This window comes from Procambarus clarkii, chromosome 50 (assembly GCF_040958095.1).
Source record: "Procambarus clarkii isolate CNS0578487 chromosome 50, FALCON_Pclarkii_2.0, whole genome shotgun sequence".
Lineage (NCBI taxonomy): Eukaryota > Metazoa > Arthropoda > Malacostraca > Decapoda > Cambaridae > Procambarus > Procambarus clarkii.
The window spans coordinates 9819048-9929047 of NC_091199.1; the positions used below are offsets into that span (position 1 = coordinate 9819048).

At 40.6% G+C, this 110000-nt stretch overlaps 3 protein-coding genes and 2 long non-coding RNA genes across 14 annotated transcripts in view; 2 read left to right on the forward strand and 3 right to left on the reverse strand.

Annotated features, from left to right (window-relative positions):
• Positions 1–18665: 18665 nt before the first annotated feature.
• Positions 18666–66705, forward strand: LOC123772687 (T-complex protein 11-like protein 1). Of its 8 annotated transcripts, XM_045765999.2 has the most exons (11): positions 18666–19466; positions 35547–35589; positions 46402–46765; positions 53890–54094; positions 54372–54595; positions 54875–55064; positions 56744–56953; positions 57470–57654; positions 59082–59111; positions 59997–60163; positions 60833–66705. In XM_045765999.2, the coding sequence occupies exons 3-11, from the start codon at positions 46434–46436 to the stop codon at positions 61099–61101; spliced, it is 1812 nt and encodes a 603-aa protein (XP_045621955.2). In that variant the 5' UTR covers positions 18666–19466; positions 35547–35589; positions 46402–46433; the 3' UTR covers positions 61102–66705. The 8 variants fall into 8 exon arrangements, with proteins under 8 accessions (XP_045621955.2, XP_045621956.2, XP_069159603.1 ...); XM_045766000.2 differs by lacking the exon at positions 59082–59111; XM_069303502.1 differs by lacking the exon at positions 35547–35589.
• LOC123772689 (uncharacterized) lies at positions 38671–40876 on the reverse strand. The gene is made up of 2 exons (XR_006774705.2): positions 40396–40876; positions 38671–39293 (listed from the first exon to the last, which is right to left on the reverse strand). It is a non-coding gene; the product is annotated as an uncharacterized lncRNA (long non-coding RNA).
• Positions 66706–72037: 5332 nt separating the features above from the next.
• Positions 72038–86167, reverse strand: LOC138351606 (uncharacterized). Its single transcript, XR_011222528.1, has 5 exons — positions 85815–86167; positions 82772–82934; positions 81105–81268; positions 79760–79858; positions 72038–72136 (listed from the first exon to the last, which is right to left on the reverse strand). It is a non-coding gene; the product is annotated as an uncharacterized lncRNA (long non-coding RNA).
• Positions 86168–92873: 6706 nt separating this feature from the next.
• LOC123772686 (angiopoietin-2) lies at positions 92874–104551 on the forward strand. Its single transcript, XM_045765993.2, has 9 exons — positions 92874–93080; positions 93238–93324; positions 97230–98196; positions 98986–99066; positions 99373–99419; positions 100639–100755; positions 102337–102463; positions 103032–103153; positions 103401–104551. Exons 1-9 carry the CDS (start codon positions 92912–92914, stop codon positions 103589–103591), a joined length of 1908 nt encoding a protein of 635 aa, XP_045621949.2. The 5' UTR covers positions 92874–92911; the 3' UTR covers positions 103592–104551.
• A 3274-nt stretch (positions 104552–107825) lies between these two features.
• Positions 107826–110000, reverse strand: part of LOC123772795 (glucose dehydrogenase [FAD, quinone]) — a 14699-nt gene continuing 12524 nt past the window's right edge. For all 3 annotated transcript variants that reach the window (XM_069303509.1, XM_069303508.1, XM_069303510.1), the window contains one exon: positions 107826–109199. In XM_069303509.1, the coding sequence (XP_069159610.1) occupies positions 109061–109199 (139 nt within the window). In that variant the 3' untranslated portion in view covers positions 107826–109060. The remainder of the gene's footprint in view (positions 109200–110000) is intronic.

Sequence of the window (110000 nt, forward strand, 5' to 3'; positions counted from 1 at the left end):
CGGGAGGCGCGTTAGTTTCCACCGGCAAGTGAGACATGTTTTACCCTTTAAAGGAACGCCGAGGACCATCCGGCCGTCACCATCAACTACAATATTGTTCTAGGTAAGGTTGATCATTCTTTGTTATATATGAACTTGGATCACTTGGGTTGAAGGGTAGAGAGACGGTCTCGCTTCATGCAAGTCCGCGTTCAATCCCCCGACCGTCCACATAAGTGGTTGGGCACCATTCCTTTCTCCCCGTTCCATCCCAAATCCTTATCCTGACCCCATAGGAGCCCGTCGTACTCACCTGGCACAGATGTGTGGTAATGTCCTGGTTGATCAGTCCAGCAACCAGGAGGCCTGGTCGACGACCGGGCCGCGGGGACGCTAAGCCCCGGAAGCACCTCAAGGTAACCTCAAGGTACGTCTCTGGGGCTCATTTGGGTACTCAGTGTCCACCTGTGTCCCCTTGTTCGTGTTCCACCCGTGTTAAATAATTTGTCTTGGCTCACCCTGTCAATTCCTTATGTGTCAATTGTGTGTCAATTCCAATTGTGCGTTATGAAACGACTGTGCAAAGTGTTCTTATAGTGTTGTAGATAAGTGATGCTGAAAAGGGAAAAGGGGTGGGGATATCAAACTTAATAAAAAAAGTAAACTCTTAATAACAAACCTTTGGAAGAAGTATCAAGCCACAAGGAATCACATAGATTATTAATTAGGAAATATACAGAAGGGCATTAAACTCAGCTACCCAGGAAGTCAGATCAGTCAAGAGAAACTATGAAAGAAATTTGCTAAAAAACATTATGAAAGGTCTTAAGTCTCTTTGTTTATATGTCTTTGTCTACATAAGAAATGTTCATGCAAAGTGTTCTTTGACCAAAACGCTGTGCCTATTAGTGGCTTTAAGCATAGTATATACCAGTATTAGTTCTATCTAGAAATCCAACATTCTGTTTATAACTCATTTTGTATGTACTTTCACCTGAATAAACATTATTATTATTATTATTATTATTATTATTATTATTATTATTATTATTATTATTATTAAAGGCTTATCAACCCATGGAACCGCCTACCCGTCAAAGCCGCAAATCTCAGTTCAAGATCCAGTTGCGAAAAAATCCTCAAGAAGAATAGAGGTATCTTTGACAAGTCGCCGGTTTTCTGTCCCCATCTACGCCAGTAGAAAGACGATATTGTCCCTCAGCTGTAAAATAATTCAGGTAAATATACCACCTTATAGAACATCTTTAACAGGCCTCCCACTCACACCATGTCTTCATATATGGAGGAGTCTGCCTCCACCACAGTTTCAAATATACATATGATAGAACCCAGTAGGCTCAGGAATCTGTACACCCGTTGAATGACAGTTGAGAGGCAGGACCAAAGAGCCAAAGCTCAACCCCCCGCAAACCTAGGTGAGGTTTGCGGTGGTTGTATATATATTATATGCAACCCCTACAACCCCTGGGGGTTGTATATACTAGGTGAATATATGAATTACAGAGAAAACTAACTCACTCTCTCTATCTCTATCTCTCTCTATCTCTATCTCTCTCTATCTCTCTCTATCTCTCTCTATCTCTCTCTCTCTCTCTCTATCTCTCTCTATCTCCCTGTCTCTCTGTCTCTCTATCTCTCTCTCTCTCTCTCTCTCTATCTCTCTCTCTCTCTCTCTCTCTCTCTCTCTCTCTCTCTCTCTCTCTCTCTCTCTTTCTCTTTCTCTTTCTCTTTCTCTTTCTCTCTCTCTCTCTCTCTCTCTCTCTCTCTCTCTCTCTCTCTCTCTCTCTCTCTCTCTCTCTCTCTCTCTCTCTCTCTCTCTCTCTCTTTCTCTATCTCTCTATCTCTCTCCCTCTCTCTCCCTCTCTCTCTCTCTCTCTCTCTCTCTCTCTCTCTCTCTCTCTCTCTCTCTCTCTCTCTCTCTCTATCTCTCTCTCTCTTTTTCTCTCTCTTTATCTCTCTCTTTATCTCTCTATCTCTATCTCTCTATCTCTATCTCTCTATCTCTCTATCTCTCTCTCTCTCTATCTCTCTATCTCTCTCTCTATCTCTCTATCTCTCTCTCTATCTCTCTATCTCTCTCTCTATCTCTCTATCTCTCTATCTCTCTCTCTCTCTCTATCTCTCTCTCTCTCTCTCTCTATCTCTCTCTCTCTCTCTCTCTCTCTCTCTCTCTCTCTCTCTCTCTCTCTCTCTCTCTCTCTCTCTCTCTCTCTCTCTCTCTCTCTCTCTCTCTTTATCTCTCTCTCTTTATCTCTCTCTCTTTATCTCTCTCTCTCTCTTTATCTCTCTCTCTCTCTCTCTCTCTCTCTCTCTCTCTCTCTCTCTCTCTCTCTCTCTCTCTCTCTCTCTCTCTCTCTCTCTCTCTCTCTCTCTTTATCTCTCTCTCTCTCTCTCTCTCTCTCTCTCTCTCTCTCTCTCTCTCTCTCTCTCTCTCTCTCTCTCTCTCTCTCTCTCTCTCTCTCTCTCTCTCTCTCTCTCCTTTCCTCATTATCCAGAATATGCCCGCACCAAAATCACAAGACAATTCGAGCACTAACCAAGCACACTCAGCACCCCAAGTACTGTACTAGGAATAGTATCATTCGGCCAAACCCAATATTAAACCCAGAGATATAACCCAAAACGGACCCCGAGTGTGGGGTATCGGTGGGTGGGCGGGTGCCTACTGTGATTAATGTGACGGCAATCCTCTGGGCTGCCAAATCTCTACCTTACTAAGACCCACAAGAGTCAATGACCCTTTCCCCAGCTGGTGGAGAGGGCGAACTAGGGCAAGAGAGACCATAGGAGGAGAGGATGGGAGGGAAAATAGGCTGGAGAAGCAGCAGTACGGTGGGAGAAAGGATATAGGCTTGAAATGAAGGGACAGATGCGAGAATAGAAATGGTGTATTGAGGAAGAAGAGAGATATGAGGGAGGCTAGTTGGAAGGGGGTCAGGATAAGGATTAGGGATAGGACAGGGAAGGGAATGGTGACCAACCACTTGGACAGTCGGGGATTGAACGCCGACCTGCATAAAGCGAGACCGTCGCTCTACCGTCCAACCCAAGTTTGACTGAGAATTGCCAAACGACTCAGCAGTCGCAATTGAAGTTCCTTGAAACAAATATAAGGAAACGCGACTAATGCAAACAGCCAAACTAGTGTTCGCCCAAATAAATAAAAACAATGACAGGAACAGTGTGTTTGTAAGAACGCAAGAACCAAATTGGCAGCAGCGTAATTAAAAAAAAAACTACCATGGACAAAGATAGGAATATCAGAGCATCCATTAACAACAGCATTGAAATGACCTATACGAACAAAGACAACTGACAAATAACAGATAAACAATGACGAATCACGAAAATTGTTTGTCAGTGCCTCGATTGAGATGGTGATACGGTGTGTAAACATTATTTAAGAGAGAAATAGATCGACAAAGAGACAAAGACGGAAATAGCTACAAAAGACGGAGATAGAGAACAAAGACATGGCTACAAAGAGAGGATGACAAAGGGAGAGAAAAAGACGGGGGGGAGAAATAGACAAGGGGGGAGGATAGAGACAAAGAGAGAAATATCAAAAGAAAACGCCAAGTACGGAAATCTATAAAACAGTGTAGCAAAGAACATTGAACAGTTTCTAGATATCATCAAGATTACTAGAGGAGAAAGACATATGCAGAGATAGAGGGAACACAAGAGTGAACATGCAAAGGCACAGAAGCCTGCAAAATTATAATCTATGCAGTAAAAGATTGCAAAGGAGAGTGAGCATGATTGTCAATAGGGGGGCAGGCATCGTGGTGCTTTACAAGAAGATCAGGTGCTTTATAAAGCTTGTATACACCGAGTTTACTTTAGTCGTGGACTGTTCAGGACTTACTTTTTTTTATTATTATTTTCTACAACAAACGTGGCCACACATTTACAATGCTAACCAGCATATATACATTTTCTTCTGTCCTCCATAGACAGGGTTAGAGATCAGTTAAACATATAGTTTAGGGATTTATTGAACAATCAACCACAGAAGGTGATTCGGTACTTTTAAAATGCTAAGCTAACCTACATACGTAAATACATAGATACACAGATTTACGTATGCCCTACATAAAGTTTTCGAAGTGTCATTAATGTGCATTTACAAAGGTGAAATGCAATTCTGATCAGCTTCCATATGTACTTTATACACATACATACACATGCACACACATATATACGTACATATACATATATACACGCACTTACTTGCTTGCTGGGTGAACAGTAAACTAATGGTAGAGCCATGATAATCCACGTACAGCCTTAAGCCTAACACCAAACCATATAGGAGTCCGCACGAAGCAATATAGATCGCACCAGTTTTATAATGTCGAAACGCCAGCCTGTGTATATGGTATATGTTGGCATTTGGAGATGAACGATAGGGCTGAGAAAGCCCATATAATGTCAAAGCCTCAACAAATACGGCAGACATCGTGATTGTGTAAATGTTTTCAGCAAGTTGTATCGTTCACTTGACCAACAACCTGTTTATGTTACAACAATTAATTAATTACGTTACTACACATTGTGGGATGTGGTCTACAGCAACTAACTTAAGCTAGGAACCTTCCCCGTAAAATGCGTTTTTCTCTGAGGCGCTTTTCCTGCAAATTGTGTGTGTGTGTGTGTGTATATATATTTGTGTGCGTGTGTGTATATATATATATATATGTGTGTGTGTGTGTGTGTGTGTATATATATATATATATATATATATATATATGTGTGTTTGTGTGTGTGTGTATTTACTATTTGTGCCTGCAGAATATACCCCAAAGCTCTTGGACCCCGCCTTTCTAACCAATCTATTTTTCCTGTATTAAGTCTACTACATATATTTCTAACACACCCGCACGTCCTTAGGAAGCATCTATCTAACTCCCAGGTACCTATTTACTGCTAGGTGAACAGGACATCAGGGTGAAGGAAACTGCCCATTTGTTTCTGCCACGGCCGGGAATCGAACCCCCCCAGGCCCTTAGGACAACGACCCCCTAGCGCTGTCCACTCAGCTGCGTGTGTGTGTGTGTATATGCTCACCTAGTTGTGCTTGCGGGGGTTGAGCTCTGGCTCTTTGGTCCCGCCTCTCAACCGTTAATCAACAGGTACCCCGCCTTTCTAACCAATCTATTTTTCCTGTATTAAGTCTACTACATATATTTCTAACACACCCGCACGTCCGTCCGTGTGTGTGTGTGTGTGTGTGTGCGTGCGCGTTTAAGTTGAGTAAGTAAAGCCTAGCTTAACCTGACGCAACTCCAACAATGCGAGAATGTTGCGTTGTTGTCATCGGGTCAAGTGCGCCATGGACTTCAGCTTACCTTGAGACAACAACATCACGCGGTGTTCAATTGTATTCACATATTCAAAGTTGTCGTGTCAAGTCTACGCCCATGTTCCGTGTGGGTTCTGGAGGCGAGGCTCGTCGCCCCACTGCCAGGCATCTCTAAACCTACTGCTATAAATCGTAAATATATGATAGTTATTTTTAAACGAGTGAAATAAATCAACATGGGTTTGTTTATACCTGCGGTGTATTAAATGGCAGAGCTGATAGTGGGTGGCCAGGATGGGGATTGTTTATACCTGTTCTCTCTCTCATACGCAGTAGGGAACTGCATGCATGCCATCACAGCCCCCATGGTCATCACACACTACGCACACAGCCCCCATGGTCATCACACACTACGCACACAGCCCCCATGGTCATCACACACTACGCACACAGCCCCCATGGTCATCACACACTACGCACACAGCCCCCATGGTCATCACACACTACGCACACAGCCCCCATGGTCATCACACACTACGCACACAGCCCCCAAGGTCATCACACACTACGCACACAGCCCCCATGGTCATCACACACTACGCACACAGCCCCCATGGTCATCACACACTACGCACACAGCCCCCATGGTCATCACACACTACGCACACAGCCCCCATGGTCATCACACACTACGCACACAGCCCCCAAGGTCATCACACACTACGCACACAGCCCCCATGGTCATCACACACTACGCACACAGCCCCCATGGTCATCACACACTACGCACACAGCCCCCATGGTCATCACACACTACGCACACAGCCCCCATGGTCATCACACACTACGCACACAGCCCCCATGGTCATCACACACTACGCACACAGCCCCCATGGTCATCACACACTACGCACACAGCCCCCAAGGTCATCACACACTACGCACACAGCCCCCATGGTCATCACACACTACGCACACAGCCCCCATGGTCATCACACACTACGCACACAGCCCCCATGGTCATCACACACTACGCACACAGCCCCCAAGGTCATAACCTGTCTCACAAGTGTGGCAAAGAAGTTTTTAATTTAATTAGTTTAATTAATTTAATTAGTTTAACGAAGTTATAAATATATTATATTTATAAATATAGACTTCATCCAGTTTATGACTATTATTTCAGTGTTCCATTCGTGTATGATACCTACCTTGTTGCCTTTCGTCGGTTGCGAGGAGCAACGTCTATGCGGCCCGGTCTCTAGCCAGGCCTCCTGATTGGCTGTCTGGTCAACCAGGCTATTAGACGCGGCTGCTCGCAGCCTGACGTATGAATCACAGTGTAGTTGATCAGGGATCCTATGGGGGTGTTTATCAAGCTCTCTTTTGAACACATGAGAGGTTCAGTTATGTCCCTTATGTTTAAAAGGGGAGTGTTGAAAAGTCTCGGGCCTTTGATGTTGAAAGTTCTCTCTCAGAATACCATCTGCATCTCTGCTTTTCAACAGGGCTATTATGCACTTCCTGCCTTGTTACTTCTTGTTTCATGTGTAGTTATTTCCATGTATAGATTTGGAATTAGTCCCCTCTAATATTTCCCAAGTGAAGAGTATTATGTATATCTCGCCTGCGCTCTAGGGAATACGGATTTTAACATTTTTAAGGGGGTTCCAATAATTTAGATGTTTTATTGAATAAATTCTAGCAGTTAAAGATCTTTGCATGTTCTTCACGTCACCAATTTCTACAACTTTGAATGGAGCTGTTATTGTGCACCAATATTCTACTCTAAGAGAGCACCAATATCTTAATGCGGCATCATTATTTGAATGGTTCTTTGTTATCCAATCTGTCACATTTTTTTTGCAGCTATATTGTGTTCTTTAAAAGTAAGGTCTTCCGACACGATTCCTCTCAAATCTTTTATATTGCCTTTATATTACTTATTTTATATTGTGATTTGACTTTTTATATGTGGTTTCCGTTGTCATATTTTCAGTTTATTTGGTATAAAGCAGGAGCTGGAACTTATATTTATTGCACGTAATATTATTTTCTATGGCCCATTGAAAGATTTATATCAGTCTAGAGGTGACCCTTTCGTCAAGTTCATGGCGTGTGGATGGTACAAGTCTTGTGCGCTACAATGAGGCTATGGTTGGTACAAGTCTTGTGCGCTACAATGAGGCTGTGGTTGGTACAAGTCTTGTGTTCTACAGTGAGGCTGTGGTTGGTACAAGTTTTGTGTTCTACAATGAGGCTGTGGTTGGTACAAGTCTTGTGCGCTACAATGAGGCTGTGGTTGGTACAAGTCTTGTGCGCTAGAATGAGGCTGTGGTTGGTACAAGTCTTGTGCGCTACAATGAGGCTGTGGTTGGTACAAGTCTTGTGCGCTACAATGAGGCTGTGGTTGGTACAAGTTTTGTGTTCTACAATGAGGCTGTGGAAGGTACAAGTCTTGTGCGCTACAATGAGGCTGTGGTTGGTACAAGTCTTGTGCGCTACAATGAGGCTGTGGTTGGTACAAGTCTTGTGCGCTACAATGAGGCTGTGGTTGGTACAAGTCTTGTGCGCTACAATGAGGCTGTGGTTGGTACAAGTTTTGTGTTCTACAATGAGGCTGTGGTTGGTACAAGTCTTGTGCGCTACAATGAGGTTGTGGTTGGTACAAGTCTTGTGCGCTACAATGAGGCTGTGGTTGGTACAAGTCTTGTGTTCTACATTGAGGCTGTGGTTGGTACAAGTCTTGTGCACTACAATGAGGCTGTGGTTGGTACAAGTCTTGTGCGCTACAATGAGACTGTGGATGGTACAAGTCTTGTGCGCTACAATGAGGCTGTGGTTGGTACAAGTCTTGTGCGCTACAATGAGGCTGTGGTTGGTACAAGTCTTGTGCGCTACAATGAGGCTGTGGTTGGTACAAGTCTTGTGCTCTACAATGAGGCTGTGGTTGGTACAAGTCTTGTGCGCTACAATGAGGCTATGGATGGTGCAAGTCTTGTGCGCTACAATGAGGCTGTGGTTGGTACAAGTCTTGTGTTCTACAATGAGGCTGTGGATGGTACAAGTCTTGTGCGCTACAATGAGGCTGTGGTTGGTACTAGTTTTGTGCGCTACAATGAGACTGTGGTTGGTACAAGTCTTGTGCGCTACAATGAGGCTGTGGTTGGTACAAGTCATGTACTCTACAATGAGGCTGTGGATGGTACAAGTCTTGTGCGCTACAATGAGGCTGTGGTTGATACAAGTCTTGTGCGCCACAATGAGGCTGTGGTTGGTACAAGTCTTGTACCCTACAATGAGGCTGTGGTTGGTACAAGTCTTGTGCTATACAATGAGGCTGTGGTTGGTACAAGTCTTGTGCGCTACATTGAGGCTGTGGATGGTACAAGTCTTGTGCGCTACAATGAAGCTGATTGGTACAAGTCTTGTGCGCTACAATGAGGCTGTGGTTGGTGCAAGTCTTATGCGCTACAATGAGACTGTCCGGGCTAGACTTGGTAACTACCAGAGGAAGGATAATTATTCCCTCGGGGGTTTGTCGAGGTCAGTAACCCCAGCAATCTTTAAAGAAGCCCCTAAGTCTACGGCCAATGAAAAAATTAAAACCTAACACAATAATATATATAAAGTACAACAGCCTAGGCTAGGCTAGGACAACCAGTAGTGAATATAAAATAAGGAAAATAATTAATTGAAAATTGCCGAGGACTGAGAAAATGACTAGACCTTTGTGGGGCTTGACTCCATTATTGTGATAGGAAACCAGATCTCCTAACCCCGTACATCACACGGCATCTTAAAATCCCAGCCTTCACAAAAGTCTAGCATTGAATAGCATTTGCTCGAGCGAAAAGCATCATGGGGTCGGTAGTGACGTCTCTAGCCTCTCTGAAACTAGAGAATGTGTTTTTTTCAGCAAGTTTGGTGCAATTCTAATTTCTTTACACTGAGTCCAAGAACCCAGTATTAACCCTGCTTCGCCAGCCCCTCAACGGACCACCAAGATACAACACTGACGCGATGACAGCCACCCAACACTGCAACTGTCGACTATAAGCCTTTGTATGTGCTCCATCATTGTGACGTCATCTTGCAGCCTAGTTAGAATCATTCTTGCTTGTCGGTGGTGGTTATGTTGGGGGGTTGTGTTATTGGCGTTGGTGGTAGTTATGGTTGTAATGGGGTTGTACTCATCTAGTTGTACTTGCGGGGGTTGAGCTTTGGCTCTTTAGTCCCGCCTCTCAACCGTCAATCAACTGGTGTACAGATTCCTGAGCCTACTGGGCTCTTGTCATATCTACATTTGAAACTGTGTATGGAGTCAGCCTCCACCAGTCAGTTGTGTTGCTGATGGTGGGTTGCTCAGCACCAAAAATAAATAGGTCGTTGATTACCTATCTCAGACATGTAGGCCTATGGAGAGGTATGCCTATACGGAGAGCATCCTGTATGAGATTGGTTTTTACCAGTATCATGCACTATTTTTCACAAAAAGTACTTTTACCAGTACGATTTACCATTTGTCAGCGACAGGAAGGCTGTTAAGTGTATAGAAGTGACCCATAGGCCAACTTCTAACCTTTCCCAGGATGCAACCCACTACTGTTGTGTAAACTCGAAAGGTACCTATTAACTGCTAAGGTGAACAGAAGCAAGAAATATAAGGAAACGTGTCCAAATATCTAGTCTTATCCTGTTGCGGCAATTAAACCTAAGTTGTTGTTGATTTTGATTCAGCTACCCAGAACACAAAGTTCCAAGTAGCACGGGCTATGGCGAGCCCGTGAAGCCCAGGTCCTTTGTATTGGGAAAATATATATATTGCGCTGCCACAAGGATGGACCTGACTCACCCATACCAACCGTCTGTGACTGGCCCCAACCTCACCCACACACAACCACCAACACTTTCGATAAATACATTATTATTATTATTTCATTTACCTATGCTGTAGGAGACTTAACTATACGGATTCCACGCGTGTGAGGGTCTATATAATAATTAATATAATAATAATAATTATTATTATATGTGCACGAGAAGAGGGACAGAGAAACAGAGAGAGGGGAGGAAGAAGAGAGACAGGCTACCGGACGGAATACCTGGTCGCCTACACGCTTCCTGTTGCTGCCCACACGCCAACACCCCGCCCTCTCCCAGTCACAAACACCAGCGCACATATACACACACACACACACACACACACACACACACACACACACACACACACACACACACACACACACACACACACACACACACACACACACACACACACCTAGAGTGGTTGACAAATGGAATGCATTAGGCAGTGATGTGGTGGAGGCTGACTCCATACACAGTTTCAAGTGTAGATATGATAGAGCCCAATAGACTCAGGAACCTGTACACCTGTTGATTGACGGTTGAGAGGCGGGACCAAAGAGCCAGAGCTCAACCCCCGCAAGTTAGGTGAGTACACATAAGTTTCTCGCCGACATTTGCGCGCCAAATAATGGGTTTAGGCTATCAGTCAAGCATTGACCCGTATCCTCGACGTCAATATAAAGGTTTGCATATGTGACCCAAGAATTATGTTACCTTGAACGGGATAACAAAGGAAATCAACCCACAACAAATGTAAACATTGGTGACTCAGGCTGGTGAAATATTGGGGAGCCGTTGGTGGTGACTCGGTGCTGGAGGCGCGTTGGTGAATCATGCCAGAGACGTGTTTGGGAGCAGTTGGTGACTCAGTGCTGGAAACGTTGGGTAGCCGTTGGTGACTCAGTGATGGAAACGTTGGGTAGCCGTTGGTGACTCAGTGATGGAAACGTTGGGTAGCCGTTGGTGACTCACTGCTGGAAACGTTGGGTAGCCGTTGGTGACTCAGTGATGGAAACGTTGGGTAGCCGTTGGTGACTCACTGCTGGAAACGTTGGGTAGCCGTTGGTGACTCAGTGCTGGAAACGTTGGGTAGCCGTTGGTGACTCAGGGCTAGAAACGTTGGGTAGCCGTTGGTGACTCAGTGCTGGAAACGTTGCGTAGCCGTTGGTGACTCAGTGCTGGAGAAACGTTGGGTAGCCGTTGGTGACTCAGTGCTGGAAACGTTATTATTATTATTATTATTATTATTATTATTATTATTATAAAGTAGGGTAGGCGTTGATGGAGAAAAACGTTAATGTAGATAACTTATGGGTGCATTGGATATATACAAATTTGTGTTGGATATGTATTGAATGAGTCGTTTTGCTGTGTTTGAGGGATCTTATTGATGTGTTGCAGAATTCTTAGAAATGCGTTCCTGGATTCTTAGGAATATTTTCCAGAATTCTTAGGAGTGTGTTCGATTGACTGCTAAATTAATCACTTATCTAGCAACGAGTAAGGTCATTGGCGCCTTATAAACAGAAAGGCACACATCAGATAGAAAAATTATCTTTAGTCTAATATTACCATAGAACCCATCCCCAGCTGATATAAAATGCTCTTTGTCTATCACAGAGCAAGTGATAAGTTTATAATTTTTTTAGAGTTTATAAGTTTATAAGAGCAAGCATAAGTTTATAATTCCCTGGCAAGCTTTGGCCAACAAACAGTTTCGTTCTTGATATAGGGTCAGAGGAGGGGCTGTGAACCCGCCATCCACACATCATTATTTATGGACGAACACCACGAACGGCAGCCATCTTGGCTGGGATGTAAACATTGTCGTCGCAGTCAACTGCAAAATTGTCAGTATATTTTCCCTCTGAGATTAATTATTCCAGTCGTGTGCGCTTGTCGCTGTTGAGAGGACGAACATATCCAGTGGATATATTCATCAATGTTGAGTTTTTAATGTAATTATTAATGATATTAGGTATGTTTATAACTGGTTTAGTTATATAAATGCAATTATTTACGTGGTCTTCAAATATTATAATAATGCATAATCACTCGTTATAGATTTATCAGGTATAGTTAAACGTGGCCAAATGTCTCTCTCTACCACGGAATCAAACTAGAGATCAATTGGAATTAAATTTAAATTGAAATAAGTTTATTGAGGTAAAATACACACAAAGGGATGAGGTAGCTCAAGCTATTCTCACCCCGTTCAGTACATCGTGTTCATATATATATATACACACATCACAAACAATAAACATATTACCGAACATTCTGAGCAGAGTTCAATTGGTTGTGTTAACTACTGCACTAGAATCCTCTTTTATGTTTAAGATTGTTTTAAATGTTTGTTTATGGTGTTTTGTGAGGCGAATGACGAATCTTTACAGTCTTCTGATCGCCTTCGTAACAAAGTTCCCGAAGGCTGCCCGATATCATCCGCTGCACCATAGCGTATACTACAGAAGTATAACAAAAGCTATACAACAGACACACTTTAACAAGAAAGCTGATTAATCAGTTGTGCTTTCATATCACTGACTACAGAGGAGTGACCTCTAGCCTTTTATGCTCCTCTCTCCTGCCGGTTATATCTGGCGTGTTAATTACCTGTCAACATTAAAGTTGACATCATATATTTTCTAAAGTTGTGCATGAAATTGGCTTCAACAACCTCTTCAATGCATGCTACTTGCCGACCACCCGTACGAGGAACGAGAACCTCCTTACATCTCTGCTACTCAATTGCGTGTTCAATTGAGAAAATAATCCCTATGAGAGTGCAGGATGAGAGCGTAGGAAATCCTCAAGAGAGCGCTCATAACCCTAATGATAGAGCAGATAATCCTCATGAGAGCGCAGATAATCCTCATAAGAGCGCAGATTATCTTAATGAGCGCTCACTGGCACTCACACTACCTCATCTGTGAAGCTGTTGTGGCAATATTTATGACTAGAAAAATTAATATTTTACCGTCTGAGACTGAATAAATATCATGTTTGCTTATTTTATATCTTGACAAACTTCAAACAAGCTGAGGCTGTGCATTTCACATTTCCTAGGAACAAGGTTTTAGACTTAAAATCTCATTATAAAGTCTAAATCACATAAGTCCAATGTAGCAGCATGGCTAAATGGGGCGATGAGGCTTATTTATGTCTTACATTCAACGCTCGTACGAGAAAGGAAATGTTAAAATCACTCGTTATCCGTCAGAATTAAACCTTATTGCTCACAAGTAATGTTAAATCATAAAGTGCCAAGCAGTATATTAAAATCAACGGATTTTATGATTTCTGCCTGTGTCCATACAAGCTCAAGTACGTTTATTGAGACAATAAAATACGTCTCAGAGGGATAGAGAAGCTTAGGCTATTTCTACCCTTCTCTACTTCAAGTCCCTCAAGGGGCGCACAAACCCAGTTAGTACAGAGCCACAAATCACAGTCTATTGTCTATTGTGTCTATTGACACTCTGCCAAAGATGAGTATAAACAGTACTCGTAATAATAACGTTATTATTAAGTTAGCTCACTCGTGAGAGAGAGAGGAGTGTGTGATTAATTTACATGCCCCCGGCCGCTTGTTTACATCCTGAAGTGTAAACACGTGACATTTTGGCGGGCCTTTCGTGTTTACCTTCGCAGCTATGTGGGGCCCAGGCAGAAATCATGACAACATTCGATTAGACATTTTTTACTCTCTTCAGTTATGGCTAAATTATTATGTATAATTATTTATTTATAAAAAAATTATTTATAGAAACTCGGTTTTTTAATTGATAAGGATTAAAACAATTAGCTAGGTTGTGTTTGATATTATATTTGTTTTGTTGTTTATTTTTATTATATTGTTTATCCCTGTTTATTTTTATTATATTGTTTATCCCTGTTTATTATTTGTATTTATATTATCATCATGGTTCTTTTTCTCCTCCTCCTCTTTATTCTTCTCACTTTTTATTCCATAGTAGCATTAGTGCAGGGCAGCAAGAGTGTGAGTAGTACACTAGTAATATTAGCACAATAGTAGTGAGGTAGAAGTACAATAGAATATTAATATGCACCTCAGCCTACCTAGTACAATCGCAGAAGTACTGATGAAGTACAATATCAATTACAGTAGTAGTAATATAGTAGTATTTAGCGTAACTAAGATTTATTATTGGCCATATACTGTCATTGGCTCACTTGGCCACCACCCCCCGCCCACCACCCACCACCACCCCCGCCCACCCACACCCACCACTGCCGCCCACGACTTAACTTCAAACATACTCCTCCTGTTAAGGATCTCAACGGTTGTGTACGGTAACCGCCTTCACCCCTGTGTGTGTGTGTGTGTGTGTGTGTGTGTACTCACCTAGGTGTGCTTGCGGGGGGGGGGGGGGGGGGGCGGGAGCTTCAGCTCTTTGGTCCCGCCTTTCAACTGTCAATCTACTGGTGTACAGATTCTCTTTTTTTTCTTCCTTCCGTGTGTGTGTCCTGGTAATAATATTATTTAACTGTTACTATAATTATCTATAAGAATGTATAATCTGTGTGCATTGTACAATCGACTGGTTTATCCATGGGTGTGCCAAGGACGACAGGAGACCTGCCCCCCTCCCAAACCAGCCCCTTACCCTTTGTACTAATTCTTAGGTTTGCAGTTGGGTTTAAGGTCTATCAACCTCTGGAGGGTTATTATGGTCAGCACAACAGCTTACTGACCAACCAGCAAGTTTGGTGTTGGGCCAATCAACCTCTGCAGGGTTATTAATTTAAGAACACCACAATAGCCTACTGACCAACCGTCAAGCCTTCTTTCTTGAAGGTCAGCATCCTTTCAAATGGATTACCAAAACTGCCACAATGCTCAGAATGTATAATATTTATCACCTCTACCAAGAGAGAGACAACATGTAAATTCCCTCGTAACCACAACTACTACCCATCCACCACTATCCTCTACTAAGCTGGTAGATGTCAGTCAAGGCTTCATCTCTTCATCTGCAGTTCTCCCATCTCCTCCATTCCTTTGTGTCTATCATCACTCCTTCCTTACAACTTATTCCGTTCCTTATTTCCTGGGTTGCCCCCTTTCGCCAGGGAGTGCCCGTGTCTTTGTCTCTCTCTCTCTCTCTCTCTCTCTCTCTCTCTCTCTCTCTCTCTCTCTCTCTCTCTCTCTCTCTCTCTCTCTCTCTCTCTCTCTCTCTCTCTCTCTCTCTCTCTCACGAGAGAGAGATCACCGGACGCCCGGTGCCCATCCCAGACTCCACCCATCGCCCGTTACACACCCTGTGTGACTCATATGTTCCTGCAGAGAGAGAGAGAGAGAGAGAGAGAGAGAGAGAGAGAGAGAGAGAGAGAGAGAGAGAGAGAGAGAGAGAGAGAGAGAGAGAGAGAGAGAGAGAGTGTATAATTACCTAAGTGTAGTTATAGGATGAGAGTCTCTTTCTCTCTCTCTCTCTCTCTCTCTCTCTCTCTCTCTCTCTCTCTCTCTCTCTCTCTCTCTCTCTCTCTCTCTCTCTCTCTCTCTCTCTCTCGCCTCACGAAGCCATGCATTTCAGTTGAAAAGCCAAGCAACACAGGCAGGGTGGGACTGCACCAGCCTGTGCCTGACACTGCCGTGGTGAGGGTGGCAGTGACAGTGCCGAGGGTGGTGGTGGTGGTGGTCAGAGTGGTGGTCAGGGTGGTGGTAGTGGTGGTAGTCAGGGGTGGCGGAAGTGCATGACTATGCTCGTGGTACTAACCTATCGGTGACTACGAGGGCGTAAAAAAAAAGCTCCCTGCCCCGCCTGCTGGCATTGTTGTACCTTCTGACTTGACAATTGAATTACCTTCGTGTTCGAATTGTATTGACCGAATCTGGCCTTTTAGACTAATGATTGGAGGTGGCTTCCACAACTTTCCTTAGGTGCATTCAACTTGTTGATCACCCGTATAAGGTACGAGAGCTTTCTTACACTTCTTCGACTCCTTTGCGTTTCCAGCTTCCACTTACGTTCTCTAGTCCTACTGTCTAGAGACTGTCCTTGTTCATCTTGTTTATTACCTTTGTATCTTGTATGCTGTGATCATTTCTCGTGTGTTTCTTCTCTGCAGGGTTACAGTGGTTATGTGGTGGTGACCAGCCACCATCGCACATCAGTGAGGGGGGAGGGGGGGGGGGGGAGAGAAAGAAGGAGGGGGGGAAGCCCCCCAGGATCGTTGCTACCTCCTGACGAAGTCAATGCTGGGTTCACAGAGTCCTCTCTCTCTCTCTCTCTCTCTCTCTCTCTCTCTCTCTCTCTCTCTCTCTCTCTCTCTCTCTCTCTCTCTCTCTCTCTCTCTCTCTCTCTCTCTCTCTCTCTCTCTCTCTCTGTCTCTCTCTCTCTCTCTCTCTCTCTCTCTCTCTCTCTCTCTCTCTCTGTCTCTCTCTCTCTCTGTCTCTCTCTCTCTCTCTCTCTCTCTCTCTGTCTCTCTCTCTCTCTCTCTCTCTCTCTCTCTCTCTCTCTCTGTCTCTCTCTCTCTCTGTCTCTCTCTCTCTCTCTCTCTCTCTCTCTCTCTCTCTCTCTCTCTCTCTCTCTCTCTCTCTCTCTCTCTCTCTCTCTGTCTCTCTCTGTCTCTCTCTGTCTCTCTCTCTGTCTCTCTCTCTCTCTCTCTCTCTCTCTCTCTCTCTCTCTCTCTCTCTCTCTCTCTCTCTCTCTCTCTCTCTCTCTCTCTCTCTCTCTCTCACACACACACACACACACACACACACACAAATGTCATGATGACCAATATGACAATGACAAACACACATCAGTTGGCAGTGTTATGGTGGCCCTTCTCCCTTGTGACGAGTGGTCCTGATTGATCCAAGACCGGCCTGAGGGCCAGTGGTGGGAGAGAGAGAAGGGGGAGTTATGGGAGCCACGGAGAGAGGAATTCTCTGAGTGAGAGAAGAGAGAAAAGGTGAGTTAAAATACGTCAGAATGACTGACTTAAACAGAATATATATATATTTATATATTTCATAGGGAAATCACCCGTCAGTCGGAAGAAGCCTAGCTCCTCCAGATGGCGGGGGAAAACTAAATTGGAGTATTGTGGTGTTAGGATTGCGGTCTGGGGGAGAGGCTGTCGAATGTTTCCCTGTGTCATTCTCGATGGAACAGCAGGGAGTTGAGGAAGGGAGAGTGGATGAGACGAGGCCGGGGTGGTGGGAAGCTAGCCCTCAAGATTGCCATTGTCAATATTTTATATTAATCCCGTCGCAGAGAACCAGGATTATTGGCATAGGCTGCCGCAATTGCTTATTAAATGTTGTTCAGAGGTTCAGTTTCTTACGAGTTTTGAAAGTTCCAAGAGAGGCTCGCCAAACAAGTGCCGTGCCCAAAATTAATGGCACTGTTTGGCATTATGGGGTAATGGAGAAGCTTAGAGTAAATATACTACAGCTTGAATGGATTTTGGGTTCATGCTTTCGTTGGCTTTTTTTGAGAGTAGGTGTTCTGTCAGATCAAGGACCTGCCCGAAAAGATGCGCGTACTAGTGGCTTTACAAGAATGTAAACACCATGCTATGTATCCTCACAAACCCAATGTACCTTCTTGTATATAAATAAATAAATAAATAAGTAAATAATGCAGCTAGGACTGGGAGCCCCCCCCCCCCTTTTTTTATGTAAATATGTTTTTTTTCTCAAACTATCAATTCATCTGAAGTAAGATCTTAGATATTATCATGTCTCTATTGTGTCTTATGTCTGTAAACAAGGTGAGGTTGCGTGCTTGCGTGTAATTAGTTACCTAAGTATAATTACCTAAATGTAGTTACAGGAAGAGAGCTACGCTCGTGGTGTCCCGTCTTAACAGTACTCTTTGTCGTATAATAGTTTGAAACTATTGACGGTTTTGGCCTCCGCCACCTTCTCACTTAGCTTGGGCCAGCAGTCTACAAAAGTGAAGGGAAGGGAAGGAAACTATGAGGAGAAAGCGCCAAGCCATTACGACTATATAGCACTGGGAAGGGGTCAGGATAAGGATTTGGGATGGGACGGAGGGAAGGAATGGTACCCAACCACTTGTGGACGGTCGGGGGATTGAACGCCGACCTGCATGAGGCGAGACCGTCACTCTACCGTCCAGCCCAAGTGGTTGGACACAACTTTCTAATATTTCGGCACTTTTGTTTCCTTAGCTTGAATCTATGACCCCTTGTTCTTGGGGTTGCGGGTTTCAAGAACTCTTTGTCAGTTTTGTCGATTCCTGTTACTATTTTGTATGTAGTGATCATCATCTATTTTTCTTCACTCTTGCTATGACGTATATAACACCTCATAGCTCTTGTTTTTCAGTTCCCAAAGCCACTTCGTAACTTTTCTTTGCAGCTTTTCCAATTTATTGAAGTGATCCTTGAGATATGGGCATGCATGCATGTGTGCGTAGGCGCGCATGCGTGCTTGCATGTGTGCGTATGCGTGCGTGCATGCGTGTCTTTTTTTCGCCCAGTGTCAACACTAACTGGTTTTCCCCACACACTGCCAAGAGTGCCAAGTGTGAGAGTGGCACCCGGGCCGTGTCCTGTCTCCCGCAGCCAGCCAATAGTGTTTCCCATATCACTGCCGCTATACCTACTCTTCCCCCCACCAACCACCGAGTCAGTCACTCCACCCACAAAGATATAAACTCCTTTCACAAGCTGATTAACGTTGGTCCCAAACGTCGATTGGGGGCGGGCTCGAGGCGCGGTATATTTAAATCTGCGTCAGGTGCACGAAGGTGTTATCGTAGGACGGTATATGTCGGGCCCGACGGCGCCCTGAGTGAGCCTTCGGGATGTGAGTTCGACTCAGTCTGGCTCACTTCGGGAGGCGGGTTCCTGATTCAGTCTGGCTGGCTTCAGGAGGCGGGTTCTGACTCAGTCTGGCAGGCTTCGGGAGGCGGGTTCGACTCGGTCTGGCTCGCTGAACCGGTTTCCATGCACAGCTATAACTTGGCCAACCTCACGGAACCCTCTTCAGTCGTTCCCCGCGCCTCGACGCTGAGGCACCGCTCTCCACAAACCACAACTTTAGAAACTTGGCGGTCGTTTCATGCGCTCCACTGTGCTCCACCCTCACTTATCCTCAGGCCCCTTATAAACGCACTAAACTATCGTGACTAAGAGTACTGACATAGACATACTGTCTTGTTGACGAGTCCTGACTTCGCCTAGCAAGAAAAGCTAACAAAGAGGGAGTGGTTATCTCTCAAAAACGGGAAAGCCATATATATATAGCCTACTGAAGCACTTCTATAATCAGTCATCAAGCTGTCCTTGCTTCTGTCTGCTTACAACGGTAAGTATTTTATTAAACCTTGATTATTTTAAAAAGTGCTAGATTATTATTATTATTATTATTATTATTATTATTATTATTATTATTATTAATATTATTATTATTATTAAGCGCATTTCTTTTGTCAATGTGAGATTTCTCACATTGATAATTTCGGAATGTAAATTATTTTACATCCCATTAAACAGTTTATTTCGTTTTGAATTCGATTTTGACCTTCAAATTTCATCCAAAGGTCAAAGTTCAATGCCACGAAAGTGCAAGGTTGCAAATGTAGTCTCGTAACCCGTAGACTTTTGTTATGCTGGAGGAACAAAAATAAATTATGTAAACAAAAAAATTAAAGGCTGTTGTATAGATTCATGCTAAAAATAGAACATTAGTTTTGCGTAAATCATCCGTAATGTTGTTGTTGTTGCAAAGAAATGGATTTCCGGTGTAGTTACTGTGTATTTAATTACCGATTGATAACGTGTTTCGTGTTTGGTAAGGACTCACACATCTTAAATTTCTCTCTCTCTCTCTCTCTCTCTCTCTCTCTCTCTCTCTCTCTCTCTCTCTCTCTCTCTCTCTCTCTCTCTCTCTCTCTCTCTCTCTCTCTCTCTCTCTCTCTCTCTCTCTCTCTTTATATAGATCTACGTATTGAAGCTATTTTTAACAATAACATTATATTTCTAATGAAAGATAATATGGTGTAAGTGCGTGTTGAACCAAAAGGTCCAGAACAAAACGTATACAATGAACAGCTGATTCTGATGACGTCAATAAGAGACCCCCCTCCCTCTCTCTCTCTCTCTCTCTCTCTCTCTCTCTCTCTCTCTCTCTCTCTCTCTCTCTCTCTCTCTCTCTCTCTCTCTCTCTCTCTCTCTCTGTCTCTCTCTGTCTCTCTCTCTCTCTCTGTCTCTGTCTCTGTCTCTCTCTCTTTCTCTCTCTTTTGTGGTGTTAATAAATACATATTTCGAGGGTCGACGACACCTCATCCCCAGTGTCGTCACAACACAGGGGAAATGCCTTGTCTATTGGCATCCTGTCACTGCCATCCTCCCAGTACTGCCACTACCACCAACCTGGCAACACTGGCACCACACACACTATATCGTCCTTGAAACAATTTTTATAGTCGCATGGCAATGCTGATTCGTCTTGCTGGGTATATTAAAGTGGCTAAGGTCATCTTGACAATATAGTGACATCACTAAGGTCTTCGTGACAGTATAGTGACATCACTTATCACCACCATCGTGGGCATGGCACAATGGATGATAGACTAGACGACTACCTTTACCCACACTACTACCACCACCACTACCTGTAAGACCACAAGCTCTACTACAACTACAAAGTACCACCATAACTACAACCATTAACCATAAAACCACCATCGCCACAAACAACATTACCAACAATATTGCTACCACAACCACAAATTAACTTGGTAAAACCAAATTCAACCACCTGTCCTCTCACTTAATGTTACATTTGTTATGAAATTAACCAATGCGGCGTATTAATTACAATGAAAGCCCCTTAATATTAACCTTTTCTATGCATTAACCTGAGAGGTTAAGTGGGTTGCTTGGGTTTGTACGTTTTCTGGTTAGTAAAATGAGTTGCATTTCTTAAGGAGTGGTAATAAGTGAACGGGCATGTTCAACATCAGTCTCTTGCTAATCCGTAGCCTAACGTTCAATAATTTCCACCCCACACCCCTACCCTGGTCACTACTACATGATCAATACATCACAAATGAAATCACAGGCATGATCTATTTATCAGAGCGCCGCTAATTTAAGTAACTTCAAATTAAAATCACCGTTCATAGAATTTCAATCGGGAAACTCACTTATACTTACAAGCCACAATTTAGTTCATGTTTAAAGTTGTTTATAATGTAAATATTCCTAAAATGTAAGTTTAATTTAGATTGTTGTACATCTGTTTTGTCCAGTCATTAATGGAATGATTTCTATGTTACAATTGAATTCTTAAATCAACTTTCATGTAACTGTGAAAGAGATTGGTGGGATGAAGCGGACCCGGTGAACTAGGTGAACTAGGCTAGTGGGGAGGGGCGAAGCTATTGATTGTTGCTTGACACCAAACCCCGCTCATACTCCTGCTAGCTACGCTTCCTTCCCTCTTGGGGCTCTGTTTACTCGACCAAGACTTGGTACCCTTGTGGATGGTTTGACTCCATTGTGGCTCCTGTCAGGCTGTTGGTATTCTTGGTTTCTGTCAGGCTGCCTCCTGGTTCCATTCAATTTGTTGGTGTCATTCCGGCTCCTGTCAGTCGGACTCCATCTTGACTTCTGTCAGTGTGTTGGGGTGTCAGGCGCCTTCCTTCTTGGCTTCTGTCAATTCGTTGGGGTGTCAGGCCGCCTCTTGGCTGCCTCTTTCAGTGTCTGAAAAATGCCTGATCTTCCGCCTGAATTCTGTTGGTAAGTGCGTTTCGTTTCTCTGGCTTCCTCCTGTGTCTTACTAATCTCTTGCTGTGTCCTCGCGCAGTTGCGCTTGTGGGGATTGAGCTGCAGTTCTTGGGTCCCGCCTGACAACCTTTGATCGAGGTAGCTACTGAATCGATCGATATGTTGGGAACGTGTGTTTGTAATTCGGAGTCCGTTGCCAACTGGTGTAGCCTTGACACACACACACACACACACACACACACACACACACACACACACACACACACACACACACACACACACACACACACACACACACGGTAGCCTGGTGGATAGCGCGCATGACTCGTAATTCTGTGGCGCGGGTTCGATTCCCTCATCAGGCAGAAACAAATGGGCAAAGTTTCTTTCACCCTGAATGCCCCTGTTACCTAGCAGTAAATAGGTACCTGGGAGTTAGTCAGCTGTCACGGGCTGCGTCCTTGTGTGTGTGTGTGTGTGTGTGTGGTGTAGAGAAAAAAAAAGTAGTTAGTAATCAGTTGATTGACAGTTGAGAGGCGGGACCAAAGAGCCAATACTCAACCCCCGCAAGCACAACCAGGTGAATACACACACACATGCACGCGCGCACACACACGCACACACGAGTCGTGGCTTATCTCCTGCAAATACAACTAGGTGAGTACGTATTAATACGTTTTTACGTTTACGTTTAATACATAATTTAATACGTATTGCATTAACCTCGATGTGTCAAGTACGTGTAGGTGGTTACAAACAATGAATGAAACTACAGCATGACATGACCAAACTAAAAGAACGGTCAACAAGTGGCTACTAGAATTAAACACAACCAAGTGCAAAATAATGAAGCTGGATACTGGGAACAGGATGTTGGATACAAATTGGATGGGAAGCCGTCCTGAAGTCAGTGGGAGGGGGGGTGACATCTTACTATAGACACTTGATAAAAATCTTGTATACCATATATTTAAACCAGTCCTAGAACTGAGAGGAATCAGATACAAGGAAAGACTAAATAAATTAAACTTCACGTTCCTATACGAAGACAGAAAAAGGGGGAGACATGATCACTACATATAAAATACTCAGGGGAATAGACATATCAGATATAGATTATTTTTCACGAATGATACACGAACAAGGGATCACATTAAATTGCTTCCAAATGAGACACATGAAATATGCTCAAATGAGGTGGAGATAGTAAATCTCCACGAAATCTATATTTCAATAACAATTACCCACAATGCACTTGAGAGAGGGAGAGAGACAGTCGGACAGAGCAAAAACTCAACATGGATTCACGGAGCCTTTGGAAGCAGCAGGAACTGGCCGCGCGCATCTGTAATGGACATATGGGCGTGGTATACCGGTGGTCCGGTCTATACCGGGTCACCCCACCTGCCCTGCTGGCGGTCTATATGTACCAGCATAACAGGTGGCGTGGCTTACGGGCTCACCATAGCCGGTGCTATATGGACACTTCGTTCTGAGTAGCTAAATCTAATACAACAAAAAGGGGGCTTGGCGTCTCTACAGATCTCGAGTATCAGCAAAGAGCCTCCACTTACGGGCTATTCATGCCCGTGCCACCTTTTGGGTGGCTTAATCTTTAGCAATCAATCGTGGAGAGGCTGACGTATGTGTGTGGGGGGCGTCACTTTCCCATGGAAGATTGAAGGTTTGAAGGGTGAGTTACGGAGTGCAGGCTGGAGAGCTTGGAGGGCGTGAGGTTCGGTTACTGCGTCAATCTGAAGTTGAATCGTTGTTGGGGCCGAGTTTGAGGTTATGATACTGCGTCACTCTGCTACAAATGAACAAATCCACAAGGGCCGTGACGAGGATTCGAACCTGCGTCCGGGAGCATCCCAGACATTGCCTTAATCGACTGAGCTACGACAGGGTTAAAACTCTGCTACGTTTTGGAGGTGGGGTCAATGTGCTACGTTTTGGAGGTGGGGTCAATGTGCTATGTTTTGGAGATGGGAATCACGAGAGAGATTGAAGGTTATGGGATGAGTCACCGTGAACGATGTTGGACATACAGCACTGGACATTTTCAAGGCAACATGAGATTTTTCATGCGAGAGAGAGAGAGAGAGAGAGAGAGAGAGAGAGAGAGAGAGAGAGAGAGAGAGAGAGAGAGAGAGAGAGAGAGAGGAAGGAAGTGAAAGAGAAAGAGAGTGGGAAGGGAACGAGGGAAGGAAGTCACTCTAATGGAAATCGGAGACAATAGAATTCTGAGGTTATCAATTGGTCGTCCATGAACCATAGGTGCTCTTTCTAGTGTGTGTATATGTTCCGAGATTACTTTGTGACTTAAGAGGAACCTTTGGACGTATACATACTAGAGGAAACCATGAACCATAACACACGACCTAGAGATGGAATTGATATCTGAAAATAACCACAAGAGAGAGATAGCGTAAACTGGAGGTGGAGTTGATATCTGGTAATAACTGCAACATAACACAAAAGTTAATGTGTTGCAGAGATGTGCAGGTGTGGGAGTGATGCAACACCCTCCTGGTAAGGCGGGATACATTAAGGGTGGGGGGAGGGGTGGGGAGAGGGGGGGTAGGATTCCATCTTTTTCTAAGATGGTTAGAAGGTTACCCAACTGTCATCTTGCTCTGTGGATGGGTTGTGTACTTGTTTAAAGTCTCGGCATTTTGATTCTTATTCTTCCTTGTTTAAGTAATAATCAAGTAAATCTCATCTGATTTACATTTGAACACTCTTTCATCACTTTATATATATATATATATACATAGTATAATTACAATGTATAATTCTGTATATAATTTTATATATAGTTTTATATAATTTATATTGTTCATATAATTATATAAACAAATATTCAAGCACAAAACCAAACCCACATTGAGTTATATACACCCAAGTGTGTATATAACCCCCCCCTTCCCCCCCCCTCCCACTTCTCGGTGTAAATACACAGGGAGGTTACCTTTGGTCCAGAATCATTTTCAAGGCTAAACAACAGTCTTGGCTCGTTGGTCAGTAAGGCTATTGTCGTGGCCTTATGTAATAGCTCTCTCTCTCTCTCTCGCAGTTGGTATGTCTGAAGCCTCACCCTAAACCAGGGATCATAGATTACTTAAGGGTAACGCTCGTTCTAGATTGAACAATGAATCGTTTATTAATTCTAAACGAAGGCAGTTATTCACCCGTTACCAACAGGTTCCTGAGGCGGATGGAGCAGGTTTGGCAATACCACTTTTTCTGTACTGTAAACTTTTTTTTCTTCATCTCTTAAGATTGGAGAGGAGGAGGGTGGGGTGGGAGGGGGGGAGGGATACCTATTTTTGGTAAGACCTGAAGGGTTTTTGGCAGACCTTTGTTTACCAGATCCCATCTTTGGTAGGTGAGGAGTCCCACCTGGTCTCTGGCCACCAGAACAAAGAGTCTCGTACAAGCAGCATGCCCCAGGCTTCTGGTAAAACTGGTTGGGCTTTGTTATTGTCTTGCAAGAAGATTCTTGGTGATTTCTGATTTCTCAAGTACACGCGGTCGTCCCTCTAGGAAATATGTGACAACAACAACCACTAGACAAAGACAGCCTCGTAGTTGATATATGCATCAAACTATCAAACTCATTATATTTCTTTTAAATGTTAAATATGGGTAATTAACGTATGAGTCAGAAAATGTATATATATATGTATATATAAAGCAAATAGCAACGGTAAATTACGACCGAATGATAACGTATATCAGGCTCAGAAACAAAGAGGTTGATCAATGGCGCCATATATAACCGAAAATCGTTATCACACATTTGAGTTAGATTTATAATCTCCCTTCCACTCCCCCAAATACGAAGATAACCCTCTTCCCCCGAAAAAAAAAATCAGTTTATAGAGCGCTTTTAGTCTATCTCCTATCTTGTGGCCAGAGGCGGAGCTCCACGAACCACACTCGACTGCTCTTCCGGGTCGCCAGATCACGCAATCTCCCAGGGCACGGAAAGGTGGTTTTCCAAGGGATGGGGGGGGGGGAACGAATAACGAAGCCTGTATGCGTGCACTGGGAATGTAATCAATAAAGGTAATTAGCGGATAAGAGCAGTCAATACTTTATGGTTAATGGCCAACGAACATTGGAGTTATTTATATATATATAAAGGTGAAAGAGCGGACAGTTATACACAGAAATCACAATAGCGTGATGTATCAAGTGAACAAATCCACAAGGGCTGTGACGAGGATTCGAACCTACGTCCGAGAGCATCGAATCCGAGGTTCGAATCCTCGTCACGGCCCTTGTGGATTTGTTCAGCGGATAGTTAGTTCCTTAGGTCAAAAGGACAAGACATTAACACAAGCGGGAAGATATATATACAACAACAACGGTCGCTATAAGTGACTCATACATTGTGTTGTAAATGTTTCCTCATTGTGTGACGTCACGTGGAGGGAGCAGTCTACCTTGACTACTGTGTCATGGGTTCACCACCACCCACCCACCCACCCACTTTCACCTCCTAACCCACCCACCTACCTTCCCTACCTCCCTCCTCACCCAGCAACAATCCCCACCTCCCACCACCCACCACACATCTTCCCTACAAGCCACCCACTCCAAGGCTTGCAAGTAAGCAAACTACCTACCCCCCTTCCGCAAAAAGCTGAAACCGCTTCAACAATTTCACCTCTTCCTTGTTTATAAACGAAGCAACACCCCCATTTACCTTGATTAAGTCATTAGTAATTACGTTAATGCAGTCATCATCAAATTAAAACCATATTTTGGACGTCCTTATTTAGGAAATAAATGTACCCATTATAAATATTTACTGAATGTACTCCAGCCAGCAACGTTCAACCTTATATCTAAGTTACACAGTAGATACTATAAGATACTTACGGATACTACACTGTTTGCTGCCGTTAATATTCACTTCTTGTTATACAAAATACAAATTAAATTAGGCACTTCGACTAGCCTAGGCGCCGATCTTCATATAATTGTGATTCACAAACAAATGAATACATATTATATACATTTTTTTGAGATATATACGAGAGTTGTTACATTCTTGTACTTGTTATATCTTGTAAATGGATTAAATATGTATATATGTCAGCAAATACGGTACAAAAGATAATCACTTGTAATTTTATGCTTCTGACACCTTTGTGTTCCTATATAGAGAATAGAAATAGCCTAAGCTACTCTATCCCCTCCTTGAGATGTATTATATGGTCTCAATAATCGCACTTGAACTTGTGCTCTGACACATGTCAAGTAGTTATAATATACAGGAGCTGTTCCAACCATTATTCATTATTCTTCATTTTCTCTTCTTGGTTTCCAAATACATTATTTGTTCCTTGTATGTCTCTATTTCCTCTTGTTCGCTCGGCTCTATATCCAGCTGATGTCACTCTCCTGTCTCTGCATCCATCACTGTCTTCCTGTCAATCTTCACAGCCATCGTCCTCCTCCCTGTCTTCCTGTCAATCACTGCTGCCCTTCACAGCCATCGTCCTCCTCCCTGTCTTCCTGTCAATCTTCACAGTCATCGTCCTCCCTGTCTTCCTGTCAATCTTCACAGCCATCGTCCTCCCTCCTGTCTTCCTGTCAATCACCGCTGCCCTTCACAGCCATCGTCCTCCTCCCTGTCTTCCTGTCAATCTTCACAGCCATCGTCCTCCCTCCTGTCTTCCTGTCAATCTTCACAGCCATCGTCCTCCCTCCTGTCTTCCTGTCAATCACTGCTGCCCTTCACAGCCATCGTCCTCCTCCCTGTCTTCCTGTCAATCTTCACAGCCATCGTCCTCCCTCCTGTCTTCCTGTCAATCTTCACAGCCATCGTCCTCCCTCCTGTCTTCCTGTCAATCACTGCTGCCCTCCACAGCCATCGTCCTCCCCCCCTGTCTACCCCACTCCTGACCCGGCAGTAAATGCGCCAGACACACACACCTAACACCCCTTACAGCGTCAGCGAGGCTACATCTATATACGGCAAGGAGGGAACTGTTACTATTGTACTCTCAAGCACACTATGTTGTGGTTCAACTTCTGGGTACAATCTGCCGTGATGTCTTCCCCCCTTGTTCATTGTCTTCAGCTCCTGGGTACAATCTACCAATTCTTTAATTCTACTTTCTAAATTCATAAGTAGAGGTAGATTTGTTAATGTCCTTCATCAGTTCATCAATTGTATTAAGATATATTCGCGTAATAGCTTAGTTGTATTGGTAAAGGAGTATGCATTATTGACGGGGAGTAATATGTTTATTTAGTTGCATTCTACCGATATTCATGTTTAAATTCTTTATTTAAGAAGATAAGAATAACGGAAGTGCAGATAAGGCCTAATGACTCATGCAAGTCAGCTATTTATACCCACTCAAACACGTGTGTGTGTGTGTGTGTGTACAACGCATTGATCTCTTGTACATTAATGTATTGGAACATTTATTCCATAAATCGACATCCCTATTTCTAAACAGTTATCCAGGTCTTTTTCTGAATCAAAACTTATCCAATTTGTTGGAATTATACCCAATTATAGGATTATATAAACATTTCTCTCTCTCATGGACCTCAGTCTTATGGTACTGTATGTTGTATGAAGTTCAACAGAAAGTTTATTTTGGTGATTATCCAGTTATTTTGTATTATTTAACAGCAACAGGCTGTAGGGATTATTATGAGCACTCCCAATATTCTGGCCTGGCTTACACCGGCGTCTTTTATAGATACGCGTATGAGGAAGCAGAGATCAAAACTGGTAGCCTAGTGTGTGCATCCCACTTTCCTCAACACAAATGCCGACTCATTTACGGTTTTCGAGTTCATGTTTATCGACATGTATAAGAGAAACCACATCGCTGAAGTGTTCAGAAGGGTCATTAGGACATGACAACAAAATGACACGCGGGGAGGAGGTAGAACATCAACAAAGGCAGAGACACATATCTTGAGATTAAGTATTGGGATGCTGCCAGCATCCCGTCCGGCGTTTTCCTAGAAAACCCCGTCAAGGAGGGAGCTAGCCAGGGCTGAGTGTGACGTCGCTTGATATTCACGGCATTTTGTAGAGTTACAATCACCAAACGTCACCTTTAAACCACTCAATCATCACCTCGCATCTGCCAATGAAGAACGAGCGTACACAAACGTATTTTGAGTGGTTGGAGAGTTATAAATTGAGTTACGAGGGTCAGGTATCATTTCCGTAAACAGAAGAGTGTTGGACGGTGGCATACGATACCCTCCCCGTGTGAAACTTTATAGGGAATGCAAGCCTCGTTGTTTTAGATTCAGCTACTCAGAACAAAAGTTCCAAGTAGCACGGGGTATGGTGAGCCCGTGGTGGACTTACCTGGCACAGGAGAGGGGCTGTAACTTGAGACCCATCGATCTCACCACGGGACTTATTTGTGAAACGTTTATATAATTTCCCAGAGATTATTTATCAACAGAGTAATGATGATACCATTGATTTACCGCCATAACCCTTGCTACCATTGTTGTTGTTGTTGGCCAAGAGAGAGCAACAGTGTTGCAGTATTTCCAAATAGGAATACCATACCATTACTTGCCCTCCTTCAAATATTGTTTTATCAAAAGTAAATATAAATATATATATATATACCAAAACAATAAGATTCCCTGTTCAAATTTACCAAAATCAATAATCAAATGTGCTGAGAAACACGTAATTCATTCTGCACTTGTTGCAAGCACAAAAAAGATAAAGAGCCAAGAATGCTAGGCTCTTGCGAGAGAATTCGTGAAGGAGCGACCTTGCAACACCTTGTGCCGAGAGAAACCCACCAAAATACGCAATACGAGAATCCTGGTGAGATTACCAGGGACCCAGATTCACGAAGCAGTGTCGCAAATACTTACGAACGTGTACATCTTTCCTCAATCTTTGACGGCTTTGGTTACATTTATTAAACAGTTTACAAGCATAAAAACTTGCCAATCTAACTGTGTTATTGTTATAAACAGCCTCCTGGTGCTTCGGAGCTCATTAACGGTTTAATAATTGTAAACAAAGCCGCCAGAGATTGAGAAAAGATGTACAGGTTCGTAAGTACTTGCGAAACGGCTTCGTGAATCTGGCCCCAGACTAGGATATTGGGTTTTAAAGATGAGAGCAAACGGGCGGCTGCCCTGTGCTTCCCTCCACACGCTGCCACACTACCTCACCAAAATAGTTATGATACAAGGAAGTGCTTGTCTAGTGCCACAGGTCCGGAGGTTGTGTCGCCCAAACTTAACAACAGTTGTGACATAACCGGTAATGATCATCGTCTACATAAACGATCTATCAGAAGGAATACAGTATTATATGAACATGTTTGCGGATGATGCTAAGATACTGGGGAAGATTGGAGGCGCAGACGATTGTAATGCCCTTTAAATTGATCTAGATAAGATAAGTGCTTGGAGCGTAAAGTGGCAAATGGAATTCAATGGGGATAAATGCCGTGTTATGGAATGTGGATTCGGAGAAAATAGAGCCACACACAACTTACAAAATTATGTGGAATGGAATTACAGAACTCTAATTAAGAACGAGACCTAGGGGTGGTTTTGGATAGTAAGCTGTCGCCAGAAGAACACATAAAAAAACAATGTGAGAGGAGCGTATGCGTCGCTTTCCAACTTCAGACTTGCTTTTAATTATATGGATGGTGAAATACTAAATAAACTGTTCACACACACACACACACACACACATATATATATAAACACGCTGCATCAAGGGGATGCAAACCTCCCCTGGAGACTATTTTAGGAAATAAGAACGTCTGAAATCACATATAATAATATCCACTGTCACCACCATGTTTGCCGCACTACCACGTAGCACTATACCAGCACCACAACCAACAACACCACAACCACCACCCTAGCCTGCGGGCTTCCAGCTGGAGGGAAGAGAGAGGGGAACGGTTGTAGCAAGGGGTGAGGAAGGTGGGGTTTGGGGGGATGGGGGGGGGACAAGGGACGTTCCTGGGTGTGGCTCTCATCTCCCCCTTATCTCTCTTCCCCCTCTCCCCCCTCCTACGCCTTCGTTCTCATATCATATTGCGACGTAAATAATAACTCTTATCCTCGCCTTATAGCATCAGCCTCGACCCTCCTCTCTACTCCATTCTCAGGACAGTCACATGACATTATAGTCGCCCCCTGCTCCTGTCTCTTGCATCTTCCTATACTCCTTTATAGCATTACAGTCCATAATGGTGATGATAGAGTATGGTGAGGTATATTGTATATAAATACAAATCAATCAATTAAGAAATACACTCGAGGAACAATTAAGAAAGTTCGAAGGAGGACGATATCCCTTCTCACATCACCTTGAAGAGTGGGTATAGAGTCTGGCTGAAATTATCTCATTCATATCAAAATTACACACACTAGTTGTAGCGTCCTTCAGAGTAATCAACTCTGATGAGATCAACCTTGCAAGCTCCACCACTCGTTTTGGTCTTTGCTCTGATGGTTCGTTAAAAATAAAATTATGCTTAGCATCTAGTATTTCTTGATGTGATAGGTAAGTAGTTATATATGGAAAAAAATGCTGACCTATATAAGATTGTATCTTGATAAGACGGAATATTATCTTATCAATAACGGCTTCAAGTTATACCAATATAACTTGTAGTTGATGGATCCTCTGCTGTGTATAGGTAATATGTTCTTGCGAACTGTTGTTGATAGACTCTACTTTGGGGTTCAGTTTACAATCTTAGCTTCACTTCCTTGCAGAGAATGTCAAGCTAGTGAGGATAAGGCTATGTGGCCAAATTGGATATTGTAGCCTCTTAGACGTCTTGACTCTAGAGAGGATGGAACACTCTTAGTCTATCTCCTATCCTTTGGCAAGAAGGGCTTCTCAAATCCCACTCAACTCAACACTATATTTGAAACCCCCCTTCGACAAGCCGCCGGCTTCCCGTCCTCGTCCAGGCCACTAGTGTTAGTGGCCCCTCAGGTAAATTCAGGTAAAACTTTCCAAGGGCAGTCGAACCAACAACTCAGTCCCTCCCTCCACATACGAACTGTGGTCTTCTAAGTGAAAGAACTTCCTCCCCCAGGTGTGGGGGAGGTGGGTGGGTGGGGGGGAAAGAATAAGGAAAAATCCCCAGTGTCTGGGAGACTTCCTCCGCTTGCAACACAGTTCATAACTTAATGTTATGGTTAGGCTGCCATAGTTCGCAACTGGACACTTAGTGCAATAAACCCATCATTTCAGGATTAACTAATAAATCTTCCAGCCATTGTTCTCAAGATTAATCTCTCATTTTATATCATTATCTTATAAACTCATTTATTTATTTATTTATTTATTTTATTTATTTATTTATTTATTTATATACAAGAAGGTACATTGGGGGGTTAACAGAGAACATAGAAATTAAGTTGATTTTACATTTTTGTACAGCCACTAGCACGCATAGCGTTTCGGGCAAGTCCTTAGACTAACAGATAATTTTTAGATAATTCACAGTAAAATTGACAAACAATGTTTACAGATACTTTACAGCTTTACTTTACAGGTACAGATAATTTTAAGTAGAATAATTACAGTGAAATTGAAAAAACAAATTACAGGTACATTGCAATAAATTTTGACACAGAAGCAAATTAGAATAATACACAATAATAACAATACACAATAATTAACAAGGATTAATTAGGATAATTATAATAATAATTAACAAGAATTAATTAGGCACATTAGGATAACATTTCAGGGATATACATTAGTTCACTGAAGCATAAAATCATTTCAAGGTTTATTAATGCAGTAGAAAATACACTCAATACAACAACCATGATATCAGATGATATCTGAGATTACAATGATAAAGTAATATGGTTTAGATACAAATATTGAGGGATTGGGTAGCACTAGATACAGTGTGAGATAAAGCACTAAGTAGAAAACTATGAAGATGAAATTAGGTACTTTTTGGTTTTATTTGTGAATAAGGCAAAAGTTGGACAGCTTTTCAGTTCATTAGGGAGTGAGTTCCATAGACTCATATTTGTTTTTTATTTATTTATTTATTTATTTATTCATTTATTTATATACAAGAAGGTACATTGGGATTGTGAGGATACATAGCATAGTAATTACATTCTTGTAAAGCCACTAGTACGCGCAGCGTTTCGAGCAGGTAAAGCTTTTATTCTGCACAAGTCAGTTGCAAATGATGTATAGATAGATAGAGATAGATATAGATATATATATACATATATAAATATCCACAACAAATCTAGCTGTCTTGGTTCCGCTGTGTAGGTTGCAACACTGACTGCCTCCCGCGCTGGGTGGGTACAGAGTGTTGCCATACTGAGCCGATACTATACCACTTTAAATACGTAGAGTTGTCTTTCTAATGAGCAAATCTTTGATCAGTATGTTCTTAATAAAGTATACACTACAGCACGATGTTCTTACTCTTTCTAAAAAACAATCGAGACATCTGGAATTTCCAAGCGTAATATTATGAATTATCGCGCAGGTCTTCCCGGCAACTAGACCTGTCAGCGTGTACAATGCGGGGATGAACGCGGCTAAATTTAGCACCTTGGGCTAAGATGTCAGTTGTATGTCAACTAAGGAAAGTGTCCCTTTAAACTGACATCTGAAATATTAATTAGGTTAAAGGTAAAGGTTTACATACAGCGTCTCAGAGAGGTGAACCTGTCTGTGTGTGTGTATATAGATTTAACATTGCACGGATTGACTGGCAGTATTGAGCGACTGGAAATATTAGGTGACTGGGAGGGGGAAAATGAGCGACAGGTTGCAGGTGTGTGCATGCTATTGCAAAGGGGGGAGGAAGGGGGTGGGGGGGAAGAGGGTGATGGGAAGGGGGGAGGGTTTGTGGCTTGGGGTGTGGTGGTGGAGAAGGGGTAGGGGGTGTCTGTGGCGTGGGGTGAGGAAGGTTGCATGCAACCTTTGTTTATACAGCAGAGGATCATCAATGCAGCTCATGGGAAATTTAGAGGGCGTTTCTGTCAGCCTGTTACTGCTAACTAGGCTGTACCTGTGAGGGGACACACACACACACACACACACAAAAAAAAAAAATGGAATGCACTTGGGGAACAGGTTGTGGAAGCAAATACTATTCATACTTTTAAAACTAGGTATGATAGGGAAATGGGACAGGAGTCATTGCTGTAAGCAACCGATAGCTAGAAAGGCGGGATCCAAGAGTCAATGCTCGATCCTGCAAGCACATATAGGTGAGTATAGGTGAGTACACACACACACACACACACACACACACACACACACACACACACACACACACACACACACAACGATCTGTTTGTAAATCTGAGGCATAGGAGGAGGAGGAGGAGATTTTACTCGTAAGATTGATGCTGGAGGTGGTGGTCTGGGTGTAAGATTGATGCTGGAGGTGGTGGTCTGGGTGTAAGATTGATGTTGGAGGTGGTGATCTAGGTGTAAGATTGATGTTGGAGGTGGTGATCTAGGTGTAAGATTGATGCTGGAGGTGGTGGTCTGGACGTAAGATTGATGCTGAAGGTGGGAGGTAGTCCAAGATTGACGTTAAGAGTGGTGGTAGTGATGGTTGACCAATTGTGAAGAAAGTGACATGACTCATGACTGACGGTGGCAAGGTTAGTCACGATTGCAGTTGATGAGATGAGAGTGAAGGTTGATGATGATGATAGGTGGCTGGAGTGGATGACTGTGTACCTGGCTGATGGTGATGCTGTTGGTGTACAGAATGCTGAAGGGGAAACAAAGATGGTGATGTGGTATTGGTATAATCCTAAATAATAGCCTAGCCAGCTAGGAACCATCACAGAGCCTTGCGACACAGCCTAATAGACAGAGATATAATTATGCAGCCTTATAATGCTCAATCTATAAACATTGTTTAATCATTCATCTTTTTTAATATTATTATTTTTAATGATAAAAAATTATTCACTCGGAATCACTCGGCCTTTGTGAATTAAGTGGTTCATGGGTTTATAACCCTCTGGATGAAAAAAAAAATATTTTCTGTGCTACATTATGGTTTGTTGAGCTTATAGATCATACATTGTAATTAAGTTGTTTAGGCATGTTGTTTAAATAATTTTAACCAATAGACAGTTATAGATTAATAATGCACAGTATTTTTAATTAAGGTTAGCTGAAGGTTGTGTGGAAGACCCTAATTAGGTAATTTATTTCTATATAACTATATTAACGGAACACTGATGACCCATAGCCTCATGAGCCCAAGTCAAAAAGGTCTTCCTTTAATACAATACAATACAATACAATACAATTTTATTTAGGTAAGGTACATACATACAATAAATATTTACAAGGATTGTTTAACTTATAGGTATAGCTAGTACATACAATGCCTAAAGCCACTATTACGCAAAGCGTTTCGGGCATGAGTTATTATCATAGTTATTTAAGTTATTATCACTTATCAGTCCCTACTATTGATATAATCTGCAATTAATCTCCAATACAATGTTACCTTTTCCGGTGATTGGTTCCATTGTTACTAAAAGTCATACTGTACTTGTATTTTGTTACGCGATTGTTTTTGAAATAAACGTTTGATAACTTGCCCTTAATGTAGGTAATATATATATATTGTTTCAGGTGCGTGAGAAGCGTCGTCAACTGTTGGATCAGAGGAGTCAAGGTAACTGCTTGTTTAACGACTAGTTCTGGGGGAACAAGACAGGCGTACACAACTTCAGACTCTTGTTAGCCGGCTGAGAGCTTTTCCTTCCCATAGATTTATTTATAGAAGCGCTAGCAATAACTCGGCTGATGTTGCTCTTCGGCAATATCGTCATGTATTTAGGCCCCATTTAGATTATGCAGTTCAGTCTTGGTCATGCTATAGAATGGACAAATTTACTAGAACGCGTAAAGCATAGAATAAAGTTATACCGCGCAAATTAGAAAGCTTCCACATGAAGAGAGATTGAAAAGGCTTAATTTACATTCTCTAGAGAGGTGAAGAGTTCGGCTTGCCATAACAAAGTGTACAAGTGGATGAATATTGTGACCAGTCATAGTAAGAGGAGAGCTATGATAATGGAAGTAATGAGTGGAGTACCTGAAGGAACAGTACTAGGGCCCATCCTGTTCTTAATATACACGAAAGATAAGAGATGAGGTAAGCTCATGCTTATCAATGTTTGCTAATAAGAATAAAAATTGAGGATTGCAGTACACAGAGATGAACTAGACACTCAAAAGACTGTGCGAAATAGTTACTTTAACCTTGAGAAGGTAAGGTTATGAGGATGTGACTTTGAGCAAGACAGCCTTAAATACAGTACAGGAAGAAGGGAATGCAAAATCTCACTTCTGAAAATAAAAAGGCTTAGACTAGAACAGAACTAGAGATGTAACACCCACACATCAGCAGAATAACGACGGAAACATATGACAAACGCCCTGTTAGCCTTCAGGAACTTGGGACAAAGATTCTGAGCATTGTATACACTGTTGTGCGATCCATTCTTGAGTATGTTGTTCTAGCCTGGAACCCCCGACCCAAGGAAAACAAGAATGATAATGTAACAAGGATCGTTCGTGAGCTAAGAGGATTGGACTTCATGACACTAGAAGAAAAAAGGAATATGACAGACATGATAATGATGTACACGATACTGAGCGGGATAGACAAAGTGGCTATAGAAAAAAAATTGAAATTAAGGAAGAGTAGAATGAGAGGACAATTGAAAACACATGCGTCAGAAAGACCCTTTTCAGTTCAAGAATTGTAAATGAGCAGAATGGACTAGATATCGAAACCAATGCAATACACAATTTGAAAATTGAATGAGAGTTAGCGCATTGAACTGGTGATGGTCGACCCTGCAAGCACCGTTATCTCCACCCTGCAAGGTCCCCCTGCTGATCTTAACCCTGGTATTAGGTGAAACTGAGACAAACAGATATGATAAAATAAAATGTACAACCCATATAGCGTAGTCTACAATTACACAAGAGTCGAAGTCTTTGTCAGATATCAGATACAGATTAATATGAGGGTGACGAGGCAGGCAAGTACCTACCCCGGAGAAGCCGCAATGGGAGAAGGAAATGAAGGAGAAAAGGTCAAGGTTGTCGTCGTATCCTGGAATTGTGCAGGTGACACTGAGCACATCATCCCATCCCTGTTAGCGTGTTCGTTAACAAGTACATGGAATAGACGCGGTAAAAGTACAGAGCCCTGGAGGAATCAGACGCAGAAAACAAGTGGACACACTTATTATCGAACAAGTTGCGTTGCAGGAAATTTAACACTTGATACCGGAAACTTTCCAGATCTATAAACAAAATTTTTTAATAAAAGGGGGGGGGGGTTGTGGCGGGACTAAAAGCAGCACTGACGGTTATTCATTGTAAAGCGATTTGACAAAGTGGTACACCTCTTATGTAATGGACATGGATTTAGAAGCAGGACAAAGCAGGCCGACACCTGATAGTGCTACAAGATTACTAAAGTAAGGCAGGGAAAATGCTATGTGGGTTGACTTGGTAAAAATAGTGTTACGCTGGATTTGATAACGGCTATAGGGCCTAGACACTGAACGGGTTAATAATCATGTCCTTAAGGGTGGGTTGTCACAGACGAGGTAAAATTGGACCGCGTTCGAGGGGGGTACCTGTAGGCAAGGGTGGTGCTGCTGTTAGTAAAGATTATAATGGTACCAAGTGTGGTTTGGTACTTTACGGTATTGTTTTAAACCCTAGCATTCAAAGGTTATAAACATTGTTTTAAAAAAACGCCACTTGTGCTAACTTTTCAGGTCCGAATGTTGTCGCAATAACACGGTTCGGTTCAGCACGGGAGGAATACGGAAATATCTTTAGCAATATGCGGGAATGTGCTGTATTTTGTTGTTGATACAGCAACCCGTCCTCGACTCAAGTCTATTACGTCCAGCGGTCGACCCCACAGACGCATCAACTTTTACAGGCTGTTCAGTCAAAACGGGAATGTTCTCAATTGTAAATATATTAGCATATATAGGCATAGGTGTTTAGGTTCTGTTGGCGATTATGTGTAGTACGTGGGTGAAGCATTTATAGCGTTGTGGTTCGAACAAAATTAGTCAGTGAAGCACTTGTTCCGGAAGTGTTCGAACGAAATCAGTCTAGTCGCGTGTACACTGTTTTTTCATTCATAAACATGGGGTTTGGCGGGTGCATGGAATCACTTTGGAGGGTCTTTGTTTGGAGTATGGTCTGCATACGGTGAAGTGAATTTGGAGTTCACGTGATGTCTCAGTGCCAGGCTTTGTATTTACGGGTTGGGGTTCACATGCGTGTCATTCAAGTTAAAGTATGTTTATTGAGAGAAGCAATAAATACATCTCAAAGGGATAGAGTAGCTTAGGCTATTTCTACCCCCCCCCCTCTTCAAGTCCCTCAAGGGGCGCACAAATGCTGCGAGTACAAATAGGCAAATTTTATTACAAGAATCCCATTTAACATTGCAGGTTAATATAGAAAGTACAGCATATAATTGTTACACTCTTGGGGCAAAATTCTTGTAGCTCCTGAGTATACTGTCTATCATACCATTATCATACATCCAAACAATTTGATGTGGTACACTATTTCCTTATTTCTATAGTTTTCAATAAGTTGACACTAATACATAATGTTCTAAGGTGTGGGCGTGCGGCATACTACATAATTTACACTTCTGTTTCACTGACATCAACACCGTCTTGCCAGATATATTTGTATCCTAATCTTAATCTCGTGTAAATTGAATCCTTCCAATGTGTGTCATGTTGGGGGTAATCCTCGTGGAAGGCAGGAACCAGGATGTTAGGGTTCAGTATGGCAGTGGTCAATGGTACCAGCGTCGGTGTTTACTGCTTCATATACGACAGATGCAGTTGAAGGCGGCTCTGTACCGTGTATATTTCGAAATCTGGCGCGACGTTGTGTGGATACATGGATTATGTTCACTGTAGCTTTAGAATATATCTAGATATCTGGTGGTTGGTTGAAGGTAGTCTTGTTGCAATTATAGATGATGGTATTGCACAAGCTAGCTGCAACGTGCCTCATTTTCTTGATGTCTATGTGGGTATTCAGATAATTTCGGTGTGCCGTCGCAGATAAGACGGCGTTTGTGGGTGTAGTGAAAGTAGTAGTAGTGTAGCCTAGTGAAATAATCGTCCCTGAACCACATCCAGCCGAATGTATCAAGTATGCGCTTCGCCGCCGCCTTCCTGATGTCGCTTGTTGATTATCGGTAATAGGATGTGTGAGCACTGCATCATGCCATTTTGGTACCGTGATAGGCGATCGGTCAGCCAAGTAGCGCCGTGATGGGTGGTTTGGTGGCTGCCATGCCCGTGTGGTGTGCTGGGAAGAACAGGCAACATTATTAGTATTCAAAAATTAACAGCTTTGATGCTGATCTTACACAAATTATATATTAGACCTGTCAATGTTTTATGCCAATCGATTCTATAATGTTACCGTTTATCAGCCATGGGTTTAAGTAATATAAAATAGTTATACCGAATTCGGGTTCCTTGCCTGAAACGCTATGCGTACTAGTGGCTTTGAGGTATTGTATGTACTACCTCAATCTTTAAATCTAACAGTTTGTACTGTAATGCTGCAACTAATGTTCTTAAATTATTTATTATAATTACGAACCTGTTTAGCAGGCGGGCCATTTGCCCTGTTGTACACACATTTAAACAAAAAGTTTGTAAATTTAAAATCCTCATTTTATATAATAGTTTTCCACTTAAAAAAAAATCAAAATAAAAGTGACAACTGTTACGTAATTTAGACTACGTTTGTTTAGATAAAAAGGGTGGCCGTACACTGATAGGTCATATATATGCCTTTTGCTTCAGTGCTTATCTATCCTGTTTTCATATTAATTTATTAACTAGGTCTTACGTCTCCAATTACCTACATTAAACTGTCTTCTACAATCATGGTTTGTTAAGGGCAAAATATATATACCTATTCTGAAACTATCATTTTTATACTAGCAACAAAATGTTAAGGGTCCCGTAGTGCAGTCAAGTTCGTGCTACTCTCCCTGTCTATAATTTCGGGTTCGAGTTCTGGGCGGGACAGATGTGGTTGCCTGCGTTTCACCATCACCTAATTGGCCTGTTCCCAAGCACTACATTGTCGCCCAGTACTTATAGTCTGCATTTTGTGGGATTCCCTAGGGGGACCTCCATATCAAAAATACCCGCAAATCCCTCCCCATTTGTCCTATTTTCAGATAATATCTATTTAGCTTATTAAAACCTTTTTTCGGTTGCTGTAGTACAGTCGAGTTCGTATCCCAGCCAGAACATAAGTAGTTGGCTGTGTTTCCTATCACATAATTGCCCTGTTCATGTAGCAGGAATTAGTCAGCTTGTTGGAAGGCAGGCTGGCCGCTGACAGTCATTTGTCCTAACTAGCGAAGACAACATTGAAAACAGATACTGACCAGCACTCAGGGAGCTCCAAGTGTATGTGTGGTGCTTGGACAGCGTCCAGGAGAGGTCTGCAAGTGACGGCAGAGGCGCACTGCCTTGTTGGCTCTCCACGGTCAGGGACAAGGGGTAACGAGCCCCAAATTCATGATGCAGTTTCGCAAGTACTTACGAACGTGTACACTTTTCCTCAATCTTTGACGGCTTTGGTTACATTTACTAAATAGTTTACAAGCATGAAAACTTGTCAATCAACTGTTGCTATTGTTATAAACAGCCTCCTGGTGCTTCGGAGCTCATTAACTGTTTAATAATTGTAAACAAAGTCGCAAAGTATTGAGAAAAGATGTATAGGTTCGTAAGTGCTGGCGTAACTGCTTCGTGAATCATGGCTCCAGGGCCTCGTTATGGAGGAGGGGGCATTTGACTTGAGCTTATAATTACATTTGCCTGTATTGTCGTAATAATTATTACAAGTGTATTGTAGTACTTGTAAATAAATTTAATTTATTTAGAAAGGTGTGAAGTTTTGTCTGCATAATTTTAAAGTTATTAGCGTTGTTTTAAAATAATATACATTCGTGGGTGTTGTATATCGAGGTTATCTTGAGGTTATCTTGAGATGATTTCGGGGCTTTTTAGTGTCCCCGCGGCCCGGTCCTCGACCAGGCCTCCATCCCCAGGAAGCAGCCCGTGACAGCTGACTAACACCCAGGTATCTATTTTACTGCTAGGTAACGGGCATAGGGTGAAAGAAACTCTGCCCAATGTTTCTCGCAGGCGCCTGGGATCGAACCCAGGACCACAGGATCACAGGTCCAGCGTGCTGTTCACTCGGCCGACCGGCTCCGGTTGTGCACAATCTTTCCCGGGTTAAATATCATTGCCCAACTGGTGTGTTCTCATACAAACGTATAAAATATGGGTTGTGGAAGCTTGCGTATTTTGTAATTAAGACATGTAATTGATTATGTTCATGTATTATGTACCTTGTATACCCATCCTGTGGGCAATACTGGAAAAACGTCGGAAGCACATAATAAGCCTCAGGAATTGAGCCCTAAAATTCATTTTTTTTGTTTTTGTTTTGTCCTAGGGAGGGAGCCGGTCGACCGAGCGGACAGCACGCTGGACTTATGATCCTGTGGTCCTGGGTTCGATCCCAGGCGCCGGCGAGAAACATTGGGCAAAGTTTCTTTCACCCTATGCCCCTGTTACCTAGCAGTAAAATAGGTACCTGGGTGTTAGTCAGCTGTCACGGGCTGCTTCCTGGGGGTGGAGGCCTGGTCGAGGACCGGGCCGCGGGGACACTAAAAAGCCCCGAAATCATCTCAAGATAACCTACCTGATTTACCTGAGGGACACTAACCCTAGTAGACTTGATGAGGACAGGAAGCCGGGGGCTTGTCAAACCTTACCCCCCACTTTCCCCCTATTTGCCTTTATATTTACCTATACATATACAGGAGGCTGATATGCCAGCAAACTCTCTCTAGGCAACAACATATCTTGGAAAAGTCGCTCCGCAGTATTGTTGCTTGGACTGTCGACTTCCTATGGCGTCACCTGCCACATATTATTTTAACTTACTTCTTTGTGAAATGAGATTATTTCAGTGTCAAAATATGTTTGATCATGTTCTGCACTCAGCACTAACATTGTAGTGGATAAATATACAATATTTCTTCATTACTTACGGTAATGCCAGGAGGCTTTCGGTAATTCTACGTACGAACCCCGCTAAGCTACTGCGTAAATTGCATCATATATGTGACTGCATGATATAATATGCACAGGAAATACATATACTGATCGACAGAAAACATTCTCATATTTTACTGTTGTATCATCATGCAACAATGAAAGTCCATACTATGATTCATTACAGTAGTAACCTGCTAGAAGCGTAACCTCTTTATTTGTTTTTTTTTTTTTTTTTTTTTTTGAGATATATACAAGAGTTGTTACATTCTTGTACAGCCACTAGTACGCGTAGCGTTTCGGGCAAGTCCTTAATCCTATGGTCCCTGGAATACGATCCCCTGCCGCGAAGAATCGTTTTTTCATCCAAGTACACATTTTACTGTTGCGTTAAACAGAGGCTACAGTTAAGGAATTGCGCCCAGTAAATCCTCCCCGGCCAGGATACGAACCCATGACATAGCGCTCGCGGAACGCCAGGCGAGTGTCTTACCACTACACCACGGAGACTGCAAGACTTTATGAGAGTTCAAGGTCATATAACGAGTATAGAAATGTTACTTGCATTTGTTTATTGTCGTACTTAAGGAAATGTATATATATATATATGGTACAGTATATATTTTTTATAACATTGTGCTGCCTCTTTGTTAGACCACGCTGAGCTCGTACACATCTACATACAAAGCCAGTTCTTACGTAACAAGTGCATTGCGTCGGTTTTGACAAAGAGCACATTTGGCATCTACGCTTTAAAGGTCCCAAAAGAGAATGGTGACCGATGCAGCGGCAACGTCGCTTTCAGCTGCCAGAGCACCAATAGAAACGCGCATGTGCGCACCGCCTTGCCAATGAGAAGTAGCGTTGCTTGTGACGTCACACCTGTAAACACGGAACAGCTGATGACTCCACGCTTCCTCAGATAAACAAAGCGACGCTAAGGGACGTAGTGTGAGGACCTACCTGGTGAGCTCCCAAATATTTTGAAGTTTATCACCATACTTCACTCCTCACTCTTTTTAGTATTAAGGCGAGAATGCGTACAGCTGGTACAATCATACAAGCATTTCAGGATACGATAGAAAATAATAATATTGCATTAAAAAATGTTAGAAAATACACTTATTGATCGCCTGAGGCATACAGTGTATCAAGGTTCGCAGACCTGCGTTACGTAGTCATGGCGTTGTGCGAATTGTGGCGAGGTAATACTCACAAGCATCACATACACTGTATTGATTACTATTGTTTCATATAAAATGTATACCTTTCTGTATGCCTTAAGTTTATCAAAAATGACCCTATTTATAATTTATTGAAAGAGGGTAATAAGTGCAGAAATATTTTCTCAAAGGTGTATTATGCAGTGAGGCATTACGTTTTTTTGTGTACTGATGCAAGTGAAATTTGTTTTCATTCACTGGTTCATTTGACTTCTATCTTAAGCATAGATATAAGCTAACTATGCAGTTACATATATTTTTATACATTTGCAGAATTCTCTTTAAATTTAGTTGATTACCAGCTGCAATTGTTAGTTTTCATATTGCTATATTTTTTATAAAGGAAATTCAAATTATGAAGGATTACAAAGGATTTAAAATAGCAACAGACCATTTGATCTTGGTTGTTTCTTTATGGAAAACTTAGCCCTGCACTTGGGCTGGACTGTAGTGCGACGGTCTTGCTTTGTGCAGGTTGGTGTTCAATCCATGTTTGTCAAAGTGGTTGGGCACCATTCCTTCCCCCCTTTCCAATCAAATCCTTATCCTCATCCCTTCCAAGTGCTATATAGTTATAATGGCTTGGTGGTTTTCCCCCTGATAGGATCCTTTATGGAAAGCTTATGGTAAAAACTCCAATTTGTTGATTTGAAGATTAGAACTTGTTAATTTATTTGTAAATATATCCATGGTATTATAATGGAATAATACAATACAGTAAGCATTCCATGTCTTTACTATTTGATGAAAGGGGAAAAAAATTGTTTCATTAACTTAAAAAGTTTGAAAGGATAATAAAGCCATTGTTTTGTGATATTAGATAATGCCAAAATTAAATGTATTTTTGTGGGGGAGAAAAAGGGTCAAATATAATTAATATTACCCATAACATATGTTGGATATAGGCTTGTGAGGGCATGTTTCATTGTAATACAGAACTATGGGGAATACAGTATTATAATTATAATACTTGGATAAAAGTACTATAGTTCTATACAGTATAGTCATACTGGCTTAGTGCATTACCCCCTGATCATTATCTTGCCTACTCATTCAGTTCCCATGGCATCATCCTAATTAATGCTGCATTTAAATAGCTTGGACCTCTTGGGCCGTAGCCAAATAGTGTAGTACCCCATGGACTTGTATCAAAATAGCACAGCACCTCATGGGCCTTTATACAAATAGCACAACTCACCACATGACATTATCTCTTCAAATTAGACCAGAGAAAGCACTGTACATTTCCCAATGTTCTCCATTTTCCCAAAGTGAGCACAATATCACTACTGTACCATTAAATTAATAATATTGCTATAAAGAAAAAATTGTTGACTGGATTTGTTTTGTCTCGGTTACAGAGCAGGTTGAGGAAAATACTAAGTGTAAAATGAGGACCTTAACTTATTCAACATTAGTCAAAAAACAAATATTGGTATTAGTCAAAGTGTCTGCATTTATTTGTTTATTGGTAAAAAAAATCATTTTGTTGAGGACAGGCAGCCTGTGTGTTTGTACAAGTTAGGGTTGGTATATTGAGGTCCTCCCTCCATATACCAACCCCCTTGTCCAACCACTTGGACTGGACGATAGAACAACTGTCTCGCTTCATGCAGATCGGGGTTCAATCCCTGACCGTCCAAGTGCTTGGGCACCATTCCTCCCCCCTCCATCCCATCCCAAATCCTTATCCTGCCCCCCCCCCCCTTCCCAGTTCTATATAGTCGTCATGGCTTGGCGCTTTCCCCTCACAACTCCCCCCCTCCCCCCCCATCCCCCAAGGAAAAATTACTGACCTTCCCCAAGATGTAACCCCACAACAGCCCGACTACTTCCTGGGAACACTTATTTACTGCTAGATGAACAGAGGCATTAGGTGATGGGAAATGTACTTGGCTCTTTCTCTCCCCCACACTGAGATTCAAATCTTGAATTCCTGATTGTGAGTGTACTGTCTACTGGAATGCCTTTGGCTGGTGATTTTTGAGGCACAAAAGTACATATTCCATGTTATGAATAAACTTCATTGGCATAATGTTTTTAGTAGTAGTTCTGTACTAGATTGTTCACAGTAGGTTGTATTATATAGTAATTTACATTTGGATTGACTGTACAGTGGTGAGCTGCTCCACAAGCCATAAGACTGTGAAACTCATATTTGTAATAGAAGTAAATTTATTAGTATTTCTGCCTGTCTTGTAGTCAAACTACTTGTAGAAACATTCATAATGTATAGCCAGTCTATCAAGCTCATATATGAAGCTACGTAATAGTAAATACCATCAAAAAGTATCTTGGCATAAAGATGATTAAAAACTTACTTACTTGCCAACAAGCCAGATATAGATGACTACCATATCAGATGTCAGTGTATACAGTTAAGTATCAATAGTGGCACAATAGTATATTTAATTAATCAATTGTGACAGAACAGTAGTTGCAACAGTAGTGATATGAATGTAAACATTTTAAGAAATGGTAGCATAGAACAATATTACTGTACATCACATTACCATGAGCACAAAATGAATGGAGTTTGTATTTATTTATCTTGTCAGTATTAAGTAACACACACAATTGGACTGCGGTTGGGGGTGTCCCTCGGAGTAATCAACTCTAATGAGCTTAACCTTCAGTATCAGGGCTTTATTTATGTCTTTACTGAATGGATGAGTTCTCCATAATGTTGTTAAAAATATGCTTTATTTATTCAGGTTAATATTAATATGGCTTGAATAATATTGAATTACTGTCATTTGGCATAAGTAATTGATTGAAAATCATATGGATCTATAGAATGTATAAAATGAAGTCGGGACTAATTTAATTTAAAGTGGACAAGCTTAGATTTAGGATAGCTATAGCAAATGACTGGAGTGGCATAATTTGACTACATTATTAAGGCTACTGTACATGACTTTTTCATCTATTCACATTTTTATAAGTAATATTAAACTGTTCAAAGTACAGTACAGTGCTGCATTTCCTAGTAATGCTTCTGTACTATTCCATTCTGTACTATAGTATTGTATTTGTCATTTAACACCATTAAATAAATTTGTGGTATTTACTTATTTTTTAAATATTTATTTTCAGACATCTGTGCTTGACACCTTATAAACTTCATAATGGGGAGCACTGAGGAGATCACAAAACTTCATTCAGTGAAGAAAAAGCACGAACGTGATTCTGAAGAATCGGATTCAAAGTCAAATTCCAAAAATGCCTCTGGAGCAACTAGTCCTGATCCATTGGAACATGGAATTGATGATGATCTTAAACCCCTCCAAGAAGGGGAAACAAAGTCAAGTGCGAGTGACACAGACAGTGAGAATGAAGGTGCTTGTAAATCCAGAGAGAAACCTCAAGCAGGATTAGATGTGCAAGGTGCTAGAAGTCGGGTCGACAGTGAGAGCTCGTCGGAAAATGGGAAGTCCCCAATCGCTGAACATAGCAAAAGGTAAGTGTGTTACTTTTATAAATGCATTTTCTATATTTCATGTGTGGCATTTGCTATTGCTTAATTTAGAATTAAGACATTACTGTACTGTGTATAATTAATACCCGACACACATGTGTGGAAAAAAAGTGATGACTTTTCAGTCCATCCTGGATCCTTATCAAGTAAAGTCCTACTACAGTATATATAATTGTAAGAAATTGGTCAAATCCACTGTTATAGTATATATGCATAATGATGGTGCTCTTGTGATTTACTGCAAGTATACTGTTTGAGTTCTCTGTAGTTTAACTTTTAGTGAATACGTTATTAGATACATACAGGCAGTCTACAATTTGCTTTATTTTGGAGAGTTATATTATCTGCTCGTTCATATTTTTTATCACAATAACATGGCTGAAAATAAAGCATGTGACTGTTATGTTTGTTCTGGACTATTATTCGTCTTGATAATGGTCCAGGATGGACAGAAACGTTATCACTTCACTTTAAGATTTGTGGGTTGGACCTCTAAGATATGTACTTATTTTGAAGCTTGTGTCTGAATTTTAAGCTTACACCGATTGAGAATGAATAGACAATGATTAGTGTGAATAAGTCTAGCTCATCATCTTGGACTCATTCTCAACAGTGTGTGTGGCTTACATATTCTTGTTTTCCAAGCTTTTAGGTTATATTTATGTATTATTGTGCATTCCAAGAGTTAAGAACATTATGATGATCTGAATTTGAGGTTGGAAAATGAAGAGTATTAAATACTTGTGAAAGTATCTTGTTGAGTAGGAATGGAAAAATGTAACTTTTGGAGGTTCTGTAACCTAGCTAGTTTGCCAGTACAGTATTCTGAACCTGTAGTTTGAATTGTATGGATTTTTTTTTTTGTTACAAAGACTCGTCTGTCATAATTTGAAAGGGAATGTTTGGTCGCCCCTTTAGGGATCCAGCTAATAACACCGGATCCCAGACACTGGGATCCGGCATTGTGTTGGTGACCTTGACTCTGGCTCATGTGGGTAGGCTAAATGATGCTTCTGGTGAGGATGCATTAAGGTCAGAGTTGTGCTGCTTTGTGTGTAGGGATGAACCTTCTGTGTTGGTACATCGGATGCTCACGCTTTTCGTTGAAGGTGATGCAGGTATTTGTTGGTTTCCACTTACACAAGTCAAGCATATCTGATTTGCCGGAGAAAGAGATTATCATTAGTATTTGTTATTATATTAAATAAAGAATAAATTATTGACCTTAGAGCATCTTAATTTTTTTTCTTTTATGAAGATGAAATAAGATTCTGTACTGCTGCCTCTGACCATAAGATGCTAGATGTCTAGAGAAATAGTTGAAGAGTATGGTAACACTGAGGACAGCTGTTTACTCAGAGCCCAGTTGGCTTACACAGTCAAGCAAGACCACCAACCAAAGTGTGGCTTGTCAGTCTCATTGCAAAAATGAAAACATTATTATTTTCAATTTTTTGTTGAAAGATACATTAATAACTACATTGATATATGTTGCACTAACATATGCTGTATAAAAAGGTTTGAATTTCTGGTTGTATGAACCAAATTGAATAATTTTCCATGGATATGCAAATAGTTTTTGTAAGAAATTCTAGGTTAATGGCAACAGGAAACCAGAAACTGCATTTGTTTGTTTTTTTGGATTTCCACCAGGTGTAATATTTTTGCTGTAAAAGTTATGTTGAACTGTATTTTCCATATCAACGGACCGATCTTCGCTCTCGGGCACGTGTCTTGAGTAACAAGTAGATTCACATTTTCTTTTCTAATTAGACCCATGTTTAGCTTCATTTAGTTTCCTTGCCAGCACCTGATGCCTGCCTTTGTCAGGGTCTAAGTAATAGACCCTGACAGTAACAGTGGGTTATTTATTGTTTTAAAAAATCAATAAAATCTTTGTCTCGAGATCTTGATCCTCGTAACGGCAGACAAAGGTGTGTGTTTATATACAGTACTTTGTTAAATTATAGTACCAAGTTAGAGTTTGTGCTGAAGTGGTTATAATTATTTTACAATTATAATTAATGTAGACCTTGTTTAATTGTCATAGGCAAAACATTTTTGGTTTGAACAATTTTTGTTTAAAATACTGTATAATGATATACTATATCATATACTTTAGTTTATATGTAGGCCAATTTTTTTTCCCCACCAAAGCCTGATATACAGTATTTTAATTTCTCTAAAGTAAAAAAAAAAAGTACTGTATAAATATTGACCTGACCAAACCATGCTGCTTGCTGTGCTTGGGGGTATTAGGAGCTGTACAGTATTGAGTAATATTGCAAGTTCATGCTGCTTTAGTTTGAACTAGATGATGCATTGTTTAACATTGATTCCCAGATGTCTGGAGAAAGGTTATTCTCGGCTTGCTTGATATTTACCCGACAGTGACTCACGGGAGTCGCTATCCTCGTGTTCTTGTGTCAGGCTAGCGCACTGCCATTTTAAGATATATCTCGTATTTTGGGTTATTGTGTTGCTTTGGATTTATCCGTGATATTTATAAAATGTTTGCTCACTGGGTGTAAAATAAATTTGAACTCTGCACTTTGTTGGTCATTGTTTACACTTAAAGGCGTATATGCATCTTGGCTTATAGTGCAGGAATTAATTGCATACAATTATTTATCTTAAAACATTTGTAATAAATAAGAACTTTTTAGAATGTTTATACTTGAAAGCTTTCTAATTTTGTTTAGTACTAGATACCCATTTTCTGGTGACACATTGGTTAAATGATTCATCTTTATTGGCTGTGCTGGTACTGCAATTAGGACAAAACATAAAATGCATCCTCCTGGCTAATGACATCAAAACATTGATAATGTTGATTCTTTATTGATTAAATGTTATTCTAGCATGGTTGGCTTGCTGTTTAGGCTCTTGAATAATACACGCCAAAAGCAACAGCTGTGTATATGCAAAGAATGTCACAATAATGTGGTTGAAAATTAATACCACGCACACATGTGAAAAAGAATTTGACGACTTCAGTCTATCCTAAATCAAGTAGTGCTCTATATAAATATAAACAGAATAGTTATAAGGACATTCATGATTATTGACCTGTGCTCAGTGTGTTATTGGTCAGAATTTATTGTATAGTGAATTCACATTAATTTTCAGTGCAAGTGATGTGTGTGTGTGGCATGGTGCCAAGATGGCACTGCAGGGTGTATATGAAGCAAGTGGGGGTAGAGAGATAAATGTGGAGCTATGTTTGGGTGGTGTTGGCTGGTCAGGAACAGCAACGTAAGGAAGTTTTTGGGTTTATAGTGGGTGGGGAGAATTTGTATATCTTGAGGATATATAGTATCAAGTTTCGAGATGGTTACTGTAGTAGTAACGGGCACATAACGCATGGAAAGATTATTTAGAATACCTGTCTTGTTCTGTAGAGGAAATATGAATTTGAAATACTGAATGTAAATCATATTCAGAAAGTTTATAAGGAATTATGTGCCTCAATCATCAATGTTATAGAAATATTATATAGGATGAATTGAGAAGCTTACAGACACTGGTCTTGTATTTTTTTTTAAGTATTTTTTGGCTTTCTAATGGAGGAGGCAACTCCATAGGTCATTGCTCCCACGGTGTGTGTTTGGGTGTTGGCGGTCCGTGGGTGGCAGTCAAGTCACCGGTGCCTGGCTCCACCTTGTACAGAGCTGTTTTTTTCATAATCTTAAGATTGTTTTCTCATCTTGCATGTCTTTCTACAGTTTTGTCATAAGTTTTATTTCTTTTGTGTTCTTTATTGTGCACAATGCTGTTTTTGCACAAAAAAATGATTGAAAATTATTTAGAAATGTTTCTACAAAAAATTACTAAATATTGTACAGTTTATAATCAGATTTATTAGTTATTTATGTATTGACATTTGTAGATAAATTTATAAATGGTTAATTTCCTAAGAATTTGTAATAGGGATATACAAATTAGCAGTCAGGGGCACGAATAATTTTCACACTCTATGGCAGATTACAAGACGAGAACCACTGGCTTGGGTCAGTGATTGCCAACTCTCGGGTTTTCTACATTATCGATGCTGGCATAAAAAGGTTTCAGAAGTTAATAAGTTTGTTCTGGTTTTATTTTTTTTAAAGTTGTGTGTTTCTCATCCTAATATTGTAGTTAGATGAGATTATGGCCTTTGTTTTTGTACAAGTACAATGCTGTCTTTAAGGGTTCTTGTATACTTAAGGACTTTATTTGTACACAGGCTTCTAGAGGCAGAAATATTCTGTTTGTTTTTATTTACAATCTATTTGATTATTAGTTATGCTAACTATTTTATGACCTGGGAATGCTGTTGGTTTTAGTTTGAAAAATTGATCAGATATTGTTATTTATATGCCTTAGGCATTCTTGTTGTTTCAAAATTAATACAATTTTGATATGTACATGGTGACTCTACAGTATTTAGTTTGTCTAGTTTGTTTTCTGTAGGGTTGTATTTTTTACTTAAATACACATATCTGATTAATGTTTCTCTTACTGACTGCTCTTACATAACATATCTTGTATCTGTTTTGTTGTGTTCTGTGCAGGAAATTGTGAAGTGTGTGTTTGTTATGGTTTGTCCTTAGTTTTCTTTGTACAGTACTCGGACATTGTGGGTACTGTATTAAGAAAGATGGTAGGTGGTAGTTTATTACATATGATGTTTGTGTAATGGACAAATAAAATGGCATTATTTTATATTGTATTTTAGGCATAATAGGAGAAACGGTACCTGCTGAAAATCTATTTGATTACTGCGTGGTTGTATGTGAAAACGAGATACAAAACTGGCAACTTTCTAATAGAAACAGAATTGTAAGTGGATGGAGAAATAAGTGATATAATATTGTAGGTGGGCTGATGATTCAAGACTTGAGGTGACATCCTGGAAATTGATGACTAGTAGGCTTTCCTACGAATATATGAAGATTTGGTAAAGGCAAAATCTTCCCCTCCTCCCCCCTCAGATGTGATATTCGTTCACAATATTGTACAATGAGAATTGATCTTTCCTAGAGCTGAATCATTAGACAAGTGAAATGTTTCCAAGCCTATGGGGAATTACCAACAAAAATGTAATGCCCAAGATGTTAATTCAAGATTCGGTTTCATTGTTTAATACTATTTATTAAAGTAAAGCTGAAAATTGGCAGCAGTTTGCTGTGACTACGGAGAAGTGAGATCTAGCACTTTTTCCTGCCTCCTAGCCATTCATACCTGGCATGCTTAATTACTCCTCGTAATATTAACATTATTCATCTTATTTCTTTTTTTTAAAGTTGTGGATGGAATTGGCTTTGACAATTCCTTCAGTGCATTCCACTTTCCTATCACCAATACAGGGAACAAGAACTTCCTTACTTCGACTCGATGAACTTAATGAATATGCACACACCGAGTCTTATTAGAATTTACCTAGTTTGACTAAATTATAACGTCCCCAGATATGTTAAAATTGGTTAGAGGTACCTAGAAAATTATTGAAATTTGAAGATAAGTGCAAAGTGGAGCTGACTTAGGAGAAAATGGCAAAGTGGAGCTACATGCAAAAGATTAAATTGTTTTAGCAGAGAAAGTTGGCCTTTTTCAAAATCCAACCAATTATGAGTCTTGTTCATGTATCTATTACTACTGACACTAGGATCCACCTTCCCAGTGATGGCCAAAGTCAAATTTTGAATCAGATTCTCAGTTCTCGCACCATCCGAGACACATTGTCCATAGATGCTGAATGGATTTGGAAGAAGAAAAAAAGATGGGAGGAAATCGATTCCACACACGGTGAAGTTTGCGAGAGGATGCTGTAGCTCCCAGAGGCAATTCAAATAATCTGGAACAAAGTACGAGTCATGGAAGCAGTGCTTCCATGACTTCCATGACAATAAAAAAAATTTAAGCTACAGCTGTTTGTTAGGTTAAGGTTTGAAAATATTTATGAAAGCAGTAAATGATTAAAACTAAATACAATATATCTGGAAGAATGGATCTTGTGAAATTCATTTCTTTGGTCCAATTCATTGCCATAACGGCTAATTCTCAATACAGTATCGATACTGTATATAAAGTTTTACCATATATGGAAGAATTCTAAGACAATTATATTAAATGTAAATTTAAAAAAGTATGTATAACTGTGTACGATTAAAGGTGGAACTGTACGTTTAAACGTGGGGAGAGTTATGTATGATTATTTGTGCTTAGCTCTACATTATAATTTTTCATAGCATCATAATATTAATATATTTAAATTATAATTAATATACTTTTGTATCTAGTTAAATATATAAGGGTAAGTACTTTTATATGAGACTGCTAATGAAGGTGTATGCCTTGCTTATTTACTTTTCCAATAATTAAGGAAAGCAAAATTTAATGATGGGAATTCTTGGTTGTGTGGTGCTATCATATTCTGTCTGGAAATGCAAGTTCAGGTAAGAATAATTGAAACACAGCAAGATCAAAAGAACATTGTATATCCGAGAAAATATTGACTGTTATACGATGGGACCGAACCCTCGCCATTAGACTCCAGTTGGTAGTACGTGTGTCTGGGGAGTCCAGGAATATGGGTACGATCCCATTGCATGGCCTCTATATTTTCTCACAGTACCGAGTTATGTATCTACTTTCCTAATGGCAGGATTTAAAGTTTTCTTATCGATTTGAGTTTGTGGATGTCTAAAACTGTTGTAGTAATTTTTTTAAATTATAGTTTTACATATTTTTTGAGTGGAATGGAAGAAAGATAATGAGGCAGTCATGTGGAAACCTGCTGTTTGCCTAACCCACTCTTCTCATTTTATTGCTTGACGAATACAATTTCTGGATTTATCAAGTCTCTATAGCCAACAAATGTTGAAAGTCATGGCATTTATGTTTGCTTCTGAAAAATCAGAAAACTTATATTTTCTGCTGTTGTTTAGTGCACAATTGTCACCTTGCATATAAATTTCAGTATATTCTATATACAGTACAGTAATCATATTGGCCTAGTTCTTTCTCTTCATAATTACTTTGTTTCCACCTTTCTTGTATATTCTGTATAGTTATGTTAGCTTATCTTAACACTTGTTCCTCATAACTGTTTCACTTTTCACCAGACAGCGGACTGTCAGTGACTCTTCTCCTGTCCACAACTTCATCTTCCCTGGAGTTGCAGCATCTCCGCCCAAATTTATGTCCCTTGAAGAGGTGATGAAAGCAGCCAAGGGTGTCAGCAATATGGTTCTTGCTCATGAGATTGCAGTGGATAAAAACTTCAAGTTGGAGAAGTTTGACCCCCCTGACAACAGTGTCGAGAAGCAGGTGATTTTTTTTTTTTTTTTTTTTTTTTTTGGGGGGGGGGGGGGGTGGATGTTGACAGTGAGGCTGAAGGTAAATTATAAGAATATGAAGTGTTAGTTTGAAAGGAGTGTACAGATATTCTCTAAATCATAATTGTATGAATTTGTTTTTTAATGGAAAACTTAAACATACATTAAAGTGAGAAATTTCTACTGCACTTCAGATAAAAATTATTACAGTACAGTTTCATAATTTTGTTGCACAATACAATAATTTGAATTGGCCTTGAATACCGCAGGTACGGGATGTGATGCACAAAGCTTTCTGGGATCAGCTAGCAAGCCAGTTGCTGCAAGATCCTCCCTGCTATGACCAGGCTCTAGTTCTGCTGCAGGAGGTGCAAGAAAACTTGCTGGACATCACCCTTCCTCATCACACGCGCCTTCGACAAGAAATTTCGGATACCCTTGATGTGGAGCTCATTAAACAGCAGACAGAGCATGGGGTACTTGATTTTAGCCAGTAAGTACTGTCAAGCATATTGTTAAATATGACTTAGTCGTTCTTAAAAGTGCAGGTATTGCCATATATTGATCAGATAAATTGTAGGTTTTTGTTTACAAAAATAAATAAAATATAAATGGTCTTATGCAGATTGTATAAATTTGCCAAGGTACAGTATAAAAGTTAAGAAATTTTAATGCTAGAAAGGACAAAATACAGGATCCTAATACTGTAGGATGTATTAATCGTGTAGTTTACATGTAAAAAGTGTGAGGAATGTCCAATTTTTTGTTTCAGATACTCGCAGTATGTGCTCTCCATTATGGCTCGTCTGTGTGCACCCGTCAGAGACGAGACCATACGAAACATGATGAGAGAAACTGACGTGGTATCGGTGTTCCGTGGTGTGATGGAGACCCTTGACCTGATGCGCCTTGATATGGCCAATTTCACTATTCAGCAAATCAGGCCTCATATTATAGCACAGGTAATAATTTTGTTACAAAATTTGCTTGCACTGTTTGAATATTGAAGAAATAAGTGTCTTTTATCTTCAGTCTTAGAAAAATTAAAACAAAAAAGCTAGTTAACTCTCTGGTGAAGCCCTTGTTTAACGTTGGTTAACGGTTAGCACTTTTCTCTCAAATTTTTGTATGAAGTTGTAAAATTAAATTGGTTAGCCTTGAAAATATTAAGGAAATCAATTTAAGTTAATAGTTTACTGTATTTATATTTTCCTTCTCACTAATTGTGGTCTACATACCTTTAGTTTAATTAATTTTTAAGAATCCAAATCTATTTTGCATTATGTATGTTTCTTATGCTTTCTTTGTTATTTTCCTGGAGATAAGTGGAAACAATACCTCTAGATAGCTTGCTTTAAGGCATGTTCTTAATTTGTTATAACAATTTAAGACTTGAGACTTCCTTTCGTTCACCTGGTCTCTTGGAGACTCGAATCGTGTACCCCACACGTGTGAGGTCGACGCAGTATCGACCGAGCTATTGAGTAGTCTTCATAAGGAATGTTTCCAGAAGCAGCATCTTGCTGCCAAACTGGAATTTTATTTTACTTAAGACTCCTCCACTTGACCTTTCTCAAATGTTGTCTGTTAGCCTATCATTGTTAAGTTCGTTTTAGTCTTATAAACTTCTTAGAAGCCTATAATCAGTTCTTGCTAGAAGTCCAAACTGTTGTAAAAAGTATTTTTCCTGTGCTGATTCTCCAACCCCCACCTTGCAACCAAGGCCTTTTTGGCCATTTCGTATCTTACATACACTGTTCTACTACAAATTTCTCCCCCACATCTACACATCTTGGATAATTTGATAGGTGTTAACTTTTTTTTTTTTTTTTTTTTTTTTTTTTTTTTTTTTTTTGCCCCCCCGTCTCATTGTAAGTTTCAATCTCTTTGGGTCAGTGTGGAACATGCGATCATCCCTGACATCCAAAGTAAAAAAAATTAATTTTTCATAATTGTTTGTAAGAATCCTATGAATCTTTTCATATCTCTTATTATTATTATGAGTTTGCCTCATATAAAACTTATTTGAAATACTTAGGCCCCCATTTAGACAATTTGGGACTATTATAATATTTTGAGCTGTAAAGGTTTCCTTCTATTCGGTTGAAAATAAGATAATTTTTCATTCTTAGGGAGATTAGCTTCTCGTTTAAATTCTTCAGCGTGTTCCGTAAAAAATCTCTATTATTATCCCAGTCCCACTTTCGTTGGAGTGTTAGGCACTTGTCCTGAGAAAATTAAGATTAGTTACAGTATTTAAGCTATTCCTTTTCCCCCCCATCACATCCCAAATCCTTATCCTGACCCCTTCCTAGGACTATATACTGTAGTCGTAATGGCCCAGTGCTTTCTCCTGATTGTTCCCTTCCCTTCAGAGGCATATATAAATAATATCAACAGAATGGGTAAAATTTCCTAACCTGGTTGCTCTACTTGTATACTAGCTGCCACATGATTGTTGTGAAGAGGTTGTGTACGGAGCAGATAGCAAGATCCGAGGCGGTGCTGCTGCTAGATCCTTAACACATTACTGCTACCAAGTTTTCAGTGTGGCAAAAGGTACCATACCATTTAAAAAATACAAATAGAAAAATTTGATAAACTTGGTAAAGTTATAACAGCCATGAATCTTATTTTCCAGAGTGTAACCTATGAAAAGAATAAGTTTGCAGAATTCCTCAAGACACAGAATGATGGTTTAGAGCTGACACGAGAGTGGCTGTTGAGTCATGTGAGACCTGAAGACTTGACTGTGACGGAAGATATGGCAATGAGAAGTGTCGTGAGCTCTATCATTACTCGCTCGTATCTGGCACTTCTATCGTGGCCTGATGACAAATTATTGCCAGAGGTACAGGTTTGATTGTGAAGTTAGAAATTGTCGCATTTATCTTAATATCAAATAAAATAAATATCTTTGAATTTTATTATCTTAAACATTTTTTTTTTATATTTCTCTTATTAGTATATTTACATTTTTACTAAAGTAGTTTGGGAGCACATAGCTACTAATGAAGGAGTAATACATAATGTTAAGTGTAAATCATATTCCATAATTGATGTTCACAAATTTATGACATTGCTTGAATGCTTCATAATAGTTCACTTTGCTCAAAAAATGTATTTGTTTGAATTAATTCTCAGTTTTCTGACATTGTTTAGAATTATTGTGCTGCAGTATTGGTGTACTTTGTACTGCATTGTTGTTTAATTTTACTGTACTGTATTACCTTAGTATGTACAGTATTTGATTTTCCATAATACTGCTTGTTTAAACTATATCTTTGTTAATTACTTGAAATATCTATAAACCAGTAAAACTTTTTAAAATACTAGAAAAGTATAATATATTTATTTATTTTATCAGACTGTAGTACTGGATGGAAGTAGAATACTTGAACTGAGAGATCGTCTAAGTCAAGTGTGCATCCTTGGCTCGGTGATTCTTGTCATCTTATCATCTGTGGGTCCCATGATCACTGTGCCCGACGCCTTCAAACTCAAGCTGAAGCGTAACCTGTGTATCATCCTGGACCCAGCATTATCCGACAAGTGAGTAGAGATGTGTTTTGTTTATTGTATCTTGCCCTTAGACGTGCACCGAGATGCATTACTTTGTTGTTTTTGGTTTCTTAATCAAGTGGGTCATTTCTTTTGCCATGCTTCTTGTTAAATTGTCTCGGAATTTGCAAGTTGTGGATGATGGGGATTGAAGTGACCTTTTACGCATGTATCATGAGTGAAGCATTTGCCTTGCTCTGTGCTTGCATAACTATAATTCAATATAGCCTTCCAGGCTTGGTACTTACTTTGATAATTAGCTACCTCCCTATTCCAAGTGTGTTTGTACTGTTTCAAGACTAACCAACTTCTTGCTTTTTAATATCCAATTTTGAGCTCATTTCTATTACTGCATTTTCTATTTTGTGAGCTCAAAAACACTTGAGTGTAATGTCAACTACCTTATGATTGATATTTTTGATAATAAACTTTAGTGTAACGGTGGAGGATGATGAAATTAATGTTTGCCACCGGCATCCATTATTGTATGAAACGGACAGACTGTGTTGGTATAATTTGGTGATTAGAATGTGTGGCTTTGTGTCGGGGGACAGGAAGGCAGTATGTATTCATACACGTTAGGCTTATATGGAGGCTGCCTCCCCCCTTCCCAAAGTGGAATTACTGTACTGACCCCTTTCCCACGATGCAACCCCACAACAACCCGACTAACTCCTGAGTATCTACTTGCTGCTAGGTGAGCGGGTACATTAGGTGAAAGGAAATATGGCCAACCATTTCTAACCTGCCCGAGATTCAAAATGAAAGTGTCAGTGGGGTCATGTCTTAGTGTGATGGTGAAGGTATGAAGGTGCGGATTTGACAGACTGCCAGTGTTAAAAGCATTAGCAGATAAATACATAAAATTTGGGAAACTATACTTCAGGGTCATTAGCATTGATTTCTAAAACCAAATTCAATTTCAAATATTAGGGTAATTTTGCTGAATTTATTGAGACTACCTAAGAGTTTTGTTGAACTCGGTTATGTTAGTGTGAAATTCTTTATACATCTTTGTTTGATATAATATTGTTGAAATCCTTGTTAATAAATGCAGAAATTCATGTTCTCCATAGTAGTTTCTTAACCCGGAAGTACACTCGGGTTCATTCTCGACACACAATCGAGAATTGGATTCGAATCCCAGACGGGACAGAAATGGTTGGGCACATTTCCATTTCCTTTCACCCAATGCCTCTGTTCACCAAGCAGTGAATAGGTACTCAGGAGTTAGTCAGCTTGTATCCTGGGCAGGGTCAGTAATTTGGCCTTTGGTGTGGGGAACCTCTATAAAAGCCAAATGTGTATGAATACACTCTGTCTTCCTGTCCCGACAATGAATTATTTATATTAGTGTTGGTTTTATTACAGATTAGTTTATAGTACAGTAGATTGCAATATCTCCCCTTTCTTATTAGGTCTTCAGTTGTGGATGGTCGTCTACCCAGGTATGTTAAAATATTTTAAGTTATTTCAGGATCTGGCAAAAAATAAGTCACAGTTATGCAGTACATGTGCCGACATGAGAATCTTGAAGCACAGCCTATCAATATTCATTTTGAATAATCATAGATATGTTTCTGCAATATAATATGTACAGTACAGTTTGATATACTGAACATGTTTATCACTGTGATGACCTCACTATATACAATAATGGTGGTGTATGGCATAATATATATTTTATTATAAAGAGTACCTAGTTAACTAGCACTAAAATGACATAGCACTCGTTAAAAAAAAAATGGCATATCTTCATGGCCTGTCTTCTTCCTGCTCTTTAGTCTCGTCCCTTTCAAGTGCTATGTACTGTAGTCTTAAGTGGCTTAGCACTCTCCTGATAATTGATTTGAGGGCTGTGAAAGCGGTGCTGAAACTTTACATAAAAATGGTAAGAATTAATATTAGTGGGCAGAAAGTCATAATGCAGATGTTGATAGACTGTGGCGGGTTTTGTTCAAAGAACATCTCTTTTTGGAAATGAACTGCAGAAATGTGACAAAAGGGCATGCGCGTTGTTCATAGTTAAATGTATTATTTTTTTAATTTTTTTTATTTGTTTTTTGAAAAATGCACAATAACTGAAAAATTGGTTATTAAAATAATGCACTGCTATAGTTCTTTGACTTGCTGTTTTTAATTTAATAAATTACATGAAATAGAATCAGTTACATGTTTTAATGCAGGTAAAGTATTGTACAATCTTTTCTCGAATTATAATTGTATCCAGCATGAAATCTACAAAAAAACATTGTTGAGACCTGGATCATCACAACTTAAAACAGTTTCTTAATGTTCATGTGTAAGATGACATGATGATTTAACATTTTCAGAGAGACAATGGCAGTGATGGACAATATAGCCGAGCAGGTCGTTAAGGAAGTTGATGACCATTTTGCAGAGCATGAAAAGCCACCATTGCCAGCATCAGCAAAGACTGCTCTGAAATCACAAATCCTCGAGATAAAGAGTCCAGACCATCGCATAAGATCATTGATAAGTAAGTCCAAATATGGAAGCATTAAGCAAATTTGGTATATTCATTGGGTTATTAAAATTTATAGATATTTCAAATAAAATGTTAAACTGTGTCTTCAAAAATCTAGCCCCCCCTTCCCCCAAATATGAATATACAGGTAGTATCATTGCATTAATCTCCAAAATTCAGATTGTTTGAAAAGGCACATTATGAAAATAATGGGGTTGGGTAGATTTTTGTTTTTTAACATTTGTTTTGGAAACCCTAATCCTCAAGTCTGTATATGTTTTCTGAGACCTGTCTAAATGTTGTATTTGAATACTATTTGGGAAACTTTTTTTTTTTAATTTTCTTTAAACAATTTTTTTGTTTTTTTTTTGTTTTGTTTTTTATATATACTCTTCCCCCCCCCCCTCTTTTTTTTTTGTACACTATGATTACCAGCATAAAAAAAAGTAGGTCGCAATGTCCATGTTGGTCAAGTGGGTTAGGTTCATACATACAAGTACCCATTATGTTGTGGCAAATCCAAATCCAGAGAGCACTGCTTAAAACCTGGTGCATCTTCCTAAAGCTTGACTGGACCACAGTATTTCAGTACTGTACATTAAACATAGGATTTTTGTTTTAAAGAATAACATTTTATATTTTTTTTTTTCTCTCCTTCCTAACTTCATTTTTTGTCCACAGAGAAGAGATCAATGGAGTTCATTGGAATTCTGATGAGTTCAACTACGGCTCGGCCAGTCCAGATACCGCCTGGTCTTTCAATCCTGCAGGAAGAGTTGGCTCATATCTGTGGAACGCTGCTTCGCCTCGTCACACACAACAGATCTGTATTTGGCGAGTATTATGCTGATATAATAGCGAACCATATGAAGGTTCATAGGGAACAGTTAGAAGGTGAAGAGGAGAAGAAAGTTGTAAAGGAAGAAAGTAGTACTGAAAGTAATAATTAAAAAGGTTCTATGATTGGAATGATACAATTTATTCCAAGTAAACTTCTCTTAGTGCTTATTACTGGGGAAGTATGGTAGCAGTGTTAACACTGAAATGTTATTGTTGCTGCAAAGTTGGTTCATGTGTAAATAAAACTTGCATGCAGAATAAGTGCAATAGATGAACTTTAAAAAAAAAAAAAAAAAATACACTAGGTGAAATAAAAATCGGCTGGGTTATCACAAATCCTGGCTGATACCATTGGCATACTTTGTGATAACAGTATTTGTATGTATATGCATAAAAAAAGCCTTTTGGGCTATAATTGATTGCTGATGTACAAGATAGAATGAATATGCTGTAGTGGAGTTAAACACATTTGGCAGTAAACATCATAGATGTTTCAAAGGGTGTGTTCTCCAAGCATTCATTGACAACCCTGTGATGAATAATATTTATTCCAGTGCAGAATTGTCATAACTCCTATATTACGTTTCTATTAAATATTTAATATTTTATCGAGCTATTCTTTAATGTTTTTGAACTGGATGATGATTTAGTTGGGCCTGGTATACAAGTGGCAAGTTGCTATTACTCAATTATGTTACACACGTGAAAATATATTTGACAATGAGAAATTGTTATGGGGGTTTAGCCATGTCTTGTAAGATGAGAAATATAAGATGCAACATGGCTTTAATTTGTATACACGGGAAAATGTAATGTCTAACCCTTAACTGTTGCCCTCGAGCATTGGGGTGTGTGTGTGTGCGCGCGCGTGCGGTTTTGCAACAGTTCATCAAAGGGCTTGTAGGAGACTAGACATTGTTATATTGACATGTTCCACAATTCTATGTGGGTGTCTCTAGAGAACTGTTGTATTCGTTTGCCATATCAGCAATTTTTTTTTTTTTTTTTTTTTTTTTTTTTTTTTTTTTTAAGGGAACACAATATCATGCATTTATTGCTGCTTATGTTATGACCCATTGAATGCCATGCAAAATTTCAAGGACCTGGCACAGCTTAGTGAAGAGGTGGAATCTAGTATAAATAGTTGAAAATTTTCCCTTATCACCATTTCTGCCACACTGGCCAAACTGAAATGAACAGAATTTTCTTTTCCTCAACATTAGTATGCAATGTCTTACGATAATTTTTTTCACTAGGCAATCTGTCTACCATACTTTTAGGAGTGCAGTTGGGGGATTGAGGTCAAACTTATCCATTATTTATTTTATATAGATGGCCCATAAGTATACAGGTGTTGGAACTTGACACTGACGTGTGTAGTAATTTTAATTTGCGGGGCAAATAGGATGCATTAGTTAGTAAAAAAATTTATGAAGTGGAAAGGATATTATCACTAACACTAGACAATACATACCTTAATGTAATGCCTTACTATATATATAGTAGCATTATAATTTATTAGTGCAATACAGTATGACAAAAAAGGTTTTGGAATGTAATGAATCACTTATTGGTTTTGTTATAGCCAGTTAAAATAATAGTTTTGTTTATATTGATATAAAGTACTATAAATAGAGAAAGACAATTGTATTGATTAAAACATGGTTGGCTGTATTAAATATATTTTCAAGTATTTTATGGAGCATAAGTCAGGCTTAAAATCCATTAATGTAGAAACTAGGAATCTACTAAACGAAAGTGCAATAAATTATAACTTTTCCTCATGTACTGCAGTTATTTCCAAAACTACACAATACTTGTGTGTATGACCAGTGTACAGAATAAAAATCAGTCTAAATCAGTATAAGAAGTTATGTAAATGTTGTCGGTCCAGGACGGACCGAAACGTCGTCGTCCCTTCAACTTCTAGTGTGTGGTCTGGTCAACTTATGTAAATGTTCATTAGTTATTACTTTAGTTAAGAGTGGTCATGTGCAAATTAGTTGGAGGTAGGGGGGGTGATTAACTGTACTTAAGGTATAGTTTAACTGTACCTTAAGTACAGACAAAACGGCAAAACTGATGCTGCTTACATGCAAATAGTATCCAAGGTTCTTAAATACTAATCGGATAAATAGGCTGTAAAGGTTGGGGGGGGGGGCCTTCTTTAATATTAAAGTAAATTGAGTCCATTGTCCATATGGTATTGATAGAAGTTACTTGTTTCTTTTCCTCTTTTGGGTGAGTGGGCACATATTTGATTCACCTATTACAACTCTAGGAAAAGTACATGCCACAACAATAATCAATGTTGATCCTACATCAATTAAATATTACCAGGGTACATTTTGGCAACTGGATAGCAATATTATCAATGTCATTGAATTAGCTACTTGTATAATAAAATTTAATACTATAAGATGACTAACCCACACATCACAAGGAGACAGACGTTTGGTCTGCCCTGGATCATTATAAAGTTGTGTGACTTCATCATGGCCCAAAATGTCATCTGTTCTGGCTGACAAAATAATGACTAAACCACACAATTATTGTGACTTTAATGCTATAATTAATATTGCACAGGCACTTATCATACTCAAGAAGTAAAATTTGGAAGTAGTTTTCTTCAATGTTATCATAGTAAACTTGAAATATTAGCAGTTAGAATGATCGACACATACAATATACCATGATTGGATGGGGGCAACTGCTTCCCCTGTAACGAAAAGTGGATATGGTTACTGGTGGAATATTTATGGTTTTCAAAAGGTTCATCTCTTACTAACATATGACCTAGTCAGCAAATGGTCTATGGAAATTATCTACAGTGTACTCTGGTCTACATAGGTTATTAATATTAAGCACCTTGTGTGTTTTGTAATATAGTAAAGTATAACAACCATATTGTGCATGTTTATATTGAAACATTACAAGGACATTTTCAATATCTAGTACTAACGTACAGTACAAGATTGCATCACTTTGCAACATTTTATTTTTCATTATGTATGCTTTAGTAATGCAGAGGAAAAACTGTTTAAGCAGCAAGGTAATGGTCAGGTCATTCCAGGGGGAAATAACATATACACACACTGCAGTACTATTGTGACAACCAAACAATGCATTTATTAAATTTGTTTATTTTGTAAATGGGCTACAGACTGATTAAGACTTGGCTATCTATATTCTCATTATGTAATCCAAATTAAATACAAACTGCACATTGAATATAATCCAGTTCCCATTTTGAGCAGACAGCCCTCAAATTTGGAAGCGTAAGCCATTTGTATGTTTGGTCTACCATAAAAGCTGTTAGTTCTTCCATTCCAAAGTTATGTCAACTGAGGAATGTTTACTAAAATGAACATTCATTATACTGTACTAGTTTACTTAATTCTTGTGATGAACTAATTTTTGCTTAAAGGAAAATACTATAATATCTGAAAGGATAATTAGGCATTATGTTAACTGGGTATAGACATGTAGTATAATATTGTATAGTATTTTTATAATAATTGTATTTGTATCCATGTGATGGATGGTATATTTTATGGCCAGCCGAGCTCCTTGCATCATTATAACCATAAATGTTAGTGCTGCAGGAGACTTCTTGAGTCTTTCATTGGTAACAATTGCCATGTAGAGATAAGACTAATCCCAAACATTTGTACAGCGTATGATGCATGTACAGTATTCACCAGGCCTATGGTTATACCAGTGGCAATCTCCTCCCTTATTATTATTATTATTGGGTACAATTCTTGGCCGAGGTCTCTTGACCCACTATTTTAGAAGTGTGTATCTGTATAATAATGCTAGTGATTTTACCAAGAGTAAAACCACAGTACCAGTGCATGATGATGTGACACATTCTACTGTAAGAATGTCTTAATATTCTCTCTAATCAGGAGTGCCAGTTATATTTGGCATATGTTGATGCTTTATCATGTACTGCATACTTCTCATATTTCACTAATACTTGACTTCACAGAAGGCAGCAATTTGATGATGCATTAAGTTAACTATATACAAGCACACTAATATATCCTAGTCAGTGTTGTATGTCGAATGATTTCCAGTTAACAGAGACTAGCAGGAAGGTCTCGCACAGGGAATGTGAAAATGTGTGCGCTTGTTAACACTACACTGTATAATGACTGTTGGACCCAGCCTTCAAATTTACTTGTCAACAGCATGGCACATCTTTTAATAATGCAATTACTTCATGGCATATATAGCCAAGGTTATTTTGCTTACATCTAATTAGGTAGAGCAAATCTCGGTCCAAGATTTGATTAAACAATGTTCTGGTATATGTATTGTGTTATGCATTTTATGTAGCTCTAGAAGCCAGATATTTTAAAGCAATGTCATTTTAAAACTAGCCAAAGATTGTTTTTAATTATGATCTATTTAAGGCACTAACAAATTAGATGCAAATATATTTTTATTAACACTATGGAGTAGGACAGTTTTTTTAAGCTCTTGATATGACCATTACTAGTCAGTGACACTGAAATTTGTGTGTTTTAGCATACCTATAATTGTAGTATAGAGTAAATATGATCTTATTTTTGGTACTGTACTACAACACTGACTTGTAAAGTAGTAATACATGTTTTATGGAGTAACAGTCTTGTAGATTTAGTGTACACTATGTAGTAGTGAAGCACATTACGAAAAAAAGCATGTAATTTGAGTACTGTGGATCCCCGTCTTATCTTAAAATTTAAAGGCAAAGTAACTAGTAATCTCGCTTAATGTATTGTCTGATGGGTTAAGCGCATAGGCATAAAAACAACTTTTGGTTATAGCAATCCCATGTCCTGTGATAGATATACACTAGTGTGTGTATATCACGAAAATAAACACGTGATTAAGAATGTGACAATGTCAGACCACGGAGGAAAATGAAACGGGAATTTCCTTAAGTACTTTCGTATATTAAATACATCTTCTGAAGGAATGATTAAGACTTCTGAAGATGTATTTAATATACGAAAGTACTTAAGGAAATTCCTGTTTCATTTTCCTCCGTGGTCTGACATTGTCATATACACTAGTGAATGTCTCTGGAGCACATTTTGTTATTAAGCCAGAGGAGTGTTTACAGCTTAAAAAAATATCTACTCGCCTTAATTTTAACCAATAATAAACCACTATTTCCTTGTATATCTTTGGTGCATTGTTAAAAAAAATAAATCCAGCTCTACTATTGATTATCATGCTGCCTTGTGTGTAGATAATTAAAATCTACATTTTACATTTGTCTTGCCTCAATGCTTTAGAATTATCAAAGTTGCCTAGTCAACTGGTACTGTAAGGTGTGGATTGTACATCATCATAATCTTTTTAACTAAGTTTAACCCTTTACATTTTTGTTTGTTAAACTAAATATTAATTTGTTATCTTTATATAAATATATATAGTAATATTTTGGGTACTTTGATATTTTGTAATTTACAGCAAAACACTGATAGTATATAATTAACCAATACTATACAACGAAATATATTTGTAATCGCTTTAGTGTTCTTATTAAATTTTGTCATCGAATATTTCTTCTCTGGTAATAATGGTATACTAATTACAAAGATGTAGCAAGAGTATTAAGTAAATGCAGTACACTGTATATAAAATGTGCATATATCTATATTATTGGCTTGTTCCTGGCAAGCATACATCTTTGAAATAAAAAAAAGTTATGTTTATACTATGCTTTTCACTTACCCTTTGTTCTGTTCCTCCCAAAAATATATATATATATATTGTATATATATATTATTAAATATGACCGAAAAAGTAAGATTAATAATTCTAACAAGAATTTTCTCAATCTTTCGTACATTTCTTTTCATTGTTGGAGGTAATTCAAAAATCAATTCTCCAAAATTCATTTTTATTTCTAGTCTGACGCGACACGAGCGCGTTTCGTAAAACTTATTACATTTTCAAAGACTTTAGTTTACAAATACACAACTGAATAGAACTTGAACATCTCCGATTTTGTTTATATCTACATTTGAGTGAGGTGGCATTAATAGGGTATTAATTTCATCAACACAAGACAGAACAAGAGGTGGCATTAATAGGGTATTAATTTCATCAACACAAGACAGAACATGAAACAATGGGTATTGAATAGAAGTGTTTGTAGAAAGCCTATTGGTCCATATTTCTTGATGCTTCTATATTGGAGCGGAGTCTTGAGGTGGGTAGAATATAGTTGTGCATTAATTGGCTGTTGATTAATTGGATTGTTGAGTGCAATATATTGCAATATATATATATATATATATTTATATATACAGTGGTACCTCGCATAACAAATTTAATCTGTTCCATGTTCGTCATGTGAAACGGACGTCATACAAAAGGAGTGTCCCCCCATGTAACCAGTGTGATGCACTTTATTTATTTATGCATATACAAGAATGTACATAAGGAATGTGAGGATACAAATATGGTAATTACAGTCTTGTAAAGCCACTAGCACGCGCATCGTTTCGGGCAGGTCCTTAATCTAAGAAAATTTTAAGGAGGTAAATACTTGCAAAATTTATAGACAAAAAAATGATAACAGTTACATGAAATGAAAAAAAGATGAGAGAAAATTGTAGGTACAGTATATTAAAGCACATAGGTAGCTAAGATTGATTGCAATGACAGCTTGAACGGTAGTTGACAAAAATTGGTAGGCACAATACAGCAGAATCAATATAATATTGATTGCAATGACAGCTTGAATGGTAGTTGACAAAAATTGGTAGTCACAATACAGCATATGGCTAGCACATAAAAGAAGACAGCAATGAACACAATGATAAGGTTTGATATTACATAAAAATTAGGAGATTGGGTAACACTAGGTACAGAGCAAATTTAAAGCTCAGTGTAGGCAACTAAGAAGATGAAGTTAGGTACTTTTTGGTTTTGCTTTTAAATAAGGCAAAAGTTTTACAGTTTTTCAATTCACTAGGGAGTGAGTTCCATAGACTATGTCCCTTAATTTGCATAGAGTGTTTACACAGATTAAGTTTGACCCTGGGGATATCAAAGAGATATTTATTTCTGGTGTGGTGATGTTCCGCACCTTAATGGAATCTGACCCATATATCAATCAGGTCAACCCATGTGTTGCGTTTCCAAAAGGGTCGCCCATGTTAGAATCGGTGAACGCCCTAGTAATATTGTTGAAAACATCTTAATAACTTATTAAACCAAAGGTCTTTTTATGTCAGAAGAACGGCAGAAACTGGATCTATATATGAAAACTCTTTCAGGACAAAATTTAAAGTAAAACTAAAGATATTTGTAGTTGTATAAAAGTTGCATTTTTCATCGGTCGTAGAGCCGGAAATCCGCAATATTCATCTCAGAACAATGCTTATTTCACGCAGAATCGTTAATAAACGTAATATTTTTATACGTCTCAAGAAAGATAGAAACATAATCTTCATTTTAAATGCCTTACCATGGGCATATTTGTATTTAAAGCGAAGATACGTGTATTTTTCTAATCGGCAAGCTCCGATCCCGCACAGATCGAGCAACGGAGTAACTCTCTCTCAGAACAATGCTTATTTCACGTAAATTCGTTAATAAACGCAAATGTTTTTATATGTGTTGAGAAAGATAGAAATATAAGCTTCATTTTAAATACTTTACCATAGATATATATAAAGTTCTAATGAAGATTCATGTGTTTTAATAATCGCCGAGCTCCGACCCCGCACAGACTGATCGACAGAGCAACTCTCTCAGACAGCTCTTTAACGCGGGTGGAACACGAACAAGGGGAACTTAGTACCCAAATGAGCCACAGAGATATTAGAAAGAATTTGTTCAGTGTCAGAGTAGTTAACAAATGGAATGTATTAAGCAGTGATGTGGTGGAGGCTGACTCCATACACAATTTCAAATGTAGATGCGATAGAGCCCAATAGGCTCAGGAACCTGTACACCTGTTGATTGACGGTTGAGAGTCGGGACCAAAGAACCAAAGCTCAACCCCTGCAAGCACAAATTAGGTGAGTACAACTAGGTGAATACAGCTGAGGGGCGGGACCAAACAGCTGAAGCTCAATTCCCTACGCATAACTAGGCGAGTCCATAGGAATTACCGTTTGTCCTGGCGCCATCTATGTTTTGACAGCAGTACTACTAATGTTCCCACGTTATGTGATGATCGCTATACGGGTGTTGCGGTCAGTTGCTCTTCTATATATGTTTATGGACAACGTAGGTGATTTGAGGCAATTTGCGGCCAGAGTGAAATAGTATCCACGCGGTGAGTGATGGAGGAGGATATATACTGCTGCGTACTCGACCAGCGGGTGAGAGGCAAGTTATATCGAACAATTATGGGGAATAGATGGGTTATTTTAAGCGTAGAATGTCAGGTAACCGGTAACTACACAGATGGGTTAGCAGTCTCCGTGGCGTAGTGGTAAGACACTCGCCTGGCGTTCCGCGAGCGCTATGTCATGGGTTCGTATCCTGGCCGGGGAGGATTTACTGGGCGCAATTCCTTAACTGTAGCCTCTGTTTAACGCAACAGTAAAATGTGTACTTGGATGAAAAAACGATTCTTCGCGGCAGGGGATCGTATTCCAGGGACCATAGGATTAAGGACTTGCCCGAAACGCTACGCGTACTAGTGGCTGTACAAGAATGTAATAACTCTTGTATATATCTCAAAAAAAAAAAAAAAAAAAAAAAAAAAAAAAGGGGGTAGTGTTTTTTTAAGTCTTTATTTCCAAAAGTGGAACATTACATTATGCCTTTAGCTGAACAAGTCTACTGGTGGGGGAAGTAGACGGGTTTTATGAAAGTATTTTACCTAAATATTTGTATTTGGTTAACTAGTTCAGCCGTTACCAGGGAGGGTGTTCCTTTAATCTAATCTTAAAAATTATAGCCGGACAAAGTGATTAAATAAAGAAATTGAATAGAACGAAGTGGTTTGCCAGGGTGCTTAACATTTAGTTTAGTTCACTTGCTATGCAGCCCATGCTTAAAGAATGCAAGTTTATCATTGAATTTACCGTAGTTTTACTGCATTTTAATATACCGTTTTTACCCTATTTAATTATGTCGGGTAAAGGCCGGTCGTGGAAAGTTCCTAATATAGCAAGTTTTAAAGGAAAAGTTTGAGTTAACTTTAACGCTTAAGTTAGTGACCAATTAGCTTAGTCTATTGTGAGGAAAGTTACTAGAATCTAACATTGCAAGTGCCATTTCTCTACTCTTTTTGAGAAACACGACTAGATACAAGAATCGCATAGTTTTATTAATAAATGTTCATGGATTAGGTTGCATAGTTGAGGAAATGGTGATAAGGTTTGTGATTTTGTGTACCTTGACTTCAGCAGAGATTTTGATAGTGGCGCAAAATTGATAGGGGCTCGGATCATTGGGAATGCTGACTGAAGTTGATTAGGTCATGGCTATACCAAAGGAAATTAGTATAAATGGGGTTAAGTTGGGAGAAGTGTTGTAAGTAGTGCCTAAAAGCTCTCCTTGGACCTCGGTTATTCGCAAGATTATGGTTTAGACTGCAATGGTTGCAGAATTGGCAAATAAAAAATACCGATGCCCTATATAGTTTTGAAATGCTTAAGACTACCAGATGCAGTTTAATACTGACAAATGTAAGGTTTGGGGGCTAGGTAAAGATGAGATAGATGGTGTAGATTGTTAAGAGTATTAAATTTTTTGCAGGTGGTAAATTCTCCCAGAGCTGGCACTGCTCTCCAGCCTGGGATGTTGATTGGTTAGTCTTCAACTGCCTCGCAACATGGTAGTGAGGTCCTGAGCTGACGTGCAGTGAGGAACGTGGAAAGCTTCCTGAATTGGCACATGGTATGCCTCCCTTTCAAACCAGCAGCTGGCACAAATGTTCCAGCTAACATCAGAATAGTGGATGAAGCCCACACTAAAATGTAAGTGGTACAGTCAATGGACACCCCCCCCTCCCTTTTGACACTGAACAGTTGGGAGGAAAGGGGGGCTTATAGTTCTATTGCTACAGAATCTTTTGCCATAAGCCAGTGGCAGTGCCTATTGGCACTTGCTATTCAGAATCTCCCTCTTACATAGTGAGTTGAGTTGTAGTAAAGGTTAATCTGAATAGATTTGCATAAAAGTAAAAAAATAGTAATAACTTAAACAATATAGCATTGGCTAAAGATAAATGTAAATTGCCATTGAAGTGCAGTTGTGGATAGTTATGACATTTACTGAAACTTGGCAAATTGATGCTGTATATATTTATATTGCTAAATTAGATCTTTACTACTGCTACTAGAATATGTAGGAAAGGTAAATTCCTTAAAGAAATTTGTTCCATTTGAATTTGTAAACTACTGAATGCTAATTTGAAAAGTAAAGAAAGATTGGCTTTAAATCTGAAATTAATTTGTTGAAATATTTTTCAGGTGAAAGTGATTATGATGCATGGACTGGCTTGGAGTGAGGCTCCTTTACTCTGCAAAAGGAAGTCTACAAAAGTGGGTGAGTTTGAATTTGATGTTTTAGCTATATCAATGACCTAATCTTAATTCTCTTATCTAGTCCATTTATAGGCGTGTAACCATGTCCTACTGTTACAACCCACAGGGGATGATGCAGTTTGTACTGATCCTACCCCATTTCATAAAAGGGGACCATGCAGTCCTGCAGATTTCCCTGGCTTGGCTTTTTCAGAGCTTTGCTCTACTACCCATCTAATAGATGGACTAGATTTGCATAGGTTTAGGGACCCTTAACAATGGTTACATTGTTAAATCTCACAGGGCTTGTTTGCTGAATGGGTGGATGCATCTACAACTTTAGTGCCTGGCATGCATTGTACACTGCTTTCAGTAAAGCATATGTACAGTGTTGATGGCACTAAAGTGGTGGATGTAATACACCCATGCAGGGAACAAGCTCTGCAATAAAACCAGAGGAAGGGATAGGCCTTGCTGAGCCTATCTTAAAAGATAGGATGTTAGGATTTTTTGGGCTTATTATTAGGCATTGGTGATAATAAAAGTAGTGTCCCTGTTTAATGTTTATTTTTCTTTTACAGGTGATTGTCTCTGGAGGTGTCTTGACCTTTTGGATCTTCTGTTCATCTAGGAGCATCTGTCCCACAACCTGAAACAGTAATAAATATTAGATGTATTATAAATACTATATGTGAAACTTATTAAATAAAACAATTTTAATGAAACTACTTTATATACCTTATCCTGAAATTATGCTGGAAATTGTTTACTACTATTGATGCAATGTTTAAACATCTGAATTTTATTTTACTTTGAAAATACTTGGTAAAATTTACACCTATTTGTAACTTGGTGCATGCAAAATGCATTGAAAAGATGTAAAAGTGGACTACCTATTCAATTTACATAAACTAACAAATTGCAAATTAGTCTGAAATATTAAAGTGGAAGACACTTTGGTCAATATTTTAGTTTTCATATTTGAAAGTAAATTTAAAGCCATGCAACACCTAAGCTTTGTACAAATTATGATGTAAATTTAACAATGATCTTTAGTTAATTTAAACACATTAGAAAAGTGACACTGAAGCATCTATAACATGGTTTTCACAAACTTAAATTTAATAAAAGCTCTTTTAAATGATTTGTCTGCCAAACTCTTCAGATATTCTGAAATATTTTACCTAGATTAAAATTATCATTGTTTGAAAGGGCAAAACAGATTACCGTCAATTAGTTTGACCTAACATCTGCAAGGTCCTGAAGGAATGGATTTTTTTTTTTTTTGTAAAACTTTGTATGCTAAAAACAAACCCTGCCTAATGAACCTGCTCATTTAAAAAAAAAATGGTAATTGCAACATTACCAAAGGCCATTGTTTTAATAGCCAAAGTACCAAATGAAAGACCAAGAAGCAACAAACAGGTACATGGTGGAAAGGACAAAAGAATGGTTACGAGGATCCTTTCATTTGTTAAAGAAATGACTGGGGAAAAATGCTGTCATACCACAAGGGGTCTTAACCCTTGTCATATACATCACTGACATTAATCTAAATATTACCAACCACAAAAATTGCTGATAACATGTTATAAACAAAAATAAAGAATATAATATTGAGGCCTTAATGCAGATCTCTAACTCTACAAATAGTAACAAGACTGGCAATTTCTTAATATAAAACATAAAAAAATCCAAGACCTCGCACGTAAGCCAGAACAATCCATATCACAACTACCACATTAAAATGAAACAACAATGAAGGTAAGGTAATTACCAAAGGAAGGCACCAAACCGGGAAGGCCATGTAGCACCATCAAAGGCGAAATAATCAGAGGGCGCTAAATATCACCAAGAATGCCAATACGAGAACAAAAACGCATAAGGCGAACGATATCAAAAGTATCCGATTCACCTAGAATTCTATCGAGGGACAAGTGACTGCGAGGAACGGTCGGAAAGCAAGACACACGCTCGTCCTGGAAGTCAGGACAATCAACAAGGATATGCACAACTGTAAGAGGGACAACGCAATTCGGACAATAAGGAGCAGGGCGGCGCTCCATTAAGTGACTGTGGGTTAATTGGGTATGACCAACCCACAGCCGTGCCAAAGCAGTGTCCCACCGCCGGTTACGGTGGTAGGAGGAAGGCCACGGGGACACACTAAGTTTGAGAGTACGCAGCTTGTTACCAACCACAGAGGACCAACAACCCTGCCAACGGGGAAGAATGAATAACAGGATAAAAGTCGGAATAAGGAATAACTTTACGGGAGATGGGACAAGAACGGATAGCTTCCTTAGCGGCAGCATCCACACGCTCATTGAAACACCAATATGGCTGGGAACCCAGCAAAACTCTACTGATTTAAATTTACTAAAAATAAAAAAACAGCCAATGTTGAATCTCAATGACCACCGGATGGACAGGATTAAAGGACCCTAGAGCCATGAGGGCACTACGAGAATCAACTACAACCACAAAGGAGGAATGAGAATGAGAAAGCAAGAGACAAAGAGCATAGAGAATGGCATAAAGTTCTGCCGTAAAGACGCTAGCCTCCGAAGGGAGGCGACACATGTAAGTACGGTCAGGAAAAACAACAGAGTAGCCCACACCATCCGCAGACTTAGACCCATCAGGGAAGATGGAAATAGAGTGGGAGTGCGAAGAAAAGTGCTCAAGGAAGAGGCTTTTCAGAATTGTTGGAGGGGCAAAGGCTTTAGTAATACAAGTCAAGGACGTACAAAACTTGGGAAGGGGGACTCTCCACGGAGGTAATGAAGGAACAATACGAGGAGAAACATTAGAAATATGAACAGAAAGAGAATCCTGTAAGCGAGATAACTGGACAGAAAGTGGGAGACAATGAAGAGGAACAGGCACCACAGGAGGAGGAAAAGTCAATGCACGACAGAGGCGAGAGGAAGGGTGTTGGAAGGACCGCGCAAGATAGCGAAGACGGTAGCGATCACGGCAGTCCTGAAGAGAGAGAAAGCCAGTGTCAACATACAAACTAAGGGCGGGAGTCGAACGAAAGCCACCAGAGCCGAGACGCAACCCAGTATGGTGCAAAGCATCAAGACGGCGAAGAGTAGAAGGAGAAGCAGAAGAGTATGCAGGGCAGCCATAATCGAGTTTAGACAGGACGAGAGAGGAGTGCAAATAGAGGAGCGCGCGCCTATCCGCTCCCCAAGAAGTATGGGACAAAACCTTAAGGAGGTTAAGGGCCTTAGAGCATTCAACTCGGAGGCAACAGATATGGGCTGACCAAGACAAACGAGTGTCAAAGACTAACCCCAAAAGCTTCGCGGAATCCCTGTACACAATGAGATGACCATAAAGCAACAACAATGAAGTAAAGGTCCTTTCAGTAAGAATCTATCATTCACTGAAAGTTGCTGCAGTTAAAAATACAAGAAAATACAAGTCCCTAGAAATAAACAAGCAACCTTTTTGACTAAGGAAAAGAAGGTAGTTATTCTACTGTATAAGTCTAAGTATTCACTTAGATAACTGTATCCAAGCATAGAGGTTCCCCCCCCTTCCCTTTCAGAAAAACATCTAGTTTCGAAAAAGTTTAACATTGGCCAACAAAAATGATTCCAGAACTAAATTGCCTAATACCAGGAACAACTGAGAGCCATGACAAACACTGCAACCCTCTCCTACCCCCAAGTCTTATGCTATTTATGATCCAAGGTAATTTGAGATACTATACTGTACTGTACTTCCTACAGACGAGTCTAGTGAGAGGGTGATCTCCTGGCGATTAAATTGAAGCACGATACAGGTGTCAACGAACATCAGTCAGCCCACTTGTCAGCACAGTGGATAACTAATGACATCATAATTTGCAGTGTTGTATGCCTCCCTGTGGCCATTTAAATCAATAAAACACAGGGTTGTGGCAATGTTTACAGCATAAGGCAAGGTATAGAGGAATCCTGGAATGCCATGTAATGTGTAGTCCTTGAATGTGCTTTAGGCAACCAAATTGAATAACAACATTTCTGGTGTTCGGCTATATAATCCGAGTTTCTCATTCGGTATAATGTTTTAAACCTAAATAGGAATTCACTTTAAAGGTCAATTTATTTGGAAAGTGCTAACCAGATTCCAAATTACTGAGCTCTGAAAGTACTACAAGGCAAGTTTAACCGAATGAGTGTTTGCCTATCCATACCCCCATGAGGTATGTGACAACACTGAATAAAGAAAGGGTCTTTGAGCATTCACCGTGCAGGTATTTGACATGACCAATATAGCCAAGTGTTAAAGATCATTCTAAGCAGTTCTGCACAATCCATATACTATCAATTAATATACTGTAATTGTACAATGGTGCTTGGTGGATGATATTTCCTATTAAAACTCATTGGACAACTGTTTGTATTAGACATTTTAAACCTACAAATGGTAGCCCTAGATATCGCACTACAGTATTAATTACAAGATGAACAATGTAAAATCAATACCACAACAGCAAAGGATGACGGCTTTTCAACAACCGACAAACACGCAGGTCTAACACCAGCCATCCCGAGAGAGGACGTCCCAAGCATGTACACCCCACAACTTTACATCACCTTTGCTACCTCACGCGAGCACGCAACAGCATGAGGATGCCATACTCCCAAACCAACTCCATGCACTTTGAGGCTTTAACAACTCAACATTTAAAAAGTTGATTTAAAAAATCAAACACCTGAATTTTTCCCTAATTAAATTTACTAGGGAAATGCACACCAAGCCATGAAACTTACAATGAAGATGAACAAACTACACACAACTGTCACCAAACTTCCACATACCACCCCCCTCTCACTCCTGCCCTCCCTCCTTAGGTGCTCTGATTGGCTGAGCACCTGAGCCACCACCACTCACCTCTTGTTGTGAGAGCCTAAAGCATGTTTGGTTGCACTTTAAAAGTTCCCGAGTGTACTCGCCTAATTGTGAGTACCGCCTGCCCGGTTCACCATTTTGTTTTTCAATCTACCTCAATTTACCCCTTTACAGTCAAATATTATGCAAAATTCTGTTTAAGACTTGTCCCTTCTTAACTTAAATAACTGCTTTGGCCATCTGCAATCTTTCTAGGTGGGTAACAATGACTCTTGAGGCCAGAAAGGACTTATCAGACGGCGATCATAACAATACGGTACACACACAAATTCACAACCTGATATACACCAAGCAGAAAATCCACTGGAGCTGTGAGGCGACGTAAACCCTTGCCCAAGGCACTGGCAGCTGCATATTACCACAGTATATTACTGACTTTGTAAAAGTCTTACAACCGGATTTCCCCATAAATCACAGCAAGTTTTGAGGTCACTCCTTGAGTCAACGTCTTACGTAAGACCTACAAGCACTCGGGTGAAGGCTGAAGCAGTTCAACACCATACGCCCCAACTTCAAATACACAGTTGAGAGGCGGGACCAAAACGTGATTTTCTGTGTGTGCCTGAAGTTGGGGCATATGGTCTTGCTTCACCCTTCACTTTACCCTTCACCGGCGTACTTCAGGGGTTTTATTTAATACTTGGACTGGCTTCAGTAGGGCCTCCAGACTTTCTGTGGCTTCACAAGTGTCGCGTGAATCCCCTGCATAGCAGTGGAACTGCCTTTTCCCTTCACCTTCAATGCCTCTGCACTGGAAGTATACATCTACACCAGCCCAGAAGAGTCATCAGTCCTGCCACCTCTCCATACCCCCCAGGGCCTGGCACGGCCTGGTACTACTCAGAGGCAAGCCGGGCGCCACTGCTAACTGGCAGTTTGTCCCCACAAACAAGCAGTTAGCCGCCTTCAACTGACAGTGGTACAGCTCAACACAAAGGCACCGCCAGCCACAACGAGCAGTTTGCTAGTTGACCAGATGTCCACCTCGTGTTGACACCGGATGAGTCATCACCGCCGGACTATATAAAGAGCGCTGCCTCCCTGGAGAGGCAATCTCTCCCTTAGTGCTCTAGGATCACCTTCGTGTCTCTAACCCGTCGTCCGCTTCCAGCCAACGTCGTGTGACTGATGCCATGGTGGTATGGTAGCTGTCTTCAGAACACCAGTATATCTTCATACTTTTATTCATTGCTTATAGTTTATTTTTTGCATTTAAGGTCATACTAACTTGTTCACCTTTGCATTACATGATAGTCAAGTATTGTCATGTGTTATTTTTGTTCATTACTATTTCAGTAAATTGTTTAATTATTTATTTGATAATTTTCATTTGTTTCCACCTGCAACTTACACACTGCAAGGCCAATAGCAGCATTTCTTTCATTTATGTGAGGTAGAGCCATACCATCTTGGTTCAGTATAGCTGTGATACCATAACCCGTCACACAAGATATCCAGTTGTAAGACTTTTACCATCAGTGGTGGTAGAGTATGCAACTGGCAATGCCTTTGTTACAGGTTCGCTTCATCTCACAGCCCCAGTGGATTTTCTCACACATTTGAATACATGAAACAACTTTATTTGATACATTCCAAACCAAAGTACTGTACAGTACAGTAATTATCAAACCATCAAATGTGTGGGATAATCATAGTGCGCTAAATATCACTAACGTCGCCAATACAAGAACAAAAACGCATACGGCGAACAATATCAAAGGTATTGAATTTACCGAGAATTTTATCGAGGGACAATTGACAGTGAGGGATGGTCGGGAAGCAAGACACGTAAGTCCTGGAAGTCAGGACATGTAGAGACAACGGTTTGGACAATAAGAAGCAGGGCAGCGCTCCATTAAGTGCCCGTGAGTTAAACGTGTATGACCAATATACAACCTCGCCAGAACCGTTTCCCACCACCGGTTACGGTGGTAGGAGGAAGGCCACGGGAACACACTACTCTTAAGAGCACGCAGTTTGTTACCAGTAACAGAAGACCAACAACCCTGACAACGGGCAAGAATGGGGAAATGAATAACTGGGTAAAAGTCATAATAAGGAATACCTTTACGGGAGATGGGACAGGTGCGGATAGCTTCCTTAGCGGCAGTGTCCGCACGCTCATTTAAGAACACACCAATATGGGTGGGAATCCAGCGAAATTCCACTGTCTTAAATCTACTGGAGATAAGAAACAGCCAATGTTGAATTTCAACTACCAAAGGATGGACTGGATTAAAGGATTCTAGAGCCATGAGGGCACTGCAAGTGTCAACTACAAACACAGAGGAGGATTGACAGCGAGAAAAGAGTTGATGAAGAGCATAGAGAATAGCATAAAGTTCTGCCATGAAGATGCTAGTCTCCGGAGGCAGGAGACACAAAGGTGCAGTCAGGAAAAACAACAGAGTAGCCTACACCGTCTGCAGACTTAAGACCCATTGGTGAAGACGGAAATAGAGTGGAAGTGTGAAGAAAAGTGTTCAAGGAAAAGGTGATTTAGAACTGTAGGAGGGGTAAAAGTTTTAGTCATGTGGGTCAAGGCTTACAGAATTTAAGAACGGGGACCCCTCCATAGGGGCAAAGACGGAATGACACGAGGGGAAATACTGGTAACACAAACTGAAAGAGCATTTTGTAAGAGAGACAACCGTACAGAAAGAGATAGGTGGTGAAGGGGAACAGGAACCACAGGATGGGTAAAGGTCAAGGCATGACATAAGCAAGAGTGAGGGTGCTGTAAGGACCGTGCAAGGTGGAGAAGACAGTAGCGATCATGGCGATCTTGTAGAAACAGGACGCCAGTTTCAACATACAGGCTTAGGGTAGGTGTCGAAGGAAAGGTACCAGAGCTGAGCCGTAACCCAGTATGATGCAGTGTGTCCAGATGGTGAAGGGTAGAAGGAGAAGCAGACGAGTAAACAGGGCCATAATCGAGTTTAGACAGAACGAGAGGAGCAGTGTCGATTAGCTCCCCAAGAAGTATGGGACATGACCTAAAGTTAGTTAAGGGCCTTAGAGCATTCAACTCGGACGTAAAAAATATGGGGTGACAAAGACAAACGAGTGTCAAAGATTAGCCCTAAAAGCTTTAGCAGATTCTTTGTACAAAAGGGGATGACCCCTGTTACCTAACAGTAAATAGGTATCTGGGAGTTAGCTGTTACAGGCTGCTTCCTAGGGGGGTGCGTGTGTGGGAGAAAAAAAAATTTAGTAGTTAACCACTGAACTGCTCTGTCTCCAAATAACACCCTGGTGCACAAGAAATAAATTCTTTCCAAAAATTTCTTTTCTCTTCTTATATTGTTAAAATGCAGAGTCTGATCACGGGGAAACTAAACAAAAAATATTGTATGTGACTTACTTTAGCTGCGATGGAGCTGGGAAGTCGAGCAAATTATGGGCGCTGAGCGTTGGAGCGATGGGGGTCTGTCGGCCCCGCCACCCCGTGCGACGGCAGCTGCTGCGAATAAAATGTTGCGCAATTATTTTGAAGTTTCTCATTCATTTATTCCTTTTTTTTGCTGTAATATTATTTAAAAGTGTGTAATTTGTGGAATTTATATAATTCAAAGTATAGAACATCGCTATGCTCAAAATTATGGGCCTCATATATGCGACATATTCTACAATCAAACAGTGCTTTTGCTGTTATTACACTATATACACACATTGTATATACCCATCTACGTATGTATTCACCATAACGATCCACTATGTTGGTATGGTGAGCCCAAAAAACATGAGTGAGCTGCCACACCCTGCCAGTCCTCCCTCCCTCCTCCAACACATTACTCGCCAACATTCCTCCTCCCAAAATACTGTTATTGTGTTTATTACACTATTTACACACGTTATGTATAAGTATGTACATGTTTTATTCATGTACATATGTACATACTTGCCATCTCCTCACCTCTCTCTCTTGCCTACTTAATGCTCTTGCTTCCCTCATCTCATCACAATCGACTTTATAATGGTCCAGGACGGATCGAAATGTCGTCGTCTATTCAATTTCCAGTGTGTGGTTTGGTCAACAATGAAATCTTCATGCAAGATCTTATAAAGAAAACCCCTAGAACAAGTTTTGCAGATACGAAAGAGTTTAAGGTGAGTAGGGGATGGTTTGAGAAATTTTGAAAAAAGATGTGGTATTCATAGTGTTGTGAGGCATGGTGAGGGTGCCAGCTCAGACAAAGTAGGGGCTGAAAAATTTGTTCGTGATTTTAAAGATTTTGTAGATACTGTATTGATGGATATATTCCACAACAAGTGTTTAATTGTGAGGAGACATGGCTATTCTGGAAAAAATTGCCGAAGAGGACATACATTACCCAAGAGGAGACGTCACTGCCCGGACACAAGCTAACTTGGGCTAACTTGTGTCAGGATAGGCTAACTCTTGTGCTGTGTGGCGATTTGAAAATTAAACCCTTGCTCGTGAATCATTCCGAAAATCCAAGAGTTTTAAAAAATATATAACGTGCAGAAAAACTGTGATGTAGAGTGGTTTGCCCTGCCATCAAAAAATATCTGCAAGAGAAAAGTTTGACACTAAAGGGCCTGCTTCTCGACAATGCTCCTACTCATCCTCCAGACTTGGAGGATGCATTGTTGGGGCCACTTTTTTTTTTTTAGGGATATTCCTGCATGGGCCCTAAGTTTCTGGCTAATGAACCAATGACATGAAGGAGGAGTTTTCAACCTACCTTGTGTTAGGTGTGCAGGGGTCAATAGGCTGAACATAATGTCAGGAGCAAAGGGGGAAGTTTGCCTCTTCAAACACAATTGTGACCATCTTCATCTCTTCGAACTATCCTAAATGCTCTCTTCACCTGTCTGACCAAATTGGGTGTCCAGACCACCTTTGAATCTGAAATTGTAAAATTAATAGTGATTTCAGAATATTCAGTCCATTTATACTAACAAAATTATATACAGTATACTGTAATTGAAATTTTACAGAATGATAAAGGCAATTTAGTAACTTTGTTAAAATGCACATGGGGGAAATACATGAAAATAGGTTAATATGGTTTGTAAGGTTGATGGGAAATGTTTATTACTTTTATGATTTAAAAGATGTATAGCCCTAATACTCCATCCTGGGTGCATTCCACCAGGTAATGACCACAGCAAAAGTTTTCCACGAGGCTCTATTGTCACACAAACTTTTCACATTTTCAAACTTGATTCATCTTTTTCCCCCTCGTTCCAGGGGTTTTCTTTAAAAGGTCTTCATGCAAATGCCTTGGTTTCTCGCAAATGATGGCCTCTGAAATGCTATCACCTGCTAACTCTTTGTTGTGTATCCAAATTAATAAAAACTTTTTAACATCCTCAAGTGTTTGTGTTCTTTGTTTCGGGATTGTTGATATGCCTTTTGCCACTTTAATGCTCATAATGTCCTTTTTCTTAGCAAGTATAGTGCATATTGTTGACATAGATTTGTTGTACTGCCTAGCTAGTTCAACAACCTGTGCACCGTTTTGACGTTTATGAATGCTCTCTTGTTTTTCCTCTATGGTCATTCTCACATGTGTTTTCTTGGCTTGAACCTTACCACTGGCTTTCTTGGGACTCATGGCAAGATATATAATAACAAATTTTATGTTCAAATAGCCAAAAATCCCAAAACAAATGTAATGCTTTATAAAGAATTCAGGCGCGATAGTTACTAGGCAGGAGACACTGGTAAACTGAGGTGCGATCACCATGCCACCACGCACTAGGTCAGCCCATACGCATATCAACAAACTCATTTCCCGAGGCAAAGTTTGTAACCCGATTCAAATTTTTTGAACAAATTAGGCTCGTAACCCGAAAAGTTCATAAATATTCATTCGTAAGCCGAGGTGACACTATATATAAGTAAAAAATTAAAATTTTGTAGATACACTGTGCTGTATTGATGGATACATTCCACAACAAGTGTTTAATTGTGAGGAGACATAGCTATTCTGGAAAAAATTGCCGAAGAGGACATACATTACCCAAGAGGAGACGTCACTGCCCGGACACAAGCTAACTTGGGCTAACTTGTGTCAGGATAGGCTAGCTCTTGTGCTGTGTGGCGATTTGAAAATTAAACCCTTGCTCGTGTATCATTCCGAAAAGCCAAGAGTTTTAAAAAATATATACAGTAACGTGCAGAAAAACTGTGATGTGGAGTGGTTTGCCCTGCCATCAAAAAATATCTGCAAGAGAAAAGTTTGACACTCAAGGTCCTGCTTCTCGACAATGCTCCTGCTCATCCTCCAGACTTGGAGGATGCATTGTTGGGGCCACTTTTTTTTTTTTTTTAGGGATATTCCTACATGAGCCCTGAGTTTCTGGCTAATGTACCAATGACATAAAGGAGGAGTTTTCAACCTACCTTGTGTTAGGTGTGCAGAGGTCAATGGTTGAACATAATGTCAGGAGCAAAGGGGGGCGTTTGCCTCTTTGAACACAATTGCGACCATCTTCATCTCTTCGAACTATCCTAAATGCTCTCTTCACCTGTCTGACCAAATTGGGTGTCCAGACCACCTTTGAATCTGAAATTGTAAAATTAATAGCAATTTCAGAATATTCAGTCCATTTATACTAACAAAATTATACATACAGTACTGTAATTGAAATTTTACAGAATGATAAAGGCAATTTAGCAACTTTGTTAAAATGCACATGGGGGAAATACATGAAAATAGGTTAATATTGTTTGTAAGGTTGATGGGAAATGTTTATTACTTTTATGATTTAAAAGATGTATAGCCCTAATACTCCATCCTGGGTGCATTCCACCAGGTAATGACCACAGCAAAAGTTTTCCACGAGGCTCTATTGTCACACAAACTTTTCACATTTTCAAACTTGATTCATCTTTCCCCCCCCCCCCCTCATTCCAGGGGTTTTCTTTAAAAGGTCTTCATGCAAATGCCTTGGTTTCTCACAAATGATGGCCTCGGAAATGCTATCACCTGCTAACTCCTTGTTGTATATCCAAATTAATAAAAACTTTTTAACATCCTCAAGTGTTTGTGTTCTTTGTTTCGGGATTTTTGATATGCCTTTTGCCACTTTAATGCTCATAATGTCCTTTTTCTTAGCAAGTATAGTGCATATTGTTGACATAGATTTGTTGTACTGCCTAGCTAGTACAACAACCTGTGCACCATTTTGATGTTTATGAATGCTCTCTTGTTTTTCCTCTATGGTCATTCTCACATGTGTTTTCTTGGCTTGAACCTTACCACTGGCTTTCTTGGGACTCATGGCAAGATATATCATAACAAATTTTATGTTCAAATAGCCAAAAATCCCAAAACAAATGTAATGCTTTACAAAGAATTCAGGCGCGATAGTTACTAGGCAGGAGACACTGGTAAACTGAGGCGCGATCACCATGCCACCACGCGCTAGGTCAGCCCATACGTATATCAACAAACTCCTTTCCCGAGGCAAAGTTTGTAACCCGATTCAAATTTTTCAAAGAAATTAGGCTCGTAACCCGAAAAGTTCATAAATATTCATTCGTAAGCCGAGGTGTTACTATATATAACTAAAAAATTAAACTCAGGATTACTTTCAACCCCCACCCCTTTTGCTCTACTCCATCGCCACCTACCTTCACCCCCCTCTATGATGTACTCTTCCATAGACACCTACCTTTGCCCCCCTCCTCCCCTCTACTCCTCCATCATCACCTACCTTCACACCCCCTCCCTTCTCCTCCTCCATCATCACCTTCCTTTCACCCTCCTCTATTATGTACTCTTCCATAGACACCTACATTCACTGCATATAATGCTCCCCTCTACTCCTCCATCGTCACCTACTTTCACCCCCCCTCCACTCTACTCCTCCAGGGTCGCAGACAATTTCACGAGCGTGAGAACTAAGAGTTCTCTAACCACTCTCACACTCCTACTCTCTCACCAGTGAGGGGGAGGGAAGGAGGGAGGAAATGAAGGAAGAAAGGTGGGGGAGAGAGAATAGGCAGGGGGGAGGAGGGCCTAGATACATTTCTTCCATATAGATAGGTAGACTGAGGGAGAGCTGCTTGCCAAGAGCCCTATCAGACAGGCTTCCTATTCCTCAGCCCTCCCTAATATGCCACATCCTGGTCAGGACAACTTGCTCGATTGTTATTCTTGGTATGACTCGAGAACTGACCTCGAGGCGGGGCATGGGCATGGATTATCTCCCTGGGGCACGCACCTCCCTGCCCCAGCTCTCTCTCTCACATAATCTATCAAGGGTCTAACATGAGGTCATTGTGCCTACCAGAAGTGTATATGTCCAAGGCTGGCCACCTGTCTGGACCATTCAAATGTATAAACACGTAATTAGTCTATTAAAATTATATATAATGCTACAATTATAAATTAATTTGTTCATGGTCATTCGTTTATCAGTATTTTAATATGAGGTATATATACGCATGTATGTATACGTTGACGTACACATATATGATTATGTGAATGGAATGATTATGATTATGTGTAATCATATATGATTATATCTAATGGAATGCATTAGTAAGTGATGTGGTGGAGGCTGACTCCATACACAGGTTCAAGTGTAGATATGATAGAGCCCAATAGGCTCAGAAACCTGTACACCTGTTGATTGACGGTTGAGAGGTGGAACTAAAGAGCCAGAGCTCAACCCCAGCAAGCACAATTAGGCGAGTATATGAACGAATGCACATGTACACTTTCAAATGAATTAAGATACACAATGACTTAGTTTAAATAGTTTAAACACATTATGGTACTGATTTTGACATGCTGATGTCTGGAAGGGAGAGGGGGTGTGGGGGGTTATTGTCTGAGGTGGAGGACCAGAGGAGGGGGTCAGTGGAAGGATGGTGGCTGGAGGGATGCCATTGTTCTAATGGTTATGAAAACAATTATTGATGGCAGGAATTCAGTAGGTGTGTACTTCACCCGCACCATCACCATACTGTGCCCTGCTACAACCCCCCCCCCCCACTCCACCCATGCTGTGCGGGGCGTATTACACATTATGGGATAACCGACTGTCTGTCCATTCCTGTCTGCTCGTTATGGTGCCCTTCCTTTTGAAAATTGTCTGCTTTATCGACTTCCTTCAAGACCACACGTTAGCCTCTTATCACGCCCTCTTACCACTCTCAGGGAGCCGGCTCTTCTATACAATAGTTACCACTCAGTCCCCAAGGTGAAAGAGTGTCCGGGCATATGACTTGTTACGTGTACTTATTTGCGATTCGTTTGGGCTGTCACGTGTGGTGATTAGTGTTGGGTAAGGCTAGGCCAGGTCAGGTCAGACTAGGCCAGGTCAGACTAGGCTAGGTAAGGCTAGGCCAGGTCAGGTCAGGTCAGGTCTGGCTAGGCCAGGTCAGGCCAGGCCAGGCTAGGCAGGGTGAGAGAAGTAAAGCGGCAGGTACTTACGTTTTCGAGAAAGTAGCGGCGGTAGTATATTGTTGATTTAGATTCGACGACATCCTGAAGCTAGTAGGTGGCGGCCTCATCGCTCTCGAACTTCTTGTTGTTGTAGGGGATACGAGGCACACCCAATATCCCCCCTTACATTGATCACATCGCACACTAATATTTTTACTATTTCGGACACCAGATTTGTCTGTTTCGTATATGTATAATTGTTCAATATTAAAACCACAATAGAATGCTCTTAACAGTTACAATTTTCAACTTAACAGCCATATAGTTGGCAAGAACGCCGCCCGCCAGTGCAAATGTCTCAGACCCTGTTGGAATATAACCAGTCTGTCAATCGGGTCAACCCAAGTTTTGCATTTCCATGCGTTTCCAAAAGGGTCGCCCATGTTGGAATCGGTGAACGCCCTAGTAATATTGTTGAAAACATCTTAATAACTTATTAAACCAAAGGTCTTTTTATGTCAGAAGAACGGCAGAAACTAGATCTATATATGAAAACTCTTTCAGGACAAAATTTAAAGTAAAACTAAAGATATTTGTAGTTGTATAAAAGTTGCATTTTTCATCGGTCGTAGAGCCGGAAATCCGCAATATTCATCTCAGAACAATGCTTATTTCACGCAGAATCGTTAATAAACGTAAGATTTTTATACATCTTTCTTGAGACGTATAAAAATCTTACGTTTATTAACGATTCTGCGTGAAATAAGCATTGTTCTGAGATGAATATTGCGGATTTCCGGCTCTACGACCGATGAAAAATGCAACTTTTATACAACTACAAATATCTTTAGTTTTACTTTAAATTTTGTCCTGAAAGAGTTTTCATATATAGACCTAGTTTCTGCCGTTCTTCTGACATAAAAAGACCTTTGGTTTAATAAGTTATTAAGATGTTTTCAACAATATTACTAGGGCGTTCACCGATTCCAACATGGGCGACCCTTTTGGAAACGCATGGAAACGCAACACTTGGGTTGACCCGATTGACAGACTGGTTATATTCCAACAGGGTCTGAGACATTTATACGACCCACAAAGAAGGGGATAGTAAAAGGAATAAGAAGGGGAAAAATAGTAGGAATAAGCAAGAGATCGTAAGAGAAAACAATGGAAAGAAAAAGGAACGAGAAAAAATGGAAGTGTAAGCTTATTAAGTTAGGTCACGTTTGTTAGAAAGTTTTGAGCATTTAAGTATATACTGTGAAAGTGAAGAGTCAACAGCAACAAAGCCAGAACTCGAGTTCATGTTGGGTAGGTTGTGTATTAGAGCAGATTCAACGAGACGGCGTCTGTGTTGAGTAGAGGCAGGAAAGATTATTTTGGAGGAAGACCAATCAATAGGATGATTAGAATCCCTAACATGACAGAAGAGAGCATTGTTTGTCAGCAGACTTAACACTGCTGTAACACTAAACACAGACTTCTGTCATGTTAGGGATTCTAATCATCCTATTGATTGGTCAGGTCCTCCAAAATAATCTTTCCTGCCTCTACTCAACACAGACGCCGTCTCGTTGAATCTGCTCTAATACACAACCTACCCAACATGAACTCGAGTTCTGGCTTTGTTGCTGTTGACTCTTCACTTTCACAGTATATACTTAAATGCTCAAAACTTTCTAACAAACTTGACCTAACATAAGCTTACACTTCCATTTTTTCTCGTTCCTTTTTCTTCTTCTTCTTCTTCTTTCAACAACTTCGTCACATGAAGTTGTTGAAAGGTGGATTTTCGTGTAAATAATTGGACACACTTTTTTTATGGCATTAAGGATGAACTATTGAATATAGTAAACTTCAGCATCTTCAGCTGCCAACATACGCACTTGAATTTTAAGAGATTCCAGCATGAGAGTAAATCTACAGGAACTAATGTAGTGCGGCTCGTGAGTCAGTAATGATTCCTGCTGTCCTTGTGATTCCTTCAAGGTACCGTATCTTGAGGTTATCTTGAGATGATTTCGGGGCTTAGCGTCCCCGCGGCCCGGTCCTCGACCAGGCCTCCTTTTTGTTACACACCCCCAGGAATCAGCCCGTAGCAGCTATCTAACTCCCAAATACCTATTTATTGCTAGGTAACTGGGGCATCAGGATGAAAGAAACTTTGCCCATTTGTTTCCGCCTCCAGCGAGGATCGAACCCGGAACCTCAGGACTACGAATCCGAAGCGCTGTCAGGCCCCCCAAAAAGGCGCGCGCGCGGTCTTTACTTTATTTTTCGTTTTAATGGTATTTTTCATAAATTTCAATTATGTTACACTAGCTTGCACACTGCTTGTGCTATTACTGGATTAGTTTGTTGGTAGGTATGAGTAGGAATAGTGTTTCAACCCGTCCTTATAATAGCACGTCGCATTTTGACGTATATTTCACCTACGGCCAAAGACTGTAGAAATAAAAAAAAATGGTAACGGCTCGCGAAATTGACATAATGTCCCGTATTTCTTTTCGTGGGTCCTCTGGCGGGTTAGGATAAGGCACTTTTAGTACAACGGTCTCTTGACGCAGGCGATGAGTCACAATAACGTGGCAAAAGTATGTTGACCAGACCAGTACACTAGAAGGTGAAGGGATGACGACGTTTCTGTTTCGGTCCGTCCTGGACCATTCTCAAGTCAATCGACTGGTGAATGGTCCAGGACGGACCGAAACGTCGTCGTCCTTTCACCTTCTAGTGTGTGGTCTGGTCAACGGTCTCTTGACGTTGGGATCGCTCACAAGAAGCTGGAATAAGAGGACGTGGGAGGGGGTGGGCAGTGGGAAGACGGAAGTAGGTGGATAAAACGGGTGGTTGTGGGAGGAAGAAACGGGAGAAGTGGGAGGGAAACGTAGGTGGGTAGGGGTGAGGGAGGGAAGAAAGGGTTGGAGGGAGGGGGGGAGGGGAAAACATATGGGGGTGAGTGTGTGGTTGATTGATAGCAGGGAGGCTTTGATTGATTTAGGGAGCCGGTGGCTGAGCGGCCAGAAGACTGGACGCATGATCCTGTGGTCCCGGGTTCGACCCCGGGCGCCGGCGAGAAACGATGGGCAGAGTTTCTTTCACCCTGATGCCCCTGTTACCTAGCAGTAAATGGGTACCTGAGAGTTAGTCAGCTGTCACGGGCTGCTTCCTGGGGGTGGAGGCCGGGTATAAGTACTTCCTTACATTTCTTCGGTTCATTTGCGTTTCCAACTTCCACCCGTCTCCTCTTGTTCTACGTTCTGTCAATTTCAAGAGGCTATCTTTGTACACTTGATCTATTCCCCCTCAGTATCTTGTCAAAAAAAATTCAAATGTTTATTCAGGTAAAGTACATACATACAAGGTGATACAAATATTGATGAATTTATAGATAGAGCTAGTACATACAATGCCTAAAGCCACTATTACGCATAGCGTTTCGGGCAGGAAAATCATAGAAAATCATTGTAATCATAGCGCCCTTCTGCTCCTTCTATCCTCTGAGGTTGCGAGATTTCGTTCCACTAGCTTAACACTCTTACCTCTGGCACCAATTGTGAAGGGGGCGAGAAAGAAAAGTCGTGAAGGAGGGGATGGAAGTTGGACTGGAAAGGAAAGTGAGAGTGGCTGGGATGGAGTTTGGAAGAAGGGGGGAGGGAAAAGGGGGGGAAGGGGGGGGTTATCTTGAGGTTATCTTGAGATGATTTCGGGGTTTTAGTGTCCCCGCGGCCCGGTCCTCGACCAGGCCTCCACCCCCAGGAAGCAGCCCGTGACAGCTGACTAACACCCAGGTACCTATTTTACTGCTAGGTAACAGGGGCATTCAGGGTGAAAGAAACTTTGCCCATTTGTTTCTGCCTCGTGCGGGAATCGAACCCGCGCCACAGAATTACGAGTCCTGCGCGCTATCCACCAGGCTACGAGGCCCTAGGGAGGGAGAGGGGTAGGACAAGCGAGGGGTGGGTGGTGGCGACTGATGGCTGTGGGGGGGAGGGGTCGCCCTGGGCACGCACACAACGTAACCACAAAACTATTTTATGTTGCTAAAACCTTATTAATGTTGCAACAGCTTAAGCAAAACATTGTGGCTTAGGTAACATTCAAATGGTGGGAGGGGTTAGGGAGGGGGGGGGGGTGAGCGGCTGTCAGGGAGGTGGGGGGTGAGCGGGTGTTAGGGAAGGGGGGGGTGAGCGGCTGTCAGGGAGGGGGGGGAGTGAGCGGCTGTCAGGGTGGGAGGGGGGGTGTGAGCGGCTGTCAGGGTGGGAGGGAGGGGGGGGGTGTGAGCGGCTGTCAGGGAGGGGGGGGGGGGTGTGAGCGGCTGTCAGGGTGGGAGGGAGGGAGGGGGGTGTGAGCGGGTGTTAGGGAGGGAGGGAAGGGGGGTGTGAGCGGGTGTTAGGGAGGGAGGGAGGGGGGTGTGAGCGGGTGTTAGGGAGGGAGGGAAGGGGGGTGTGAGCGGGTGTTAGGGAGGGAGGGAGGGGGGGTGTGAGCGGGTGTTAGGGAGGGAGGGAAGGGGGGTGTGAGCGGGTGTTAGGGAGGGAGGGAGGGGGGTGTGAGCGGGTGTTAGGGAGGGAGGGAAGGGGGGTGTGAGCGGGTGTTAGGGAGGGAGGGAAGGGGGGTGTGAGCGGGTGTTAGGGAGGGAGGGAGGGGGGTGTGAGCGGGTGTTAGGGAGGGAGGGAAGGGGGGTGTGAGCGGGTGTTAGGGAGGGAGGGAGGGGGGGTGTGAGCGGGTGTTAGGGAGGGAGGGAAGGGGGGTGTGAGCGGGTGTTAGGGAGGGAGGGAGGGGGGTGTGAGCGGGTGTTAGGGAGGGAGGGGGGGGGGGGTGTGAGAGGGTGTTAGGGAGGGAGGGAAGGGGGGTGTGAGCGGGTGTTAGGGAGGGAGGGAAGGGGGGTGTGAGCGGGTGTTAGGGAGGGAGGGGGGGGGGTGTGAGAGGGTGTTAGGGAGGGAGGGAGGGGGGGTGTGAGCGGGTGTTAGGGAGGGAGGGAGGGGGGGTGTGAGCGGGTGTTAGGGAGGGAGGGAGGGGGGGTGTGAGCGGGTGTTAGGGAGGGAGGGAAGGGGGGTGTGAGCGGGTGTCAGGGAGGGAGGGAGGGGGGTGTGAACCAGTGTATAAGATATCTGAGCTAGGACTTCCTGGGAGATTTACTGCTACTCTCTGCAGCTTTATAGACAACAGAACTGCTAGGCTTAATATCGGCAGCTACTTGGGTGACGTAATAGAATTGAAAAGTGGAGTACCACAAGGAAGCTGCCTCTCCCCCCCACTCTATTCAACATATATACAGCTGACCTACCCCAACCCCAACATGGAGAATACATCACATACGCTGACAATGTCACCCAAATAATATGCCAACCGGGCCCATCAAAGCCGCTACTAGCCGACAAGACCAAGGCAGCAATTGAACTCAAACAACTTTGAGATGCAATGGAAAATTAGCACCAACAAACAAAAGTTTCAGATAATACACAATGCGAAAAGAAACCCGGACCCCATTATCCTTGACAACCATCCGATCCAATATGCGGAGGTAGGCAGAATACTGGGATTCATGATGAATAGAACAGGGATACAAATTCACGTAAGGGACCGACTAAACAAAGCCAAAGCAGCCTTAGGAAAACTGAGAAGATCACGAAGCCTCAGTACAAACATTCAGATCCACCTATATAAGGCTCTAGTTAGGCCGCATCTAGAGTATCCCCCAGTACCACTACACACCATAAAGAAAACTAACATGCAAAAACTGCAAGCAGTGCAAAATAAAGCGCTAAGGAGAGCAGCAAAATACCGTCCACCATATGATCAGACAATCCAGGAGCTCCACGAACTCCTGAACATACAGCCACTAAACATCAGACTGCAGCACCAAGCCATCAGGCTGTGGAACACCATCGAAATGTTGGAGGACCCAATGTTACACAGGTTACTCCAAGATGAGACGCCCCGCTCCCACAGCTGGTGGCCCAAGAGCCACGATTTACTAGACAAAAACCCCGCCCCACAGTACATAATTCCCAGATGAAATACTGACCAGAAATCCTTCCCCCAATAATTGGAAAAATTGAGTATGTGTATATGTGTAAAGTTTGTGTATATGCATATAGGTATAAACTCAATAAATAATAATAATAAAATAAAGAGCCTTAAACAGAACATGTGCGGAAGCATCGGAGTGTGCATATATGAATGCTACACAGTATTCATCTATAGACATCCATATATGGTGAAACACATGTGAAGAACCTCTCACACACTCACAGCTCCCTGACAAGAGGGAGCCAGCTTAGCTTAGCTGCCAACACCCACACATCGTGTCAGCAAGGCGGACAGCCCGCCTGCTTTCATACCTCTCATCGTATTTCCCACTTCTAAACTTCCCTTCACCTATGCCTCTCCTTCCTCTTTACTCCCCCCCCCCAAAAAAAAAAGTGTTAGGGGAGGGGGTGTGAGCCAGTGTTAGGGAGGGACGGGGTGCGAGCCAGCGTAAGGGAGGGGGGGGGGGCAGGTTTACCTATCAGAGTTCAGTGTTTTATTGAACAATCAACCACAGAAGGTAATTGCAGTGCTCATAAAATTATATTCTAACCTACATACAGAAACACAGATTTACGTCTGTTCTACATAAAGTGTTCGATGTATCTTTTTTTACATAATGTCATTAATGTGCGTTTACAAAAGTGAAATGCACCTACCCACGGAAGGTGATTAACCTGAGCCTGTTAAAGCACCCTATAGTTACATCACAAACATTGTATAACTTCGTGGTGGAAGGGTGGAGGGCCGGGTGGGGGTTAGTGGTGGAGGGCCGGGTGGGGGGTTAGTGGTGGAGGGCCGGGTGGGGGGTTAGTGGTGGAGGGCCGGGTGGGGGGTTAGTGGTGGAGGGGTGGGAATGAGCGGGGAGAGATTTGAATTGATTGGGGGGGGGACCTTTCCACCATCAATTCTTCCCTAATCTACCTTCATTCTGCTCTCATAGTGGTTCCTCTTTGTAACAAGTATTCGTAGCAAATTCACTATATAAATACCTGTGCAAGAACAAGCTATATATTTTAACATAATTTCGAGGTTCTGTAAGATTTATTTTCGTGAGCGTTGAGCGCGTGTGTACTTAGTATGGCGAGTTATTACCAGCCATCCAGCCAGCAGTCATGCAGGCGGGTTGTGTGTGTGCGGTGGTGGCAGTCGTGCCTGCCTGGCTACTGCCTCTTCTCTTGGTATCCGCTCTCCCGGATAACAAGGTCGATCAGAGAGATTACTCTGACCTGGCCCAGGATGCTATAAAACAAATACAGGACGAACAGCGAGGCGTCGATGAAAGTAAGTTGTAAACCAAGATATTTGTTACAGTTCCTTGTGACGTATTTAATGAGTAAATATATTTGTTTCCTATATATGAGTGTAAACAAAAGGCACCAGTATACAAGAGATCACAGAAATAACACGACACGATCTCAATTGTAGTAATTGTTTTCAGGTATAAATGCATTGTTGGAGAATGTTGACATCCTAACTGATGCGCTCTCCGCTCACCTCACTCTTGATGATGAGAGTGGTACACAAGGTAAGGATTGATATACATGTCAGTATTCACTCAAAATATGTCTGTGTTCGACTCAATATTTTAAGTAAAAAAATGGGTACAGCAAGCTAATAAGATGTAAAAAAAAAAAAAAACTTGTTCCTCGTGTTGAAAAAAACAAAAATTACTATAAAATGCCCAACCTTCAAAGCCTTCGTTAACACTAAAAGTTTTATACTAACATACGAGACAGTGATGATTGATGTACGACGTTGGGACGTTCTGGAAGAAATAATAAACTTGTGAATGAATGAATGAATGAATGAATGAATGAATGAATGAGCAGCAGCTCTGAAACACAGGAAAGCTAATGATGAGGTTTACGGTCACTTCTGTGTGATACATTGTGACTCGTGTCTGACAGACTAAATTTTTATATTACACAAGAGGGCATGTTTACTGGGCAGCGTCATTTATCCATTGAATGAACATACTGACATAGGCTACTGGAATTTATCTATAGAAGTGTTAGCAACAAGACGTTAATATCATTCTTCAGCTCTAGGGAAGGGGTGTGTTATATTAAGGGGACCTCTTGTTAAGTCCCAGATATATTATGAAGCTAAGTTTTAGCTTATACTATAGAATGGACAAATTCACTTGAACGCATACAGAGAAGAATAACAAAGGTAATTCCAGTTATTAAATTCCATATATCAACAACCCTGTTTCCACCGAATTTATTTAAATCCTACCCTGGAAACACAAACCGAAACTGTCTCTATTTTCCGCTTGTTACAACTTGTAATAAAGTTGTTACATCTTGGCTTAACGTGTTTATGACGTATTAGAACGTTGTTACAACTTGCTATATTGGTTGTTATAACTGGTTAGGAAGTGTTAAAACTTGTTCGAACGTTGTACCAACGTCGTAGTTTCGGTGTGTGTTTGGCGGGTACATGGTCAATCCTCCCCCGCAGGTATGAATTCGCGGGGTTGATCAGAAGGCAAGTTCTATAAGGTAACAAATAGATCGGCGAGGGGCCCCTTCGTGGTGTTCTCGTTTCCCCCAATAATTAGCACAAATCTTTCTTGGCAATAACTCTGGGAAGACACCTTTTAACCACGATTTGATGTTTTGGCAGGTTGGGGAATTGCTATAGATTTATTTTATATTCTAGATGGCTTTTTACATGATCCTACGAGTTGATCCTCGGTGTTCTTGGTAGAGCTGACATCTTAAAAGGAAATGAACGTGGAAACGCATTCCAGAGTTTCATCATAAATTTGCAAGTTTTCATTTTCTTTCTCGAGATGAGAGAATGCTTTCTTCTTATTTGTAGAGTGAAACAGAGTTCAGTGGACTTCCTTTCAAGGAGTTTAATGAACGGTTTCTCCTTCGAAAAGTGTGGAATTTTGTAGTGACATCTGTACATTACACTATAATTCATACCGGAAATCAGATATTAGCAACTGAAGGATGTTTAATGCGGAACTAAGCACTCCTTAGTACACTAAACTGATCCATCAAGCAGATCTTGGACTTCCCTTTCGTGAGATTTTTAAATCTACTTCATGTGTCTTCCCTTAACACTTGTTACTTTTATTTTAATAATTTTTTTTCGGGGACAGGCAGTCTGTATGTAGATATATATGCACTGTATATATTAGGTTTATATCGAGATGCCCCCCCCCTCCCCAAGGTCGAACTACCGACCTTCCCCAGGATGCTGCCCTACAACAGTTGCCTAACTCAAGGGTACATTTTTACTGCTTGGTGAACAGAGGCATTGGGTGAAAAGAAACGTGCCCGACCATTTCTGTCCCGCCCGGGATTCGACCCAGAGTTTAGAACGAACCCAGCTATACTACCTAGGAATCGCACATTTAATCACAAGAATTGACGCAATGTTTGCCAGTTATCTTGTCCCACCGCACACTCACATCCATATCGATAACAAATTAACAATTGGCCCACAAGACCCCCGCTTACCCACCACCCATTCTCAGTCATTGCTAACACGAGTCATAAATAGCCTCAGTGTAGCGGTCTTCCAAAACTTTAAAACCCAAACAGTTGTTGCCTCTACCATCGCCCTTGCATTACGCAACTACTAAAGCATCAACATAACTCGAAGATAACATACCAAAGTCAGCCATAGCCTCAACCTTCGCCTCCACGATGAAAAATTGTTTCCGTACCACGAGCACAATTTACACAGGCGGCTCTCGGATCAAACAACAATGAACCTTCCGTCACCAGCACCGCGGGCTGGACTCGCAACTGATTACTTTCGAACTTCTCTTGAACCATGCTTCCTGGTTCGATCCCCCGCCCTGCTCCAATGATTTTCTAGAGCTTTCTGTGTTCAAATTACACCTCGCCAAATACTTCATCCACGAATTGAACGTACAAATAATTGCCAGCAGAACTAAAACACTTACCCTCACCTATCCTTCTAGTTTATGATGAGTTTACGTGAAGGTTTTCTCTTCTCGATAACTGTATGAGTGGTAAATGTGGGAGATGTGTCACAACTGAGCGTTAATGTTGATTTGGCCAGGCTTTAATAGTTTTTTATGAGTTAAGAGTTGCAGCACTTGTTAAAGAGGTCTGGATGTTTTGTTTATGGTGTCAGCTGTTCGCTGCTTTCCTTTGTTGCAAGGTTACGTTTTCTATGTCTGATAATCAGTCTGAAGTTTTTAGGTTTTGCTAAGAGCACAAATATAGCCTAATTTCTTGGTTGACTGGAGATATATAGCCAATGTTTTGACTGTTTGGTATTTTATATGTAGTGAGAAGTCTCCTCCTCCATACTATGTACTCGATATTAAAGGCCATTTTGAAGGAGATAAATTTTTGTTTGAAATTGATTTTTGCGCTATAATGTCAGTAGTGAAGGAGATAATGTTCAATTGTCCCTAGAACACGGCAGTGGAGCTTTAGTCTGGTCATTGTTATAGCTATTTGTCGTTATACCTGATGTGTTTCGAAGTTAACCCGTCTTTTTTTACGGTTCAAAAGTATGTGGAAGAGTATGATGTTTGCCATTTATGTGCAATGTTTTGGGTGATGCATTTTATTGGCCCCCTTTTCGTACTATACAAGGAATTGGACGATGTGTGATGTGTTAATTGTAGCGTGTATCTGCCAATTCTACAATATGCTGGCACTCATTGTATGAATATGTTATATCCTTTTAAAGAAGTTACTGGAGAAGCAGTAAGCAAGAATGTACTAGCTCTTCACATGTGTTTGAGCAGTATGTGATGACTTTGGTCGCACTTGTTGGAGTCACTGCAGATTGTGTATTTCCCCAAGTGGTGGTGTGGTTATTATTTGTAAAGCTTGGTACAGAGCACACAATTCTGCTGTGAATATATTGATAGTTGGTTGGGTAGGAAGAAAGCTACTTGTTTAATGGCCTGGAGTGCTCTTCGCGTGCTGGAGAACACGTCAGGGCCAGGAGTGCACGTCAGGGCTAAGGGTGCACTTCTGGGCCTGGAGTGCACTTCAGGGCCAGGAGTGCACGTCAGGGCCAGGGGTGCACTTCAGGGCCTGGAGTGCACTTCAGGGCCTGGAGTGCACTTCAGGGCCAGGGGTGCACTTCAGGGCATGGAGTGCACTTCAGGGCCTGGGGTGCACTTCAGGGCTAGGAGTGCACTTCAGGGCCAGGAGTGCACTTCAGGGCCTAAAATACTCTTCACGTCTTGCAGAACACACAAGAGCACGAGTGCACTTCATGAATACATAAACATTGTTAAAGTCAACCGTTGCAAGGTATACATAAGCTGAATTACTTAAAAGAACGATTGATAATTTAGCAGTGAGACCAGAACTATTATCAGTGACGCTGCCAAATTCTTTAAAGATTAATAATTTATGCATACACAATTTTAAATTCAAGTATACCAAATATATTGCTAAATATGTGATATCTTCTCAGATGTCGAGGACAGGGACAACCTCACCCACCGCCTACTCGACAAACTGGAGGAACTGGACTGTGTCCACAAAGCTCACGATGATGAAAATCTCCAGCTAAAGGAGGAAAATGCTTACCTAAAAACACAGCTCTATTTGGTTGAGAAGAAAAGCAGGAGCCATAACAACGGAGAACGCCTTGAAAAGGATAATCAACAACTAAAGGCCAACATTCAACAAGTAAAAGAGGATGCGAAATTTGCGAAGGCTGAGATTCGTAAAGTGCAGGTGGATGCGAGGCTGGTTAAGGAGGAAAATATTCAATTGAAAAAGGAGATTCAATTGGTAGAGGAAGAATACTGGAAGACTTTAGACGATATTCGCTTATTAGAGGAGGAGATACGTGTACTGAAAGCCGACATTCAAAAGGCGGAGGAGGACGCCAAACAGGTGAAGGGAAAGAAGCGAGAGCTGGAGCTCGCAGAAATGGAAGCCCAGGAGAGGGACACGAAGGCGTCGAAGAGGATCGCTGAACTAGAGAGAATGGTCCAACAGCTGCAAGAGATGAACAATAAGACTGAAAGTGAGAAGAGACTTGTTGAAGACCAACTCCCACTCTTGAAGAAGGAGAAGAGGGATGTTGAAGACCAGCTCTCACTCTTGCAGCAGAGTAAAAAAGAATTTGAAAACCACCTCTTACAATTTGAGAAGGAAAAGAGAGAGATTGAAGACCATCTGTCTCTTATGGAGGATAACATGAGAGACGTTGAAGACCAACTCTGCCTCGCGAAGAAGGAGAAGAAAGTTGTTGAAGACCAACTCTCCGTCATCGAAGATGAGGTCAGAAACTTACGAGCAGGAAACACGACTCTAAACAATGAAGTAGGAAAAAAGGCACAGCAAATTATTAGTGCCAAAAATGAAATGAGTCGCATAGATGAAAAGGAACACCAGGAATGCAAGAGAAGTGTTCACAAATTGTTCACAAGGTAAACTGTGCTGTTCGACTCCTAGGGCCAGATTCACGAAGCAGTTACGCAAGCACTTACGAACCTGTACATCTTTGCTCAATCTTTGGGGGCTTTGTTTACAATTATTAAAGAGTTAATAAACTCCGAAGCACCAGGAGGCTGTTTATAATAATAACAACAGTTGACTGGGAAGTTTTCATGCTTGTAAACTGTTTAATAAATGTAACCAAAGCCGTCAAAAATTGACGAAAGATGTACACGTTCGTAAGTACTTGCGTAACGGCTTCGTGAATCTGGCCCCAGGCTTTTACCCCCATCCTACCCTAGCGCATCATGCTTTTGTGTTACTTCTGAAAGAGGGAGTGGTGAATATATATATATATATATATATATATATATATATATATATATATATATATATATATATATATATATATATATATATATATATATATATATATATATATATATATATGTATGCATGTGTGTATGTATGTTTATAGCCTATCTTTGTATTTTCTCTTATATAATGGTAAGAGTTTTATTATAATACGGTATTTATAAGTGATTTTCTTAAATTTGAATCAAAACTAACTTAGAAACGTAAATATCCAGATTTAGGGATATTTAGATTTCTCTGTACTGTCCGCCAGTTAAAACTAGGCCAAGTTAGAAATTCATTTTGTCAATATAAGATATTAATATTATTAAGGGAGAACTAAATTCAAAATACTTTAAGATCAGCAAAATCGATCAGGCTGTTAGGCATAACGAGTCGAAGAAATTTCAATGTTATTTTATTATCAGGGCGAAGACAGCCAAAGACTGTGCTGAACTGTACTGCCGGGGAGCGAGGATGAATGGTGTCTACGTCATCAAACCGGACAGGTAATTCTTAACCTTTTTATGACTACAGATTCCCAAATGAGTTACCCAATATATCACCTTGCTCCTTTCGCCAGGGTCGAAAACAAGCCTGCAGGGTGGAATAATGTGGAAATTTCTGGCAGTCCAGAAAAATGTAATCAGTGCATCCTTCTCTTTTCTGAATGATCAATGTCATCTTGAAATAAAACAGCAGGTTTGTGAAGCCATGTATAAGTCTCGTCACGAAATGTGTCAGTATTCAAGAATTTCTGGGGTTGACAGTTTGTCTGATTTATTTACCCTAAGAGTTTGTGATCTCTCCAACAGGAAGGGTCAGCAAGTGTCAGCCTGGTGTGACATGACTAGCAACGGAGGTGAGTAATCTCAAGAGAGGGTCAGCAAGTGTCTGCCTGGTGTGACATGACTAGCAACGGAGGTGAGTAATCTCAAGAGAGGGTCAGCAAGTGTCTGCCTGGTGTGACATGACTAGCAACGGAGGTGAGTAATCTCAAGAGAGGGTCAGCAAGTGTCTGCCTGGTTTGACATGACTAACAACGGGGGTCAGGTGTTTCACCAACAGGGAGGGACGAATAATGTGACATGATTATAATAGATAATTCATGATGGAGGTGATAGTATCGCAGTTTAAAGGATGTCTTTAAGCCAAGTTCCGTGCTGCGTTTCACTTAAGAGTTGGAGAGTGAAGGTAAGCTGCCTCAGAAAGGAATAGTGGGGTTCATACTGCAGTCTACACTCAGGGAATCAACATAGGAATGTGCCTTAATGCTAGTAGTGAGTGAGAATGTCGTGATAGTTACAAGTGGAGTATAGTCAATGGCTATGTCAGCCGCGCCCTCACACACAACTCCAGTTGGAAGCCGATTGACGAGGAACTCAGTAGAGTAAGGCAGGTTAGTCTAACTTGTTCTCCCGATGGAAGATGTGGTTGTGGAAAAGCAGGGGGGGGGGAAGGGAGACGGAAGAAAAAATAGGGGTGGAATGGGGGATAGTGGGATAGTGGAAGAGACAGACTATCCTGGGCACTGCCGGGTACCCTTTCTAGTGTACCGAGAGACTCCGGATAGTATCTTTCTCTCCCACCCATCTTTTTCCCCCCTCTACCATCCCCCTATCCCTTCCTCTCCCTCGCTCTTTCCCCTCATCTCCCTCTTCTGGAGGTGTGGCCCAAATGTGCAACATCCATTGTTGGCTAGTACTTGTACATATCAAATTTATTGACTCCCTTTAATCTGCACGAAGTCCAATATACCCTTCATGTACTTTAGTGACTTGGAGGTCAAGCTAAACCGTGCCTTGAAGCATTGGTTTTACATTTAAATTTAGCTTTGTCCAAAACGCTATGCGTGCTAGTGGCTTTACAAGAATGTAAAAGCAACTTCATTTCTATGTTCTCTCTTAACCCCTAATGTACCTTCGTGTATATAAATAAATAAATAAATAAGCTAGAAACATCTTATCAGTAAAAGTACCCATATTACTGTTATTAGAATAGCTGAATTGACCCCCAAATATCACATCAGCTACTTCATGGCACGTTTTATATTACAATGACTGTGTTCACCTGTTCTTCAGGAGGATGGACGGTGTTCATCAAGAGAGACAAGAAGGCTATTCCCCAGGTGAGCTTCGCCAAAGACTGGACGCAGTACAAGACTGGCTTCGGTAACATCTCCACGGAGTATTGGTTAGGTAAGAGGTAATACTGCTGGTTCCACTGACTACTGTCTTCCACCCTGGTGTCTCCTCTTCTCACTCACGTAGGAATATAAGAATGAGACAATATAAGAAGAAAACTGTAAAATGGCAATTGGCCCTTACGAGACACCTTCTATTAACATTCACCTAAACTCATTCATATATGTCTAACCTACGCTTGAAACAATTCAGCAATCTCATATTAACGTTATCCAGTAATTTGTTCCATAAATCAACAACCCTGTTTCCAAATAATATTTACGCATGTCTTTCCTGAAAGTAAATTCTCCAATTTATATATATCGTTTCGAGTCTTATTTTGTGCTGATAATATATTACTATGATAATACTATCAGCATAAAATAGGACTATATTCTTTCATCCATCCGTACACTTCACATCCATCCTTCGCATATTATATCCTTTCGGCCATCCGTACACATTAAGCATGTCACCCATACTCTATGACTTTCTAAGAGATTGAAATTCAAGAATGTAAAATCAACTTCATTTCTATGTTCAGGGGAAAGAGTTGTGGAGCAGGTTGCCGGGTAGCGTAGTGAAGGTGCGGTCATGTCTTGTTTCCGTTGTGGAGTAGACATGTATTTGAGTAGGTTTGGGTTAATATGAGCTGCCTCGTATAGGCCAACAGGTCTTCTCTTATTCTCTTTATTCTTTTCTTTCTCCCTTCACAAAGAATGTTTCTAATTCCTGAGATTAACCTCGTCATCCTTCCTGTTAAGGGCTACTCCTGCCCGTGCTACCGCTAGGGTGACTTAATTTCCATCCATCAATCGTTATCTTTCTCTGTATGTGTTCATGTGAATTTGTCCATTCTGGGGACAAGTGACCAGAATTGAACTACACATTCTAAATGTTCCCTAACAGGAGCAAGATACAGCTGAAGAACATTATTAGATACCGTTTTGTTAACGATTTTAGAAATAAATCCTTTTATTATATTTTATTTCGTATATTTATGTATTGCTGATATCTAGTAACTCGTTATCATTACCTAGCCTTAGAACCCGCGTTTCAGCATTAAACTACATCTGCCCAGCTTTCATCCACTTTAAAAATCTAGATTATTTTGTAATGACTTGGTGTTCTGAAATTATTTCCATTCCTATTTTTGTATCGTTTGGAAATTTGCAAGTTTTGTTTTTCGATTCTTAACCAAAATCTGAGATTTATATATAATATCCGGCGGTGCCTGGGTTAGCCAGTCTATCTATTAATGTATTTTTATGTCTACCTCTCTGTTTGTATGGGTCTGTCTGTCTCTCTGGCTGTCTCTGTCTATTTCTCTGCCTCTTTCTCCCTCTCTCTGTCTATATGTAATGATGATTCTTCAGGTAGCCAGATGCCTCGTCATCTAATTAATGACGTGCATGAACGGAGTAACCAGATTTACTCACTCTTTCGATCTACTATCTAGCGAGCCCACAAGCAGGAGAACGAGCCCGCACTAAGTAATTATCAAAAGAAAGCACCAAGCCGGGAAGGCTATATGTAGCACCGAGCCTGCACTAAACAGTCCTGCATTCTGCCTGTCTATATTACCATGTGTGACAGGGTTGGAGTGGTTGTACCAGTTGACCAAGCCCTCGCCCCAGACCCTGCTGCTGTCCGCCACCAACATGCATGGTGAACCCGGCTGGGCGATCTGGTCCATCTTCCGCGTCAAAGCCGAGAGTACCGGGTGAGTCTGGCTACTTTCCTCTGTTGTGGGTGTTGCTGATATTCCTCCTGTTCCTGGTGCTGTTAACGTTGATTCTTGATTCTGTTTACGTTGCAAGAGCTGCTACTGTTGCCGATGTTTTTGCTGGCGCTGCTGCTGTTTCTGTTGCTAATGTTGCTGTTGCCGATGCTGTTATTGTTGATATTGTTGCTGCTGATGCTGTTATTGTTGATATTGTTGCTGGTGTTGCGTTACTGTTGACGGTTCTGGTGTTGCTTGAAGTGCTAAGGGTTATGTTGCTTATAGTGCTAGTTGGTTGTGCTGCTGTGTTGCTTGTAATGCTACTGCTTGTGTTACTGACGGTGATGCTTGTAGTTGTGTTGCTGTCGCAAGTAGTAGCCCTACAAGCTTTTACAATGGTGGTGGTGACACCTTCACGCCATACTGCAAAACTAATCAATCAAACTCGACTCTTTCTATGAGCATATGTTTATATATGAAATTTCTAAATGATTGCTTGCGATTTTCAACTGAGAGCTACCTATGTGATACCTGGTTCCCCCCCACACCATTTCCTACCGTGACCCAGGTTCCAGTTGCTGGTGAACGAGTACCAAGAGAAGAGTACCATGGGGGACCAACTTGTACAGCACCTCAACCACAGTGATATGAGGTTCTCCACCCACGATAGAGATCATGACCGCTGGTCAGGTAAGTTTGGTTGCACTGAACATCTCACTGTTCCTTTCTTGAGGTGAGGAAATTTATAAATATATATATATAATCATTTAATTCATTAATGAACGACGGGGATGAATAACTCTTAAATCATGTAATGCATTTCCTGTCATGAATGCGTTCTTGTACATGCATGTGGATACTGGTGTGTGCGCGCATGTAGGTGTGTAAACATGTAGATAGATCACCAAATCTCTCTCATTCATATATCACCCTACAGGTAGTTCCTGTGCTCGGATATACGGAGAGGGAGGCGGATGGTGGTACAGGGCTTGCAGCTGGTTTTTCCCTACCACTTCCCACGGTAACTTAAGGACATACTACTGGAAACCGAGGGCCGATAAGTGGGTTTATCTCAGCCAGTTGCAAATGATGGTACGACCCCAAATCTTCCCAGCCTGTCGCGAGTGATTGGTGGTAGGAAAACATGGTGGTGATGAGATGTCTGTGAGTTTGTGGAGGTTGTGGTGGTGGTTGTTGTTGTGGTGGGGGGGGGGGGGTGAACTGGTTCTTGTGATGGGGCTGGCGACTTGGCGGTAGTAGTAATGGTGGTGCTGTTTTTTTTGTTTTTTTTTTCTCCAGGGATATTCCTGCGCGGGCCCTAAGTCTCTGGCTGGCCCACTAAGTGTTGCTTGTTTCTGTTTTACTTGGGCGGAGTATGAGTATTTATTACTCGTATGGTCGCTTTAGTAAGATTTTGCCATATGTGTTTAACAACTTCTTCTGCTCTGTTGAATCTAAGTTGAAATCTTAATGGGTTTGTAACTGTGCACTGTGTTAGATAATGTTCCAGTGGTCTGTCGGGCATTTCTCCACAGTGCTGACATTTCCTCTCATCTTCCGGAACCTGTAAGCCTATTTCCCATGCACATGGGTATCCGAGCCTGATGCGATGTAAGTGTACTTCTGTTGCTCTACTGCTCCCTTTTATCAAACTAAGTTGTTCATAGTTCGTTGAATTCTTGTACCAACCCGCAGATCCTGATGTTGCAACTGCTGTGTTGTGGTCACTGTACATCTTTTGCATTGCTCTGTTTCTAATTACTTTCTTAATCTGTGATAGACTCTGTGGTATGTAAATGTCTACATTTCTTCTCTGAGTTGCGGTGGTGCTGGTGGTAGTGAGCTTTGTGATTGTGGTGAACTGGCGGCAGTGGTGAGGTGGCAGTGTTGGTGCTTGTGGTGAGCTGGTGAATTGTTACTTGTGATGGTAGTAGTGGTGGTGGTGGTAAAATGATAGTAGGAACCTTTGGTTGTGGTGGTAGTCGCCAACTCATACCTCAATATTCTCTGTATTACAATCATTGTACATCTGTATTGTATTTAACACCTGCAAATGTATTTTTCAAATAAAATTATGATTGTACCATTTATTGTGTTTAGTCTTGAGCCCTTCATCACCTGATACAGCAACAATGGCGGCACTGTGTGCTCTAGCTATGGCACTCTGGTTAGGCACAGTGCCATAACCTACAGCTGGGTTAATTCCTGACACTGACACTATTTAAAATTTTCTCTTGATATATATTACCCCTCTCCCTTTCTAATCCATTAGTGTGAAATGGTTTATAACCCTTAGTTTTATATTCAGCTTATTGCTCCCCATTTTCTGTTTATGTTTCTGCTTGTGCAAAATATGTATATTGTTTATGTGCACCTTTTTGCATGCATCTATTTTGTTTCTGTCTCTTAGTACTTGAGTAGTACAAATTTAGGATGTTACTATGATTTCAGTTCTATTTTACGCTCCACAACTTTCTATTTTTATGTCCTGTCCCCGACAAGGTCTAGTCTCCCCTTTACATTGTTGACGTTCACACCTAGACCATTGGTTTCTATCAGTTTAATGTAAATATAATCTCTAAAATTGTAAATCATTTAAAGAAAAATAAGTATACCATTTAAGGGGTTTAAAGTTCATGTGATAATATGAAACCACTTGTTTATTGATAATTATACTACTGTATATGTTATGTAGTATTACCTTGTATAATTTATGTATATATGATTTATATTGTATTTTATTAGATAAGGATAACAAAAAAGTTTAAAGCCCTGCTAACTGCTGCTTCCAATGAGTACTCTAAGGTCACCACCCCGCATATCCTGACTGATGCACCGCATCCCTCGCATTCTTTTTTCAATTTCAATTTTCAATTCGATTTCAATCCCTTGCATTCATTAAGCCGTTTGCCAGTCAACGAATCACAGTTTCTGATGAATGATACAGAACTGTCAAAACAATTCCTTTCGAGTCGGCAATTTACCCCAATTGCCCATGACACGTTACACCTAGCAAGAGGTACTAGCTATTTTATATCATGTTCCTAACTTTATGTGGGGGGGGGTGTAGTATGATATATTGTTAGTAAAGATCAATTCACACACTCATAGCTTGTTACCAGAGTGTTAAAACCGTACACACACACACACACACACACTCTCTGAACTATATGTTTAACTGATCTCTAACCCTGTCTATGGAGGACAGAAGAAAATGTATATATGCTGGTTAGCATTGTAAATGTGTGGCCACGTTTGTGGTAGAAAATAATAATAATAAAAAAAATACACTCTGCTTGTTACAACCTAACACTCACAGTTTGTTACCCGAATGTTACAACTTTACAGTTTGTTATTTGAGTGTTACAACCTTACAGCTTGTTACCCAAGTGTTACAACTTTACACACACACACACTCAGCTTATGACGTGAGTGTTACAACTTTACAGTTTGTTACCCAAGTGTTACAACCTTACAGCTTGTTACCTGAGTGTTACAACTTTACACCCTCAACTTACCTGTGTTACAGATTGACTCACAACTTAAAAAGAGTTGCACCAGTGTTGCAACCCTGTACACTAGCAAGTTGCCAGTGTTACAGCATTACACATTGTAATGACAAGTACCCTGGTAGTACTGTACTAGTTACCTTTTAAAGGCCCCAGACCTTCAATCCAGCCTCCCCAGGATGCAACCCCCGACGACAAGCTGACCATCTCTGGGTGAACAGAGGCATGAGGTGACAGGAAAGGCCCCAGACCCTCAATCCAGCCTCCCCAGGATGCAACCCCCGACGACAAGCTGACCATTTCTGGGTGGACAGAGGCATGAGGTGACAGGAAACGCCCCCTCAACCATTTGTTTCTGTTCTGCCCGGGATTCCAACCAGGAATTCTCGATTGTAAGCCGAGAACGAACCCGACTGTACTACTGGAACCCCCTCTTGAAGACATCAGATGAATACACAAATATACAATGTATACAATATACAAAGGGGTACTTAAGGGTTATAGCTGTGAGCAGCCACGTGTGCGTATATATCCCCTCCAGTAGCTCACACACCACTGTCGTCAGCGGGCACTGGGCATAGCTATAGACCTCCTAAGAGTTGCCGCTTATTCAATTAACCATCCAAAATAGACACGTTGTCTCTATAAATATCTAGTCCCCTATGGTGACTCTATCCACAAATACTCTCCTATAGTATATAATCAATAACCTGCCATAATCACATTTCAATCAGTAAGAGCATATTAGTACCCCACAGGCATGCTGGACTCTCTTCAGAAATATACAAGACAATTGGATGGCACCATCTTAGCTGAAACAATTAATTAAATAATACAAAACTGTATGAAATCTTATAGTTTGCGTAAATTAAACTTCATTGAACTAATATCTCTCACCAAAATCTCTTGCATGGGGATTTCTTAGCAACTTAATAGTATTAATTATAGGGTTCAAGGCCTAAATAATTATTAAAAGCCTTAACTAGAAATAAATTTTCATAGGCCTACCTTGATAGGCAAGCATAATACACGTTATTATTTCAAACAATATTCACTAAATATTCTCATATAGTAATATAAGCCGAACTGCAGCATAAATAATAGCCTACTGCTTCTGATAAATTAGAATGCATCTCGTTTTTCTCATAAAAACACTAACTTTGCATACACATTCCTACTGCAACATCTTAGAATAACAAATATGCCTTTTTTAGTTAATTACATATGCACTCAATAATATACAAATGCAACTCAAGCTATTTCAATCAAATTATGACTGAAGCCTAGTCACAACATACACCCATAAGTTGTTTAATGTGAGCTCTAGTATAGCATTATTAACCCTCTGTAATTTCCACTCTCTGAGCGATTCTCATGAAGATTATGCCAGGTAAGAGCTCACAAAACTCATCTGTCACATTATTTAAGGAACCTAGAAAATGTATTTGTCTGTTCTTGAGGAAAGGTTCGGCTTAGACTATTGATTTTATAATTCAAATATTCAGAAATGTTATAGAAACTTTTATAGAAATGCTAGAAACTTATACTATTGCCTACGCAACATCAGTGGTCCCTGGCTACTAAGTTATCCAATATTGCCTTAACAACATCAGTGGTCTATGGTCAGTAAGTTACCCATTATTACCTCCACAATATCATTGGTCCCTGGTCAGTAAGTTATCCATTATTACCTCCACAATATCAGTGTTCCTGGCTAGTAAGTTATCCATTATTGCCTCCACAACATCAGTGGTCCCTGGCTAGTAAATTATCCATTATTGCCTCCACAACATCAGTGGTCTCTGGCCAGTTGTCCAGTATTATCCACACTAAATTATGTATCAAGTAAATACTTTAAACATGAACAAGTTTAATGAATAAAGTTGCATGAACAAATTTAATAATCAAAATTGCATGAACAAGTTTAATGAGCAAAGTAGCATGAACACGTCTAATGAAAAAGTTTAATGAGTAATTTTAATGGTCAAAGTTTTATAAATATCTTTATTGGACAATGTTCCATAAACATCTTTAATGACCAAAGTTGAATGAACATGTTTAATGTACAAGTTTTATGAAAAAAGTTGCATGAAGAAGTTTAATGAACAAAGTTGCATGAACAAGTTTAATGAACAAAGTTCCACGAACAGAGTTTAAGTTTTCCAAATAACTTAAGTTTGAAATTTGTTGTGAAGAATTTGGTGTTCTGGAGCTGTAGTTGCCATTGTATTAGTAACATGAGATGTACATACAGATGATTTATTTCTAGGCACAACTAACATATATCAGAAGTTGTATATTTTGATGTTGTAATAGTTGTAGTTGCAGAATAGGTAGTAATAATGTACCAAAGTAGGATCAATATTGTTGTTGCAGCAAGATGAGGTGTAAGTGTTTCAGTAACGTGTTTGTAGAAATTAATAATGAAGGCAGATAGTTTGGTGATTAACATTTGCACATTAAACCAACAGCACAACACACAGTGCAGGAACAAGACTGGATTAAACTTTGTATACAAAACAGATACAGCGGAAAACTGACTAGAAGATCTGGACCTCTCAGCGGCAAGCCTGTGATAATAATCCCCAAATAATATTAAATTTTGACACCAGGTTATCACTGCTATCTATATGTATTATTCTTTTCTGGGAACCAACCACGCCTTTATATACATCTGTCAGCCTCAAGTTGTCTTTCCACAGAATCATATTAATATTTGAAGCAAGGATATTCGCTTGAAAATGATGTTATTCCTGGTAACAGTACATGGCTCTCTTATGACAATTTACCATATACGATTGTAGGTCATTTAGCTTCTGTGCATATGTGAACATCAGGCTGGGAAGCAGGTGCCAATGAGTGCGAGAATAACTGTCAGTAAGCCTATATATATAATCCAGAGTGATAACCAGGTTCTTTCTCTATTAATATACAGCTTAGATTGCACAGGTTGCACAAATCGGCAGGTCACATAAAGTCACATCAGTCAACATAGAGACACGAGTTATAACTATCAAGCAGGCGTCCACATGACCAGATTCACTTAGCACCATCCATAAATATCATAATGAATAACAATAGCAGTTGTTCACGTTGCTCCCCAGTCCTGTTTGATCATCGCGGAGGCTTTCTCAGCGATCATGATGACAGGGGCGTTAGTGTTGCCTGAGACCACTACCGGCATCACTGAAGCGTCCACCACCCGCACACCCCCAGCGCCTCGGACTCTGCAGGAGAGGCCACAGTCTCACATTATGGCGGGGAGATTCAAAGAGCAGAGAGAAAAGTGTCCCCAAGGTCCTCCTCTATGAGCCTTGCGGACAGGCTCATAGAGGAGAGGGAAAGTTGCACATCCTAGCGCACAGGCTCAGAGAAGAGAGGAAGCGTCTTGCATCCTGATGAGCAGACTCAGAAAAATATGCCTGTACCATACATGCTACATTTTAATTTACAATTAGATGATCTGCATGAAAACACCGAATTACATCATTAAATCACCCATATGTGAGCCAAATATATTTCAAAATATGAAATGGTTCCATAATAGGCTGTGAGGTTAACACACCAACACAGTACCTATTACAAATTCCGAGACTAGCGATAACGAGCGTCAAAGCTTAAGGACCTCAGTCACGAGCGCCCTTGCAGACGTTTGGGCATGAATGCCAAGGTTTTCTTCAGCAAGGACTTTGTCTTGAACATTTCTATGTAGTAACACCTGGTGGAGCATACCGACTAGGTCACACTTTCTACCTAGCGTCTTTGTGTTTAGTTGTTGACTATCATGCTACCCGTCAAGTCAATTTACTTCTTGTGCAACTTTCCGCTCTTGCAGCTGTACAAAAATGAGCAACGACATTGTGTTTGGTTCCCCAAATCTGTTTGGATAGGCAGACGATGAGTCACAATAACGTGGCTAAAGATATGTTGACCAGACCACACACTAGAAAATGAAGGGACGACGACGTTTCGGTCCGTCCAGGACCATTATCAAGCCGATTGTCCAGGACAGACCGAAATGTCGTCGT

What these genes read in the sequence shown, in the direction of transcription:
- LOC123772687 (XM_045765999.2), top strand. Translation starts at nt 46,434, where the DNA reads ATGGGGAGCACTGAGGAGATCACAAAACTTCATTCAGTGAAGAAAAAG. An exon ending in ACAACAGTGTCGAGAAGCAG is followed by an intron (nt 54,095 to 54,371) that starts GTGATTTTTTTT and finishes TGAATACCGCAG; the next exon opens with GTACGGGATGTGATGCACAA. An exon ending in TCGCATAAGATCATTGATAA is followed by an intron (nt 60,164 to 60,832) that starts GTAAGTCCAAAT and finishes TTTTGTCCACAG; the next exon opens with AGAAGAGATCAATGGAGTTC.
- LOC123772686 (XM_045765993.2), top strand. Translation starts at nt 92,912, where the DNA reads ATGCAGGCGGGTTGTGTGTGTGCGGTGGTGGCAGTCGTGCCTGCCTGG. An exon ending in GTTCACAAATTGTTCACAAG is followed by an intron (nt 98,197 to 98,985) that starts GTAAACTGTGCT and finishes TTTTATTATCAG; the next exon opens with GGCGAAGACAGCCAAAGACT. An exon ending in TACGTCATCAAACCGGACAG is followed by an intron (nt 99,067 to 99,372) that starts GTAATTCTTAAC and finishes TCTCTCCAACAG; the next exon opens with GAAGGGTCAGCAAGTGTCAG.